Source organism: Nothobranchius furzeri, chromosome 1 (assembly GCF_043380555.1).
Source record: "Nothobranchius furzeri strain GRZ-AD chromosome 1, NfurGRZ-RIMD1, whole genome shotgun sequence".
Taxonomy (NCBI): Eukaryota; Metazoa; Chordata; class Actinopteri; order Cyprinodontiformes; family Nothobranchiidae; genus Nothobranchius; species Nothobranchius furzeri.
Genome location: NC_091741.1, coordinates 100,982,670 through 101,126,848, shown reverse-complemented (window position 1 = coordinate 101,126,848; position 144,179 = coordinate 100,982,670). Strand labels below are relative to the sequence as shown.

General features: G+C 42.8%; 1 protein-coding gene across 1 annotated transcript; it reads left to right on the top strand.

The window, feature by feature from the left end:
* Positions 1–56,389: 56,389 nt before the first annotated feature.
* Positions 56,390–143,901, top strand: LOC139070444 (uncharacterized). The gene is made up of 3 exons (XM_070552697.1): positions 56,390–56,454; positions 137,077–137,215; positions 137,352–143,901. The coding sequence occupies exon 3, from the start codon at positions 142,995–142,997 to the stop codon at positions 143,724–143,726; it is 732 nt and encodes a 243-aa protein (XP_070408798.1). The 5' UTR covers positions 56,390–56,454; positions 137,077–137,215; positions 137,352–142,994; the 3' UTR covers positions 143,727–143,901.
* The last annotated feature ends 278 nt before the right edge of the window (positions 143,902–144,179 follow it).

Here is a 144,179-nt window from a genome sequence, read left to right as displayed (position 1 = left end):
AGATTGCCTTCAACGGTCTAACAGTGTATTTCAGATGGAAGGTGTTAAACTTTGAGCTTCATTACAGCCTTTGACTTGTAGACGGTCATTAATGCATACGAGTCCTTGTTTTGTTGCTCCCAAGACCTGTTCCCGTTGATTGCCCTATTATCAGAGACACCAATGTGGAACAGCCTGTTGTGCTAATGGGTGCTCCCTCATTCATACCGACACTGAGTAACTATACGCCATTATAACTCACAGCTTCACATCACTGCAGCCCCTCGCTCAGCATCCATCCACAGCAGTGATCACATAATTGTTGTTGAGGGAAATTATTCAACATACTGATGTAAAGTATGTAAAAAATAAAATAAAAACCTGAGACAGTTTGTTTTAAAAATTGTTTTATTTTTCATAAATAACAAATGGATGAGTGAGTCTAAGTGAATTCTTCTGTTTTAATGGAAATCAATGCCATGAGTGAAACCAGTGCTGACACGTTGCACCACTGAGTGAATAAAAATGTGGATTCTCTGAGGTCAGTCTTACTTTTATCTGTTGTGGATTTTCAGGGATCCCTGGGCTTAGACTGTCTTCAGTCAGGCTCTAGCAGTAAAGAGAGGACAAGTCAAGGAATATAAAATGGGGAGAAGACAGAAAAAAGACAAGTCCAGCATCCAAAACTACAAAGGCAAAATTAAATATCTTTTAATAACTCAAGGTGAACTCATATTGCAAGTTCTCCAAGTGCTTTCCCACCAGGGTAGTGTTTGACACCCATACCTCCCTGTGGTTTGATCAACTTTCACTCTTTTTTGCTGAAATCAGACCTTAGAACCAGGGGTCTCATTTATCAAACATTGCGTAGAATCCTTACTAAACTTAAGCTCAGCAAAAAAAAGTACTTATACCAAGTAGGTTTGTGATCTATCAAACATGGAGTACGCACAGCTGCACGCAATCTCCGTTTCATAAATCAGAAACTATCTAGAATGTTTCTCAGCTGCATTTTAGTCACATCCTCACCACGCCCACTTACTGCCATAAATAGTCAATGCAAAGTGCCTTGTGGATCTCCTGCATATACATAAGCCGGCTGTTGCAGCGCTCCGCCAATGACATGGTGACCGTAGATCAAGGCAGATCAGGGAAGCGCTATTTCACAAGCAGAAATTGAGGTACCTGTGGGTGAGGTGGAGAAATGAAAGGAAGTGCTTTAGCAAAACCAATAAGAGAAAATCCACGGAGTGGCACAGCGTTGCTGAAGCCGTCAATGCTGAGTTCTTCAGAGAGATCTGTGGCGGATATAAAAAAAAAGATCCAATCAGGATTTGATCCCCGGACTCCCAGGTGAAAGTCACGCACGCTAACCAGTCAGCCAAACAGAGATCTGCCTTGTACAAGTAGCCAGGGCAGATCATCAGTCTTGTCACAGTGACAGGACACACACACTGTCACAGACGCATGACATTCTGTCTCAATCTGTCCCCCTGCTGATATTCTGCATTCCGTATTCTGCACTTCAGGCTGTGTGTGTGCGTGTGTGTGTGTGCGAGTGTGCGCGCATGTGTGTGTGCGTGTGGGGGTCTTGTTCTGTGTGAAAACGAAGCAGTACAAGTGATAATGCTGCAGGATTTCATAGTTTTATCTGTCTCAGCAGCAGCACTGCAGATGCTCTCCATGTCCAAAATATGCGTAAGCCAGGTCCTTAGTCAACTTAAAGTTGCACACATTTTTCCACTAAGTTTTCTTTCATAAATCCCAAAGTTTGCGTGGAAAGTTGCTTACGCAGTTTTCCGACACCGTTTTGTGCGTAAGCAAGCTTGATAAATGAGACCCCTGGGCAGTGTCACAGTTACAACAGCTGTCCATTTGGGACAGAAGGAATGACCATCAAGGAAAAAAGGATGAGGAGAAAGAAAACCAGCACAACATCTGGACCAAAACTGAAAACCGTAACCCATCTCCTTCTGATGGCTTTTCCACAACAAAAACCAACATCACAAATATGTAATCATTTATAGACCTCTATCATCCGTCCATGTTCTGCTGCTTGTTGAAGAGCTGCTGAGGAAACAGATGCAGGACGGAAGCCCAGACATCCCTCTCCCTAGCAACACTCTCAAGATCAACAAGGTAGACAACTCCCTCCCCTGAGGGCCTATTTCCAGCATGTTTTAGTTGTTTCCCCTCTCCATCGCAGTTGATTCACCAGTTCATCAAACTCTGCAGAAGCTGTTAATCACCTTGCTGATTCAAATCAGGTGTGTTAAAGCAGGGAGACAACCAAAACATGCTGAATACCGGCACTCAGGGAAGGGAGTTGTCCACCGCCGCTCTATCGAGTTACGTGTCTGCCACCAGGCCTCCTCCCAGTGAGTCGTACCTGGAAAACCCCCATAGGAAGGCTGAAAGGAGGCGTCTTAATCCAATGTCCGAATCATCAAATAAGATTTCATAATCTAAACACATCATCCTAAAGTAGCAAACTGTGTTCAAACTTTTAAGAATTAAATCAAACATATGTCTTGAGATGTCTATGTCTACCTCCTGTTTGGTGGGACTTGTTCACATATGAGCTGCTGAAACAAAAAAATCACATTTTCTTTGTGACATTTTCTTAAATCAAATGAGCAACGTATCAACACCAAATATTTCGTCCACAAAATTAACAATAATAAGTCCACTTTTTTTTCTGTGTCTTCCTTCTGTATTAAAACAAAGGAATTTTATTCCAAAACTTGCATAGGTCAGAAAGACTTCAGGGACTTTATTGGAATTTATCTTCACAGCTGCAAAATGTTAAAACCATTCATCTTGCAAAGCACAGTAACTTACAAGGAAATCTAGAATTCTTTCACCAGAAATGTCACACTTCTGCCAAAATTCTCATTTAGTAAATGTAAAACTGTGGGCGATTCAAAGGTTTAAAAAATGAAATGTTTCAAATAGTTTTATGAGGGTTAATTTTGTTAGAACTTGGCCTAGATTGGTGCCTAAGTCGTGGGTTCCCAGAAGAACAAAAACATGAATGCAAGTGAACGAGGCTAAAAGAGCTATTTCCTAATCCGCATTGCCTTATAGGCCCTGGATCACACTTTTGTTGTACTTCAATTTAAATGAGAAGTTATGAAGTGAGTTTCGACCACGCCACTTTGAGATTTATCAGCTTGTAAATGTTCGTAATTAGCATGACTACAAATCAGACATCATATATGACAACACCACAGGATCTCCTCTCCTCTAGCGTAGCTGCTCCTTACCACATGGCCAGATGTATGGTGGTTCTTTCCTCCTGAAGGAAGTATTTAAAGTTTGCTAAATGTGCAGCCATTTTCCCCTCTGCTTTCTCTGTGGATGGTTCAATGACGTCAGTTTGGTGATGCACATTTGTAGTTCTGGACATATTTTCTTGTTCAAACTTTAGCACTTTCTTGTCATCAAAATGCATCTTTAAAATTCACAGACATCATGTGAAGTCCATGGCTAAGAAACTAGTGATGGGAACTCCGACTCTTAAGAGAACCGGTTCATACGGCTCAGCTCACTAAAATGAACCGGCTCTTTCGACTATCAAACGGCTCCTCACATTTTTTGTTTTTTAAATTAATTTATCATCAGAAAATGATGTCAATTGATGTGTGAAATGTTTCCCCAGCCATCATTGGAGAGTCTACAGAAGGGATTAATCACTGAATCAAACATATCAGATGTGCTCCTGATCTTAAACATACAGGAAACATGATGGAAGCAGACTGCAGCACCAAGTATGTCAGCTGAAAAACGGACCACCACACTGAAGCTGCAAGTGTGATATTCTGGTTACAGAGGGTGGTGAGGTCTGAAAGACTTTTCATTAACCCTGTAAAGGGTTGTTTTAGCACATATTGGCTCAAGAATTTTTTCTTAAAATATGAAAAAGTTGCAGAGTATCCATTTAAATGACTTATAACTATCCAACACAAAACAGAGTGCAACAAAACAAATTGTAAATAACAAAAATAAACTCTGTAAGGTAAGACAATCACACAGAAACATTTGTAGAGCCTGCTTGAAAAGATGGTTTTGCTTTGCATAATCCACACTCTTCCTTTGATTAGCCAATATTGGTCAAATGTGTCCAATTCTGGCTGAATTTCCTGCTTTAAATCATGTCCTCACCTTTCTGTAGCCTGTTTTTTATCCTCCCCTTTCTGACCATCTTTCTCCCGCTGCTCTGAGTTTACACCAGAATCTGTCCCCTGCTCCTCCCCTCCCCTCCTGCTCACCGCAGACACACAGAGGAATAAAAAACGCGCTCATTAATGAGTTGATCTATCTGAAAGGAAAAAAAAAGCTCAGATTTGGCTCCTCTGAGAAGGAGCTAGCTCTGATCGGTCACTTCAAAAAGCCACACCACTGTTACAAACAGGATTCGAAAATAGCGTTTTAGCCCCATCCATTCCTTTTGTTGTTCTTCTAGGGACCCATGGTCTGGAAGTAGATGGGCTTCACTTCCTAAAGAACTAGCTGTTAGCATGTCAGTCAGCTCCTAAACAACCTTTAATTCCCCATATGATAATTAGTCATAGAGCAATCTGCAGCATTCAATTTACTATTTTTCCAAACCTTTTTACAGCAACTCACTGATAATAATCAGAATTAGCACTTTTCATCAGAGCATAAAAACACAGAGGTTATTTCATTCATACCACGTGAACCAGGAGACTCAAAAGGGTCACATTACATTTAAGTGCGAGGCTGGCTGTGAGATTTTGTGTTTTGTTACTTTCTGAGTAATGGTGGCGGTGTTGTTGAATTACTTCAAAGAGATTGCTTGCTGTGCTCTTCTTTCTTATTTATTTGAACCCAGCAAAGTCATACACTATGTGGAGAAAAAAAAGAAAAAGAAAGCCCATTCGAAAGGCAGCAATCTGTTAGTGGTGAGGAGCACAGACAGAACAAAGATGGGCCTTCCTCAGAAATGAAAAGTGAGAGATGCACTTTCCATGTCCACACGCGCATTTACTCCTGCACCGTGTAAAGCCAGAAAGGCCAGTGACAGCGATGGGGGCAATGCTGTCAGAGGATAAAGGCACAAACCCTCACACGCATCACTATTTATAGCTGAGCCGAGCAAATGTCAATGATTTATGCTGACACGTGTAAACGTCGCTGTCACGTTAATAATTGTGCTGCTAGAATCATCATAGAAATGGCATGCAGAGTAAAGTGTGGATAAACATGAACTGTGTCATACGTTTGAATGTCACGATTCTGACAAAGAATCTGATTAGAGATGGGCTTTAACTGATATACAGTTGTTGTCTAACTCCTAACTGTCTTTGCAACTACTGATGTTTTTAGGGAATGTTTTGGATTTGTGTTAAAGTTACTTAGTCGATAAAATGTAAATGTAAGCTAGGCTAATTGCTAAGCATGACTAAGATGTGTTTATTAGTTAACTCATTCACTGCCAGCCATTTCCTGATCACTAATGGCCTTTGCTGCATGCGCTTCTCACCGTTTTTACTGTTTTTTAAGAGTCACAGAACGTTGCGCGCTAGGATGATGTCGACGCCAAAACAACCAAAACAAAGATGAGACTCGCCTCTTACAACAGGAAGAATCCGCTTATTTTGAGCGTTATCCGTTCTTTCATAATCCGTTGTCGAATTGTGATCGGCAGGTGCTTTTCTTGTTCGCACCTCACTTTTTTTTACAGGAACGGCCCAAAACGATCTCCAAACACATGGATGTTCTGCTTCTTGATCACGTGACATGTGACGTATGCAGATGAAGATCGGCTTCAGGGCTGAGATGTTTGTTCTCTCAGCGCGGGGGCTCGTTCTGATGCTCAAACAGTAAAAAAATGCAAATGACGGCTTTAGTCGTCAATGGCAGTGAATGTTAACAATGTAATTTTCCTATTTCTCTAAATTGCAGCCATGGAGATAACACATTTGTAAACATCTGTTAAGAAAAGCAAGCCTTGTGTGAAGATTTCTGTTGTTGCTTTAGCCACTTGCTAGCTGTTGAGCTATACAGCTATGTGCTGTTAGGACAGCAGATCCTCATTACACGGGGGAAATTCTTAATCACAAGTTTTGCCAAATAAAACAAAAATATATATATATATATTAAAAAAAGCTAAACCTCAGACCTGTGGAGAGAGAGAGAGAGAAGCTAAAGTGTTTGATGTAAAATATGTTAAAGTTGCATCATTAAAAACTGATACTTTCCCTTATAACCTTCTAATGTCAATATCGACCAATATTAATGGTAGATTAGACATCTCTAATTGTGATGTATGAACAACAGCCTCTGAAAGGATTTCCAACCAGTGACTTTAAAGAACTTGAACAGCTTGTAATAAATCCAGTGAAAACCAGCAGCATATATATGCTGTGTATTATTAACAAACACATTTAGATGCCTTTGCTGATTCTTCGTCCATCTGCTCAATAGCCGCTTGCTGCTCTACGTGTTCTGCTTCACAATTGCTACATCAAGAAAAGCATTCCAATCAATATTTCCTGAACTAATTGAAATGCTTTTTGTCTTGCTGGACTCACTGTGCAGTCTGTGTTTGGCTGAGTGTATTTGTTGAGGTGCTCTTATATCCACCACTGTACCTTTTCGGTCTGGATCATCCTTCCTCCAACTTTGTCAAAGACATTTTATTCAGAGGACGAGGATCATGCAGATGAGGTTTCCTGAGACAGATTCTAACTGTTCTTAGAAATCCTTTGGTCATGCAAAATGATTGTTGCTGCAGCTATCTGAGAGGCTGGTCTCAGATGATCACGGAGGTAAACATGATGGATGTGGAGGTCCTGGGCTGGTGAGGTTACACGTGGTCTGCTGCTGTGAGGCCGGTTTGATCTGCTGCCAAATTCTCAGAAACGCCTTTGGAGACGGTGTATGGTGGAGAAATAAACATTCATGTCATGGACAACAGATCTGGTGGACATTCCTGCTGTCAGCTTGACAATCGCACGCTCCCTCAGAGGTTATGACATCTGTGGCGTTGTGCTGTGTGATCCAACTGTGCCCTTCTATTGTGGGCAGTCTAAGGCCCACTTGTGCATTACTCATGCTGTCTGATCAGCATCTTGACATGCCACACCTGTGAGGTGGGATGGATTATCTCAGCAAAGTGCTCACTAACACAGATTTACCATTTTATTTGTACGGCGCATTTTAAAACACAACATGAGAGCTGAACAAAGCGCCTTACAGACAGTCAGAAAGAACTGAATAACATATTTCAATAAAATAAGTCAGGAACAGACAATTGAAAACAATTAAATAAATAAGGTCAAATTAACTGTAAGAATCGTAAGAGCAACTAAACTAGCATGCCAACAATCAGAATAGTCCTGACATTAAAAGCAACAGCTCAATACAATAAAACTAAGTATAAAAGAGGTCACTGTCCAAGAGCCAAGTTATAAAAGTGAGTCTTCAGTTTAGACCTGAAAACTGAGACCGCTGAAGACCCTCGTAGGTGAGAGGGAGTGCATTCCAAAGATCAGGAGCAGCATATACAAAAGCCTGCTCTCCTCTTGCTTCATTGTTCATTTTGAGAATGCATTTAGACACATTTGTGAACAATACTTGAGAGAAATGGGTCTTTTGCGTCTATAGAAAATGTTTCAGAACTTTCAGTTCAGCTCGTGAAAAATGGGAGCAAAAACAAAGGTTTTGCTTTTGGTTTAGTGTACAATAATTAGAGAGGAACCGAAATGACAATTCTTGGTCAAAATCGAAAACCAAAATTGAGGAAACCACGGTTGAAAACCAAAACACAGAAAGAAATTAATACGTCAGTGATTAGAACCATAACATTACAAGGACTGTTAAATTAGGCCTTCAAGCATCAAAATAGCAATATTGTGTTTAATGACCCACATCTGCAAATATAATCCCTCATAAAGTTATTACTTTACAGAAAATTGAAGAGGTGTGTAACTTCAACCTGAGCAACACTTTAGGGTGTTTCTATTGAAATTTTCTGAGTTGTTTGAAAACTGCTCCCCGTCGGAGGCGAGGAGACGAACAGATCTCACAGAGGGCGAACATTATTAGATAATAGAGGAGAAACTTACGACACTGACAGGTCTGTTCATTGTTGACAAGCTCTTTGGTAATGGCTGACTCTGATTCTGAAGAGTGATATTCATCCTCTGATGAAGATTTCGTCCAGTGAGAAAGAAGGTGATGCTGCAGCTGCGCGCAGCAACAGACAGTGTGCTCTATGAGTGTAACGCTTCACACACATGATCCAACGCTTATTTCAGGTAGTTCCGGACTGGATGGGTGCAGAGAGGATGATAAAAACACTGCTAATAGTGGCAGATGTAGTGGAAATGTAAAAGAAGAATAAAAAAAAAAAACACTGGGCAGACGCATTGAATGTGAAATCAAAAGTAAGTAAGTGCGTCACATAATAGGTCAAGGTCAAGGTCAATTTTATTTATAGAGCGCATTTACAGCAGCAAAGCTACACCCAAAGCGCTGTACTGTCAGGATCTGCTCCTACCCCTCTGACTCTTACTCTCTCCTGCCCCTGATTAGTTCTTTATTGGTCTCACCTGCCCCTTGATAGTCTGCCCATGTGTTCCTGATTGTTCTCTGTGTATTTAGACCTCCCGTCTTGCATGTGTCTCTTGTCGGATCATTGTTGTTGTTGTTGTTGTTGTAGTTTGTTGTGTGCTGTTGTTCCTGCTTTATCCTCTGCCATTAAATCCATTTTATGTTATCCGAGCCTGCATTCCTGCCTCCTGGTCAGCTCCACCACACGTGGTCCGCCGCCACCCACACCGCAACATGACAGAATGATCCGACCAACCTGGACCTGTGGTGAGCTATAACATCTGCCTGGAGGATTAATTATTTTTGCTTTGTCTCTGTCCAGCGGAAGGAGATTCTGACTCAAGGGGTTTTGGCGCATCCTACCTGATTTCGGGGTGGTCGAACCCATTGAGGGGTTTTGGCGCATCCTATCTGTTTCCGGGGTGGTCGAACCATTCTCCTCTTCTGCTGTCCACCCCGTCCCGTTTTTCCCACGGAAGCTGCAGGTCCTGGAGTTTTGGTGGGGTAAAACCCCCTACGCACACCAACATTCTCCAGGGTGGTAGGGCTGGTCTCCCCGCTTCTCTTCTGCTTCCCTTCACCCGAGCCTACACCTGTGGACCCAGCAGATCTTGATGCGCACCTGCTCTGACCGTTTGTCGAGTACCTGCCGCCGATCCTGGTTTCCTCACGGCGCTCCTTCAGTACGTCAACTTCCCGGTCCATGCCTGCGGGGTCTACGCCTGCAGGGTCTTCGCCTGCAGGGTCTACGCCTGCAGGCCTTCCACGCTGCAGCCTCTTCAGAGTCCAGCTGCTGCAGCCTCTGCAGAGTCCTGCGCCTGCTGCCACAGAGTTCCCGAGTTCCATAGTCTACGTTCCTGAGTTCCACATTCCCGAGTTCCAGAGTCTATGTTCCCAAGTTCCAGAGTCTACGTTCCCAAGTTCCACGTTCCCAAGTTCTCGAGTCTACGTTCCCTAGTCTACTTTCCCGAGTCTACGTTCCCGAGTCTCCAGTGTTTTCCACAGTCTCCAGTGTTTCCACGAGTCTGCAGTGTATCCCCAAGTACCCAAGTCTCCAGTGTTTCCCCGAGTTCCCGAGTCTGCGTCCCGAGTCTTCAGAGTCCCTGTGTCTTCGGGGGTGGCGGTGGGGTGGGGTGGGGGTGGGGGGGGGGGGGTACTGTCAGGATCTGCTCCTACCCCTCTGACTCTTACTCTCTCCTGCCCCTGATTAGTTCTTTATTGGTCTCACCTGCCCCTTGTTAACCTACCCATGTGTTCCTGATTGTTCTCTGTGTATTTAGATCTCCCGTCTTGTATGTGTCCCTTGTCGGATCATTGTTGTTGTTGTTGTAGTTTGTTGTGTGTTGTTGTTCCTGCTGTATCCTCTGCCATTAAATCCATTTTATGTTATCCGAGCCTGCATTCCTGCCTCCTGGTCAGCTCCACCACACATGGTCCGCCACCACCCACACCGCAACATGACATGTACAGGGTAAAACAAACCAAGGTACAACAAGTCAACAATAAAAATCTAAGATAAGATGAGCACACAACAGTCACAAGTTATAATAAAAGCTATTAAAAACTATTAAGATGCTCAAGTCAACCTGCATTAAAAGCCTGATCAAAAAGTGCGTCTTAAGAAGGCATTTAAAATACTCTAAATTCTGTGTGGTCCTAATGTTGAGTGGTAGCCTTTTCCACAGTTTGGGACCAATCACAGAGAAAGCTCTGTCACCGCGAGTCTTATGGCGGGATTTTGGAACTGTTAAAAGAGCTTGAGAGCTGGACCTCATGGTTCTGGCAGGGACATAAGCAGACAGCAGCTCAGAGATGTAAAATGGGGCCAGGCCATGAAGGGATTTAAAAACAAAAAGTAAAAATTTAAAATGGATCCTGTAAGAGACAGGAAGCCAATGGAGAGAGGCCAGTGCTGGGGTTATGTGATCCCGTTTGCTGGTGCCAGTCAGCAAGCGGGCCACTGCATTTCTGACTAGCTGAAGCTGGTGTAGGGAGGACTGGTCCAGACCAGAATCCTGGAAGTTGCAGTAGTCCAATCGGCAGGACACGAACAGATGGATGACATGTTCCAGGACATTAGCAGGAAGGTATGGCTTCACCTTCGCTAACTGCCTTTAATGATAAACACCTGATTGGACCACTGCACTCACCTGTCTGTGAAGATGAAAAGAACTATCTAAAAACACACCAAGGCTTTTAACACAGGGTTTTAGAAAACTAGAACAAGGACTAGGAGGACTAACAACGTCGTTTAAAAGATTAGGACTGCCAAATAGTACAATTTCAGTTTTTTGGTTGTTGAGTTTGTAACCCAGAAGCTAGAACCTTAATGAGGTATTAACTAATTGGCTTACTAATATGATCCATCCTCAATTTAGATAAAATATAAAATATAAATTAAGGAAATTAACAATACTAATTAATAGATATCTAATTAACTAATAGATAATTTCATAATGAATTATTGGAAGGGTGAATAACTAAAATAACGAGTTTAATATTAAACATCGGTTAAAACAAGAATCTTGAACATCACAGAAACAGAAGAGGAAAGCTGTATACTATTGGTCCAGGTGGGAATCTGAAATTTCATTGGCTGAGAGAAATAAGTCCCGCCTCCGCGAAATAAAACCGTGCGACGCAGCTGAGCGAGAGGAGAGACAAACGGCTGTGCAGCACGCAGATACAGAAAGCAAAGACTGAGCGGTTAGAGAGAGAGAGAGAGAGAAAAAAAAAACAACGGTCGAGGCCGTGAAGAACCCTGATTTGGGTGCCGCATAGATAGAGGGAGAGGCGGACTTGACTCCTTCTAATAAGAGCTAGGAACTTGGAACCAGAGGCGGAGCTGGCCTAAATGGCGCCCTGTGCGAGATCCCCCTGTGACGCCCCCCCCCCCCCCCCCCCCACACACACACACACGAAAAAACATTACACCTACAACTTTGTTTCAAATTGTGTGGAGTGTATATATAACAACGTTTGCTAACTGAATATAACATCCAGCTCCTGGCCACCTTCTCACCACTTGTCAAAGTTCTACTGAAATAGACACACTTAACGCAACATGATGGCATCATGGACTTGTACAGTACAGATGTGCTGAAAGGCGAGAGTCTCAACTTTCAGCTAAAAAAAGACCGCTCTAGCTATTATAGTTTTTATTTTATGGCAGTTTACAGTTTAAACGGGATCATACTAGCAGGGCACCTCCAGCGGCCCGCTGCCGCTCCGTTTTTCATGGGGTAAATAATAGCTCATTTCCCGATTCCAAAAAGAAAGAATGGTCCTACCAGCTCGCCACTTCAATATGAAGAAGATCAGTTCAACATGGGGAAAAAACCTGACCTGTAGGCCAGAGAAATGTTCATTAGCACATCAAGTTCTATTCAGTTTACCGGTAAACATATCACGAATGTACAACAGGTCAATTATTAATCATCTTGGCTACGTAGCTCAATCTATGCATTCCAGTAGCGTTTGCTACAAACAAATACAAAAACAACAATAAAGGAAAACAACTGTCTGACAGACAGCATAGCCGAATTCAAGGCAACACATAACAATAATAATTCGATTGCTCTTGGTTTCAAGTTAAGCCCATTAAAGTGCTTAAGTAAATAAAAGTGTTTCAAAAACAGCGTTTTTGAACCGGAGTTCTGCTCGCGGTGGGAACTCCGCCGAACAAGGTCATTTTTTATAGCGAAAACGATCGACTGGTCACTGACAAGTAAAAGAGTGTTATTGGTAGATGTTAAGAACACTTACCGCTGAGGTAAAATGAGAGTATAAATGAATTGAGGGGAGAAAAACGCTTTGTTTTCCAACGCCGTTCTACAAGCAACAAGCTTACAGCCACGGCAGGAGCAACTTTCATGTTTGCCGCGACTGGAAGGAGCCAATCAGGAGAGGGACCTCACATCAGCTGACGTGGGTCATGTGAAAGGGAGTAGTTGATATGGGTTACACTTTGTTGTGCTTTTATTACAGAAATATTATTATTATCATCACTATTATTATTAAGAACAAGCGATTTCTATGTTTTGTTTATGTATTGGTTGATGCTAAAAATAATAATTTTTTTTAGAAAAAAAAAAAAAAAAAGGAAATTAAATGCCGCCCCCTGCAGACTGCCGCCCTGTTCGGCCGCACATGTTGCACATATCAAGCTCCGCCACTGCTTGGAACCAACGCGGTGAGTAAAGAAAAAAGAAGAGAAAAAGCTAACGATGCAACTTAAAAAAAAAGGAAACTTAAATAGCTTATCAAATTAATTCCATTCTTATAGATTTGTGTGGAGACGACAGAGTGAACCAATCCTCTGTAGGAGGGAACCGTTGGAGCGCGTTGGTGAGTGAATGAGATTAAATTCAGTAAATTATTAAATTCAAAAAGCTAATTACAGCAACCGAGGTGACAGCAGTGGGCTGCTAGACGTTAGATCCCAGGAGTTAACATCTCAAACTACCAGTTAACGGTGGTAGGGCATATAGGAGTTAACGGCTCAAACCGCCAGTTAACGGCGGTAGGGCATATGGGATTCCCAGGAGTTAACGGCTCAAACCGCCAGTTAATGGTGGTACGGCCTAGATGTACAAGGTCCTCAGGGGCGTTATAGCTAACGCCATAGAATTAGCAATGCGTCCCTTAACCAAACATTTAATAATAAAAAAAAATAGATAAATAAAAATAAATAAAAGCTAACTGATTAGGGAGGAATTATTTTACAAAGGTGGACCAAAGGACCAGAATTTATATTTTGTTGAATTTTGTTATAGAACATTTTATTTATTTATTTATTTATTTATTTATTTATTTATTTATTGTGTTACAGATATACAAGGTGTCACAATGCTGTATAGAAACACAACTAAATGTATCCTTGTTGTCATGAATGTATTTCTTGTTGAATAGTGTAGAGTAATAGAATCTAACTGAGCCTATTGAGCTGAACAATTGTTGTCATATGTAATTATATTTCCAGAGCTACTGAGAATTATTTTAATAGACAATCAAATTGATGTTATGTTAGTTGAACTGTGAACCCAAACATGATTGGCTATGCCAATAGAGTGAAGCATTTGTTTAAGTCTGTAAGACTTTATGCTGTGATGTGACGAGAAGGGTCGATGCCAACTCGCTAACAGTCCTGTTGTTTACAGGCTGGGTTTTTTTTTTTCCTTGGGTTTGATCCCGACTCCTATGATCACTCACTTGGAACGAGAACTGGATTTCTTCCTGACGAGGGAGATGGCGAGCCTTAACCACTGAACGAATCAGGACATCTCAAGTAACTGAAGAGCAGACTGCTCTCTTCTGTGAACAATCTCAACGGTGTGGTAGGAAAAAATCGCACCACCGGACTCTGACTTTCACCCCAAGCGTGGGGATTTGACTTGACGCCGGCTGACTTGTGACTCATATGATCAAATCTCATACCGAGCATTTTACTATTGTCGATTGTTTTCATCTGTTTTTGTGTGTTATCTTTATGTGTTATATTTCCCATTATTATTAAAATTTAGTATATAAACCGTTTCATGCTATACCCGTGACTCCAGTCATTCTTAAACAACCTCCAATTCTCCCCGAACCTAATTATTGGCCCATTTGTTTATTTTTTCTTTTAATTATCTTATTGTATCCTGTAATCCGGTTACATAAAACTTGGCGAGCCAGCCAGGAGAATTGTAGAGTTGTTACCTTAGCTAACCATTGACTGACATCATAAGAGTGCCTGGAGGTCACAGTGGTTTGCCATTTTGGCATTATTGGTACTTTTGAGTGTTTTAAAATGGAAGTTGTGAAAACAGAAAAGGTCAAAGTTTCAAATGCTGTTTTAATCAGTGGGTTAACTGATACAGACCTTGATAACGAAGTCTTTGGGTTTATGGAAGGATTCGGACCAGTTAACAGGCGCATTAAGTTACCAAACTGTGATCAGATTATTGTGGAGTTTCAACATGAAGCCACTGTTAAGGAATTAAAGAAACAATGTTTACCCTATGACAAACCTTGTACTAGGAACCCAGATGTTTTCTTCCATATTCAAGACCTAGCCAGCGCGTACAGTCTAGAAACTAGCACATCTGCCACTGATGCCTATCTGTCAGAGCTCAGGGACATAGCTGCGCGTAGCAATCAATCATTTAAAGACCTTCTAATGGAGGAACTGGCAAAAATTGGGGAATCTTTAGGAAGGGATACCCATGCATCTGAACCAGTCACTGAACCAGAGCCAATGCTCCATAGTGACCAAGTTACATATTCCCTGCCTTTAACACCAGAAGTTAACTATATGAACAACTCAAAGGACAATTGTCCACCTACAGAGACTGGAAAACAAAACCCTTGCATTCCACCAAATCTTTTAAACACACCTGAGGTTCAGCGAGTTATTGTGGAACACATTGTTAAAAGCAGTGAGGTTATCCCTCCGCCTACTTCACAATACAGACTAAAACCGTTCTCAGGGCGAGTTCCACACCCTTCTTTTGAAACTGACTATGATACTTGGCGTAGTAGTGTAGTGTTATGCATAAATGATCCTTCACTCACCAAGTCCCAAATTGTACGAAGAATCGTGGAGAGTCTGTCAGCCCCAGCAGCGAGCATCGTTAAAGCTCTTAGTCCAAAATCCGACCCGGAAACGTACCTTGAACATCTCGATTCAGCTTACGCAGCTGTCGAAGACGGCGACGAGCTCTTTGCTCGCTTCTTAAACACAAACCAGGACAGTGGTGAAAAACCTTCCGATTACTTTCAGAGGTTATACACCTTGTTAAACCTAGTTATTCAGAGGAATGGAATTTCCTCCAGTGACGCCGACCAGCAGCTGCTCAAGCAGTTTTGCAGAGGCTGTTGGGACAGCTCGCTGATTTCAAACCTGCAACTCGAACAAAAGAAAGACAACCCGCCTCATTTTACAGCACTTCTCCTCAAACTGCGCACTGAAGAAGACAAACAGGCTACTAAAGCAGCACGCATGAAACAACACTTAGGGGCACAACGAACTAGAGTGTATTCAAATGTGCAAACAACATGCTCTCAGAGTAAAAACACTTGTGAGCTGGAAATAGATGATAACTGTGATGACTTACGCAAACAAATCGCTGAGCTCAGGAGCCAAATTGCACAGCTTAAGGTTAACAACACAGATAAAAAGGCAAAGAAAACTCAAAAAGAGTCAAAACCCCGTGTGGGGACTAAAATTCCAGATGAGCCCAAACAGATTCAGCAGATAACAGCAGTGGTGCCCAGACCAAAGCCTGGATACTGTTTTAAGTGCGGAGAAGATGGGCACATAGCTTCTAGCTGTAGCAACGAGCCAAATCCAGCACTAGTTGCAACTAAAAGACTTGCTCTTAGACAGAAGCAGCGCGAGTGGGAGATGTCAAAGCCAATTGCTCAGTCTCCTCCTTTAAACCGGTAGAAGCTCCTATCGTGGGACAGATAGGTGCTAAAGTAGAACCAAGTCCCTCTAAGGAAAGGACAGAGAGACTTTTTTGCAAGCCAGTTCATGCTCATTCAGTGCCAAAACTTCCCAAAAGATTAGTGGGTGGGCGATGCACAGCTACAGTCTCAGTTAACAGTGTTGAATGTAATTGTTTACTGGATTCAGGGTCCCAGGTAACCACCATTGCCAATTCTTTTTACCAAGAACACTTACCTGACCTCTCAATTAAACCCATCAGTAATCTGTTAGAAGTCGAGGGCGCAAACGGTCAAGCAGTTCCTTATTTAGGATACATAGAGATAAGTGTCACATTTCCAAAAGAGCTCGATCAGTCTGGACTTGAGTTACCTACCCTTGCGTTAGTGGTTCCGGATATAAGCTCAAACTCTGATACACCACTACTCATTGGCACAAACACACTCGATCCTTTGTATGAGCAATTGTCTGCCAATAACTTACCTGATTCCAAGGCACTCTCTTATGGGTACCAACACGTGCTAAAAGCCTTAGCAGTCAGAAAAAAACAAAGCAAAGATGGACGAGTTGGTGTGGTGAAGCTTCGAGGGAGAACCCAAGAAGTTCTCCCTGCAAATAAAAAACTGTTACTAGAAGGGTTTATGCAACCCAGCCAAAACAAGCATGAGCCTTATGCACTCATTGAACAACCCACCAATGGTTCTCTACCAGGGGGTATAATTGTAGACTGTTGCCTCATTTCCTTACCTTCACATGGTCCATACAAAGTACCTGTTGTACTAAGAAACGAAACTAACCATGACATCACATTACCCACTAACTGTGTGATCGCTGAGTTAGTTAAAGCCGATCGTGTTATGCCATATCCAGAACCTGACAAAAGTGATCAGAAAGTACTTGCGGCGTGTAGTTCGCAGCAACAGACTTCACCTTCAAACCCTCCTCTCAGTTTTGACTTCGGTACTTCGCCCTTGTCCGAAGAATGGAAAGGGAGGATCACCAACAAACTTAACACTTACTCCGATGTGTTTTCGCACCACGATCTTGATTTTGGTCATACACAACAGATAAGACATCACATCAACTTAAAAGACGAGACCCCATTCAAACAGAAATCTCGGCCGATCCATCCACATGATTATGAAGCCGTGAGAAAACATTTGGAAGCCCTCTTGGAAACCGGTATAATAAGAGAGTCGGAGTCTCCATTTGCCTCACCAATAGTGGTAGTTCGGAAAAAGAATGGTGAGGTACGTCTATGTATAGACTATAGAAAGCTTAATCTGCAAACCATTCGCGACGCATATGCCCTGCCTAACTTGGAGGAGTCCTTTTCTGCTCTCGCTGGATCACAGTGGTTTTCTGTGATGGACCTCAAGTCAGGTTACTATCAAATAGAGATGTGTGAAAAGGATAAACCTAAAACTGCTTTTGTTTGCCCGTTTGGGTTTTATGAATTTAACCGTATGCCACAAGGAATAACAAATGCTCCAAGCACTTTCCAACGGGTTATGGAAAAGTGTATGAAGGACATTAATCTGAAGGAAGTGTTAGTTTTCCTAGACGACTTGATCGTCTTTTCCAACTCCTTGGAAGAACACGAAACCAGACTTTCTCACGTTCTTGAACGGCTTAGAGAATACGGACTCAAGCTATCACCAGATAAGTGTCGTTTTTTCCAGACATCTGTGCGTTATCTTGGACATATAGTATCTCGAGATGGCATAAAAACCGATCCAGATAAGGTGGAAGCACTCAAAACATGGCCGAAGCCTCAGACTTTGAAGGAACTCCAATCTTTCTTAGGATTTACCGGTTATTACCGACGCTTCGTTAAAGATTACTCAAATATTGTCAAGCCACTAACATCTCTCACGGCTGGTTATCCACCCAAACGGAAAAACTTTAAAACACCACCATGTAGATCAAAGTACTTGAACCCCAAAGAACCCTTTGGGAATCGTTGGAGCCAAGACTGTGAGAAGTCCTTTCAAACTATTATTGAAAAACTTACCACTTCGCCAGTTCTTGGCTACGCTGACGCAAAACTCCCATATCTAGTACACACAGATGCTAGTACGACCGGACTCGGTGCAGCGCTATACCAAGTGCAAAACGGTGTCACACAGGTAATCGCTTATGCAAGTCGCGGTTTAAGCTCTAGTGAAACTAGGTACCCTGCGCACAAGTTGGAGTTTCTAGCCTTAAAGTGGGCCATAACAGATAAGTTTCATGACTATTTGTATGGGAACACATTCACTGTCATTACTGATAATAATCCGTTAACTTACCTCTTAACAACGGCAAAACTCGATGCAACGAGCTATCGTTGGCTAGCTGCGTTGTCCACCTATAATTTTGACATCAGATACCGTGCAGGTACACAGAACGTTGACGCGGATGGCCTGTCTAGGAGGCTGCATGATAAACCTGAAGACAACTCAAAATTCACTGAGGAATGCCAACGACTAGATGAGTTCCGATCTCATCTTTTATCCTCTGTCAAAGAAGTCGAGCTTCAACTTCAAGCCGAAGCAGTGAAGGCAACATGCCAAAAGCACATGGTCTTGGATAAGACTGATTCTCCTTGTGGTTTAGTTCAGTCACTTGCCATGTCTGCAGCGGCCATTCCAGACCTATTCCAGTTGGAAGACAATAGTGACAGTTTCTTTGCTGTGCCCAAGTATAACCATGCTGACCTTGTCTCCTTGCAGAGGAAAGATCCAACCATTGGCCGAGTCATTCAGCTGCTTATGACTGACAATAAACCGCCAACTGATACTATTGCAGAACCCCCGGTGGTTCTTAACCTTTTGAGAGAGTGGAAACGGTTTGAGTTTCAAAATGATTTACTGTACCGGAGACGCCAATTAGGACCAGAGACATCATTGCAGTTAGTCTTGCCTGATTCATTACGTTCAACAGTCATGCAAAGCCTACATGATGATATGGGGCATCTTGGGGTTGAACGTACGACAGATCTCATTCGGTCCCGTTTTTACTGGCCAAGAATGGCTAGTGATATCGAAATCAAAGTTAAAACTTGCGAAAGATGTATCCGTCGGAAGGCCCTCCCTGACAAAGCTGCTCCAATGGTGAGTATTACCACCACCAGACCTATGGAGTTAGTTTGCATGGATTTTCTCTCCATAGAACCAGACAGTAAGAACACTAAAGATGTCTTAGTGATTACAGACCATTTTACAAAGTATGCAGTGTCCATCCCAACCAAAGATCAGAAAGCCACCACCGTCGCGAAGAACCTGTGGGAACATTTTTTAGTCCACTACGGGTTTCCTGAGCGTCTTCATAGTGATCAGGGACGGGATTTCGAATCACGTACAATCAAGGAACTTTGTTCTTTACTTGGTATCCGTAAAGTCAGAACGAGCCCTTATCACCCTCGTGGCAACCCCGTTGAACGGTACAATCGTACATTACTCAGCATGTTGGGAACTTTACAAGCCACTGAGAAACATCACTGGCGCGATTTTGTAAAACCACTTACTCACTCGTACAATTGTACAAAAAATGACGTGACGGGATACTCTCCCTACGAGCTAATGTTCGGTAGGCAGCCTCGGTTGCCTATAGATATTGCCTTTGGGTTACCGCATTTGAACAAGCCCTCTATAACTCATTCTCAGTATGTTAAAGAACTGAAGAGTCATCTGGAACAGAGTTATGACATTGATATAAAAAACTCTCAAAAAACAGCGAGGAAGAACAAAGAACGGTTCGACAGAAACATTCGTGAGTCCACACTAGGTGTGGGAGATCGTGTTTTAGTCCGAAATCTTCGCTTAAGAGAAAAGCATAAATTAGCAGACAAATGGGAGCAAACAGTGTATATAGTTCTCAAACAGATGGAAAACTTGCCAGTATACACTGTAAAACCAGAGAACGGAGAAGGACCCAACAGAACACTCCACAGAGATCTTTTACTGCCTTGTGGTTTTCTCTCTTCATTAGAAAATGAAACAGAACGCGTTACGAAACCTAGCAGACCTCATACAAGACAGAGTTCAGCCTTAGAACCTGACCCAGATGAGCCACTTGACGAAGAGGTAGATGAGTTTTATCACTCTGATCTTCCACAAGTGCTAAACCGACCATCCTATCAAATAGCGGTCACCTTGCCAAATAGGGAACTCATAGCAGATTCAGGACTGGTAAATAATATTCAACAACAAAACACACTATCCTTACACACAGGGGATCGCAAGGAACCAACCTTAGCTGGTAATGAAAATGCTGAATTGTCCTTACTTGACAAAGGCATCAACACCGAAACATTCTTACCTGACAGAATGAGTGAAACTGCGACATTCTTACCTGAAAGAGTGAAAGAAGCAGCAACATACTTACCTGAAAAAACGAAAAAAAACGAAGTATACTTACCTGACGTAGAAACGGGGGATAAAACTAACACAAACCTACCTCAATTGGATGGTGTCCTAAAGTCGCAGCAACGTGATGTAAGTTTTGAACCCATCATACACGATCAGACACATACATCTGAAAAGACCAAAGTCTTAGAGAATAGCTCATCAGCTCTGTCGGAAACAGAGAGCTCACTTCGTCCTGTCTCAGTTGAGAATCAAACCGAAACGGATGAGCATGATACTGTGCAACCAGAGATGTATGTCAGGAGATCTGAACGAAGTAGTCAGCCTCCTCAAAGACTAACTTACTCTCAATTGGGCAATCCACTAGTGACCGTAGTTAGGTCCCTTTTCCAAGGACTTAATAAAGCTTTTATTGACTCTCTTACTCAAGAAGTTGTGTACCCCGTAGAAACAATGCACAGGGACGTGCATGATATTTAATGGGGGAGGATGTAACCCAGAAGCTAGAACCTTAATGAGGTATTAACTAATTGGCTTACTAATATGATCCATCCTCAATTTAGATAAAATATAAAATATAAATTAAGGAAATTAACAATACTAATTAATAGATATCTAATTAACTAATAGATAATTTCATAATGAATTATTGGAAGGGTGAATAACTAAAATAACGAGTTTAATATTAAACATCGGTTAAAACAAGAATCTTGAACATCACTAACAGAAACAGAAGAGGAAAGCTGTATACTATTGGTCCAGGTGGGAATCTGAAATTTCATTGGCTGAGAGAAATAAGTCCCGCCTCCGCGAAATAAAACCGTGCGACGCAGCTGAGCGAGAGGAGAGACAAACGGCTGTGCAGCACGCAGATACAGAAAGCAAAGACTGAGCGGTTAGAGAGAGAGAGAGAGAGAAAAAAAAAACAACAGTCGAGGCCGTGAAGAACCCTGATTTGGGTGCCGCATAGATAGAGGGAGAGGCGGACTTGACTCCTTCTAATAAGAGCTAGGAACTTGGAACCAACGCGGTGAGTAAAGAAAAAAGAAGAGAAAAAGCTAACGATGCAACTTAAAAAAAAAGGAAACTTAAATAGCTTATCAAATTAATTCCATTCTTATAGATTTGTGTGGAGACGACAGAGTGAACCAATCCTCTGTAGGAGGGAACCGTTGGAGCGCGTTGGTGAGTGAATGAGATTAAATTCAGTAAATTATTAAATTCAAAAAGCTAATTACAGCAACCGAGGTGACAGCAGTGGGCTGCTAGACGTTAGATCCCAGGAGTTAACATCTCAAACTACCAGTTAACGGTGGTAGGGCATATAGGAGTTAACGGCTCAAACCGCCAGTTAACGGCGGTAGGGCATATGGGATTCCCAGGAGTTAACGGCTCAAACCGCCAGTTAATGGTGGTACGGCCTAGATGTACAAGGTCCTCAGGGGCGTTATAGCTAACGCCATAGAATTAGCAATGCGTCCCTTAACCAAACATTTAATAATAAAAAAAAAATAGATAAATAAAAATAAATAAAAGCTAACTGATTAGGGAGGAATTATTTTACAAAGGTGGACCAAAGGACCAGAATTTATATTTTGTTGAATTTTGTTATAGAACATTTTATTTATTTATTTATTTATTTATTTATTTATTTATTTATTTATTTATTTATTTATTTATTGTGTTACAGATATACAAGGTGTCACAATGCTGTATAGAAACACAACTAAATGTATCCTTGTTGTCATGAATGTATTTCTTGTTGAATAGTGTAGAGTAATAGAATCTAACTGAGCCTATTGAGCTGAACAATTGTTGTCATATGTAATTATATTTCCAGAGCTACTGAGAATTATTTTAATAGACAATCAAATTGATGTTATGTTAGTTGAACTGTGAACCCAAACATGATTGGCTATGCCAATAGAGTGAAGCATTTGTTTAAGTCTGTAAGACTTTATGCTGTGATGTGACGAGAAGGGTCGATGCCAACTCGCTAACAGTCCTGTTGTTTACAGGCTGGGTTTTTTTTTTTTCCTTGGGTTTGATCCCGACTCCTATGATCACTCACTTGGAACGAGAACTGGATTTCTTCCTGACGAGGGAGATGGCGAGCCTTAACCACTGAACGAACCAGGACATCTCAAGTAACTGAAGAGCAGACTGCTCTCTTCTGTGAACAATCTCAACGGTGTGGTAGGAAAAAATCGCACCACCGGACTCTGACTTTCACCCCAAGCGTGGGGATTTGACTTGACGCCGGCTGACTTGTGACTCATATGATCAAATCTCATACCGAGCATTTTACTATTGTCGATTGTTTTCATCTGTTTTTGTGTGTTATCTTTATGTGTTATATTTCCCATTATTATTAAAATTTAGTATATAAACCGTTTCATGCTATACCCGTGACTCCAGTCATTCTTAAACAACCTCCAATTCTCCCCGAACCTAATTATTGGCCCATTTGTTTATTTTTTCTTTTAATTATCTTATTGTATCCTGTAATCCGGTTACATAAAACTTGGCGAGCCAGCCAGGAGAATTGTAGAGTTGTTACCTTAGCTAACCATTGACTGACATCATAAGAGTGCCTGGAGGTCACAGTGGTTTGCCATTTTGGCATTATTGGTACTTTTGAGTGTTTTAAAATGGAAGTTGTGAAAACAGAAAAGGTCAAAGTTTCAAATGCTGTTTTAATCAGTGGGTTAACTGATACAGACCTTGATAACGAAGTCTTTGGGTTTATGGAAGGATTCGGACCAGTTAACAGGCGCATTAAGTTACCAAACTGTGATCAGATTATTGTGGAGTTTCAACATGAAGCCACTGTTAAGGAATTAAAGAAACAATGTTTACCCTATGACAAACCTTGTACTAGGAACCCAGATGTTTTCTTCCATATTCAAGACCTAGCCAGCGCGTACAGTCTAGAAACTAGCACATCTGCCACTGATGCCTATCTGTCAGAGCTCAGGGACATAGCTGCGCGTAGCAATCAATCATTTAAAGACCTTCTAATGGAGGAACTGGCAAAAATTGGGGAATCTTTAGGAAGGGATACCCATGCATCTGAACCAGTCACTGAACCAGAGCCAATGCTCCATAGTGACCAAGTTACATATTCCCTGCCTTTAACACCAGAAGTTAACTATATGAACAACTCAAAGGACAATTGTCCACCTACAGAGACTGGAAAACAAAACCCTTGCATTCCACCAAATCTTTTAAACACACCTGAGGTTCAGCGAGTTATTGTGGAACACATTGTTAAAAGCAGTGAGGTTATCCCTCCGCCTACTTCACAATACAGACTAAAACCGTTCTCAGGGCGAGTTCCACACCCTTCTTTTGAAACTGACTATGATACTTGGCGTAGTAGTGTAGTGTTATGCATAAATGATCCTTCACTCACCAAGTCCCAAATTGTACGAAGAATCGTGGAGAGTCTGTCAGCCCCAGCAGCGAGCATCGTTAAAGCTCTTAGTCCAAAATCCGACCCGGAAACGTACCTTGAACATCTCGATTCAGCTTACGCAGCTGTCGAAGACGGCGACGAGCTCTTTGCTCGCTTCTTAAACACAAACCAGGACAGTGGTGAAAAACCTTCCGATTACTTTCAGAGGTTATACACCTTGTTAAACCTAGTTATTCAGAGGAATGGAATTTCCTCCAGTGACGCCGACCAGCAGCTGCTCAAGCAGTTTTGCAGAGGCTGTTGGGACAGCTCGCTGATTTCAAACCTGCAACTCGAACAAAAGAAAGACAACCCGCCTCATTTTACAGCACTTCTCCTCAAACTGCGCACTGAAGAAGACAAACAGGCTACTAAAGCAGCACGCATGAAACAACACTTAGGGGCACAACGAACTAGAGTGTATTCAAATGTGCAAACAACATGCTCTCAGAGTAAAAACACTTGTGAACTGGAAATAGATGATAACTGTGATGACTTACGCAAACAAATCGCTGAGCTCAGGAGCCAAATTGCACAGCTTAAGGTTAACAACACAGATAAAAAGGCAAAGAAAACTCAAAAAGAGTCAAAACCCCGTGTGGGGACTAAAATTCCAGATGAGCCCAAACAGATTCAGCAGATAACAGCAGTGGTGCCCAGACCAAAGCCTGGATACTGTTTTAAGTGCGGAGAAGATGGGCACATAGCTTCTAGCTGTAGCAACGAGCCAAATCCAGCACTAGTTGCAACTAAAAGACTTGCTCTTAGACAGAAGCAGCGCGAGTGGGAGATGTCAAAGCCAATTGCTCAGTCTCCTCCTTTAAACCGGTAGAAGCTCCTATCGTGGGACAGATAGGTGCTAAAGTAGAACCAAGTCCCTCTAAGGAAAGGACAGAGAGACTTTTTTGCAAGCCAGTTCATGCTCATTCAGTGCCAAAACTTCCCAAAAGATTAGTGGGTGGGCGATGCACAGCTACAGTCTCAGTTAACAGTGTTGAATGTAATTGTTTACTGGATTCAGGGTCCCAGGTAACCACCATTGCCAATTCTTTTTACCAAGAACACTTACCTGACCTCTCAATTAAACCCATCAGTAATCTGTTAGAAGTCGAGGGCGCAAACGGTCAAGCAGTTCCTTATTTAGGATACATAGAGATAAGTGTCACATTTCCAAAAGAGCTCGATCAGTCTGGACTTGAGTTACCTACCCTTGCGTTAGTGGTTCCGGATATAAGCTCAAACTCTGATACACCACTACTCATTGGCACAAACACACTCGATCCTTTGTATGAGCAATTGTCTGCCAATAACTTACCTGATTCCAAGGCACTCTCTTATGGGTACCAACACGTGCTAAAAGCCTTAGCAGTCAGAAAAAAACAAAGCAAAGATGGACGAGTTGGTGTGGTGAAGCTTCGAGGGAGAACCCAAGAAGTTCTCCCTGCAAATAAAAAACTGTTACTAGAAGGGTTTATGCAACCCAGCCAAAACAAGCATGAGCCTTATGCACTCATTGAACAACCCACCAATGGTTCTCTACCAGGGGGTATAATTGTAGACTGTTGCCTCATTTCCTTACCTTCACATGGTCCATACAAAGTACCTGTTGTACTAAGAAACGAAACTAACCATGACATCACATTACCCACTAACTGTGTGATCGCTGAGTTAGTTAAAGCCGATCGTGTTATGCCATATCCAGAACCTGACAAAAGTGATCAGAAAGTACTTGCGGCGTGTAGTTCGCAGCAACAGACTTCACCTTCAAACCCTCCTCTCAGTTTTGACTTCGGTACTTCGCCCTTGTCCGAAGAATGGAAAGGGAGGATCACCAACAAACTTAACACTTACTCCGATGTGTTTTCGCACCACGATCTTGATTTTGGTCATACACAACAGATAAGACATCACATCAACTTAAAAGACGAGACCCCATTCAAACAGAAATCTCGGCCGATCCATCCACATGATTATGAAGCCGTGAGAAAACATTTGGAAGCCCTCTTGGAAACCGGTATAATAAGAGAGTCGGAGTCTCCATTTGCCTCACCAATAGTGGTAGTTCGGAAAAAGAATGGTGAGGTACGTCTATGTATAGACTATAGAAAGCTTAATCTGCAAACCATTCGCGACGCATATGCCCTGCCTAACTTGGAGGAGTCCTTTTCTGCTCTCGCTGGATCACAGTGGTTTTCTGTGATGGACCTCAAGTCAGGTTACTATCAAATAGAGATGTGTGAAAAGGATAAACCTAAAACTGCTTTTGTTTGCCCGTTTGGGTTTTATGAATTTAACCGTATGCCACAAGGAATAACAAATGCTCCAAGCACTTTCCAACGGGTTATGGAAAAGTGTATGAAGGACATTAATCTGAAGGAAGTGTTAGTTTTCCTAGACGACTTGATCGTCTTTTCCAACTCCTTGGAAGAACACGAAACCAGACTTTCTCACGTTCTTGAACGGCTTAGAGAATACGGACTCAAGCTATCACCAGATAAGTGTCGTTTTTTCCAGACATCTGTGCGTTATCTTGGACATATAGTATCTCGAGATGGCATAAAAACCGATCCAGATAAGGTGGAAGCACTCAAAACATGGCCGAAGCCTCAGACTTTGAAGGAACTCCAATCTTTCTTAGGATTTACCGGTTATTACCGACGCTTCGTTAAAGATTACTCAAATATTGTCAAGCCACTAACATCTCTCACGGCTGGTTATCCACCCAAACGGAAAAACTTTAAAACACCACCATGTAGATCAAAGTACTTGAACCCCAAAGAACCCTTTGGGAATCGTTGGAGCCAAGACTGTGAGAAGTCCTTTCAAACTATTATTGAAAAACTTACCACTTCGCCAGTTCTTGGCTACGCTGACGCAAAACTCCCATATCTAGTACACACAGATGCTAGTACGACCGGACTCGGTGCAGCGCTATACCAAGTGCAAAACGGTGTCACACAGGTAATCGCTTATGCAAGTCGCGGTTTAAGCTCTAGTGAAACTAGGTACCCTGCGCACAAGTTGGAGTTTCTAGCCTTAAAGTGGGCCATAACAGATAAGTTTCATGACTATTTGTATGGGAACACATTCACTGTCATTACTGATAATAATCCGTTAACTTACCTCTTAACAACGGCAAAACTCGATGCAACGAGCTATCGTTGGCTAGCTGCGTTGTCCACCTATAATTTTGACATCAGATACCGTGCAGGTACACAGAACGTTGACGCGGATGGCCTGTCTAGGAGGCTGCATGATAAACCTGAAGACAACTCAAAATTCACTGAGGAATGCCAACGACTAGATGAGTTCCGATCTCATCTTTTATCCTCTGTCAAAGAAGTCGAGCTTCAACTTCAAGCCGAAGCAGTGAAGGCAACATGCCAAAAGCACATGGTCTTGGATAAGACTGATTCTCCTTGTGGTTTAGTTCAGTCACTTGCCATGTCTGCAGCGGCCATTCCAGACCTATTCCAGTTGGAAGACAATAGTGACAGTTTCTTTGCTGTGCCCAAGTATAACCATGCTGACCTTGTCTCCTTGCAGAGGAAAGATCCAACCATTGGCCGAGTCATTCAGCTGCTTATGACTGACAATAAACCGCCAACTGATACTATTGCAGAACCCCCGGTGGTTCTTAACCTTTTGAGAGAGTGGAAACGGTTTGAGTTTCAAAATGATTTACTGTACCGGAGACGCCAATTAGGACCAGAGACATCATTGCAGTTAGTCTTGCCTGATTCATTACGTTCAACAGTCATGCAAAGCCTACATGATTGTTGGGGTTATTAGGAGCGAACAATTCGTAAGCGTTAACTTACTTTTGGATTCTTCAATAAATTCTGTAAATATGTAAATATTTACTGATTTATTAATTAATTAAGATATTCTTAGATATACGGGGCACCATTCCCCTTTAACCGGGGAAAAATTGAATCCAAAACTCTTATCAGTCTTTCTTGAAGTTCGTAGAATCCTTGGAGCAGAGACTTCTCTTCGACACAACAAAGCTACTGGAGACGAAAATCTGAATTTTATAACGTTTAATTAACAATTTGTCAAATGAATAAACAGTGGCATAAATGAATAATAACCATGTGATATAATAAAAGGATGTATATTCAAAATAATGTTCAAGGTGTTTTGTGTGTATGTAGGATGTATGAATGGGGTCCTTTGTTCTCACAAAGGAGTAGTGTGTGTGCGTGTGTATGGATTCAAAATGGAGTCTTGAATACAAGATGGCTGACTCCTTTGTCTGGCTAAAGTGTGGGTGGCAACTTGCACTTTAACTTCCAAAGCACTTAGAATCAGTAGTAACTTAACCTTAAATCACTCAAAACATTTCAAAGGATCATGCAACAACACAAAAGATTAATCACGAGTTAATATCCTTAGTTTATCAGCCTGGCCATGGCCGAACATTTAAAGATACCAAACAATGATTAATAAGCAGTTTATTCTTTCAAAATGACCCGAAGGACGAATTTGGAACGAAAGAGGAAAACACGAAGCTACTTTTTTTTAAGCAATAGCGCGGTTTTATTGCTTATTCTGGACTATAGAGGAAACGGGAGAAGAAACGAATGAGAGAAAAATGAGTTTTCTGATCACCAAAAGAGCGAGGCGTCCCTCCCCCTTTTGATTTGACGGTTCTCCGTGTTTCTCCGCAGTTTTCAGCGTCATCCGCCGGTTTGATGCTTTCTCCGTTGTTTGGCTCCACGAGTGTTTCTCCACGGCTGGACACAAAGAAAACGAAGTTCCTTTTGGGCTGAGTTTGACAACTTACAGCGTTTCTGAGAGCTGGATGGAGTTGTTGTTTCCCTCCGCTGGTTCTGTGTCCTCAAACATCAGCTGGAGGGGAGCAGAAACGAGCAGATCAGCGGTCCCGTGGGCTCAACTTGGCTCTTAGAGCTTCCGCGTGCTCAAAGAAGTCGGAGCGTTCGACAAGCGTGTCCTCACCGCCAGGTATCCTGGGCAAAAGAACGAGGATTCTTTGTCTCTGCTGAAGATTTATGGTCTTAGTTCGCGGGAAAGCTCCACGGCTTCCCGCACATGCGCAGAACGTGTTTCTGGTACTAGGCGGTGACGTCATCACAATGCTTCCGTGTGCAAAGCATCATGGGAAATGAAGTTTCTTGGCGCTGATGTGATTATTTGCTTTTCAGAGCAATTTAAGCACAGTCATTTTGGGGAAAATCACTGCATAGTAATTTCCTCATGAGGTCAGACCCTCAACATTCCCCCTTTTGGTTTCGGGGATCGCGCCCAAAGCTCGATCGTCGGAAGCACAGATGGGTTTGTTCCTCATGAACGTAGGTCGACTTGATTGTCGGAAGCACAGGTGGGTTTGTCCCTTAGGACGTTGGTCTCCTTGGACGCCTTTGTCTTTGGTCTTTGTCTTGGATCCTGGCGCCTTTGGTCTTTGATCCTGGTCAGGCACAAAGAGGATAGGAAACGGGATAGTCCCCAACGCGCATAACGAGAAGAAGCCACTCACGCAGGTGGTACGCAATGATGATGTCGTCCATGCGAGAGGTAGTAGTGTAGAAGGAGGAAGGTCGGTGGGCGGTTAACTCCACGAGTGGACACAAAGGCATCTCACCGCCGGCCATACAGTTCAGTTTATGGAGCACGCGGTGATGTACGAGGTCCATAGTTCGCAAACGCGCATTGACCTATGTGGTCCCAAGATTCCCCCCTTTTTGGTCCAAAGGGTGGATCAGGACAGTCTTTGGGCTAAAACAAGGACCATAAAACTAAGAGGTACTACAATGTGCTGGTGTGTCAGACAGAGTCATTGACAGACTGAGCTGGGCCGGCACATAACCACTAGTCAATATGTGACCAAGTAAGAAACAAAAATACAGAAAACCCCAAAAAAAAAACATGTAACATATAACATCCAAGAAAATTCATAGCAACCTTGAGGTCTCATAAAATACATTCTTAGGTCATACATTCAGTGTGTAGCTTATAAAGAATGTGACATAATGCAACACTCAGATAAAAATGTGAGGTAGACTAAATTGAGAACTACTCTTAGGTTTACAGAATAACAAAGAAAATGTTGCTCACCCCCTTTAGACAGGTGTGGTACATTCACGCTTGGAGTCTCCCCGAACGCGGTTACGAGGCACACCGTAGGTGAGCAAGTGCATCTTATCTTGGAGTTTATTAACACGCCTGTAGGCGGAATAAGCTATCACGGCCGTGATGAGCCATTCCATCCCCAGGGCGACCAATGTGCAGATTAAAGTCGTATAATCTGTGTCAATGTAGCGTCTTGGGCGTCAAAGTAAGTTCACGCGGGTTTTGTGTGAACTTAGCAAATTTGGTTCCTTCAATCAGTAATTGTTGGTCAATTTCTAAATCGAAGGCAAAGTTACAACCCCGGAAAGCGTCCATGATCTCAATCTCTGAGTCATGCTGTTCGAGGTTGAGGTGATGGAGTGTCAGGTTTCTAGTTCAAAGTGGAAATGCCTACCGTCCTTTCAAATACCAATGTTCAGCATCGACTTAAACCTATAGATGTGAGGTGTCACAATTATGGGAACATGTAACAGGAAACCGAGTTCTAATTTTCTGCATCAACGTGAATGGGAATTGCACTACCTAGGCTGTACGCTAGGTGGATTTGTGAAAGGTGCACAGTAGAGGGGTAGCAGCTGTCAAGCTAACTTTGAGCAGGTCCAGTGGTACCAAGTACGGGGAAATACGACTTTCAACCAAGCTGTCCAGCGTGGAACTTACTTCCCTGAGCAGGTCCTGCATCAAATCTCTCACCACTCGTGTGTACACAATATCCTGATGTATGGTTTCAGACAAAGTCTTGATTGCACGTAGAGATTCATTAATCAGAGCCTAGTATAAGTACCAGAGTACTCTGTAAGGTTTTAGTAGGTACATCCTGTTAGCGGTCTAGGAAGGAGTTTCTCTTGGTTAGTGAAAGTGACGGCGGGGGGGGGCCTGGTTCTTTGTCGGTTAGTACATGTTAGTGGGTTAAACGTGCACTTTCCCCCCCTTTCCATTTCCATGCATAGAACTATGTCGAGACTACGTCTACCTCCTGCGGGGAGTCTGGTCTCTGTACCCGCGGGGATGGTTTGACGTAGGGTTTGATTTGGTTTGCATGCACCCATTTGTAGACAGGCTCCTGTCTCGCTTTGGTGATGCGTAACCTGTATGCAACTGGAGAGAGTTTTGCCACGATCTCAAATGGTCCTGACCAGCGGGGCAGGAACTTCTTAGCTTTGCGTGCCGGTTGGGCGAACCGAAAGTAGAATACTTTGTCACCCACCTCGTATTCGCGGCTGGTTGTCTTTTGGTCGTAGTAGGCCTTAGCGCCTTCTACGTTGGTCTCCAGTTTCTTCTGAGCGTGCGCGAACGTAGCTCTGAGGTGTGTTTTCAAGTCTGCCACATACTGATGAGCGGTATAGGCAGTGGCAACACTGACATCCTCTGGGTGATACAGGAGGTGCAGTGGTAGAGTCATCAGTCTGCCGGTCATCATCTCAAAGGGCGTAACCCCCGTGGATCGCTGTGGAGTGGACCGTATGGCCATCAGGACCAGAGGGAGCTTGACGTCCCAGTCCTTCCCAGTGGAGCAGACGTACTTTTTGAGCATAGAGACGACCGTGCGGTTCATCCGTTCGACCTGTCCGGATGACTGTGGGTGATAGGGAAGGTGGAATCTCACTTCCACTCCCAGAAGTTCAAACAGGGGCGTCATTACACTGGATGTGAAATGAGTTCCTCGGTCAGAGTCAATGCAGAGTGGAAGTCCCCATCGACTGAAAACGTGGTTAATCAGCAGTACAGCGGTTGTGACGGCTGTATCGTGTGGCGCTGGAAGGCACTCAACCCACTTTGTGAAACTGCAAGTTACAGTTAGCATATATTTGTTTCCTCTTGCCGATTTGGGAACCGGTCCAACCCAGTCGATCTGCAGGTGGGACCAAGGGAAGGTTATTCCCCTGCGTTGCAGTGGTGCTCTAGCAAGCGGCTGGGAGGGTTGAAACTGGGCACAGATGAGGCAGCCTTGGACATAGCTGTGTACGTCCTTGGACATCGACGGCCAATATGCTACTTCTGTCAGTGACGCGAGGGTAGCTTTTGCTCCGCGGTGACCTCCAACCGGAGTGTCGTGGGCGTAGGCAAGCATCACTCCTCTGTGGTCGAGTGGAACAACCCAGCGCGGCGGGCTGTGATCGTCACGCATGTAAACTAACAAATCGTTTTGTAGTTTCAGGTGCGTGAGTTGACGATGCAGGTTTACCAAATCTTGGCTTGCACCAATAGGTGGTGATGGTTGTTTAGACATCGGGCCCTTTTGGAGAAGCTCGCGGATGAGCTTCAGGTCAGGATCTTGTTCCTGCATGGTGACTAAGTCCGCGTCCTGTGGTTGTCTGCCTAGAAACACGGGTACCTCAACGGTCCGAGGTTCGTCTGCCTGTTTAGCATGGCGACGAGTAATCGCGCAGACCTTGTGAACGGCCTTGGGTGGAAGCCACTCGTCTTTGAATTCCCAGCAGGTTCCCTGGTCAGCACCGAGCTTAGCAAGGCGGTCAGCTTCGTCATTACCATCTTTCTCTGGACCTAGGGTCCTGGAGTGACCTTTGACCTTTTTCCAGTAGACCATTATGCCTTTCTCAGTGGTGAGCAGATCACACGCTAGGAATAACTCCGAGTGTTTCACGTCTCTGTTCCTGGCGTTTTTCATGTGGTTCTCCTTCCACATGGGGAAGTGAGAGATGAAGCTGTGTCTAGCGTAGTTTGAATCTGAGCAAAGGACGATTTGAGTGATGTCCAAGGCTGCCGCCTGCTGGAGGGTTATCAACACTGCAGCAATTTCGGCGTACTGACTAGACTTTTGGCCCAACCGGTAGTGATTTGGTTGCTTAGTGTCACAGTCCACCCAAACAACTCCAACCCCAGCACGGAGCTGGCCTTCGTGAAGGTAGGAGCATCCATCAGTGTAAACTTTCGGAAGCCCTTGGCAAACATTCTCATCAAAGTAGCGATGATTGGATGCGGTTGGGTAGACTGCGGCAGGTGTGTCCAGGGGGCCCATGACGGAGTCAGAGTCACAGTGCTGGCAGCCTGCTAGCCCTTGTCCTAGCGCTAGCTTGGTGTTCTGACCATACTTGACCTCAATGTTGTATCCTTGGAGCACCATCATCCACGTCGCAATGCGGCTGTTTGACACTCTTCCTTCGCGCAGTCGCTGGCTGTTTAGGAAGGTAACAGGCTGATGACACGTTTTAATGATCACTTTCTGTCCACCGATGTAACTACGAAAGTGTTCGACGGCCCAGACTGTAGAGAGGAGAGCTCTCTCGCAGTCTGAGAACTGGAGTTCCACCTTGCTCAGAGGCTTGCTGGCGTATGCCACAACTCTCATGTCCTGATCGTGTTTCTGCTTCAAAGCAGCGCTCAGGCAGTGAGAGGAGAAAGTAGCCTCTATGTAGAACTCTTTATCCTTGTCTGGGTAAGCCAGACAGGGTGCGGACGCCAACTTCTGTTTTAGGAACTGGAAGGAGAGTTCTTGGGGTCTGTCCCACACGAAAGGTGTGTCGTTCCGAAGCAGCTCAGTGAGGGGCCTCGCTGTTTCAGCGTACTCCTCAATGAACTGTCTGGAGTAGTTGCAGACTCCGAGGAAGCTCCTGAGTTCAGTCAGATTAGCTGGGGCTTTGATGTCCGGAATGGCTCTAATGCGTCCCGCTTGGGGCTCGACTCCATTAGGGCCAACCAGCAGTCCAACATACTCCACTTTGGTTCGACACCACTGTCCCTTGAGAATCGCCAATTTAGCTCCGGCGTCAGCGAGCTGTTGCAGCACGTGACGGAGTTCAGCCAAGTGCTCCTCGAAGGTTCGACTCCTCATCAAGATGTCATCGACATATATGAGGTTCCCTCTGGAGGCAGCATCTGACATGGCTTTGTGGAGGAAGATGTTGAACTCGGCAGGTGAGTTAGAGTAGCCAAAGGGGCAGCGGTTCCAAGTATATTGGCGATTTCCAAAGGAGAAAGCCAGTTTATACTGGTCCGCCGGCTCAACCTTCATGGTCCAGAAGCCGTTGGCTACGTCAACCGTAGAGAAGAAACGAGCATCTCTGACTCTGGCTAGCTCCTGATCTAAATGGATCATAGGCCACCTGGAGAGAGGTACTTGTTTGTTCAGTGCACGATAGTCTATGGTGAGACGCCATTTCCCAGTCGGTTTCAGAACCGGCCAGATGGGAGAGTTGTAAGTGGAGTTACACTCTCTGATGATGTTTTTCTCCTTCAGCTGATCGAGGATCTCCTGGATCGACTCATAAGCAGCGAGGGGAATCTTGTACTGACGTACAAAAGTAGGAGGGGCATTCGGGTCCGTCGGAATGCGAACCGTGTGCAGGTTTGTGAGTCCACAGTCCAGGGAGTCCCTGGATAAGATGGACTGAAACTCATAGAACAGGCTTCTAAGCGCTGCTCTCTGCTCCTCTGACTCCAGCGCATCCGCTTTGTCAAGCTGCTGGCTGACTTCGGCCTCGAAGCCGTCATAAGGTTCAGAGGAGGAGGGTCTCTGATGTTCCGGGCTTTCAACCGGTGACTCAGAGGGTTGAGTATTTATTGCAAAAACCGTTAGACACTGACCGCAGTCAGTATCTAAGGTTGCACTGCAAATAGGTTCCTCAGGAAGGGCTTCATGCCGCTTGATGGTAATCATTTGTGAAGGGAAAGTACTGAATGTGTCTACACCAACCTGTCTGTCGTTCAAGAACAACGGAAGTTGTCCGATCACGGGGACTGAAAGTTCGAAGTCATGGAATGAGCTATCTATCAGCATGCCCAAGGGCTTTCCTGCCGGCATGTGGATAGGACTCCGGGTCGGATTTTCGACCAACAAGTAGGCAGAACGATTGTTCAGCTCCAAGAGTGGCGTGCCACAGACGGCTAAGTTGAGCTCCAAGAAGTGTGGTGATGGCTGGAAGAAGGCCTGTGTGCCTGGCAGCTTCTGATGCTTCATCAGAGTCAGACGAACAGGCACTCCTTTGACCAGTGGGGGCAGAACCGTGCTGGCCTCAACCACTGCACGGCAGGCCTGTGGAATGGTCTGTCCGGACAGCAAGTGTTCACGGCCTTCTGAGCCAGGCTCAGAGGATGGTGTGGCCCGGGCCCAAAGGACTTGATTGCAAGTGTCCAGCTGGGCACCTAGTCGAACCAGCAGATCTGCTCCAATGAGTGCAGGTGGATCAAGCTGTGGTATGATGCTGAATGTATGTGTGAGCTGTCTTGCTCCAAGCTGGATAGTCAGGGAGCAGACCTCTGGCGCTTTCAGGAGCCTCTGCGGCCAAGTAGGTGACAAGAGCCGGTGGCTACGTGTCACACTGACCAGAAGGGGGTCCTTCTGACGCAGGTGTTCAAACGTCTGCTGGCTGATGGCTGACTTTTCAGACCAAAGAGCAAGGCGAGCATCTGAGATGTGGGTGCAGTTGATGGTAAGACCACCAACTATTTGTGGTGCATATGGCTGCAGGCTGACGTTCTTCAGCGAGCAGAGAAAAGATGAATGTGCGCGGAGCGGAGTTCCAGGAGCGGTTTCGTGCCTTTGCAGGCGGTCATCGTCTGTGGGAGCCGTAGGGAGGGGCATGACCTTGGAACAAGGGTTTTGCGGCTCACTTATGCTGACTTCAAGAATGGAGGATGGTCGGCTGCTATCTGGGTTCCAGGGCTTAGGTGTGTCCACCTGGGCCCACAGTTGACCCTTCTGGCAGTCGATGAGGGGAGCTAGACGTTCAAGCAGGTCCTGACCAATGAGAAGTGGTTCAGTGTCTAGCTGGCAGACATAAAACGGGTGAACCAGAGTCATGTCTTGGAAGGTGATGTCCAGCCACGCCCGGTGAGTGATACACTCCCGGGTCTGGGTGTAGCTGGTGATTTTCAGGTCACAGGGTTCTACCTGGACTGGTTTCCCGAGCGACTGCATGGTGTCAGACAAGCGATGGAACAGTGTGGAGCATATCAGGGTGATTTCTGAGCCAGTATCCAGCAGAGCATCAACCTGTATGCATCCACCTACGTTGGTGCTACAGTACAAACAGCGAGCATGATCATGGTTTGTTAAGTCACCAAGGAACTTCAGAAATTTAGTATCAGGTTTCTCTGGGGGGTAGATTTCAGGAGACTCCTGTGATCTACCAGTAGTGTTCCCCCAGCTGATCAGGTAGGTCCTGGCCACGCTGGGAGGTTGAGCCACGCCTAGTCATGCGGACGTTGGCTCTGGGTCTGGCTTCTTAGAAGCAGACTTTGGTGCAGGGGTCTCATCTGCAGATCTCAGCTGTTCCTTCTGTTTAGCTAGGAACTGCTGAAACATCTCCTGGAGGTCGGCTTTGGTCAAGTACTCACCTGCGGACTTGCGTTCGGGACTTACCTGTTGGCGGCGCTCCTTAAACCTTCCACTGTTCCGACCTGCCTGCCGTTGGTTTTGGTTGGGCCACTTCCTGTCTGATTGTCCAGACCTAGGCGGCCAATCAGCACCCCCCTTCCCCTGTTGAGGAGATTGGGACTGCTTTCGCGGTTTAACAGGTCTAGGTTTAGCAGATTTTGGCTTAGTGGGTGGAGCTTCTGTGCCTTCAAGCTCCAAACGCGGCTCGGCGTCGGGAGCTAGGTGCATGACGCGGTGATGTGCGTCAGGCTTTTGGGGCTTTCCGCCGGCTTCCCAAGCCTGTTGAGCGTATCTCCTAATCTCCTGAGTTGTCAGTTTTTTCATCCGACAATACATTGAGACTTCGGAGCGAACACACTCGTGCAGGTTGTGAATGAACAGGGATCTGAAGGCAGGGTCTTCCTCGAGCCCAGGGCCGTTTCGACCTTGGAAATAAGCACTTTTGAGTCGGCGATAATACTCTCTGGGGGGTTCGTTTCTCCCGTGTTTGATGGAGAAGGCCCCCATTGTAGCTGACGCGGAGTCTGCATACGTGGCGTATTCATCTCTCAACGCTCGGCAGAGCGAGGAGTACCGATCTCGAATGTCAGGTGGTAGAGTTTCCATGAAACCATGCACCGTTCTAGATGTGGTTTTCCAAATTAGCTTGAGCTTTTCCCTTGAAGAGGGTGCTGGAAGATCAAGCAGACAACGTTCTATCTCCCTGAGATAATCGTCGACATTGGATTCATTGTTGTTAGGATCAAAGCGTTCTATGTCTTTAGCTAGCGATTCAATTTGACGTACACGGAGCCCTGACTCACGGTACGGCGCGTCATCCTCTGACTCTGACCCACGGTCTGTCTCAGAGGGCGCTGGATATCGCTGGTGTGCTCTGGGCTCCCAATGTTGACTCCTGGGGCCCAAATCGGGGTTCGGCATGCTGTGGCGGGCTGCTGGCACGTCACGTGGGTGTCTTGGGAGGTCCTCCTCCCGGGGCACGTCTGCGTAGTGCAGCCTGCGTCTTTCAACTGGGGCTTCTGCGTAATACGCTCTGTCCGGGTACGGACTGGCGTATGATGCTTTGTCCTGCAGCTGGTTACCGGCATGCCGAATACCGGAGTAGCTAGGATGGGTGGATGGTTGAGGTGCAGCTTGGGGTGCATAACCCCAATCGGCACCTTGCACCCTTCGTGGACTGGGGGAGCGGTCTAAATAGAGGTGCCGCTCAGCTGGTCGACTTCTCACTGATTGAGAAGGCCGTGAAGATGAGGGTGGTGGTCCAACCTGGGGTTCGAGGGCGAATTGCCCTCGGCCCCTAGGTGGTCCTGAATGCCCTATAGTGTGTGTAGGGAACGGGGCCGAAGGTTGGGACAGATAAGCTTCATCTCTCCCCTGCGGCGTGCGTCCGTCCAGAGAGTCATGGTGATTCCCCCCTTCCCACTGTCTGTTGTCATCAGCAGAGGGGGGCGGGGTCTCCTCCCCATCTTCCCCAGAATCGGTGCGGGTGTCGTCTTCCTCGATCAGCCTTCCATTTCGCTGTTTTTCAGCTAGCATACTCTGGAGGTTCATGATCTCTCGATCATGTTGGAGTTCTCTCTGATAGAGGATCAAGGCTAACTTAGCTAAGTGAACCTGGATTGGTTTTGTACCATCCGGGTTTTCTATTTGATCAATTACAGCTTCTAGCTCGTCGCTACGCTGTTCTTCAGTGAAATCCCTAGAAGGGTAGTCGGGTTCTCGAGCAACCGCGACCAGTTTGGACAATATTTGTCCAGAAAGTAGGCCAGGTTCATAGTCGTGGGCCGCAGCGCCACCTGGTTGCTGGGAGTTGGTCAGTTCACTACTCTGTCCCTCCATTTTAACAACCGAACCAAAAATAGCCTAGTAGAGCTTCTGCAGATAGCTCAAGCTGCACCTTTTGGGCAGCAACTGCTAGCTTTGTAGCAGAAAAACACTAAATTAACCTTTGTGCGCACAGGTTTTAGCGTTTTAAGATTGCACGGAATGCCGTGACTAACGCCTAAAATACTATTCCTTTCAGTATTTTAGCAAAAGCTGGTGCGTTGCCGTAGCAACGTCTTACAACACTTGCAGTGTTAAATATGCTAGTTATTCCTTCAGAATATTAGCAAACAAGGTGTTATCAGTCTTTGAGTGAAGGTTTCAGTTAGTTATAATAGCCACTGTGAGTTAAAGTCGCTAAATTAGCAGTTAATTTTAGCCTAAAAGGGTTAGTCAGAATTACTTACACGCTGCACCTTTAATGAGGAACTGAATTTTAACCTAAAAGGTTAGCCAGAATTAATTACACGTTGCACCTTTAAGGAAAAACTGAATTTTAACCTAAAAGGTTAGCCAGAATTAATTACACGTTGCACCTTTAAGGAAAAGCTGAATTTTAACCTAAAAGGTTAGCCAGAATTAATTACGCGTTGCACCTTTAAGGAAAAACTGAATTTTAACCTAAAAGGTTAGCCAGAATTAATTACACGTTGCACCTTTAAGGAAAAACTGAATTTTTAACCTAAAAGGTCAACCAGAATTAATTTACACGTTGCACCTTTAAAGAAGCACTGAGTTACTGGTGAGAGTTCGATGCAGCTTCCTGCTCAGCGAAATCAGCACCACTCTGTTGCTGGTTCAAGGCTGAACAACGGATTATTTTTAATTCAAGCTCTTTGGATTTATTTGTTTGTTTGTGCCGGATAGAAATCTCTGTGTATCCAAGCCTCACACGGCCGCACCAATAAAATGTTGGGGTTATTAGGAGCGAACAATTCGTAAGCGTTAACTTACTTTTGGATTCTTCAATAAATTCTGTAAATATGTAAATATTTACTGATTTATTAATTAATTAAGATATTCTTAGATATACGGGGCACCATTCCCCTTTAACCGGGGAAAAATTGAATCCAAAACTCTTATCAGTCTTTCTTGAAGTTCGTAGAATCCTTGGAGCAGAGACTTCTCTTCGACACAACAAAGCTACTGGAGACGAAAATCTGAATTTTATAACGTTTAATTAACAATTTGTCAAATGAATAAACAGTGGCATAAATGAATAATAACCATGTGATATAATAAAAGGATGTATATTCAAAATAATGTTCAAGGTGTTTTGTGTGTATGTAGGATGTATGAATGGGGTCCTTTGTTCTCACAAAGGAGTAGTGTGTGTGCGTGTGTATGGATTCAAAATGGAGTCTTGAATACAAGATGGCTGACTCCTTTGTCTGGCTAAAGTGTGGGTGGCAACTTGCACTTTAACTTCCAAAGCACTTAGAATCAGTAGTAACTTAACCTTAAATCACTCAAAACATTTCAAAGGATCATGCAACAACACAAAAGATTAATCACGAGTTAATATCCTTAGTTTATCAGCCTGGCCATGGCCGAACATTTAAAGATACCAAACAATGATTAATAAGCAGTTTATTCTTTCAAAATGACCCGAAGGACGAATTTGGAACGAAAGAGGAAAACACGAAGCTACTTTTTTTTAAGCAATAGCGCAGTTTTATTGCTTATTCTGGACTATAGAGGAAACGGGAGAAGAAAAGAATGAGAGAAAAATGAGTTTTCTGATCACCAAAAGAGCGAGGCGTCCCTCCCCCTTTTGATTTGACGGTTCTCCGTGTTTCTCCGCAGTTTTCAGCGTCATCCGCCGGTTTGATGCTTTCTCCGTTGTTTGGCTCCACGAGTGTTTCTCCACGGCTGGACACAAAGAAAACGAAGTTCATTTTGGGCTGAGTTTGACAACTTACAGCGTTTCTGAGAGCTGGATGGAGTTGTTGTTTCCCTCCGCTGGTTCTGTGTCCTCAAACATCAGCTGGAGGGGAGCAGAAACGAGCAGATCAGCGGTCCCGTGGGCTCAACTTGGCTCTTAGAGCTTCCGCGTGCTCAAAGAAGTCGGAGCGTTCGACAAGCGTGTCCTCACCGCCAGGTATCCTGGGCAAAAGAACGAGGATTCTTTGTCTCTGCTGAAGATTTATGGTCTTAGTTCGCGGGAAAGCTCCACGGCTTCCCGCACATGCGCAGAACGTGTTTCTGGTACTAGGCGGTGACGTCATCACAATGCTTCCGTGTGCAAAGCATCATGGGAAATGAAGTTTCTTGGCGCTGATGTGATTATTTGCTTTTCAGAGCAATTTAAGCACAGTCATTTTGGGGAAAATCACTGCATAGTAATTTCCTCATGAGGTCAGACCCTCAACATTCCCCCTTTTGGTTTCGGGGATCGCGCCCAAAGCTCGATCGTCGGAAGCACAGATGGGTTTGTTCCTCATGAACGTAGGTCGACTTGATTGTCGGAAGCACAGGTGGGTTTGTCCCTTAGGACGTTGGTCTCCTTGGACGCCTTTGTCTTTGGTCTTTGTCTTGGATCCTGGCGCCTTTGGTCTTTGATCCTGGTCAGGCACAAAGAGGATAGGAAACGGGATAGTCCCCAACGCGCATAACGAGAAGAAGCCACTCACGCAGGTGGTACGCAATGATGATGTCGTCCATGCGAGAGGTAGTAGTGTAGAAGGAGGAAGGTCGGTGGGCGGTTAACTCCACGAGTGGACACAAAGGCATCTCACCGCCGGCCATACAGTTCAGTTTATGGAGCACGCGGTGATGTGCGAGGTCCATAGTTCGCAAACGCGCATTGACCTATGTGGTCCCAAGATGATGATATGGGGCATCTTGGGGTTGAACGTACGACAGATCTCATTCGGTCCCGTTTTTACTGGCCAAGAATGGCTAGTGATATCGAAATCAAAGTTAAAACTTGCGAAAGATGTATCCGTCGGAAGGCCCTCCCTGACAAAGCTGCTCCAATGGTGAGTATTACCACCACCAGACCTATGGAGTTAGTTTGCATGGATTTTCTCTCCATAGAACCAGACAGTAAGAACACTAAAGATGTCTTAGTGATTACAGACCATTTTACAAAGTATGCAGTGTCCATCCCAACCAAAGATCAGAAAGCCACCACCGTCGCGAAGAACCTGTGGGAACATTTTTTAGTCCACTACGGGTTTCCTGAGCGTCTTCATAGTGATCAGGGACGGGATTTCGAATCACGTACAATCAAGGAACTTTGTTCTTTACTTGGTATCCGTAAAGTCAGAACGAGCCCTTATCACCCTCGTGGCAACCCCGTTGAACGGTACAATCGTACATTACTCAGCATGTTGGGAACTTTACAAGCCACTGAGAAACATCACTGGCGCGATTTTGTAAAACCACTTACTCACTCGTACAATTGTACAAAAAATGACGTGACGGGATACTCTCCCTACGAGCTAATGTTCGGTAGGCAGCCTCGGTTGCCTATAGATATTGCCTTTGGGTTACCGCATTTGAACAAGCCCTCTATAACTCATTCTCAGTATGTTAAAGAACTGAAGAGTCATCTGGAACAGAGTTATGACATTGTCATAAAAAACTCTCAAAAAACAGCGAGGAAGAACAAAGAACGGTTCGACAGAAACATTCGTGAGTCCACACTAGGTGTGGGAGATCGTGTTTTAGTCCGAAATCTTCGCTTAAGAGAAAAGCATAAATTAGCAGACAAATGGGAGCAAACAGTGTATATAGTTCTCAAACAGATGGAAAACTTGCCAGTATACACTGTAAAACCAGAGAACGGAGAAGGACCCAACAGAACACTCCACAGAGATCTTTTACTGCCTTGTGGTTTTCTCTCTTCATTAGAAAATGAAACAGAACGCGTTACGAAACCTAGCAGACCTCATACAAGACAGAGTTCAGCCTTAGAACCTGACCCAGATGAGCCACTTGACGAAGAGGTAGATGAGTTTTATCACTCTGATCTTCCACAAGTGCTAAACCGACCATCCTATCAAATAGCGGTCACCTTGCCAAATAGGGAACTCATAGCAGATTCAGGACTGGTAAATAATATTCAACAACAAAACACACTATCCTTACACACAGGGGATCGCAAGGAACCAACCTTAGCTGGTAATGAAAATGCTGAATTGTCCTTACTTGACAAAGGCATCAACACCGAAACATTCTTACCTGACAGAATGAGTGAAACTGCGACATTCTTACCTGAAAGAGTGAAAGAAGCAGCAACATACTTACCTGAAAAAACGAAAAAAAACGAAGTATACTTACCTGACGTAGAAACGGGGGATGAAACTAACACAAACCTACCTCAATTGGATGGTGTCCTAAAGTCGCAGCAACGTGATGTAAGTTTTGAACCCATCATACACGATCAGACACATACATCTGAAAAGACCAAAGTCTTAGAGAATAGCTCATCAGCTCTGTCGGAAACAGAGAGCTCACTTCGTCCTGTCTCAGTTGAGAATCAAACCGAAACGGATGAGCATGATACTGTGCAACCAGAGATGTATGTCAGGAGATCTGAACGAAGTAGTCAGCCTCCTCAAAGACTAACTTACTCTCAATTGGGCAATCCACTAGTGACCGTAGTTAGGTCCCTTTTCCAAGGACTTAATAAAGCTTTTATTGACTCTCTTACTCAAGAAGTTGTGTACCCCGTAGAAACAATGCACAGGGACGTGCATGATATTTAATGGGGGAGGATGTAACCCAGAAGCTAGAACCTTAATGAGGTATTAACTAATTGGCTTACTAATATGATCCATCCTCAATTTAGATAAAATATAAAATATAAATTAAGGAAATTAACAATACTAATTAATAGATATCTAATTAACTAATAGATAATTTCATAATGAATTATTGGAAGGGTGAATAACTAAAATAACGAGTTTAATATTAAACATCGGTTAAAACAAGAATCTTGAACATCACTAACAGAAACAGAAGAGGAAAGCTGTATACTATTGGTCCAGGTGGGAATCTGAAATTTCATTGGCTGAGAGAAATAAGTCCCGCCTCCGCGAAATAAAACCGTGCGACGCAGCTGAGCGAGAGGAGAGACAAACGGCTGTGCAGCACGCAGATACAGAAAGCAAAGACTGAGCGGTTAGAGAGAGAGAGAGAGAGAAAAAAAAACAACAGTCGAGGCCGTGAAGAACCCTGATTTGGGTGCCGCATAGATAGAGGGAGAGGCGGACTTGACTCCTTCTAATAAGAGCTAGGAACTTGGAACCAACGCGGTGAGTAAAGAAAAAAGAAGAGAAAAAGCTAACGATGCAACTTAAAAAAAAAGGAAACTTAAATAGCTTATCAAATTAATTCCATTCTTATAGATTTGTGTGGAGACGACAGAGTGAACCAATCCTCTGTAGGAGGGAACCGTTGGAGCGCGTTGGTGAGTGAATGAGATTAAATTCAGTAAATTATTAAATTCAAAAAGCTAATTACAGCAACCGAGGTGACAGCAGTGGGCTGCTAGACGTTAGATCCCAGGAGTTAACATCTCAAACTACCAGTTAACGGTGGTAGGGCATATAGGAGTTAACGGCTCAAACCGCCAGTTAACGGCGGTAGGGCATATGGGATTCCCAGGAGTTAACGGCTCAAACCGCCAGTTAATGGTGGTACGGCCTAGATGTACAAGGTCCTCAGGGGCGTTATAGCTAACGCCATAGAATTAGCAATGCGTCCCTTAACCAAACATTTAATAATAAAAAAAAAAATAGATAAATAAAAATAAATAAAAGCTAACTGATTAGGGAGGAATTATTTTACAAAGGTGGACCAAAGGACCAGAATTTATATTTTGTTGAATTTTGTTATAGAACATTTTATTTATTTATTTATTTATTTATTTATTTATTTATTGTGTTACAGATATACAAGGTGTCACAATGCTGTATAGAAACACAACTAAATGTATCCTTGTTGTCATGAATGTATTTCTTGTTGAATAGTGTAGAGTAATAGAATCTAACTGAGCCTATTGAGCTGAACAATTGTTGTCATATGTAATTATATTTCCAGAGCTACTGAGAATTATTTTAATAGACAATCAAATTGATGTTATGTTAGTTGAACTGTGAACCCAAACATGATTGGCTATGCCAATAGAGTGAAGCATTTGTTTAAGTCTGTAAGACTTTATGCTGTGATGTGACGAGAAGGGTCGATGCCAACTCGCTAACAGTCCTGTTGTTTACAGGCTGGGTTTTTTTTTTTCCTTGGGTTTGATCCCGACTCCTATGATCACTCACTTGGAACGAGAACTGGATTTCTTCCTGACGAGGGAGATGGCGAGCCTTAACCACTGAACGAACCAGGACATCTCAAGTAACTGAAGAGCAGACTGCTCTCTTCTGTGAACAATCTCAACGGTGTGGTAGGAAAAAATCGCACCACCGGACTCTGACTTTCACCCCAAGCGTGGGGATTTGACTTGACGCCGGCTGACTTGTGACTCATATGATCAAATCTCATACCGAGCATTTTACTATTGTCGATTGTTTTCATCTGTTTTTGTGTGTTATCTTTATGTGTTATATTTCCCATTATTATTAAAATTTAGTATATAAACCGTTTCATGCTATACCCGTGACTCCAGTCATTCTTAAACAACCTCCAATTCTCCCCGAACCTAATTATTGGCCCATTTGTTTATTTTTTCTTTTAATTATCTTATTGTATCCTGTAATCCGGTTACAAGTTCAAGAAAATTAATGGACATCCATTGTTTGATGCTTTTTAAGCACTCCAGTAATGAGCTGATTGACCTGGCATCACTAAGTGGCAAGTAGATCTGAAGGTCATCAGCAAAACAGTGAAAAGTAATTTTATACTTCTCAAAAATAGAGCCTAAGAGGAGCATATACAAAGAAAAAAGTGCTGGACCCAAAATAGAGCCCTGAGGCACACCACATGCCAGAGGTGCTGTTTTTGAGGTAAAAGGACCCAGATTAACAGAAAATGACCTCTTGTCAAGGTAGGATTATAGGTCTAGACTGAAGAATAGATATGAATATCTCAGCGTTTGTAATAAAACAACATTACTAAAAGGAGAAAACTTTACTTTTGGCATCAGTACGAATGTACTGATTTTATAAAGCAAAAGCAAGTTGTCAAGGAGGGATGAAATGAAAAGGTTCACCTGATGTTTTGTTTCTGTGATTTTGGTGTTTCAGCCGAAAACCAAAAATACTCTTTTGGGTCATTTTTGGACGAACATTTTTGGTGGCAGAATTTTTGGTGCATCCCTAACATTAGTAATCAAGTTAAAGTTGGAGTGAAGGCATGGGTGGAGACTTCATTCACACTTCCTGTTAGTAAAACACTTCTGCATAAAACTGAATAAAAAGTGAATCTGCAGAATCCTACAAGGCTTTACAATTTATAAGTTAATTAATCATATGGTTGAATGAACAAGATGTTTAAATGAAATGTTTGAATAATCTGTGCTTAAATCAATGAAGTTGAAATGAATAGTGCTCTTTCAATGATCCATTGCAGATCTTATGATCAGTCTGTTTGATTTAACAAGATAATCATTATCTACACTCATACACATCTTCATAAGACACAAGTGAAAGTTGAGATTCACCTCACATAAGTGTTTCAAGACATTCTCATTCACAGTGTTAAAAACATCTTTGTATCTGAGGAGGACATGGCTTTCTGAGGGATGTTGGTAAATACTCAGAAACGTGCCAAATTCTGATTGGCTAAACTTGGCCAGAAATCATAACAAAGTAGTTCAATAAAACAAGAATTACTTCCCGAGTAATTCAGTTTCTAGCGGAATTCCGAACCGGCCAATTCAAGACAAGCATCCTTGAGACATCTCTTTTGACATACAGTCAAAAACCTGTTTGCACGCTGCAAGCTGACACAGCCAGACGGCGCTCTAAGAGCCCATATCCACTTTGGATGCAAACAAGCATTCCAGCTACTGTTGTGACCTGGTGACATTTCAAGATTGGACGGGTCGTATCGGAGCTAATCTACGGGCTCCAGGTGCCGTGAGCTCCACCCAACTTCTGACAATCCGGATCTGCTGGACGTCTCTGCTAGGGTTTGTAGAAACAACAGATTGCATCTGATGCTGTTTTATTAATAATCAACTCTAGTTTATAGCAGACAACAAATTCTTTTACACCCAGATTTCACAATTTCTTTCATATACAAAGATTCAGATAAAAAATCTAACTTACATCACACCACCTCACATATCACATTCCATCACTGCATATCCACTCCATCACATCTCATTATTCATATCTTGTCATGTATAATCGTTAGTTTAGAAAAGAATAAAATTCATTTTTAACTATATACTTGACTCTGACTGAATTAATAGGAAGTGTGTGGTCCCTGAACAAGTAAAAGTAACTACTGTATGATCTTCTGACTAAACTTCAAAGATCAATCAGGTTGATATTTCATATTTATATTAGGGGTTGTACGAAAGAGTCGACTAGTCGACTAGTCGACTTCACTGCTCTGTAGTGACTTTTTATGCCTGTCATCAACTAGTCGCTGTCACGTGATAATGACTGACAAGATGCAGTCCTCGGAAAAGACAGCAGGTGATGAGCCCCTGCGTGTCTGGATCGAGGCGGAGGCGACGCGCTGTGCGGTACTGACACCGGCGGTAAAACGGACATTTAACCAAACTGTGACCTTTTCCCTCTTGCAATTTAACCTTCCCCTCACCCCCATCCTAATCTTAACCAGTTTGCGCATGCAAAGCTCTGATCGTTGACGCGCTCCAGACATTGCGTCCTGAGCACCGCCAAATCAGGTGTCACCACCTCAAAAACAAATTAAACACGCGATCGTTCATGTCGGCTCATTTCCTTTCATGTTTTCTGTCTGTTATTTGTGCCTGATGCGTTTCGCTGCTGCGGAGCGAGGCACATCACCTGTTGTCCTCCGGTGACGCACACCCAAGATTCCACTATCTCCACTCCGCTCCGCTCCGGCATGAACTCCGCAGCAAAAACGGTCCCGTTGTAGTCAGCCGGCGAGCAGCGACACTCCGCTGTTTTTGCGGTCGGTAGATCTTTTTAGAACTGCAGTTCAAATGTAACTCATAAGGTGAATATATATGAACCCAGGTAGCAGTTTCTCTTTAGGATTGAGAGGAGATGCAGGAAGATAATAAACAGGCAGGACAGAAAAATAGTCAAATAAAAACAAGTTAGTTGCTGGTTGCAACAAACAGACACCATTGAAGATAATCAGAAGTGAGGAACAGAAAATGAAAAAATTATTTTAATGTTTAGAGCAGCAGGAAAGGCTGCAGGCGCATCAGTGAGTTTGCGGCTGCTGCGCAGGGGGAGGGGGGAGAGGGCTGAAGTAGGAAGCAGAAACGACCGTTGTTAAAAGAGATGTGTTAACTTAGAAAATGTGGGTGCAATTTTAATTGTCAAAAACTCCAGCGAACCTACCGACCGACCCCCCCCCCCCCCCCCCCCGCCGCCGCTTCCGGCGTATGACGTCATCAACGACTAGTCGAAGTCGACTCGACTTTCATTACTTGACTGTCGACTTTAAAAAAAATAAAGTCGTGCAGGCCCTAATTTATATGGAATTATCCCACCTTATTGGTCACAATTAATTTGCAGTCGTCATGCTATAAAGTGTGACCACTACAAAGTGGCAAGCCTCCCCTAACAGGACTGTACGAACCTGGGCACTCTTTGGGTATCACGCTCCAAAAGCGCCAAGGCCAGTTAATGGCTAACTACCGCCTCTTCTCACAGAAAATTTTTGTTAAATTTGACCCCGCAATGGCGTGTACTCAGAAACTGATGAGTGCCTTTGGCAACCTCTCGGAAACCAGGGCCCACTGGACTCGTACAATGTTGTGGCGCTCGGAAGCTGACATCTTTCCTCCTTTTTTAATTTATTTATTTATTTATTTTACCGTGTCCTGTCTGGCTGTGAAGCAAACATAATTAATGTCTGAATGCTGTGACAAGCCTTACAGATTTACTCTCAGGTGGAGCATCAAAGTGTCTGTTTTTAATGTCATGCCTGATTCTTAAAACTTTATTGTTATTGTTCTTGAATGCTTTGTAATGCTGACCAGACACGGAGACAGAGGTGAAAGAGAAAGGAAGAGACGAAAGGTGGTGGTGCGGGGGGGGATGGGGGGGGGGGTTGGATTCCACAAAAATATACGATCAATGATGAACAAGAGTATGCTTCTAGACCTGCAGAAAAGGGATACACAACAATACAATATGTCTTCTCTTCTTACCTCGTGTCCCTGGACATGGTCCGGACTGAGCTTACTAGAGCAACAAAGTGGACACGCCATGTCGATCATAGAAGGCGTAGGCTTCAAGGGCAGGGGTGTTATCTAACCAGCACCGACCAACTACAACAGCCGTAGTTCGAACCACGTGCGAATGCGGAGTTACGGTCATAGGACATTTAGAATCTCTAGACAACACCCGCTGCTTTGTTGCGGTGAAAAGGGCTACCAGGACACAAGAAGTGAAGGCCACAAGTGAGGCAACAGACGCAGATCTGGAACGGGATAGCACTGCCCAACGAAAAAGCCAAGTGAGTCTGAAGGGCAGTCACATCACCCTGGAGACCAGTGCAGTGCTGCCACTTAGTAATTTGCTGACAACGTCACGTTTTTCAGCTTAAGCCTGGTTTATGCTTCTCCGTCAGCTCCGCAAGGGAAAGACACGCACGGATTGACGGAAGCGTTTTGCTCTCATACTTCTCCGTCTCCTGGAGTGTGTTGCAATGCAATTCCCGGCAGGACAACAGAGGGCGTAGCGCTGTTCTGTGGTATCCTGTCATGTAGATAGTGTGTTTATATTATGTTTTTTGTGTATATAAGAGACTTTTAACACGGACATATTTGTCTCTCATTCTCCCACCTCTTCATGCGTTCCCAACCTCTAAACCCACGTTTCCTGTCATTTCCGTCCACAAATAAAACGCTTGCTGCGCATCTTTTCACTCCTCCAGTCACGGGAGAATTAAACGTTCATATTTTTAGAGTTTTTTCGCGAGGTATTCTTCAAGCTTCTCCGTGTCTGCCGCTAGTTATCCTCGGCTCTCTTCGCAATGGCGGCACTGTAAACAACAGCGGCATCCTGACCAATCACAAGCTTGCGTAATCCGTCTCGTTCGACGAATGTTTAAAAAAGTGGGCTCGACTCCGTACGTACTTGCGTGCCTGCCGGATCCCTACGCAAGGACGGATAATGGCGTTGCGTGTCTCCGCACTGACGCAGACGGAGAAGCATAAATCAGGCTTAAGTCATCAACCACAGCTAATTCTTCATAAATGTGGAGCAGAGTTTTTAACCTGAAGATGGAGATATAGATATGGTTTTAGAATGAAATATTAAATTTAAAGTGAGTTGCACTAAAATGTCACACTAATGATTACACATGCATGCAGCACCATTAGACACTCGTCTATACAAGTTATCAGCAAAAAAAAAAAGTTAATTTAGATGTTACTTGCTCTTTAAGAAGAAAGACTTGAATGGTGACTCAACTGAAGATTACCACTTGGTACTGAGTGTATTCTAAAACAGCATTCTTTATAACACACTTGGTAGGCTTCTGGATATTAATGTACTTATATGCTAAAGTCTTTTTATCTATATAATCGTAGTACACTAGAACTCCTGAAGGTGTGGTTTACTCATTTATTCAACACATTTGCAGTGTTCTCTAGTATAAACCAATGAGTCACCTTTCAAAAAAAGTTATGATGCTCCAGCTCTGAGATGCAGAAGTTTGCTGTTGCAGAGGTGGGCTGAAAACAGCAGGATTAGTCATAATTGTTAATGATATGCACACACCTCACTTCTGATTGGCTGACAGAACTTGTTCAGCCTTGTTGCAATGTCACCATTACTAAAGGTGTTTTTCTAGGAACGCTACTCAGCCTAAAACAGCTCAGGGTGGTTTGAGTCAGCCCATCTGAGTGTAGATTTGTTCCCATGCCAGCTCCATGACAGAACGTGGGTGCACCTCTCATAGGTGCTGGGCAAGCCGGCAGCCGTGGGTGAGTGCGCGATTTGTACTTGTGACACAATAGCATGAGGGGATCAGTAAACAGTGTAAGGTAACTTGTATGCTCCACAGAAACACAACTCAGCTGAAAATGGTGGTGTTGCTGGAGATTTTGATCAGTTTTATAGCTTTTTGTCAGACTCTGAACCAGGAAATGGCTGCAGACAGTGAAACAGAAAACAAAAAAGTCCAGAGCAACCAATGACTACGCCCCTAGCAAATCAACGGCCAGAATTATGATGCCGGCCTGACTCAGGCCTATATTCCACACGTAGCCGGGTTTTTTTAAAAACGAATATCCGCCCCTCCAAAAACTTGCATCCACACCACCTCGTTCTAAAAAAACTCTGTCCACACGTACCCGGATAAATACGTTGTTAAGGACATGCCAGACCTGTAGGCGGCAGTACTTCCCCCGTTCTTAACCTCGTCCTTCGTCTGTGGTCTTCCGCAAGGAGCAGTAATTCCGCTTGCAAAAACAAACAAGCAAAAAGCGCTTGGACAATTGATAAAGCGAGCGCAGCTCTGAGGGCTTCCATGATGCCGGCTAGTGTAAACACAGGTCGCACACGTGATGTCAGCATTTTTTAGTCGCGGAAAGTGACATTGCGGACCTTAAAACTCCGGTTTTGTCTGTCCACACGCAGACACCCAAAACGGAGAAAAGGCAGATCTTCACTTTGGCCGGAGTTTTTAAAAATATCCGTTTTCGTGTGAAAAAACTCAATTTTCGTGTGGATGACAGGCCAAAACGTAGAAAAATATCAGCGTTTTGGCAGATCCCCGGCTACGTGTGGACAGGGCCTCAGTCTTGCCAGGTACTTCAATGGCGCAGGGACTAAAACTTGGGAAGAAAGTAGAGGGAAAAAATCGAACAGCTGGTCGGCCGGGCTGCATCGGTCGGAGTTGCTCACCACCTTAAGACACTCTCCACTCTTTCCTCGCTACAAGAAAAAAAAAGCCTCTCTGTAGGTGGGCGCAAGCCAAGATGGGCGACACCATGGATGCAAATTCACAGTGTGACATAGATATGTGAAGATTTTCTAATCCTAACATTTCACCGTCTATTTTCTATCAGAAGATAAGTGTAAGACTGTTTCCATGTTCAGTCTGCATGAAAAACTCAGAGTGACTAATTATAATCAGAAATAATAATTTAAAAATGTTTTTTTTCTGCGAACCACTATGTTAATGCTTTTTTACCCGTATTTGATTTCTCTCGTTTGAGATTGTTAGGTTTATAAACTTCCCAGAATGATCAGAAGGTAGTAACTTTACGCAGGATGAAGTAAAATGATTTTCAGGTTCAGTTGCTTTGTCTGACAAAGCCTCTCAAAGCAGAAAACGGAAATCAATAAAAGAAAACCCTGCAAACGGATTCAGCTGTATGAAAGTCTACTGCTTTTATCAGGGGAAGGAGAAAGATCAAGCCTTGACAATTAATTTAAAAAACAAGAACTCAGGTGACTAGTGAAACCTCAAGAGGGTGAAGGTGTGATAAATGGTGAGGAAAATGAAAAGATTTTTAGTTCTCTGTCTCAATCTGCATAAAAGGTCATTCCTAAAAGACATTCAGAGTGAAAACCGTAGTTTACTGTGGTTTTAAGTGTGGGGAAGCTTCACACAAACATTTCTGTGCTAGTTCAGTACATCCATCACAACTTTCTCAGCTAGAGCTTCAAAAACAGCTTGGCAATTGCAAACATTAGGTTTCCCAACCGGGAAATTTTGTCCGAGGCTATGCTTATGTGTGCTAATCTTCTAAACTTTCAAGTGCAATCGCTTTCCACTGGACAGCCCTGCTCATTTGACACGGGGTGTTACACTGGACCAGCAGCAAATTATTTTTGGCCTTTTGATGAACATTTAAAAGGAAGCAGAATCTTCTACATTCACAGAAACAGTTGCATCACAGCAAAGCTACCAGGCATGCTAATACTTTTCCTTTTCACAGTGTTTTTCTTTGATAGTGCTTTGATGTTGATGCTTTGTCACTGAAACAAAATACAGTAAATTTAATTTTTGCCAGATTATCCAGTTTTATTTTAAAGTCCAAGAACAAACAAACAGAAACTTGCTTGTTCTCTTTAACCTTATCTCCTAAAAATCTACAACTAATAAATAGTCTGTAATAGGTGTCCTCTCAGAGAGACTGTTATGAAGCAAGATGCTGTCAATTTCAACCCTTTTGACTTTGTGCTTATGTTAATAAAACCTGAGAAATACTTAAGTAAATAGTTCTGAAAAAACCCAGATGGTTATAATAGGAAATACTTATAAAAAGCATATATCTATCATCCACATTTAACAGAAACATGGTCAAACTTGATGGCAAAAAGCAGCACCTTGGAATGAAAAGTAAAGCTGGTTTTCGGAGCCCATCAGGTTCCAAAGGGCTGGGATCAAACGGTGTAACCTGTGACCTAGCCTCTCTATCTCAGACTAATACTGGTGCAGTGCAACATTTCCTGTGAGAATTTCTAAGGCTGGGGTGTCGACACTGTTCATCATCAGAGCCAAAATTGTCAAGGCTAGAGTCCTCTTTGGCCAAAACAGAAAGAGTTATTTTTGTTTTTAAACGGATCATTTATTTTACGGTGATTTTTCACAAATTGTATCAATGAACATTAAAATGTTTCAAACGTCTCAGTCTACATCAACAGCCTGCTGGAGAATCAAGGCTACGTTGAGGTCAAGTATTTGTGACCGTTCTTTGGCAAATAAAAATATGCATTCATTACAGCGCTCAATCTGTGGATCTGAAACATTCGCACCAAATTAGCACAACTCCTGCTTAGATTTAGCAGGAAAAAAAATTATCTCTATTGTTTCCTGAATGTATTTATTTTCCTCCTTTGTCTTTAAAGCTTGCATCACTGCACAGTCAGGATAGGGCTGATGAAAACTGTCAAGACAAAAGAACACTGTGACAGTGACGTAATGGCCACAGTTCACAGGGTAAATCACAACATATGTTGCAGCACCAGTAATTATTCTTTACAATAAAAATATCCTGGCACATGTGCCGTAATCTGGCCTAAACATGACAGTGTGCAATTACAAACACAAATTACAGCTTTCAACAGTTTCATGTTTAGCTGATGTGCTGAAACGATTGTTCCTAGAGATCCCATTAGTTTCCATAGTTATGCTGGCATTCACAGCCTAAAAAAGGCTTGTGGGATGCCAATTCACAATGCCTTTGTCTCAGGGCTGAGCAGCATGTGAAAGGTTCCGTTTTAGTTGAGAATATGTAACAGGTTTTGGATTCATTGTTCCTTTCATTGTTGCCATAATGACAGAATTGAGGTTGTAAAGTTTTGCTTTATTCCAGTCTACTGTAATTGCATTTATGCATGCATGCTGTTCTGGAGGGTATTTGCATCCCGAAGCGATCCGACATAGTGTTGCCAAGACCGACGTGGTACAGTCATAAGAGTTTCGGCAGAACCTTAATTAAAACTAGTTCCTGATGTGGCGTGTGGTAAAAACATTGGGAAGCTTCTCAAAAGCATAGCAAGGGAGGATTGCCAGCATAGCATCATCGTGATTGCCTTAATACTGAGGATTTTCTACATAGTTCATGCTCCAGATACTTTCTAATAGGTCATGTTGGCTTTTAGATAACATAGTGGTGTCTTAAACCTGCAAAGGAGCCCAATAGTCTCAAATTTTTGCGTGATTGTTTTCACTCTCATGTAACTGATAGGTGTGTCCTTCCTGTCTGACTTTCTCCTTGCCTTCGCTCCTATGATTACCCTGAATCCACAAGCTGTTCATCTGGAATTTTAACGTTTGAACAGGTTTGAAGGTTGAACTGAGGGATCCTCCTTTGGAGCAATTAAAGACACCAAACTGTTTGATAGATTTAAAAGGATCCAGTGCAATAACTCTTTACTACATAAAATGTATAAACTCCAAATTGAATTGGTCTGGTCTGTAATTTCATGTCGTGCTATACACACACCACGCTTAGGCAGTGGGTTTCATAAGGAGCACCTGACCTGATTCCTGAGACAAAGCCGGGCTTATGCATAACTGTGTGAACTCTGTATTTTCTTCAGTGCAGAACTCTCAGGTTCTTATCATCTTTCAGGCACTTTCTGTCACTTAAATTGAAAATAACTTTTTTCAGATAGTGACAATAAAACCTAACCTCTTGCTAAGCTTACTTTGAGCCTTACAGTCATTTATGGCAGCTGTGTATGTCAAATAGATTTAACTGCAAATTAGTCTTCTGCCTTCTGGGAAAAGTAAGTAAAACGGTTCTACTGAACCTCTCTCTACTGTATCTATATATTCAAACTCAGAGGAAAAACTGTATAATAACAAAGATCAATTATAGCTCAGTTTAACTTTGGGCCAGATTTCAGTTTTATTCTGGGTCTTCAATAAAACACCAATCTTCTTTGAATGCAGTGCGGCGCATTTTATCTACTGCTCTTTAATAAAACTTTGACAGGTGAAGTATATTAAAGCAAACAGTTTTGACTTTGCTCTTGACTGAAGGATCCCTGAGGTAGCTGCAACAGGACTCATTTTTTATGGTATCTGTGGAAACAATAATTGGAAAACAAACCCGTCCTGTGAAATCTCTTTGATTTTTCTGAGCAAAGGAAGACGACCCCAAGGCGGCAATTAATTTGTAAACCCAGCTTAGCCTGGGAGGAACAATGCTGAGTACATAGTTTGAGCACTAAACTAGTTGACATGTGAGGAATGAGTGTGTTTAAACACATTTAGACCCATCGTACAACGCTTCCAATCATCTGTGCCTGCACTTCCCTCCATCACCCCGGGTGTGTTAGCTACAAGATGGAGGTCTGGTGGTGTTTGGATTCAGATCCTCAAGCTACTAAAACTGTGTGGTACATGAATGAAAGGTCTGCCTGCTAAGAAATGACTCTTATACATATTAAACACAGCCCTGAAGAATGCTGCGTTAATGTCAGGTGTTCCCTACGGTGCTGGAGTGTCAGGAGCATCTGGCTTATTTCAGGGGAGGGGGTATTTTTTTCTTAACATCTAGAGGCATTAGAGCACAGATTAAAGGGGAAGCATTGGCATTTGTATAGAGTATGAAAGGGAGAGATAACAGTTCTCACACTGGTGTACAATATGAACTCCTATGAGTAGAAGAAATGTTTTAGTAATGAGAAAAGAGTTGTGTGAGTGTAGTTTAGAGAAAAACATATCAATTACATTTTTTATTGTTAAATTCTTTTCATAGAATGTGGTAAATGAATGTTAAAGGGCCTGTATTTGATATAGCGCCTTCGAGAGTCCCGGAAACCCCCCAAGGTGCTTTACAACACAATCAGTCATTCACCCATTCACACACATGTTCACACCCTAGTGGTGATGAGCTACTTTTTAGCCTCAGCTGCCCTGGGGCACGCTGACAGAGACGAGTCTGCTGAACACAGGCGACACCGGTCCCTCCGAACACAGCAGGCAAGGGGGTTAAGTGCTCAAGGACACAACGGCAGTGAAAGACTGAGCGGGGCTCGAACCTGCAACCTTCCAATTACAAGGCGAGCACTTAACTCCTGTTGCCCATATATATATATATATATATATATATATATATATATATATATATATTATATATATATATTAAATATATTTATATTTATATTCAACTGTTTATCTGGAGTCAGGTCACAGGGGAAGCAGCCTAAACCGAGATGCCCAGACTTCCCTCTCCCCAGCTTAGGCCAGCTCCTCAGGGGAAATCCCAAGGTGTTGCCTGGCCAGTTGAGAGACATACGCCCCTCCAACGTGTTTTGAGTCTTCCCTTGGGTCTTCTCCCATTTGGATGTGCCAGGAGGCATCCTGACCAGATGCCTGAGCCCCCTCAACTGGCTCCTCTCGACGTGGATGAACAGCGGGAGAGGCTCAGAGTATATATATATATATATATATATATATATATATATATATGTGTGTGTGTGTGTGTGTGTGTGTGTGTGTGTGTGTGTGTGTGTGTATGCATAAAAAAGTAGACTTTTGAAGCTATCCTTAATGGGTCTCTCACTTATGCCTCAATTCCTCTAGTGCGTCCATGTGCGTTTAATCTACTCCACACTACACGTGAGCGTCGTGTTTCCATTGCAACAGAGAAAAGACACTTCTGGGCGGTCGTATTTATAAGGAGGCAGTTCTTGTGTTGCGCGATGCGATACGTCAACGACTCAGACATGTAAACAATAACAATGGTGGACACGGTGACACTTAAAGGAGCAATGTTCAACATTCTGCTCACTCTGGCGCAGAGAGCCTGTGAAGAGAAAAAGCTAGGAGAAGGCTGCACTGGAGAGACGTGATGATGGTAAGCTAATGTTAATGCTACATTGAGCTGTAAATACACAAATAGTCCAGTTTAAAAAAACTTTAATGTGAGTAAAATATTATTTAGCAATATCTATGTTACGTGTGTTTTTCAGATGAGTCTCCAGTGGTACAATCACAGCAAACCTTCAGTCTCTGAGTTTAACATGAGCTACATCTGACTGATGAAACATTGTTCTCTGCTGTAACTCTAGCACAGATAAACCGTAGGTTGATTGTTTATGCTAGCTGAGCAGAGTTCTCGGTGAGACGTCATCAGCTGGCAAGGGCTTAGACTGGAACAAATGTTTAATTTTTACCAGTGCTATTTAAAAACATCAGGTTTCTCAAAAATCCAGTTAAGAAAAATCAAAAACCTTTTCAGCTTTTTCACACATGCCACTGAAAGGAAACTTGCCTCTGCTTTATATCTTTATGTTGCATCCTCTTAAGAACACAGCTTTAGGGTTAATTAGAAGTTTTAAATAGTTTTTTTATTAACTACAGACTCATGCAAACCCATGCCTGTTTCATCTTGACCAGTGTGAGCCGGGACAGGACGCATCCCCCTTCAGCTCTGCAGGAACAAAGGGGAGAATTTGATTTTAATAGTAAATAAATTGTCTTGATAATCAGTGATCGCTCAGATTTACAACAATACAATTAAGAACACATAATCCTCTTAGTAAAAGTTTGTCAAGGACATAAATTATACGTTCTGTGAAGTATCAAAACTGGAACTACTGAATTTTTATTTGCAAAAAGGTGAAAAGCAATTTGTTAGTGATGGAGCTGATTGGGTGGAAATGTTTTACACCAATATTCTGTCTAAATCAGGTCAGGAGACAGCACAAACATTCACAACATTTATGAAAGACTAGCCTAAAAGTGATAAAAGTTAAAATTATTCTACAAAATTTTTAACAGACATATTACGCTTTTGTCAGCCCCATTAAGAGATTGGTGAATGCTTATGACAATTTACAGATTTCTGTAACCATCATCTGATGGTTTTCCCGATTAATCAAGTGATGAAGACATGGAACAATGACAAAAAATGAATGAAACTGTTAGATTTTCTTTTTTTTTTTTAGCGAAAAGGGTCTTAAAAGAATCTTTATTTTCTTCGATTACAGCTGCAGTCAGCAGTCCTTGGCTTTGAGACAAAACAAAGCAATTCTTAATTTCCAGCAGTTACAAATGCCAGAACCCAAGGCGCATGGAAGAGACAGATAAAGTTGTTACTGGCAAATGTCCTTGGTGCAAGCAGAGTGAGCGCTCAGTAATCCTACTGTGTTATTAGTCTCCCAGGACCCTGGGACTCGACGTTGCTATCACAGGCTGGTCCCATGTAGATAACACCAGCTCAATTCACCCTCACATCTACTCATAGCTAAATTGTCCACAATTATCAAGACCGGGGAGCTTATTATTGCCTGCTTGTATTTGCACACTGACTTGCACACAACCCAGAAGTTTTTAATGGTGGACGTTGCGTAACATGCCTTAATTCCCCATTCTGATCTCATCAGTTGTTTCCTAAGCTTTAATTGACCATGAAGCAATTGGGGTAGTGTGGAATTAGCATTTTCATTTTGTTGTTGACCAGTCAAGCAGCTTACTGTAATCTGTGTTTTAATGCACATTCTTGTGGCTGGTATTTACTCTTGATTTTTCCTGCACTGGCATAAATCTTTTTCATTGGTAAGACTTTGGTAAAATGTGGCGGCTGTTTCCAAATCAAACAAAAAAGGGCCAGTGGGCTTGGTGTCAGCTGTCTTATGCTTAAAAATATTTGAAACAATACTTGAAATGTAAAAAGAACACAGAGTTCCCTTATAAATTTTTTTTAAAAAGCTGCCAAGTTGGCAGGAGAAACAGAGGAGCTTTTGACCCTCTCTATCAAAGTAATTCTACCTACAGTCACCTGCTATTGGTGGGGTCTGTAACCTTCATGTGGCTCAGAAACTGCAAATATGAAGTGTCCTGTTAATATGAAGTGTAGGAGGACAACCAGAGACTGGAAGGAGGAAAAAAAGCTGTCCAAACTTATCATTTCTAACACGGCAAGCGCTGTAGCATTCTCCGCTCTTATTTCTATTCCGAGTTCCTGGAGGCTTTTCTTTCCATTCATCCGAACTTGGCAGCTGAAAGGCTAAATAGAAATGAGGCTTATCCATATGGGTAAACTGACATACCATTGGACCTAAAGCAAATAAATAAAAGACTGGAAAAATGTTTTCTCTAACAAATGGTAAAAATCAAGAACCTCAAGGCAAACCCAAATAAATAAACACTGCTATATGTTTAATGTAATTAAAACAATTTAAGAACCTCACCCTTCATTTGGTGCTTAAATTGTCAAAGAGAACAAACTAGTGTAGGCTTTATTTTGTCTTGTGGGTCACAAAAAGTCATTTCATTAATGAACTGTCCAACATGACTTCTACGTTCTGGCAACCCCCCACCCCACCCCACCGCAGAAAGAACAACACAATAACACAGTTTTTGCAAGCGCTTCACCTTAAATTAACTGTTGCAGTCTAGCCTGAACACCCTGCTTTTTCCCTTTCTTGTTGGCTCCATTGTCATCGGCCTGTCCTCTGCAATTTTCAAAGGGAATCCCGAGTTCCTAACCCCCAAATTCTACTACCTCCGCTCCGGTCCACCCCTGCCTTCCGCAGCCGCTCGCTTCCGAACTCAATTTTTACTGGTACCCGCTCTGCAACGGCTCCGCTCCGGTGCGGAGACCTGAGGTGGGCAAACAAGCATGCGCGGGATTTTCGAGATCTTGCGATACAGTCCGAGCAATAAACGCGGAAGTTAGATCCAAACACCCGTTGTGCGGGAGAAGCATCGGCATGAACTGTTTAATCTACCCATCATTTGTGTTGAGAGATCAGCAGTGTTTGGATCAACAAAGTGTGACTACTTTGATAGTGGAAACTGTATTTATGGCTTACTTTTGTGCATTTAAAGTTCAGCCGCCATTGATAGTTGTTAAAAGTTGTTAAACCTGTGCATATGAAACAAAAAATGCCTTTTGTTTATCGATTTATTGTGAAAAACGGAAGTTGTGCTCGCTCCTTTTCCTGTTGGGCGGTTGTGATTTCTGTCCATTTACTGCGGAGGTGCTCCGGCGTCCGGCAAAAATAGGATCGATTCTATTTTTGCCGGACGCCGAAACAGAGGGCGGCGCACTGCGCCGCACTGCCGGAGCACGGCCACAGTAGTGGAATTGCTCTGATTGACTAGAACGGGACCGATTTTGCTCCGGCGTTCGTGTCGGAGCAGAGCGCAGCGGAGCGGAGGTAGTGGAATTTGGGGGTTAAGCTTCTCAAGGACAACACTGGACAGGTTAAGGCCAGTAGTCTGCTCCACATCAATGTATCCCAGAAAGTACTCTTTAATGACAGGTTGTGACTGGAAGTAGACAATGCGCACGATGACCGACATATGTTCTTTGTGACTTGCATCTGGAGTACAATCAAGAATGATGGAGAAATATTTTGCTAACTGTATATGCCCTACGATAGTACGCAATGTTTCTGAAGAAATTATCTGTATTCGTTCATTTTGTGTGTCAAGACCGAGGTAGTGCGTGCAGGAGTTTTCATCTTTTACTTTGGCCAGGTGATTCTCCAATACAGGGTCATATGTAGCCATGAGTTCCACTTCCTTCAAAATGTTACCATTGTCTGGCTCATAAAGAGAGTGGGATGAACCCCTGAAAGACAAATTTCTGGAGGCCAGTGAGAGGGTGATTGAAATTAGGTGTCTCTAGTAATGTCAGCTCCTGCTGATCTATTGCCATGCCTTTTTTTTTGCCTTTTTTCGAGCTCTTTCCACTTAAACATGCACTGTGTATGGTCTTGACTACACTCATGACCTTTCAAACTGCTGTTTATGTTTGACCAATCACTGTGGCCCTCTGCAGTGAGTTTTGTAGTCTTCACACCAAAAAGCTTGCATGCATAGCAGAACACAACATTGCTCCATGGGGAGTACACTAACCAACTTCTGTTGACCTTTTCCCCATTTGGAAGAGTTTTGAACTGGAAGCCAGTATGAAATGATCTTCCACTGGTTCCCTTTGGAAAATGAAACTCAGGGCTGACTTTGAAGGGACCTCTCCGTACAATTTCCAAACGATAAGAATCTGAGCTGTGCTGGCCATAAAGCAGGATCAGTCGGAGGGGCCACATGTGTTTCTCCAATGTATTTTTCAGATCCAGGACTCACTCTGCCTTCAGAGGTGCTGGCTGTGGGCTGTGCTCGGTCTGTAGGTGTGCTTGTACCTTGTAATTCCTGGTCAGGGCTGGGTGATGTTGTAGAAGGTTCAGACGTGATGGCTGACAACTGATCTTGAGCTCTTGAACTGCTGGTGGAGGGCTGATCTGAACTTTGGCTTGAGCTCCTCCTTGAATGTACTTGTTCATTGAGCCTGCATTCAAACACAAAAACATAATTTGTCATATTCATTCTACAATAAGATAAAAGTTTTAAACCATGGTACAAAATACTGCAATAGATTATTTATAGGTTTATATTGGCTTATAAATCACTGGCATGTGACATGACTAAATTCATAACTATTTAACCTTTATTAAGAACTAGAGAGGCACAATATACACATTTTATACACAACTAGAAAATTCTGAATATGAAGGGGAGGAGGTTAGCATAATGGACTTTTTTCTTCAAATTATACCATCAGCAGCTGGTGTTCCCCTTGGCCTGTAAATGTTTATGAAATATATATCAACACAGAGCAAATACCTAATTTGAAAATAGGTTTGTCTAATTTTTCATATTAAATATCAGTTACATAGCCTATAGGCCACATGAAAGAAGGGTCAGTCCTCCTGCATGCTCAGATCATTCCCTTCCCTTGCTTAAAAAATTGTTCCAAAATGAAAGTTGAACCCGCATCTTTTTTATCTGTGAATTCAATGCCGTTCGGCGAGTCTCAAATAAAAATTTGGGCATCTTACTGTAAAAAAAATTATACCATTAATGTAAAAAAGAAACTCTAAATGAACTATGTTCCCACCGGGAATAAAACCCAGGTCTTCCGCATGGGAGTCAGACATCTTACAAGGTGAGCTACTCTCCAGTAACATTCACAATATCTGTAACTTTTATATCCTTGATGACACCTGAAACAACGTCAAACCAAAGAGCAGTTTGAAGCGAAAATGGCTATTTTGTTGCTAATTTGCAGGAAACATCTAGAAGAAAGTTCTACAGAAAGTAGCTAAGGGTCCTCAGAAATGTAGCTAGGTTCATCACTAGGCATTAGGAACAGCGACAAAGTCGCTGAGGTGGCGCTCTCTCTCTCTGCTGCTAAAGCTACTGATAGCAAATGCTACGGGCTATGCCTGAGCGTGAACGCGCATGGAGCAGCCTGCTCGACCCGAGAAGCTCTCGTTTTCTGTGATTTTACAGAAAAACAGGCAATCACAGTAAAAATGCCAGGGCTCATTCTGCAGGACCAGGGCATTGCAGGAGAATGTATGAAGAAGACATTTATTATTTCTATACATGTTTTGGCTGTTAAACTTCCATAATGCCCCTTTTATAATGATATAAATCATGTCCATAGTTAACTCATGATTAATCAAAAACAGCCGCTTATTTAAAAAAATGTCTTACTTTACCTTGACGGTGTTTTTGTCCTTCCTGTTTTTGTGATATTTAAGTATTTGGGTGGGCAAATATGATTCATTTGTTTATTTCTGTTTCAAAACAGCAGATGAGCCTATCTGACCTCACAGAGGAAACTTTATTTTACTTGAGAAAGATGTTTTAAGATGAACTTATTAAAACAAAAAAATCTTCAAACTCTTCAAGGTTTATTTTTTAGATGAACAACCTGTTCAGACTTGTTTTTTGATACAAGTCGCATGAACAGGCTGAATAAAAGGATTGAGGTGGGGGGGGGGGGGGGGGCATAAGCTTGGTAGTGGTGCCCTACGCGCTGTGCGTGGTGTGCGTGTGGGGAGCGCCGGCACTGGTTCTGGCCCAAAACCGACGCATCATTTAGGAAAAAGAGTTAGCTCACTGATGAGTATTCATCAAAGACGGTGCTGATTTCTGATAGAATTTGATGCATCGCTGAACTATTGAAACATCCTGGAACATTAAGCTGCAGATTTTTCTTGGGCTGCAGAATTCCTTCTGACCTTTTGAAAATGTGATCTCCGATTACGTGGGATGGGAAAATGAATGGTTTTGATCTGCAGCTAATGGTCTGAGTTTTACATACTGCTGTAAATGTTTTGTGGACACAGTCTTGTTATTTGGCTCTTTTGACCAAATAAGTTATCTAAAAACAAATCTACAAGACAAAATTGATACTGCGCTGACCTTTGAGAGCCGATGTCTGTGACGGTTCGGCTCGTGGCATATGTATGAGCGTGCACCTTTTGTATCTTAGTCCATGAACACTGAAATTACCTTTGTGTGTTTATTACTTTCAGAGCCGGACTGACATTTACGTGTATTTTCCTTTCAAACCTTATTCAACAAAAACTGGATGCATTTCAAGGTGCTTCACTGTTAATGTTTTAAAAATCCCATCAAACTGTGGGGCTGTTTACATCGAAACTGGAGAGTCACAGATCTTAGATGGTTTGGTCGTCTTTGTTTTAAATGTTAGCAAAGTATCTCATCAACTATTTGATGGATTTCAATGAGATTGTCAGAATGTAATCATGACATTCTCTTTGTAATTACCTTGAAGGGTCAACTCCCAAAAATGCATTGTCAATCTTGCAGATAGAGCTAAAATTAGGTGTGATAGAAGCTGTGAACAGTTCACACTTACTTTGATTATGCAGATTCTTGCAATAACTTGTGAGATCAATCATAACATTATTTTAATCTGAACTTCTGATTGGATCTTAGTTCAATTTTCCAACGTGAAAGAGGCTAAATCTTCTAGCCACACCTAACTTATTATACCAAGCAGTATTTTTCCTTGTCAGATTTTAATGTGAGGATTTTTAAGCCAAAATAAATAAATAAAAGATAAAATTACCTCAGGTATTGCTTTTAATGAAGCATGCCTAGTCTGTGTAATGCTTTTAAAAAGGCCCTGTCAGCTCTCTACTGGCCTAAATAAAACAAAAATGTATCGATCCGGTTTCTACGCTTTTCAGCACACCCATGATTTTTTATAAGTATTCCAGATAAACGTGCAAGAATGAATTATTCATTTTGTTTAAAACGTTGCTGATACAAAAGAATGGACTAACAGTTACTGTTGAAATATTCATGCAATTAAACCCCACATGCAGAGTTCAGGGCTGAGAAGAGTGTAAGCCTCAAATGCATTAATCCCACCAGGTAACACAACACAGAAGGCATTCATGAGCACGCACAATGTTTATTCTTTAATAAAAACTAAATGTGTCGTCACTGCTGTGAACATACAGGACTGTTAATTGCTCAGTATGAGTATAAATGGGACCATTCTGTTATCCAGGAGGTTCTCCCCATAGGTGTAATTAGATGTGCATCCGCCAAAGTAACCCCTTTAGAGAACATGCCATGGGTAGCATTCCTTCCCAGTAGATGCTCAAGGAAAGATAATTGGTGTAATGTTGGTGCCCAGTGTGGTGAGCTAATTAAAGCTAAGAGCATCGGCTATCAGATCTTAAAAACTTGATAGCAGAAGGAATGGCAACATGTTGGAAATTGGATTTTAAATCTTTTTACTAGATTTTAATCTTAAATCTGTATTATGTGCCTAGCTGGAATTGAAGGTGTTGTGAAAGTGTTCCTAAGTTATGAGTGTTCAGTGTATCAAGTTAGATATTTAATAATTTCCAAGTTTTTGAAATGAAACAGGTTTTATTGGGAGTTTCTGCTCTAGGACCCTCATATCGTGAGCAGTTTCATTGTGACAAATAGTAAATCTGTTAATGAAACTTTATTGACTTTGTGATAAACCTTTCCCATCACTGGATTACTGTAAACTGTTATTTCTGTGAGTCAACGGGGTGCACTTCACATGATGACGCAAGAACAAGAAAAACTAAAGTTTATGTCAGTTGCAACGTAACAGATTCTGACAGCTACGGACACAGAAGAGCAAATTCAACTAATAAACACAGACGTTATCTAAGCAATTCCCTCGCTGGTGTTCTGTACAGTCTGAGCACACAAAACACAGGGTGGTTCTGAAACAGTAATGTCTCTGTGCAGCTGTTCCCTGCTGTGATGTTCCAGCGAGGAAACCCTTTGTTTGGCGATTATATATGATTACAACTGATAGTCAGCGGTTATCATCCTGATGTTCCACACAGGAGGCTGCAGTCTGAAAAAACAAGTATGAAAGCTGCACATTTCACAACACTGACATGTTTACAGGTTCTGAAATTAAACAAAATGAACCGAAGAAGCAGTGGAACTTTATGCTACAATTCCAACGCATAAAAATTAAAATGCTTGTCTTTCTAAAACACTTTGCTGTGTTGTTTGTCTCAGAAGATCACTAAACGCAACAGCAAGCAAAACTGATAATTACAAAGTGTTGGGTGTTTGCAACCAACAAGCAATCTGTGTGCAATCAGCATGAAATGAATCAGTTCCAGTTACACAATGGAGCACGCATGCATCCAACTCATATGGTGCTAACAAAAACCCCTACAGAAATAAAATCACACCCAATCTCTATATTCAGCCACTGTTCTTTACCTTCCGCTGCCATCTTTTATGTTAATGGGTTGGTTTTGAGCCGTTTATTAAATCAGCTGTCAAATACAATACAAACAATTATTTATCATCCAATTTGTTGTTTATCTATTGTTTTTCTTGCTAGGCTTCCTTTTCCATTAAATGTTGATTTCAAAGGGATACTAAGTCACTTGTTCTTTTTAAAATACATTTTTTGAGCCAGTAGGTGCTGAAATGACCCTTTACAGGTTGAATGAAATGCCACTCAGACCCTACCGCCCCCTGTGGCCAGAATCCCGCATTTGCAACTTCAGAGTGCTGTGGTGCCAGCTGACTGACATACCTGGCAAAGTAGTCTACTTCCAGCATGTTTCAGATCATGAACACAGCTGATTCATTTGATTTAGGGATGTATCACTCCTCTATAAACTACCGAAGGCTGAGGAGACATTTCAGCTGTTAGATTAAGGTGTTAAAAAAAAACGTATAGCAAGGAGAGAAGTTTCACTTTTGCTTTGACCACAGATAATTAATAACGGACATTAGGGGGTGGTAAACTCAAGCTAACCTGCCAAATGGGCCTTTAATATTTTTGGCTCCTGGTTTAGAAGTAAGGTTACTCATCATTTTCAGTTGTGGAAATTGGTAAAATGGACTCATAGTCAGGTAACACAAAACCACGTGTTGGGATAGGTTTTTATTCATATCACCCAATCCCAAAATAGAAAAAAATAAAAATAAAAAAAATTATATATATATATATATATATATATATATATATATATATATATATATATATATATATATATATATGTATATATATATATATATATATATATATATATATATATGTATATATATATGTATATATATATATATATATATGTATGTATATATATGTATATATATATATGTATGTATATATATATATGTATATATATATGTATGTATGTATATATATATATATATATATATATATATATATATATATATATATATATATATATATATATACATATATGTGTGTGTGTGTGTGTGTGTGTGTGTGTGTGTGTGTGTGAAGCAGCTGGGATGAGAATGAGCCCCTCTAAATCTGAGACCATGGTCTTGATTCGGAAAAGGGTAGAACGCCTTCTCCGGGTCAGGGATGAGGTCCTGCCCCAAGTGGAGGAGTTTAAGTATCTTGGGGTCTTGTTCACGAGTGAGGGAAAACTGGAGCGTGACATCGATAGGCGGATTGGTGCCGCATCTGCAGTGATGCGGGTGTTGTACCGGTCTGTCGTGGTGAAGAGAGAGCTGAGTCAGAAGGCGAAGCTCTCGATTTACCGGTTGATCTACGTTCCTACCCTCACCTATGGTCATGAGCTTAGGGTAGTGACCGAAAGAACAAGATCGCGGATACAAGCGGCCGAAATGAGCTTTCTCCAAAGAGTGGCTGGGCCCTCCCTTAGAGATAAGGTGAGAAGCTCGGTCATTCGGGAGGGGCTCGGAGTAGACCCGCTGCTCCTCCACATCGAGAGGAGCCAGTTGAGGTGGCTCTGGCATCTGGTCAGGATACCTCCTGGATGCCTCCCCGGTGAGGTTTTCCAGGCACGTCCAACCGGGAGGAGACCGAAAGGTAGACCCAGGACACAGTGCAGGGACCATGTCTCTCACTTGGCCAGGGAACGCTTTGGGATTCCCCCGGAGGAGCTAGCCCAAGTGGCTGGAGAGAGGGATGTCTGGGCGTCTCGCCTTAGGCTACTGCCCCCGCGACCTGACTCCAGGTAAGCGGATGAAAATGGAGGGATATATATATATATATAATGTATTTTGGATGATCAGCTGGAGCAGAGATGTTAAAGGGAATCTGCTGAGACACAGCTGTGTCCCTCATTCTCCACTCATTCCAATCAGCCACCACTTTGATGGTGATCAGAGATTGATGAGATTGTGTCCTGTATAACTACTAGTGACTAGTCCTGTAAAACTACTAATGATGGTGATCGTAGCTCATCACCATCCGTGTGTGAATGTGTGTGTGAAGGGATGAATGATACACTGTAGTGTAAAGCGCTTTGGAGTGCTTACTCTGAGAGGCGCTATACAAGTGCGGGTCATTTATCATAGTGGTGTTATTAAAAAAAAAAAAAAAAAAAATATATATATATATATATATATATATATATATATATATATATATATATATATATATATATACAGGGCCGTTGCTAAATATTTTGGTGCCCTAAGCACAAAGTCTTGCCCCCCCCCCCAACACACACACACACACACAAAAAACAACAAACAACACAGTCACTGGCATGTGACATGACTAACTTCAAAACTATTTAACCTTTATTAAGAACTAGAGAGGCACAATGTACACATTTTATACACAACTAGAAAATTCTGAATATGAAGGGAGGAGGTTAGCATAACGGACATTTTTATTTAAATTATACCGTCAGCAGCTGATGTTCCTCTTGGCCCGTAAATGTTTATGAATTATATATCAACATAGAGCAAATACCTAATTTGAAAATAGGTTTGTCTAATTTTTCATATTAAATCTCAGTTACATAGCCTATAGGCCACATAGGATATTTAATAATGATATAAATCATGTCCATAGTTAACTCATGATTAATCACAAACAGCTGCTTATTTAAAAATAAAATTTCTTACTTTACCTTGACGGTGTTTTTGTCCTTCCTGTAAATATGGGTTTCTTTTTGAATATTTTTTTAATTCTTTAATTTGTCTATTGATTTACATGTTCAATAAAGAAAGAAAGAAATGAGAAATATAAAAGAAAAATGCATCCCCCGTTTGAAAATAAACTCGTTCTTGGTATCAAAATATGTCTTTAAAATTCTTGGACATCATATGTTAAATCCATGACACATAACAAGCGGAATTAGAAAATAGCGTTTTTAGCCCCATTGACTAGGATTCATTTTTTCCTTCTTCCGGGGACCCAAGGTGCGGAAGTAGGTGGGTGTGACTTAAGGTTGGTTTATGCTTGACGCGTCCGTGAGGTCCGCACGGCTCCGCGCGGAAAAGTTGCGTCATTTTAACAACCACGCCCCTCCACCGCGTCTCCGCACGGCCCAAGATTTCCGGAACACGCACCTCAGAAAGTTTCTAATCACGCGGACGGACGGACGCGGAAAAACATGGCGGACCGGCAAGAACTAGTATGGCAGAGGTTCGTAAATACAGACATTTGTATGATTCAGCTCTCAGAGATCACCGTGATCAACATGTAGTTAATAATTCTTGGAAAGAAATAGCTCGCACTGTCGGAAAAGACGAGGAAGCAATTTCTACTTCTACTATGGTGTAGTGTTGGATGCATGCCGTAGAGCTCCATGCTGCCCCGTTCAGTTTGGGAGAATATTGGCTCACCGCAGAGACGAGCCGCACAAACCATAAACGCTGCGAGTTGTGAAGCGCGTTCCATCCGCGAGCCGCATCACCAAGCGGAAAGTGAATGCGTCAAGCATAAACCAAGCTTTTCTCACACCTCATACACAGCGAGACTGCAGGCTGCCAGTGGGAGTGGAACACAAGAACTGAGTCCTGAGCATTCAGCATGAACCACCACTTTATTTATCGCAGTAAAATGGAATGGCACAATGTTCTTTTTCCAAAATAACTAAAAATATGACTACCCACAATGCACCTCGCCATAGGCGTCATTTTAACCGGGGACGCCGGGGACATGTCCCCGGCAAAATTTGTGATTGGCAGCTGTGTCCCCCCCACTTTCAAAAACGCCTGCTGATGAGGATTTTTGTTTTACCAGCTCAGATCTTTTACCAGAGATCGGCAACCTGTTCCCATCAAAGAGCCATTATTACCCGTTTCCCACAGTAATTCTGGACGGACCTTAATAAGCAGTGACTTAAGTGAAGCAGGCAGGTCGCGCTAGAAAATTTAGTTTAAAAAGACGTCATAAATGTGTTCCCCCGTCCTTTTTATTTATAAAATATGAAGTAAAAACTCACAATTTAATTTTCATTCATTTGTCATTAATATGTAGTCTACACCCGTGCGTTAAGTGGACCATCTTCCAGTAAACGCAAAGCGTCCAGCCCACCTCTCCAAATGCATAAAATGTGCATCAGCCGCTAGTTAGGCGCGCCGCGCGCACCATCAGCTGATCAGCCCAGACAAGAGCAGAGCAAATAGAGAAAGAATAGAGGATAATTGTGTCTGGATGTGGATGGAGATTACATTTTACAGCAGCCTGATCATCATTTAAATACGTAAACCATCACCTGTCTTCTAGTCCACGCTATCAGCATTATTTTAATTGGTGTGTGTGTGTGTGTGTGTGTGTGTGTGTGTGTGTGTGTGTGTGTGTGTGTGTTTTCCACTTCAAACACTGGTCTAACCAACCAGACCAGCGTGTCCAGTAACATATTAATGTTACAATTAAACAGTTTCACTTCATGTAGGCTAGGAACATTTCACCTGCCGTGGCCCGACCGCTTTTGCTCCACATAAACTTTGTGCGTGATCAAATGTCTCTACGTGTCATGCGTCTCCATATTAGAGACGGAAACAAGCGCTGTTCAGCCAAAGTTTCATAATTTCATAAAAAGAACATTTTTCCAAGTGACACATCCCTCAGAGAGACCGGGTGTCCAGACTGTTTCAGTGGGAGGAAATCTTATTGCATGCGCCGTGGTTCTGCACTGCGCTGGAACCCCAGATCTTCAGCTCACTGTCCACCGTGGGCGCTCCGAGCCGCGCTGAACACAGTTACCAGTATAAAGCTCTGATGTTCTGATGGGAAGATTTTACCTCCGCGATGTGCGTTAACGATTAAAATGTCAGCTCATCCATGTGCATCCGTGTGCGTCTGGGTAATTCTTTCAAACCAAGCAACATCCTTGAGTTCATCTGTCAAAATAAAAGTCAAATGGAAATATCTGTAACCTGCTGTTTAACTGTTTTGCCTTCCTGTGAAGATTGTTGCAAAGAGAAACAATTAAACTTGATTAACCCCAGAGCCACCCAGAGAACCAGAGCGCATGCGGGAAGATTCCTCCCACTGAAGCAAGTGTTTTCCAAACCCGGTCTCTCAGAGAGACTTGTCACTTAGAAAATGTTCCCTGATGATGAAACTTTGGCTGAATAGTGCTTGTTCCTGTCTCCAATGTGGCGACACATCCAGGAGCCGTCTGAGGAGAATCCCAGAATCTCACATCCTCTTCAGCTCAGAAAGTGCCGATATGATTACGCACAAGCGTGACCCGTCAACCCGGTCTCACAGTAAGACCGGGTTGGAACTGTTCAGGTTTACGCAGACAATCTTTACATTTAGAATTGGCATACAGATGTAAAATTAATGCAGTAAAATATAAAGCATTTTATTTAAATATCCATTCATTATTTTACAAGCACAGAGAGCCACATCAGATGGATGGAAGAGCCGCATGCGGCTCCACAGCCGCGGATTGCCGACCCCTGTGCTAGCCTACTTTATTGTCCCCAGCAATTTTTAAACCCCACTCAAGTGTATGGTTATTGTCCCCAGCAATTCTGAAAACAAACTGATGCCCTTGCACCTCGCCCACTGCAGCTTTCACAGTGGGTGGGGTCATTTTTTAATCTATAAATTGCAGTTTTAAGTTGAGTATGAGAATGAGGAAAATACAACAATTTGTTGAAATAACAAGCAATTTTAGGTTTTAAATGTCAAAACACACAATTGAGTTTAACAATCTAAACCTAACAGGGAGAGGAAAAGTAAATTGAAACAACTTTTTGAAGCTGTCTTTTTTTTTTACAGTGTGTAGTTCATGTAAAGAAAAAGCTGGCAGCATGTATCCAAAAATGTTCTGTGGTTTATTTTCTGTTCTGTTTATCTCGGCTACAGAGTTTTCACAGGTAATACCTTTTTTACTAAGTAACTGCAAAATTTGTAAATGACTTTTAATTTGAAACTTTCCAGATGTTTTACACAACTTTTGTGTTTGACTTCCTGTCTGGCCCTATCTATACTGTGGAGTATGAAGCATTTTGGAGGCGTAGCGTTGAATAAACTAGACTGGAATAATGCATTTTTTGGAGCAATATGTTTCTGGGAAAAATAAATACAAACACTGATCTTTGACAGCACAAAATTAAATGCCTGAGATAAGTTAAAGGGTCATCACTAGAATTTAGACTTTTTAGCATGCATTAGAGCAGTCAATAACTCTTCAATATTCATTTTAAAGTGTGATTTGGTAAACATATCAGCACATTCCTTGTAGAAAACACAATGCAACTGCAAAAAAAAATTTAATATCTGATCTACAAACAATCTCCAACCATAAAACGAAAGCTCCTGTTTTCTAGCCAAGAGTTGCTAATGTTATTTCAGACTCATGTAAAAGAACCAGTCTTTTTTGTCTTAAAGCCAACCCACTTTGCTCACATCAGGCCCTGATGTTCCTCATTTTAAAGTTTAATACGGGTTTAGCTTCGACTCTGCTCTTCAGCTGTGTTGGATAAGCTGGATTTGATTAAAGAATGTTGTTAATGTTTGATTTAGCCACCTTTCTTTCACTGAGGATTCAATATTCATGAGCAATAAAAACAACAGGAGGGTAAATGTTCTGTTTAAACTCTGAGGTAAATTTAGAGGACCATTCAGGGGAACGAGGTGCTCGGATGTAATTGCGTGAGAGTGATTATAGCTTTTATTTTGAAGCTTTTTACGGGGAATGAAAATGAAACGCCATTACCTGGCCCTGATTAGACCCTCCTTGTCATCAGTTAGATATTTGTCCACAAGTTCTTGATCTGTCTACTGTGCCATCTGAATTGATTTTGGGAATTACTGCATCATTACAGTTCCAACACTCCTACATCCGTTCTGAGAGCTGGTTCTCTCACCTCATAATTATTTCTAGTAACGTCTGTTGTCTGGTCATTGCTTTAAAGTCTCCAAATACGACTGACAGCATACCTTTAATCAAGCACAATGCCCTTTAAAAAGACTTTGAACATGTGCAGATTACAATACAAATATTCTTCTTTAGAATAAATTTACTGACAATTTACTTATAACTGCTATAGTACCAATGTGTGAGTGACCAAGTAAGTACCCATTGAGTTAATACTAGTGAGAATTCTGATACAGAGCAAAATGTGTTACTCAGGCAAACAGTCTTGGGAATGAAGCTGTTTCTCATCCTTCTGTCAGAAGGAAGCAGGGTGAATAGTCCAAAAGCTGAATGGAAAGGGTAAAAGCAGTCTTTTGTAATTTTTCTGCAAGCATGCGTCACAAATTCTTCCATCGTGTGGTATAAGAGTCATTTGGGAAAAGATACAAACAATTTACACATGAGCAGGAATGCCATTTTGGTGAAACTAGTAACAGTCCATGGTTCTCTGTAGCTCACACAAACTTCAGCTTGAGTGCATGTATCCTCTGCTTTAGTACAATGACCTATCCAGACCAAACTGCAGACATTTTTTGCTCGCACTGCTACATGATTTGAGTTAAGCCAATGAGATAGCTCAACACTCTCTGGAGCTCTAGTTCAGGCAGACTTCACAGTTGAAACAGGCCAAATAAAGTTTAGACTATGTGTCTAAACTAGCATTTTAATATACTGTATGCATGGCAGGATATTAATACATGATTGTTTGTTTTAAGGTTTTTACAAATACGTTCCCCTTTTGTCATTTACTGTAACGTTTGTCTGAACTTTTTAAAAATATTTGCAAACTCTTCTTACTCTTAAATCTTCATTACATATGCTGATTTTACAGTAAGTCATAGATATTGTGTCATCCTTCACTTGGTGTGCCTCTCATTGTAGAACTGAAGGTAATTTATCAAATTATCACAAAGTCTTAAACCTCAATCTCAGACAGAATTTATTTTACCGCACACAGCTCAAGTCTGTTATTATTGGCCTCTAGATTTAGCAGAAAAACATTTTTTAGGATAATTTCTATTGAGAGTGTTCCTGTTTGTGTGTGTGTGTGTGTGTGTGTGTGTGTGTGTGTGTGTGTGTGTGTGTGTGTGTGTGTGTGTGTGTGTGTGTGTGGAACGCGCTTCACAACTCGCAGCATTTATGGTTCGTGCGGCTTGTCTCTGCGGTGAGCCAATATTCTCCCAAACTGAACGGGGCAGCATGGAGCTCTACGGCATGCATCCAACACAACACCATAGTAGAAGTAGAAATTACCGTTTACAACACGGCATTCCAGCATTTTTAACAGCGTCCTCGTCTTTTCCGACAGTGCGAGCTATTTCTCTCCAAGAATTATTAACAACATGTTGATCACGTGATCTTTGAGAGCTGAATCATACAAATGTCTGTATTTACGAACCTCTGCCATACTAGTTCTTGCCGGTCCGCCATGTTTTTCCGCGTCCGTCCGTCCGCGTGGTTAGAAATTTTCCGAGGTGCGCGTTGCGGAAATTCTGGGCCGTGCGGAGGCGCGGTGGAGGGGCGTGGTTGTTAAAATGACGCAACTTTTCCGCGCGGAGTCGTGCGGACCTCGCGGACGCGTCAAGCATAAACCAACCTTAATGAGCCACTGGCAACAGCTTTACCATTTCATCTTTGTTCTGGTTTCACTTGAGGTTTTTAGACAACTTGTAGAAAAAGCAGGTGAAAATTTACTGTTGGGATTTAAAGAAGTAATTAGACCTTTGTTAACATTTATTTGGGGCAGTAGCTGTTCTGGTACACTTCAAAATTCCTTTAAAAATTCCACTTTTATTTAGTTTTAGTTTTCAAATTAATAATACAGCACAAAGTAAACCTGAAGGGTTTGAAACCATAAATGCTTTTAAAGTGGTTCATGTGTATAATTTCACTTATTAAAATTGAGGATGAAAGTTTCCTCTCATCATTTATAGAAGGCATTAAATCAGATGAGGAGGTCCTCTCCAACAACCTTGATAGGAAAAGTGATGAGGACAGCAGACTGAGTACCACAGCAATCCGGCATCCGTCAGACGGGCTCCATGGACATCAACAATGAGATCTTCCATTACACTGTTAAATTGTGTCTGGGAAGGCAACCTCACTATTATGTCAATGTCAGGGACATAATGCTGATTCATACAGCCACACAAATCCCAGATTAACCTCGGAGATGGAAGACCAGCATTAAACTGCATGAGAAACTTTGTGTCAAAGAGAGACTGTATGATTTTGTTTGGATAAGCGATACAGATGTGCATAGATCCAGATATCTGCACAGATACATACAGATGGATGTCCACGCAGACTGACGGTCACAAAAAACCACATAACTGCATACAGGATTGTGGGATCTGGTTGAAATATCAGCAAGGACAAATTGTGATCTAAACTGTTCAAAGATAGAATAAAATACAATTTATCACATGGATTTAGCAGCTGTCAAATTATTACGACGTATGCTATGCGTTTCACAGTTTTGTATCAGTTCCAAAGCTGAAAAAACTAAATCTGAAATGAAATCTGCCTTTTTCCTGAAGATATGAGTCAGTAATGTTGGGGCTTTCTGTGCTGCAGTGCACCCCCACCCTCCCCAGCATTGGGCAGGGAGAGCTGCAGTGTTCCTGTAAGAACAAGTATTAAGCGCTGGGGGTGGGGGTGGTGATCTCCGGCAGTGGGGGTGGGGGGTGTTTATAAATGCAAGCCCTTGTGTGCCGCCCAGTGATATCTCATTTCTTTTACAAATAAAGACCAAGCTAAATAATAGTATGGATTAGACAACTTCTGACAACCTTTAATGCTCTTTCAAACCTTCCATTTCTGGTAGAAGCGTTGCCTGACCGATTACATCAGGATTTAACGTGTTATTTGCAATCTGTGCATGTTACTGATAACGTAGCTTTTTCTATCAGAGAAAAACATTTTAATCATACAGTTTTATCAACAGGCTGACGCATGAATTCAGAGAGCATCGCGCATGATATCACTGCTCATGAAGTCGCAGGGCTGTTTGGATGGGGTTAGGACTGAAGCTGTGTGTCTGGGACACGTTGGGGCTTGGTGCAGGAAATTGCATTTTATCAACAGGCCAAATGAAAGTATCTGAGTGGAAATGGACACGTGGTGAGAGAAGTGCAATACCACAGTCAACAATAGCATGATAGAATGAGATGAAAGATCCTTTCTGGACAATGGGCTAGCAGGGATTTTACCAACAAATTGGAGACCGATGATTGAAGGGACTTTAGCTAAAATAGGCCTTTTCCACAATGGTTTGTTTCTTGACTGGGTCATTGGATAAGTTATAGAAACTGGAATTCAGCAACTGCAATTCATAATGAATCTGTAAAATTGACTCTGGGTGGCCGAACTGCAGCAACAACCTTCTGGGTTTGCCATTTCTGGAACTCGGCTTGGACTTGGTTGTCTTTGACTTGGACTTGACTGGAAAGACTTGTGACTTGCTTGTGACTTGCAAACCAGTGACTTGGTCACATCTCTGGTAATTATTTACCTTGGTTAAATGCTGATTTGATTGCTCAGTTTTAACTGGGGGACAGGGCTTGGGATAAATATAAGCAAACAAAATGTCTTTGTGACTGGGATGAATACAAAAAGCTGAGAAATGTGTGCACAACTCAAACAAGAAATGCTGAAGCTAATTATTATAGAAACAGTCTTGCAAACAACATTAATAATCCTAACATTTCTGGAGGAAAATGAACAGCTTAACTAAGTCTGATAGTGCAACTAGCATTATAACAATAAATGACTAAATTATTAATGATCCAGCAGTAATTTCTAATGTATTTAATTTTTATTTAACCTTTATTTAACCAGGAAAAACTTCCCATTGAGATGTATTTAGTAGGGATGGACAATATCGGGATGGCATCAATATCGGTATCATAAATAAAACTGGGCCGATATTAACAACTGATGTTTTCCATCTTGTCTCCATTTGTTTATCTGTTTCAGAGGGTGATGTGTATTTGTTTAGTCATGTGACAGTGATTGTAATCATCTCAGAAGTGTAAATGTATGTGTTGTGTGTACATAGTAACGTAAACTCAGCTTTAATAATTTTCATTCTATACAAAATCTGCTGATTTTAGAAGCATTAATGCCAGTATATCGGTATCGGCAGATATCGGATATCTGTCAAAACAGTGATCTTAATATCGGATATCAGTATCGGCCCAAAATTTCATATCGGTGCATCACTATTATTTAGTCAGCATTTTGCTCAGTCGCCACAGGTACAAATGCCACTTTTTCATGTAAACCTGAATGTTAACGTCAGACTCAGTCTTGCAAGAGCACTTTTAAATTTAAACGAGTTAGTTCAGTTGATGCCATGCAGAGTATCAACCAGATGTCTTCCAGCAGTGGATCTGGGCCTGGCAGTATTGAAGGAAAATGTATTAAAATAGCTTCAAATATACTTTCACCTCTATTGGAAAAACTTTTAATATGCAATTTAACACCTGTGAGGTACCACATGCTTGGAAACATCCAAAAGTTATCCCATTGCACAAAGGAGGTTATATTTAGAACATACATAATTACAAACCAATATCAATAATTACTAAATTGGTGACATTTTTTAAGATAAATATATATATATCAATAAATTAATTTCCTGCAGCTAGAGAGACAGAGAGAAGAGACAAGTAAGGCAGACATACAACCAAATCAGGATCTGTGGCAAGAACACAGGGCAAATGTCCCAAACTCTGCTCACAGAGTTATGCTCGTTGTTCATAATTCACAGCCATCAAGGTTGATTGATTTTGGAATTGTTTGTAAAACAACAAAGTTATCAAAGTGTGGCACCTGTCAGCCTATTGGTCTCTGTCATGGATTTTATCAATATGTTTACCAACAAACCCATTGCCTGCAGCTAGAGAGAGAGACAAGAATCAGTAAGGCAGACATAAAACTAAATCATGACTTAGTGTCAAGTGCCCAGGGCAAATGCCCTGAACTGCTGGTCACAGAGTTTATTTAAGTAGAGAGATAAGAGAGGAATGGGAGTGGATCATGTGTGGGAGAGTGAGTGTGTGTGTGTGTATGGGAGGACAAGAATGTGTGTGTGTGTGTGTGTGTGTGTGTGTGTGTGTGTGTGTGTGTGTGTGTGTGTGTGTGCGAATGCTTTCAAGACATTCAGTTAATAGATCTGTTAATATGACTAAAGTAATGAAATATAAAATTTCTATAACATAATCCCCCCTGTTTATCCGAATAGGATAACCAAACAAAAAGAAAACAACACACGAAGAACAAATAAGTGAAGGAAGGCCGGGGACACACCGGCCGCCGAAGAGCCGCGAAGCGCAGCGAAATTGGGACCGCCTTCATTCGGCGCCCTTGTTATCCTATTCTATAGACCACATGGACCGCCGAAGCGCCGCGCACCGGCACTCCAGCACTCCAGCCCGCGCCGTGCATTGATCGTTTCTGCGTCTGCTCTATTTTTTTCGCGAGCCGTGGGTGAACCGTGACAATTCTGGCAGGAAGTCAAACCTAGACATAAGAGGGAGGCCGGTAAATGTAACAAAATAAAGCATTTCAAAATACAATTCCGCAATAGTCAAATGGGTTCGTAAACAGAAACTGCATAAACACCACACACACACACACACACACACACACACACACACACACACACACACACAGTGAACTTGTATGTGACCACATGAAGGGGGTGTAGTTTTGGGTGTCTTTCAACCAGAGCAAACAGGACAGAGAGGCAGAAAGTCATAGGCCAGCTTTTAACAACTGGTTCACACCATAGGTTCACACACACACACACACACACACACACACACACACACACACACACACACACACACACACACACACACACACACACACACACAAACAGCAAGGGGGAGGGGGGTGTCGAGGAAAAGAGCAGAGAAAAGGCGGAGAGAAAATGGAGGACACCAAGTGGTTAAAAAAAAAAAACAACGAGGCGCGCCTCGACCGGCGCAGAGAAACAAGCGTCTGGTCTGAACTGAGGAGCAGCGGCCGAATTTCATGAGCGCTTCGCCTCCAGGCGCTTCGGCGGCCGATGTGTCCCCTGGCGTAATAAAGAACATTTCAAAGAAAGAACAAATTAAAATAATAGCAAACAACTAAAAATAATAAAACACGACAAGGCAAACACGACTGACAATAACATCAACAGCAGTTTACAAGTGAGATCATGGGAATCAGTTAAATCAACACCAACATAAACTTAAGAAAAGCCATTCCACACATATTTAAGTGAATTTACTATGATGCAACAGTTCTATAATTTATAGCAGTCCATGTAAAGAGGTTGGGAAGGGTTAGCAAAACCATATAATATACAAAAAACATCAGTAGAGTTTATTGAAACATCAGGTTAATTTAATTTAAAGATTCAAGTTGCAGACGGCTCTTCCTGTGAATGAGGGTAAATGAACGTGTAATATTAATTTATGCAGCTCTAACAATGGCAGAGCTGAGGCAAATCAAGCGTTCTTCATCAAGGGCTTGTCCGTTGGCTGAGAGTCTCGGTTGGAGAATAGTTTGGACTGTCAGAGTCCTCTTCCGTTGATCAGGATGGTTTCAGTCTCACGTTGATGAGTTCCTTGAAGTCCAGGTCCGGAGTGCAATAATGGAGTTTGTGGTGTAGGAGCGAACATTTCAGCTTCTCAATAGGAGGGTCCTTCCGTGGCACATTGAGGTGGTTGTCCAATTGTCAGGGAGCTGATCTTGACCCTGAAAAGTCCTTCAGGTCATTTGACCATGAAACCAGTTTGGAGATTGGGTGCAGGTGACTGAAGCAGTTATCCTTTTCCAGCATCTCTTTGTCACTGTGTCCTGTCATAGTTGCGTCCAGGGGGTCTTCAGCTGAGGTAGATGCAGGTCACGTTGTCATCTAGGTGTGCGATCAGGGAGGAGCCCCAATCCGTTGTTTCATTTCCAGTTCTAGTACCCCCTCAAATGCTGCTGTCCCAGTTGTTCCATCAGGTGCTGAGAGGCGGCCCAAATGTAGGCCATGATCATGCACCAACATCAGCAATGTGGTGAACCCCGCAAGCTTGAAGCAGATCTTTATCTTATCTTTATCTTCATCTTCACCGGCATTGAGACGTGGACCCTAGAGGTAACCCACCCCTTTGCAGCCGGACTTCGTTGCCGCTCTAGTAGCAGTTGATGTTGATAAGCTTGCAGTGGGATAGATGAATCCAAGATGGCCTCTCATCAGTCTTCACAGCAGTGGGAGTGATGAGGAGTACATCGAATGGATCTTCTCTGGCTGCCCCAATTGTCTTGCTTCAGCACCTTCATCAGAACCCATTTTCCTGGTTTCACGACCTGTGGGCGAAAAAGCACAACAAAATCCTGGGAGATCACTGTTGATTTTGAATTGTTTTCAGCAAAAATACTTATCATCCAATATTTAAGGTATTTCCATCCAGGCAGTGTAATAATGTGAGGAAATCGTTATCAGCCGTCCCTCCGCTTGAGACATGTGAAAAGTCATGGCTCACCAGAAACAAAACATAAACAAAACAGGTCCGATACCAGCAAGCATTGCGCCAACCCGATGCAAAAGTTGGACCTCACATAACGTGAAAATACCCATCCCAAGGAACTTACAATTACCAATTGACATCAGCAGGGGGAAAAGTCGTCCAGCATAGTGTGCACAAAACAAAGCAAAACAAAACAACTAACAAAAAAGCCTTAATCAATGTAAAGAAAATTAAAAATAAACACTAAAGTGATTTACATCACCTAAAAGTAACAGGAAAAATCACAGTAGAAGAGCTGTAGCAAAAACCTGTAATCTAATAAAATCAAAAAGAATCAACTCATCTGGGAAAAAAGGGTGAGTTTGTCCTCATCCCCAAGCTCATATTACAAAATAATAATGTCATAGACTCTATGCATTGGCTCTCATTATGCCAGAAACTTTCACCTATATTCACATCATCAGAGCTAAATTAGGGAATATGTCCAAGGCCAAGTGACTTCTTAATTTAATCTCTCTGCTTCTAACACTGGAGTTAACTAACAATGAAACCAGTCCTAGTTATAAAAATAATATTTCAACTTCACATAGATTCAGTAAGGTAAGGTTGCTTCAGAGTACATCAACGATGTACAATATCACTCAATAATGTCACTCAAATAATGTGTAAGATTTGTCAACAGGAGATAAATACTGCTATAATAGAACTCCATAAGTCAAATTGGACAACATATTTATCTAAGGAAAATAAAACTCTTTTGTCACATAGAGACAGTGAACGTTCAAAAAACAACTGATGGTGTTATTAGATATCTCATCTACTCAACTGCTGGGTTATGAAATGTTTTACCCATTTTGGGTTGTTTGAATGAGGTTTGGGTTATTTTTGTGCAACTCATGCGTTGGGTCAAAATCGACTAACCCGACATTCATTGGTTGACCTAGCACCTGGGTTGTTGTACTTGTTTGAACCAGTTTGAACATCATTACTAGGGATGAGCGAGTACACCACTATCTGTATCTGTATCTGTTTAACCATCTAAATTATCTGTATCTGTACTCTGAGTGGGTGTGGCCTAACCCGGAAGTGGGTGTAGTTTAACTGGAAGTGGGTGTGGTTTACATCAATTCGTTATTTTAAGTCTGATCAGAAGTTGCTATGTGTATTGTTTATTTGAAAACTTTTTACAGAGCAGCCTCAGAGTTGAGATTGAATGTTTTTTTTTTTTTTACTGTGTCCTGTCTGGCTGTGAAGCAAGCAGAATTGATGTCTGAATGCTGGTGACAAACCTTACAGATTTATTCTCAGGTGGAGCATCAAAGCGTTTGCTTTTAATGTCACGCCTGATACTTAAAACTTTATTGTTATTGTTGTTGAATGCTTTGTAATTCCGACCAGACACGGAGACAGAGGTGAAAGAGAAAGGAAAAGAAAAGGTGGGGAGAGAGGAGGGGGGTGGGGGGGTGGGGGGTGGGTTCCACAAAAATAAACAATGAACAAGAGTCTGCTTCTAGAACTGCAGAAAAAGACAACAAAAAAAACAACAAAAGGACAAAAAAAGGGACACAACAACAATACAACAAGATCAAGCTATCACTGCGTCAACTTGATGAAAAAAATATATAATCAACATTGCTTAACTGAAGAATCACGATAATAAATCACAGTGCATTAAGTGCCCACCATAGTCTTAAGACCTGTGTTTAACATGCCCAAGCCCATACTTTTGAGAGCACCATGTGAGCACCTGAGTGTGTACACGCACTTGTTTATTTAAGATTTCTCTATAGGAGCGTCCAACAGAGAGTGTGAGGGACCACAGATCCGCCCCCCAAAGATGCGCAGGAGACGGGGGGAGCTCCAAGTCCCAGAGATCCAGGAGCTGCCCCAGAACACAGGAACCCCAAGGAGACTGCAACCAGGAAGGCCCCCGCCCCCCTCGAGAGGCACAGAGGATCGCCCCGGGGGGCCACAACCAGCAGCCGGCAGTGTCCCTGTAGATATCAGCGGCAAGCCCACAGGCCCGCCCGCAGCCTCCCACCCCCTAGCCGGCCGAGCCCGGGACCCAGCGACCCGGGACCCAGGGGCGACCACCCCCGCCGGGGACCCAGCAGAGCCCAGGGACCCAGACCCCACCAGGCAGCCACTGGGATCTATCAGGCAGATGCCAAAATCTTAAACCCCCAGACCCGGTTGCCACGAACACTCAGGCAGACCATGGCACAACCCCTTACACCAAGTGTGGCAGGGGGAGGGGGGACAAAGATCTATATCATCAAGAGAAGTTCCAGGAGAGGGGAGGAGTCAAAGGCCCCACCTGACATATACAGTCATACACAAACACAGTCACACACTCCCTCCCTCATTCTCACACATGCACATACAACCCAAGACTTACAAAAATGCACGCCGGACACCCACTCATGCTCCCCATACACACCCTATTCACTCTGGTCCCGGTACTGCTGCACAGAGATTAAATGTTTTTGATCACAATAGTAAAGGAACTATTACAGAAAAAGTTTTTCAATAAAATCAGAACATTAATATTCAAGTGCATGCAAAGAGAGAGAGAGAGAGAGAGAGAGAGAGAGAGAGAGAGAGAGAGAGAGAGAGAGAGAGAGAGAGAGAGAAGAAAATATCTTTTCTATAGCGCCCTCTAAAAATCACGGGGCACTTCACAAAAACAAAACGTAAAATATAAAAAATAATTTAGAAAATGATTAAAATATATTTAAAATGAGCAAAAAATGGACAATTGTGATTAAAAAATGTAAAGAAAGAGAGAGAGTGAATAGGAAAGAGGGAGTGGATACTGAGGAAGAGGAGAAAGAGAGGAAAAAAAACCCGACCGGAGCGGAGGCAGTGACTGACACAGCACGAGCCGTTTTCAGCTCTGTCTTGTCAAATGCACCACGTATGTTACGAAAAAAGTAACTTTAAATAACTTTAAAGTAACTTTAAAAAGAGGCGAACTGAAGAAAACAGGGAGTTCTGAAGAAACGTGAGCAACAGTGAAGCAAGCACAGAGAGATCCGTTACTGTCGTGCGTTGATGGACCGGACGCGGACTGAGCTGTCAGCTCCCGGCTGCAGAGTTTTGTGTGTAGGGAGGGGTGGGCGCTCTATTTGACTGGCCAATCACAGAGCATGAAGACAGTCAGTTACCCAATGAGGATTTTCCTTCAGCATGATTACAGATATTTATGAGTTTTACTCATTTCATGCTCGTACTCATCAAAAATGCTTTATCCGTACCGGATACTCGTCTGAAACGAGTATCCGGCTCATCCCTTATCATTACATCTACTGTCGTCCTCCACAACGAATCTATATGCCAGGATCCATTTTGTCTTCGATCTGAGCGGTGAAAAACATCCTCGTTGCGAGGTAAATCAACTATAAGAGGTTTGTATTGTTTGTGTATACTATCTGATTCCTGTCACGTCTGTGCCGCATTACCTAATTGGTATCTGTATGTTGTTGAGCCTCGTTGGTTGGTTTGGGTAACAACGTAGCTAGCTAGCCATTTAGTGGTTGTCTTGAGCCTTTTTTAGTGTCAGTAGCTTATCTGTGGCGTTCGTAAACTGCTCTTCTGCTTACTTTTTTACATTTAAAAAATCTAGTGGAACTTCTGTACTTTACATGAACTAATGAGTAGAGTTTGACTAATGAAACAGTCATGGGGGGTGGGGGAGGAGTGGGAGATCGCTCGGCAGCTACTGTTCCAGGCTGTGTAAAGGAGATGAAAGGAAAATTAAGACACATAAAGTATTTAAAATGTCTTAAATCAACTTAGAAAGTCTTGAATTTGGTTAGTATTGACGTGGATTTAAATTACGTTCATCTCACACTTGCAAATACTACAGTACTCTGTGAAGAACTTTTGCAGGTTTTTCTCCTTTCACTTTCAGCCTAAACGGATGTTTCCGAGGCTTGTGTTCTTCTTTCCTTTTTTTTGGGGGGGGGGGGGGGGGGGGGGGTCAGGTGTGGTCAAAAACAAGTTTCCCAGTAATTAGACAGGCTCATCTTAAACACAAAGAAGATTATGATACAGACAAGATGCTGCGGTTGTTGTTTCAGATACATTCAAGCACGTCTTCCCTACATATATTATATAAGCAATTTGAAATTAAGAAAAAAATTATAACTTGGAAAACAGTATGGAAATGTTTTCAACGAGATGTTGATAATAGTGGAAAAAAAACAAATAGATCTAAAAATGTTACTGGTACTTTTACTATCATTCAGTTCTGGATAGTCAGCACAAATATTGAAACAAAAATTTTAATTGCTGTTTAAACCCTATTTTTTATGGTGCCTATCTATATTTAATAAAACCGGGTGATTGTTTTAAATAATTTTAGCTAAAGTTACTCAGAGCCACTGTAGAAGGTCCAAGGAGCCTTAGTTAAAGTCCATCTTTTAAGTTGTTTTAAAACCTTAACCCTCCCACTTTCTTTATGGGTGACCCCGTGAGGAAAGTTGACCATTGAGCAGGATTGATGGTTTATCCCTTGAGGTCCACGTGGCAGGGGTGACTCCTCACCCCTGCCACGTGGACCCAAGGGATAAACCATCAACCCTGCTCAATGGTGAACTTTCTAGTGATGGGAATTCCGGCTCTTTTGGCTCAGCTCACCAAAAAGAGCCGGCTCTTTTGGCTCCTAAGTGGCTCCTCAGATTTTCTGTTGCCTAGAGTACATTTATAACCAAAATAATGCTAAACTATATGTAAAATAATTTACTAATGTAAAAAATAGCAATATATCAAATATTTATCATTTCTATGGATTTAATAACTGAACACTTTAAGAAATCTCCACTTCCCTACTGCTGGCGCTCATTTTTTCACCGTCTTCGTCGCACTCTCCTCTCTCTCGCTTGCCCTTTTCCTCCTCCTCATTCCCTCTCGTCTCCCTCCACCCGCATGTGCTCTGCTGTGTGTCTGTCTGACTATGACCCTCCCTCTGCCCCGCCCCTACTGCTCTGTGTGGACAGTCTGGACACACAGTTACACATGTTGACCAATCGCCTGTAGCTTTCACCAAGGCGGGGGGGGGGGGGGGGGGGGGGGGAACGGCTCCCAATGACGAGCCGGCTCCCGTCGTTCACTTCAAAGAGCCGGCTCTTAGAGCCGGTTCGTTCGTGACCGACACATCACTAGAACTTTCCTCGCGGGGTCACACCCATTAGGACAGTGGGAGGGATACACATCTTTCTATTTGGTGAAAAAATACAGTTGATCACACTTTTCAGTGTTTGAATGACTCTTCAGATGTTATAATTTGTGTTTAGCTGTGCAAAAAGTCAGCTTATGCTCTTTTTGTGTTTGTTTCAGATCAATGGACAGTTTTGTAATCAACACATTGACTGAATGGCAGCTGACAGATCTTGTAGAAATATTTAAAGGTAAATCAATGTTTTCCTCATCCACTGCATCTCAACTCTCCATTGCTACTCATTGTGATACTTGCATTCCATCTTTGGTATAAATTCTTATGAAATATAATTTTGTGATTTTTAAAAGCCTATAATGTAGTGTGTCAAATTGACTAATAAATCATTAGGGCACATGTAGGTTTTCAGTGCTTTATTCTATTTATACTATTTTGTAACAAATGCTTTGATGTAATTAGCCATACATTTTTTTTCTGCTCATCTTTTATAAAAACAAAGCTGTTGTAATACATTACTGTGTGTCCATTACACAGTTAAGTAAAATGAATAAATAAATAAATAAATAAAATAGTTTTTTACCTGACATGTTTTGACTAGTACCTCTAGTCATCAGAGTCGCATGTATTGGTGTTGTCACTTCCGTTTATCTGCAGGCAGCAGAGGACGATGCGTCCTTGCTAATGACATTGTCCCATGCATGATCCAATGTGAAAGTTCCATCGGCAAGGAGGATGCAGGCAATAGAGGGCGACATCGTCCTCTGCTGCCTGCAAATAAATGGAAGTGATGCCACCAATGTCACGCATGGCGGGCGTGTTCATGTATGGTAATATCCTGCCGCTTTGACATAACAAAAATCAAGATCACGGTTTTGAGAGAGTGCGCACCTGAGGTGCATGTTGGCTAGTTAGAGAAGCCAAGGGTAAACAGACACTGCTCTTTCAAATATTGCCATCTAGGCCAGTGTACAATCATTAGCAAACCATTATATACATGTTTTAACATAGAGGTAAACATTTCAGGTGATGACCCCTTTAAAAAAGTTCACCCAAAAACTGGAATCTACATGTGTTCAATTTTTTTTCAAAAACTCACATTTTTCACCAAAAAAATCATTCTGTTTTTTTACAGAGTGTACCATATCTGACAGGCGCGCGTCACAGCTTAAAGAATGGTTAAGAAACAATTACCAGCCCCTCAGTCAGGTAGAGAACTACATGCCAGACACTGCAGTCTACAGGGCCAAGTGCATTAAGGACAGCAATTGGGCCATCTATCAGATCTTCCAAGAATTCCCTCACCTAATGAGCAAAGGCATGGTACGTTTAGGGAAATAATAATTAACATGTGATGACGATGATTGTGTTTTATTAGTGTGCCACATTGAATTTGTTTAAAAAAGGTTTCCTAGTTTGTAGATTGCACTGGACTTTCTTATCCTGCATGGGGACACTTCATCAAAGTTGTTTGAAATGTGGCTACCCTTTTATGCGGAGAAAATCCTGTACCTGTCAAGACGGGCAGGAAAGCTGATCTCGTCACTGGATGGGTTAACACAAGGTAATATATTCTTGCTTGCCATCTTTGCAATTGTCAATATTGGTTTGTGTCAATGTAAGGTTTCCCTAATGAGACTGGTCTCCCTCACTAGGCTATTTTAGTCCAACTAGTGTTGAAAGCCTGCAACAAGATCCCTAGCCTAACTGATGGGCACATTACTCAACTGGGCAGCAATGGACTTTCTGTAATAGCGCATGTGGCGCAGCACCACATCTGAGTCATTGTAGAGGAAAGACTGTATACTGAACAAAAATATGAACACAACACTTTTGTTTTTGCTCCCATTTTTTATGAGTTGAACTCAAACATCTAAAACTTTATCTATATACACAAAATACCCATGACTCAAATATTGTTCTGAAATCTGTCCGCATGTGTGTTAGTGAGCACTTTTCCTTTAACAAGATAATCCCAATCCCAGTCTAAGGCACACCTGCACATTATTCATGATGTCTAATCAGCCCCTTGATATGCCACACATGTGAGGTGGGATGGATTATCTTGGTAAAGATAAAGGCAATTTGTGCGTGCCATCCCTCTCCCTGCTTTCAGAGTGGTCGGAGGTGCGCTGCAACCCCACCACCCCCTTCCTCCTGGTCTCACAGCAATCAGAGGCATGCTGCGTGTTGGTGTGAGCGCACCACACGTGCACATTTTGCAGTCTTTTAGCGGCTCAAGAGCCTGCAGGTACAGTCTGTGTCATTCTCTCTGGCTCCTGCAGGAGAGAGTCGGCTCCTATCGGTCACCTCAACAAGCTGGCTCTGAGAGCCATTTTGTTCACGACAGACATGCCACTATAACCATCTACAGGGTGGGAATTGGCTACACGTAACAGTTACCATATGTTTCATGTCATTTGGATACCAAATGACAAATCACATGTATGCCATTCCACATTGTATTCTCACCTATAATGTCTTCAACAGATGCCATTAGTGAACTCAGCCTGAGGCAGTTGCCATCCTTGCTCCCTCCAAATGCTTACAAACTTGGCAGTGGCCACAGTGTAAAAAGGGTTTTGTAACAAATCTTGGTATCAGACTAGATTCAAATCTTACATTTGACACCCACATCCGCCACCTCTGCAAGGTCTATTTTTTTCCACCTCAAAAACATTGCTAAACTCCGCCCCTCTCTTTCCCAGCCAGATGCAGAGTAGTTGGTCTATGCATTTATCTCCTCCAGGTTGGACTATTGCAATGCCCTCCTCGTTGGGGTCCCTGGCAAAAGCATCCAAAAGCTCCAGCACATCCAGAACTCAGCTGCCTGGGCCCTTATGAGGAGACGCAAATATGATCATATCACTCCCGTTCTGAGATCACTTCATTGGCTGTCCATCCAATATCGAATTCAGTACAAAATTGGCCTTCTTACACACCAGTGCATCCATGGAACTGCTCCTGCCTATCTGAGCGAACTTCTCACCCCACACACTGCCACAAGAACCCTCCGATCTACCACCTCTTCACACCGCTTGCACCAACCACTGACTAAACTCTCCACTATGGAAGACAGGTCCTTCAAGGCAGTGGCCCTCAATTTTGGAATTCTCTCCCAGAGTTTCTAAGGGCCACGCAATCTGCAGAGGTTTTCAAAAAAGGCCTCAAGACTTTTTGTTTAATAAGGCTTTCTAGTGCACAATGACCTATTGTGTGTTTTACTTTACTTTATTGTGTTGTTTTTACTTTATTGTGTTTTTTTTTTACTTATTGTTTGCATCTACTGTAATGACTTTATAGATGGGTTTTATCCATTGCATTTACTATAATGACTTTTTAGATGGGTTTTATCTATTTCAGGGGGAGGTTTTTATTTTCCATACTTGATAGTATCCTGAAAATTTTAACTGTTTTTTTTTAACTAGCTGTGTACCTTATACCTGTCCCCTATTCTCTGTAGCACTTAGAGATTACTTCTGTAATGTTAAGTGCATTATAAATAAAATGTATTGTTATTATTATTATGGTTCGCCTCACCATTGAAGAATGTCTTCCAGTACATCTAAAGGCAAACTTTTATCTTTTCATTAACAAATACCTGTTATTCTTTGGCTCATGAATGTGCGCGCGCACACACATGCACGCATGCATATCCAGATTTATTATTCTATACTTCAAATATTGTCAAGTCATCTACAAGCTTTTGTTGGTCACTTTAAAAACATCTTATGCTTTTAAAACAAGGCTGCAGCGCCACTGAATGATCGCCTCGTTACCACACCATACTGACTCAGAAGTTAACATATTTATATGTTAACACTTTTGTGTTTTAATCCATTCAGACCTTGCTGTACGGTTTTGGTCCATTAGAAGTAGAATTATAAACATTTAAATTTTCCTCGGTGTCAGAGCCGCATTAGAATCCAGATTTTTCTCTGGATTAAACTGGGGATGGACAATATATCAGCATTAATATCAGTATCGGCCGATGTTAGTATTTTTTTTACATATCGATATCGGTTCGATAAATAAAACCAGGCCGATATTAACAACCGATATTTTTTCCATCTTGTCTCCATTTGCTTGCCTATTTCAGAGGGTGAGGGGGGTGATGTGTAATTGTTTAGTCATGTGAACAGTGAATGAAATCATCTCAGAACTGTAAATGTGTGTGTTGTGTGTACATAATAAGGTCAATTCAGCTTTAATAATTTTCATTCTATACAAAATCTGCTGATTTTAAAAGCCTAAATGTCAGTACATCGGTATCTGCAAATATCGGTTATCAGCCATAACAGTGATCCTAATATCCTAATACTGGATATTGGCATCAGCCCAAAATTTCACATCGGTGCATTGCTAGATTAAACTAACAGGACTCCCTCAGCTGACGTCACTTGGTTTGGCAATAAATAATTCTCACAAAAATTACTCTAAAAGCCTAAATAATGTATGTATGTGTAAAATTCTTTTTAAACGAGTTTCTGTTATGTTTCTCTAAACATCGGTTCATGGGAGTTTCTAACCTGCATTTTGCTCTTTAAAAAAATATTTTTTCTTGTGAGGACCAGGAAAATGCTTGTCATGATGTATTTTTTTTTTATTCTGCTATACTAGTTAAATGATAAATGGCCTTTATTTGATATAGCATCATATAGAGCCCTGGAACCCCCCAAGGGACTTTACAACACAGTCAGTCATTCACCCATTCAAACACACATGCTCACACACTGGGTACCCATAGCTGCCCTGGTGCGTACTGACAGAGGCAAGGGGGGGTTAAGTGTCTTGCCCAAGGACACAATGACAGCAACAAACTGAGCGGGGCTTGAACATGCAACCTTCCGATAACGGAGCACGCACTTAACTCCTGGGTGCCACTGTCACCCAGTTGACGTTGGTAGACTTTTGTTCCTTACTCACTCAAACCTTCTCACCTGTTCGCTGTTAGGGGCTCGACACACGGGAGGCGACAAACGACCGCGATCAGCGAAATTCGTCGCTGTCGTTTTTATTACCTGACACACGGGAGGCGACCCACGGCCAGCGGCAAAGCCGTCTAAGCGTTCTGTTCCATGGCGAAATTGAAACTTCCGTTGTTTTGCTTGGCTGTGTCAGGTTGGAGGGAATTAAGGTTATGTAAGCGGTTCAGAGTTAATAAAGCGGTAGATATGATGTTTCACAAGGTGCTGGTAGAATTATGTGAAATCTTACTTCTGATTTTACTATATAAAACATAATAATAATCAACTTCTCCTTCATGTTTACTCTGAGGTGTACGGAGCATCCTGCCCGCTCATTGGTCAGTGAATGAAACCTCCGTTGATTGGTCCTCGTCTGAGCGACAGCGATGAAAAGTTGAAAATATTTCAACTTACTGGGATTGCGTCACTGGGTCGCCTGTGCACGACACGCGCACTAGCGCAAAATTTCACACGCACGTTTTTCGCGTTTCGCTTGGTAGGAGGGAGACCCGCGATTATTGCTTTGTTGCGCATGTCTCATTGAAAATGAATGGAGGAGAGGCGATGTCGCCTTCCGTGTGTCGAGCCCATTATGCTCTCTTTCTCTGTTTTTTTAGCCTAGAACCCACATGGTGGAATACCTCCATGAGGCCAAGGCATCAAGACCATTCCCCTACGTCCTGACATTGGGAAATGATAAACAGCATGTGTCTCAGGCCTTTGTCATCATTGCTGGTCAGGCTGTGGAACATGACACACTGCTTCAGGCCGTTGATGCCTGCTTCAAGGCATTTTTTTATTTTAGACATTGAATACCTGAGGCAGTGTGAACACGTGTGGAAATTCCTGCAAAGTACCATCCAGGAGGGGAGTCAAAACTAGTAAAGTCTCTTCGAAGTAGAATACTTGCTAGCAATTTGAGCAAATAGGCATTTGTAAAATGTACACTTGGCCCTTTACATGTTGTTCAATTCAAATCAATTCAAAAATACTTTATTAATCCCAGAGGGAAATTGATTAGTAGTTGTTTAGCACTGAATGACATGTATTTCAGTGTATATAGTTGCAGTTCTTGACCTGAAGTGATCTGAACTTTTATATTGTTTACATTTATATGAATAAATTTCAAGGCAGTGCCTTGTAAAGATTTCAGTATTGTTGAAGTTTTTATTGTATTGTATATGCTTTACGTGACCAAATCTAGCATGTGTGTTTTGATAGTTGAGTATGGATAGGTGCAATTTTCTGTCTTCTAAAATGCACTGTAATGTGTTAGAAATAATTTGGCATATTGACCAAGCATCTCAGCCTCATCCCAAGTGCCGGTGCCCACTTCCAATTTTAAACTGCACTTAGACACTGAGGGCTGTGGGTGCAAGTGGGGTGGTGTGGTGAAATCAGCTGGCACAGGCCAGACGGTGCCCGCACTGCCCACTAACCACAGCCATGGAATAAACCTCATCAACACTCACTAATACCATATTGGAGCAGGCGGAGGGAGACTAAGGGGTCTTAGCACACCTCTGTTGTCGCTTGGCTTCCTGAGGCTGGAGGCTAGGAGGGAGATCCGGCTGTCCGGGTAGGGTCTGGGGTGATGGGTTGCTGTGCTCAGCGTTGGGTGGGGGAGCCTGCTCATCAGTACCCCAGCAGAAAGGGTCAAACTCTGGTTACCGGTGATGGTTGTACCCCATGTGCAGCAGTACCGGGACCAGAGTGAATAGGGTGTGTATGGGGAGCATTACTGGGTGTCCGGCATGCATTTTTGTAAGTCTTTGGTTGTTTGTGTATGTGTGAGCATGAGGGAGGGAGTGTGTGACTGTGTTTGTGTATGACTGTATATGTCAGGTGGGGCCTTTGACTCCTCCCTTCTCCTGGGACTTCTTTTGATGATATAGATCTTCGTCTCCCCTCTCCCTGCCACACCTGGTGTGGAGTGCGGTGCCTTGGTCTGCCTGGGTGGTGGCTCCTGGGTCAGGGAGTTTAAGGTTTTTGGCATCTGCCTGACCAATCCCGGTGGCTGCCTGGTGGGGTCTGGGTCCCTGGGCTCTGCTGGGTCCCCGGCGAGGGGGGTCGCCCCTTGGTCCCGGGTCGCTGGGTCCCGGTCTCGGCCGGCTAGGGTGTGAGAGGCTGCGGGCAGGCTTGTGGGCTTTCCGCCGATATCTCCCGGGACTCTGCCGGCTGCTGGTTGTGACTCTCCCGGGCGATCCTCTGTGCCTCTCGAGGGGGACGGGGGCTTTTCTGGTCACAGTCTCCCTGGGGTTCCTGTGCTCTGGGGCAGCACCTGGATCTCTGGGACTTGGAGCTCCCTCCGTCTCCTGCACATCTTTAGGGGGCAGATCTGTGGCCCCTCACACTCTCTATTGGACGCTCCTGTAGATAAACCTTACATAAACAAGCGGGTGTACACACAGGTGCTCACATGGTGCTCTCATAAGTATAGACTTGGGCATGTTCAACACATGTCTTAAGGCTGTGGTTGGCACTTAATGCACTGTGAATTATTATCGTGTGATTGTTCAGTTAAACAATGTTGATTATACATTTCTTCATCAAGTTGACGCAGTGATAGCTTGATCTTGTTGTATTGTTGTTGTGACCCTTTTTTTCTTCTTCTCCCCTTCTGCAGGTCTAGAAGCAGACTCTTGTTCATTATTGTTTATTTCTGTGGAACACCCCCACCCCTCCCATCCCACCTTTTGTCTCTTCCTTTCTCTTTCACCTCTGTCTCCGTGTCTGGTCAGAATTAAAAAGCATTCAAAAACAATAACAATAAAGTTTTAAGTATCAGGTGTGACATTAAAAGCAGACGCTTTGATGCTCCACCTGAGAGTAAATCTGTAAGGCTTGTCACCAGCATTCAGACATCAGTTCTGTTTGCTTCACTGCCAGACAGGACACGGGAAAAAATAAATAAATAATTTGGCATATTGACCAAGCATTTGGATTGATTACTGAACGTTATATGTTGTTGAAACAACCCATAGTTTAATTAATTTGGCCTAGCATTTAGGTAGAGTAAATAACACATATGTGTCGTTTGTCAGGTTCGATGGGCTGAGCTGGAGTGGTTATGAGACCCAGGCGCGGAGAGAATGGTGGATGGAGACTGATATGTGGCAGCGTGGGAAGTTCTCTTCCCGTATGGTTCGTAGAGTTAGTGTCTTAGGTCTTAGAATGGCTTGGCGTCTATCGTTAGATGATGACTGAGTGCCGGCTCCGCTGTGACAGGTCCTTAAATAGGCTCAGCGGGATGACGTCACCGGGAAGCGTCGGTGACAGGCATGCTGGGAACTGGAGTGCAGCGCCAGCCCAGCTCGCAGAGGAGGTTAAGAGGAGGAGTTCATGACAGGACCCCCCCCCCCCGCGAGGGACGGCTCCAGAAGGCCCAGGGCGACGAGACCAGAAATCAGCCAACAGGGAAGGATCCAGAAACGAGCGGGCAGGCTCCCAGCTACGCTCCTCCGGACCGTAACCCCGCCAGTCCACCAAATACTGCCATCCACGGCCCCGGCGGCGGGCGTCCAGAATCTTGCGGACGGTGTAGACGGGGTCCCCATCGACATCTCGGGGCGTCGGCACCCGGGCCAGAGGCAGATGGAGAGGAGAAGACACAACCGGCTTGAGCTGTGAGACGTGGAATACCGGGTGCACCTCAAGAGTGGAAGGGAGGCGCAGCCGGTAAGCGACCGGACCGAGGACATCTCGGACTGGGAAGGGCCCCAAAAAGCGAGGCGACAGCTTCCTGGAACCAGCCGGAAACCGGAGGTTTGCGGTAGAGAGCCAAACCCGGTCACCAGGCTGGAACACAGGGCCGGGCCGGTGGCGGCGGCGGTGTTGTCGGGAGTACTCCGTATTAGCCCGGGTGATGGCGGCGCAAGCCCTGATCCAAGCGAGACGGCAGCGGCGGACCATATCCTGAGCCGCCGGAACCTCCACCTCCGGCACCTGATGGTCGAAAAGAGGGGGCTGGTATCCGTAGCAGGTCTCGAAGGGCGATAGACCCGTGGCGGAGGACGTCTGGAGGTTGTGAGAGAGCTCCGCCCATAGGAGGTAACGAGGCCAGGTGGACGGTTGAGACGAGGCAAAGCAGCGTAAGTAACGCCCAAGCTGCTGGTTTGCTCTCTCCGTCTGACCATTAGTCTGGGGATGATAGCCTGACGACAGACTGGCGGAAGTGCCCACCAACCGACAGAAAGCCTTCCAGAAACGTGAGATGAACTGAGGCCCTCTGTCAGACACCACGTCCTGGGGGAATCCGTGGAGCCTCACCACATGATCGAGGAGGAGCTCCGCCGTTTTCTTAGCCGTGGGGAGCCCTGCCATAGCTACTAAGTGCACAGCCTTCGAAAAGCGGTCGGTGATGGTGAGGATGGTGTCCAGGTGGTCGGCAGCGGGAAGCCCCGTGACAAAGTCCACACCTATGTGCGACCACGGCCTTTTAGGCACAGGGAGCGGTTGCAATTCCCCGGCTCCAGGTTGGGTAGTGGACTTAGACCGGGCGCAAGTGTCACATGCAGCGGTGTATTCACGCACGTCCTTTCTCATAGAGGGCCACCACAGGGCCTGGCGGAGGAACTGGAAGGTACGAGCCTGGCCTTGGTGTCCCGCGAGCCGTGAACTATGCCCCCACCTCAAGGCCTCCTGTCGACACACGGCCGGAACGTAAAGGCGGTTAGGAGGCGTCTCTGGGGGCGCCGGGTCCGCCGGGAGAGCCGCCCGGATGGAGGCTTCCAGGGGCCATTGCAGGGCGGCCAAGAACCGTTCGGTCGGGAGGATGGACCTCGGTTCAGGAGGCCTTGGATCCTGGGTGTGTTGATGGGACAGGGCGTCCGCCTTGAGGTTCTTTGAGCCAGGGCGGTAGGCGATGTGAAAGTTATAAGGTTCGAAAAAGAGGGCCCACCGGGCCTGACGAGGGTTGAGTTGGCGAGCGGTCTGAATATGGATGAGGTTCTGATGATCAGTCTAGATTAGAAAAGGAGTGGGGGTACCCAGGAGCCACTGTCGCCACTCCTCCAGGGCCCACTTTATCGCCAACAATTCCCGGTCCCCGACCCCATAGTTCTGCTGGGTAGGAGAGAACTTCCGAGAAAAGAATGCGCAGGGATGGAGTTTGGAGTCCTGGCCACGTTGTGACAGTACGGCTCCCGCGCCCGTCTCAGAGGCGTCCACCTCCACAACGAAAGGCCGTGTTAGGTCCGGGTGGAGGAGGATGGGCTCGCTTACAAAGCGGCGGACCAGCTCATGGAAGGCAGCAACGGCCTCTGGGGAGAGGCGGAAAGGGCGAGGCTGATTGGTTGTTTTCGTCAGGGAAGTTAATGGTGACGCCAGGGCGCTGAAGTTGCGGATAAACCGGCGGTAGAAGTTGCAGAACCCCAGGAAACTCTGCAACTGCTTCAGGGTCTTGGGTAGTGGCCACTGCGCGACCGCCTGAACCTTCTGTGGGTCCATGCGCAGGCCCTGGGAGGAGATGATGAATCCCAGAAACGAGGTGGACTCCTGGTGAAAAGCACACTTCTCCAGTTTACAGAATAAGTCGTGCTCCAGGAGGCGTGACAGAACGGCTCGAACATGCTGGGTGTGTTCCTCGGCCATGCGGGAGTAGATGAGGATGTCATCCAAATAAACAAAAACCCAACGACCCAGCATGTCACGGAGGACATCAGTGATGAAACGCTGGAAAACGGCAGGGCTGTTGCAGAGGCCGAAGGGCATGACCAGGTACTCATAATGTCCAGTGGGTGTAATGAAAGCGGTTTTCCACTCCTCTCCTTCCTTTATGCGGATGAGGTTGTATGCACTGCGGAGGTCCAGCTTGGTAAACAGTGTGGCTTGGGCAGTGGCGTCCAGAGCCGTGCTCATTAAGGGAAGAGGATGGCGGTCCCTGATGGTGATCTTATTCAACCCACGATAGTCTATACAGGGCCGGAGGTCACCTTCCTTCTTCTTCACAAAGAAGAACCCTGCCGCCCCAGGAGACGTGGAATGTCGGATAGACCCCTTCTGGAGAGCCTCATTGATGTAAGCGTCCATCGCCTGGGTCTCTGCCGGGGAGAGCGAGAACAGCCGACCCCGAGGCGGGGTGGTTCCGGGCTGAAGCCTGATCTCCAGATCGTAGGGGCGATGAGGAGGCAGCTTGGTGGTAGGCTCCTTTGCAAAGACCCGAGCCAGATCGTGGTATTGGGGTGGAAGGAGTGTTAAATCCACGTCCTTGGGTGGTGTCTCCCTAGGCTGTGATCCTGGAGACGGATGATGAAGGCGACAGTTAACACCCCATGCCATGACTTTACTGGTGGACCAGGAGATGTGAGGGTCGTGGAGGCGGAGCCAGGAATGACCCAGAATGAGAGGAGTCGTAGGGCCGTGAATGACCAAGAAATGAAGGGTCTCTACGTGTTCTCCGATGGTCATCCGGAGGTTCTGGGTTCGGTGCGTGATCGGATATGGCATGAGAGGGCGCCCGTCCACTGAGGTGACGGGAACGGGATGATCGAGGAGGGTGAGTGGAATCTTGAGCCGGTTGACCAACCCCTGGTCGATAAAGCTTTCTGCAGCTCCGGTGTCGAGGAGGGCCACCAGGGGGACCGGTCCTTGGCTCAGCTGGAAGGAGACCGAGAGGGTGGTGTGATGAGGAGCTGCATGAGTGGAAACTCCGAGTGAGGCAGCTCCTACACCGACCCGGAGGGACCGTTTCCCGGGCGTATGGGGCATGTTGCACGGGGATGACCCAGAGCCCCACAATAGGCGCATCGTCCCTCCTGAAAACGGCGCGCCCGTTCCTCGGGGGGCAAATGACCCAGTTGCATGGGTTCCTCCATGGGTTGGTTCTCCTGACGGCGGGGGAAAGTTCGGGATTGTACGGGAACCGCCCTCACTCCTGGTCTGGTGAGGAGGCAGCGGTCCAGCTGGAGAGCCAGGTCCACCGCCTGGTCCAGGGTGGTTGGAGCCTCGTGACCAATCATGCCCTCACGGATGCGGGGTGACAATCCCTCCAAGTACACAGCCTTCACCGCGGCATCACCCCAGGTTAGACGGGCAGCGGTGGTCCGGAAGCGTGAGGTGAATTCGGCCACGGTCTGAGAGCCTTGTCGAAGCTGGAGCAGGCGTGTCTCATCTGCGACCTCGCTGCTGGGATGAACGAATGCCTTCTTCAGTTCTTTCACGAAGGCTTCATAGTCGTTGCAGACTGGGGACTTCTGATGGTACAGAGCAGCCGCCCATTCACCGGCTCGCCCAGTCAGCAGGGAGGTTAACAGAGCCACGCGAGAGCAGGAAGTCGGGTAGCGTGCCGGCTGACACTCAAAAGTCATTGACAGAACGGCCAACATGCTCTCCGGGGATCCTTTAATCCCATCCCATTTCTCTGGGAGACTTAGATACGGCTCCACCACGTTAGGAGTGGCAGATGACTGTCGTTGGAGGGCTGAGGAGAGTTGGACTACCAGTTCGGTGACGGAATCGAGTTTGGATGCGAGGCGATCAGTAACAGCACGCAGCTGATTGTTCTCCACACGGAGTTGGGCGTTGTCCGCCTCCTGGCGTTCTACTCGGCTGAGCAGCTGCGCTACCTCAGCTCGCAGCTGTGCGATCTCCGCTGGGTCTACTCGGGACTCAGTCATCCTGTCAGGTTCGATGGGCTGAGCTGGAGTGGTTATGAGACCCAGGCACGGAGAGAATGGTGGATGGAGACCGATATGTGGCAGCGTGGGAAGTTCTCTTCCCGTATGGTTCGTAGAGTTAGTGTCTTAGGTCTTAGAATGGCTTGGCGTCTATCGTTAGATGATGACTGAGTGCCGGCTCCGCTGTGACAGGTCCTTAAATAGGCTCAGCGGGATGACGTCACCGGGAAGCGTCGGTGACAGGCATGCTGGGAACTGGAGTGCAGCGCCAGCCCAGCCCGCAGAGGAGGTTAAGAGGAGGAGTTCATGACATCGTTGAATTTACTCAGATTTGTTGTTATTTGGACCCAGAATTTGGGTGGAATATTTAACTCATCTGTTGGGTTAAAATGGAGGAACCTATCTTGCTGGGTTAAATTAACCACTGCTGGGTTGGTGCAATATTGCTCCAGCGGTTGAGTTAAAAAACAGCCCAAATTGGGTCATTTTTAACCCAACTTTACTAGTGAGTAAAAGTGTTTGAAAAGATGATAATCATTTCAGGAAGGGAAAAGACGTTCTAAACAAAATAAGTAATTCAAAATTCATAAAAGTGTACTTTGTCTAAAATGGTTATACTACAGGAAACAAAGAAATGCATAAGGAGGAGCCCTAATTAGTTTAAAGGTCAAGTAGAGGAATATAAGTGTGACTATGTCAACTAAAGTGTTTATACTCAGAAAACAACAAGAAAAAACAAAATAAACAAAATAAAAGACAAACGTAGAAGCTACTAGATGAACATGTAATCAGGTCATTCTCAAATTAATGTGACCATCAAAGAGCATTTGTTAGATCATCATGCTACTGGTCACATCTAAATAATTTTATGAAGAAAACCATTCTATATAGAGGAACTGTTGAGTGGAATACACTACCAGGTTGTGTTAGGGAAATCAGAGCTCTTTCAACAATAACTTTAAAACAAGGCTATTGTATTAAAATCATCTTCTGTTATTGTCTTATTCTTGCAGTTGTGATAGAACGAGAAGAAAGGTATTTTCAGATAGCTCTGCAAGTTATGGGGGATCTTGTAGATGGTATTGGTTGGCCACTAAAGCTTTTACAATTCTAATGTACTAATTATTACAGTTTTAATCATTTGTATTGTCAAATGTATTTTGAACATGGACCCCAGGAAGATTAGCAACCGCTGCTGTGGAAGCTAATTGGGATCCAAATAGCACAATAAACAATGTAGAACAAGTGTCAACTTATAATGCTCGTCTAGCAATAATAAAAACAAAACAATGATGAGTCAAGGGCAAGAGTGGCTCTCTTGGTGAAAAAGAAGGAGATAAGGAATGACAGCTGGCAGCAGAGGCACAATAAAGATTGGGCAAAACTACAGAAAATATAATATTAACCAATTAGGATGGGGTTCAGTATTAATTACATAAACAGTTCATTGAGAAACGAGATAGATTGGCTAACACAAGGTAGAGGTATTTACATAACTTCTACACTCTTCATAACTTTTAAGAACTAAATTCGACTATGCAGTTAATTTAGCATCTTCATATGGAAGTAACTGATCATAAATCAACGTCACTGAAGTCATGAACACTAAATCAAGGTTTAGGTAACTTCAGTCACAAATAGGGAGATCTGTTTAGAAGACCCATTTGTAAGGAAAGTTTCAAGGTTATAAATGGGCTTGACCCATGGCTCGAGTAATAGCCTTTGACCTCTAAGATATCTAATGTCATATGATAACAACATAATGGAAAAGAAAAAAAAACACGGTAATCTAGAAATCCATCTATCTGCAATAGATAATGTTTCTGATGATATTGCATAATCTCTAATGATATTGATTAACAATAGTATTTAAGAATCTGCTCGTGGGAGGGAGGTCATTCATAGATGATCATTTAAAAAGGCACAATCAGTACTTTTGAAAGTGTAGGACATCATACATTATCCCTTATGTCCTAATGATAAGGTAATTTAGATTAAAAAAACAAAACATTTATCATCACTCCTAAAAATCATCTTCTGTTATTGTCTTATTCTGTTCACTTAATCTCTAAACAGGGATTACACTCTGCTTGATATTATTTTGTTTACTCTCATAATCAAGTTTTATTGGTATTCAACAGACACACAAGCGTCAGACAGTCAGCAGTTTATCAAGAGCAATCAGCTAATTATCTTACTCGGAGAAATGTCAGTCCACACTCTGTGTGTGGATAGGTCAGCGCAGCCTATCCGTTGTTTGGGACAAGATAAGGAAACACTGAGGTTTTGGCACTCAATCACAGGAAGAAAAAAAACCAACTAAATCTTCAACATTTAAATTTCAAAAATGATACTAGCAAATGGCCAAATCACTCAGTAAGGCCAAATGAACATTCATCATCTAAATCCCATTTATACAATAAATTTAGGTGTGTAACAAAGATTTTGTTAGACTTCATCATGTTTTCTGAAAACCGAGTTATGAAATGAAGTAAAGATCATATTGTATGCCCCATCAATCAATCAAATATTTGGTCATTGACAAAAATGTACCATTTGATGTGTTCAGCAATAAGTCGATTCATTAATTGGTTTAAATTTTACCAATGTTAAATGTTTCAGTCAGAAACTACATAACTTTATTTCTCCTGATTCTAAAGTGTTCTAGAGTGTTCAAAATGCAGTTTTTGACTTCAACAGGTGCTGCATGCCAAATCTGCTGTTGCCTGGGCTCGATTGTCATTCGCTGAAATTCTGTTGTCTTGATTTTAAACGTCAAAGACAGAGATAAAAAAAAATTAGAGATAAAATGCTATTTGACAATAGTCACTAGTTTTGTTGGCTGGGATTACTGTTAACCCCATAGTAAATCTCCCAGTTCAAGAGGTTTCAACTAAAATATACACTCTTAGCTTCTATTTGGGCTCTCCTTTACTACCAAGTACTGATAAACATTCAATTTCTCAAATTGAGAGGATCCACTAAACCCCTTTCAGCCACTAACAGTGACACAGTTTATTGTTCAAATTATATTAAGTCACCAGGTACCAGGAATTAAATATTTGGTCAGTGCTTAACCCTTTGATGCATGAATAATGAAATCTTCAACCATGATTATTTAACAATGTTTTTCATTCATCCTAAGGTGTGAATGAAACACATTTCAACAAATATTTTTTGTGACATTTAATAATTTGCAAATAATCTTACTACATGTCCACCACAGTGGACAGCGTGTATTCTAAACTTGAAATATGTTGGCCTGACTAACTGAAGTCCAAATGGAGGGGCTCAAACACAATAAAGTCTTCAACAGTTGTGCTTAATAGCAAAAACCAATAAACCATGAAACCATATTGATAAAACACCGTCTCTTCTTTGGCATGAGGTCAGATTTAGGCTTACGAATCCGTCCTCCAACTGTGTCTCAACACAGCGGGACTCTCTTATCAGCCAACCAGTTTACAAGTCTGACCACCAACTTGAGCTGTGCGCAAATGAGTTGCAATATCCTTATTTCTACAAGAATAAGCAAGTCCAGACACTCTCTCACCCATTCGAACAACAGTTAAAGCAGACAACACCTAAGACAAACAAACAACAACAGATAACTAGAGTTGAGTTTCTATTCAAGGCAAAACGCTCAAAGGCCAGGCCAAAACAGAGTTGTGTTTATACTTCCAGCCAAAACGCTCAAAAACCAATTTAATCTCTTAGTTATCACACCGGTCTCTTCATTTATAACTTTATCACACCAGAGTTGCATTTATAATTTTGGTTAAAACGCTCAAAAACCAATTTAACCTCTGGTCAGCTAGGATTTCTCTCAGTACCACAAGTCAAAATGACAAAAAACAAACTTCAGGGCTTGGGTAGTTCGTGGAACTGCATTTCTTCCCAACGACGTCAAGACCCTCACACCGACCCACCAGCAAAACTCAGCGCTGGAGGAGATTTAGGTTGTCGACAGTCCTCCGGCGTCGGTTCTTGGCGCCACGAGGTGACGGGACCCCGGCTCGAAGGACCAAATTATGTCATGGATTTTATCAATATGTGTGTGTGAAATTTGTTCTCCGCATTTGACCCATCCCCTGGGGGAGCAGTGAGCTGCAGACACAGCCGTGCTCTGGGACCATTTGGTGGTTTAACCCCCCAATCCAACTCCTTAATGCCGAGTATCAAGCAGGGAGGCATTGGGTTCTCCATTTGGGTTCCAAGTGGTTATAGCTTAACTCTGACTGTTCAATCAGAGGATTAAAAACCCCACTCATATCACTGTGAGCCTGCTAGAAGGCACAGTAAATCTGAAAGCTAATTGGTTAATAAAAACAGCTTTCCTTCAAAATGGGGGGTATACGATGTGTGTCTACACATAATTTACTCTGTAGTGTAAGGCAATTTGGAGTCCTCTGACTCTGAAAGGCACTGTACAAGTGTAGGTCATTTATCATTTAATAATAAGGAATCCAAGTCGCACCCAACTACTCCTGGACAATGGGTCCCCTACTGTTGGGAGTCAATGGGACTGTAAAAGTCATTGTATGATCCCATTTTACATGTGCCATTTATTTTATTTGGTGTTCTACTCTAAAAACACATTTTAATGCCAAGAAAACATTTATTTTAGACAAGCGGCAATCACTTTAGGTTGTGTGAAAAGATGTAGAGAACTCAACTGTTTGTCTCACCAAATTTAAGTCATCAAACAAAACAAGGATTAAAAAAATGGTTGAGTTTAGCGAGCTTAACATCCTTCTTCCAGCACAACAGAAGAAGCATTAAACATGGAGAAAACCACCATAAATCTGCCCATGTGATAAGTAGCAGCTACGCCGGGGGAGAAGTGATGCTGTTGTGACGTCATTGAGGCGACTTGTGATTTGTTGCCTTTTTTAATTACATATTTTTACAAGCTAATAAATCTAAACCTACATGACAGACATAATCAAAACACATATAATTTAAATTGAAGTTCAACATATGTGTGATTAGAATGAAGCAGGTCAATCTGATGCTCTATTTCCAAAATTAGCTTTTAGCCTGCATTATTCAGAAAGGGAGTTTAGTCCCGCCTGTTGGCGTATCACTCAGATATTTACTCTTATTCTGTACAGTTTCAGCCACACGAGTTAGTTCACACTTTACATTCTTTCCCACAAGTCAAGCACATATTTAAAACCATGGTTACACTTGGGAAATATCAATACTCCCTGAGTATGACTTAAGCTTTTTCATCATTTGATGCCTTTGATTTTTAGGAGATACCTAGACATCCTGTTTTTCTAATAGCAATTCAAAAACACAGTGTTGTGTTGTCTGCCTTCAAAGCTCAGCTGGAATCAAAGCTAATGAGAGATGGCCTCTGTTCAAGTGGAACGGGAGCTGAACTGATCTCCTTTGACAAAAAAGACCATTAATGTTTTCTGACATGCATGTTGGCATGCAATTCTACATCTGTTTTGCACTTCCAAGTACGGTCTTTCAAAGGGAAAGACTGCCATACGAGTTTCCTAACTGACTTGAGTTTTAACTTGAAACAACAGACGAGTTTTTCAGGGTCATCTTGAAGAGTTCAATTTTCAACTTTTGGGGAGACATTCTGTTGACTGAGAAGAACTTTGGAACTTTCTGGATGACTGGTAATTGTATAGCACCTTCTAAGGTTCTACAACCCCCCAAGGTGCTTCACAACACAATCAAGGATCTACCCATTCACACACACATTTACACACTAGTGGTGATGAGCTAAAATGTAGCCACAGCTGCCCAGAGCTGCTGGGTTCCTACAGCCCCCCGATTACAACACTCTACCTCATCAGCTACTGCTGCCCCCAAGGTGTGTGTCGCCTTACATAAGGTGTGAAATTTACACCACATTTCAGAAAGAACGCTCTGCCAAATGTCAAATGCTGTTGCAGTAGTGTGATGGTGTGGGGCTGTGTGGTGCTTCAGGACCAGCAATTGTTTGAACCTTGAATTCTGTCATCTAGCAGAAAGTCCTGAAGAGTGCCAAACCACTAACCTTAAACAGAGCATTCATCCTGAAAACCCCTCCATTGTGGCTGAATCAAAGCAACTCTGCAAAGTAGAATGGTGAGACTCATCACCAGTTAACGTTTGACTACAGCTGAAGTTGTCTATTTATGGGGGTTTTCTGTCTGTTGAAATGTGTTCATCTGAAACTTAAATATGTTTGTGTTTTAGTTTTGTTCTTTTCCTCCCTGAATGAGTGCCTTTTATTGTCCTGCCTGTTTTACGGCAGTAAAACATTTCTAAACTCTTAGAGTTTAAGGATGATTTGGTGACCCATGAAATTCTTACTGCCAGGTCATTACAGCAACATTTCTGTTCTGCTTGACGCCACATTTGAAAGTGACACAAGTCCTGTGTGCTGATTATTTTGTGTTTCACCAGTTTCATAGCATTTTGTGGATAAAAAGGTGGGGGTAAAACATTTGCTCCAGATAAAAAAAGTCCAATATTTTGATATTAGAGTATATACAAGTATTTTCATTTAATCCTAATAGACCATAGATGTCTGACATTTACTATCCAGAAGTTGTTCTTTTTGGGCTGATGTGAACTTTTATTTCAAGGGTTTTTCCAAACACATATTTTACCACTGTTAATAACAATAATAATAATAATAATAATAATAATAATAATAATAATAATAATATAATAATATAATAATTATTATTATTATCATTATCATTATCATTATTATTATTATTATTATTATTATTATTATTATTTGGTTATGATGCTAAAGTAATATAACTCAAGTTAAAAGCAGGCTAAAACAAATCACTCTGTAGAATGTTGGGTCTTTTACTCCAACCTGAATGTATTTCCTTCATTCAGCTTTTTTTTTTGTTTGTTTTTTGTCCACAGTTTCTTAACTGAAACTGAATTTCACCTCCTAAAAGTCTGTTGCTATTTTTTTCCTATGTAACAGGGGAGCTGCTGCTTCACACAGGGCTAGATTACTTTAGCAGTTTTTCATTATTAAACAAATTCATCATTTACTCAAAATGTTATTCTTAAATTGAAGTTAGTTACTGATCTGGGACATTTAGGTGTCAAACAAAAGCAAAAACGGAAGAAATCCGAAAGGGGCCCATACTTTTTCTAACCACCGGAAATTCCATCTGCTGCAGCACCCTGACATCTTCCTCTTTGGTGAAAATTAAATATTTGATGTGTTGAAACGAGGATTACAACACTGAGGATTAGGATTAACCAGCTAAGCTGCCCTAATCACTGCATGTTAAACATCACTGGTGAGTGTGTTCAGGTGAGGTCCTCTGTTAATAGTCATTTCAACTCAAATGGTGAAACCGCCAAAAGGAAACCCACATTAAGCTTCATCTGGAGAGAAATGGTAACATTGGGATTGTGCTTAATTTAACTATTTATCACTTGCAGCTGCATCATTGTGCACTGTCACCAGCATGAACAGCTCAAAATGTGTGTGTGTGTGTGTTCTAGTTAGGGTTCAGTTACTGAATAAAAAGCTGTAGGCCTTTTTATGTGTTGGACAGAAGTCTAGAAGAATGAGATAAAGAGGTCCTGGTGAGTTTTTTAATCCTAAAAGAAAGTCGGTACCTTCAATCCCCGGGCTTGATTTCTATTATGTCTGTTACCCCATTATCTGACACAGATTACGAAAATGTATAGATGGATTATTTCTGAGTACATGTTGCATAGTCACCGATCACTTCAAGAGATGCAGATGAAACTAGGAAATGAGAATATGATGCAAAAGTCTATTAATTTCAGTAGTCCAGTTTAGGCTGAGATACCATCTAAAGGCTCAGGAACCCTTTGCAGGTGTTTCAGATTAATTGTCTGATTAGAGTGTGACACTTTGAGTCTAGAATATTGAACCTTTTCACAATATTCTAATTGTCTGAGAGTTTTGAATGTGGGGTTTCCATAAACTGTAATCCATAATCATCCCAGTTTGAACAGATTAAGGCTGAACTATCTGGCTTTGAATGAAATGAGTCTGTCTCATAATTAGTTTCACCATTTAAGAATTAATTCATTCATTAATGAACTTGTGCACCAGATTCTGCATTTCCGAGTTTTTCCTGTATACCTGTGAAACAAAATTACCTGATCAGCCAATCACATGGCAACAGCTGAAGCCTTTGGACGTGGTGAGGACTACTTGCTGAAGTGAGATTGAAAACAGCATGTTGGATACAGACGAGCTGGTCTGTGTTTCAGAAACTGCTGATCTACTGGGATTTTCACCCACATCCATTGCTTGGGCTCACAGAAATGGGTCCGACATAATAAGCAGAGAGCAGTTGTCAGCTGCAAATAGTAAACCAAAGCAGAGAGATTGCAAAAATGTTTCCTGGTCTGATGAGTCTCAGTTTCAGCTGCATCATTCAGATGGTCGGGTCAGAAATTCGTGTCACCAACGTGAAAGCATGGATCCATCCTGGCTGTATGGTTCAGGATGCTGCTGGTGGTGGGTGTTCTTATCCCACTTAGGACCCTATGTTGCTTCCACATCTGGGTCAGCCCTGTCCAGTCCGGGGAGATTGTGTTCACATCTGGGTAATCTGTGCTCAGTTATAACCGATTTTACCTGCTCTCTGGCAGTCAGCTTGGTGCGGAGTTTACCCAACCCACCCACTGATTGGCCAGCTGAAGTTAACGCCTACCTACAAAGGGAACCTCTGATTGGTGGCTAGAATCAGCCAGTGCGCTTCAGTGCATGCCTGATTCATTATCAGTCTGGATGCTGCTCAGACTTGCTGCTCAAGTTGTGGGAGCACAAGGATTATGAGAGGAACCGATGGCAGCACCGCTGCTCAGTGAAAGCAAGCAGTGTGCTCCAAAAGCAACACGACCCACGACCGCTTTTGTTTACTCACACCACAAACTTCTTCATGTGTCATTTGTCCCGCTTACGTGTTTGGAGAAATTCACGTTCCTCAGAAGGCTGTGTGAATAAAACCTGGCCTCATGGAGTCGGGCTGACCCAACCTGATCCGGCTTTATTCTCAAGTGGTTTCCATAGAATAACACGCAGTCAGAAAACATACAAATATACCTCGTTGGCTGCGTGCTGCCAAAAGGAATTAAACCAATGTTCTTCTTTTCCGTTTCTTCCGGCTCGTCTACCGGCCAAAGTCCATGCTTATCTGCCATTAATCCCGAAGCGAAACTCGTAACAGTTTCCTCCAGTTCTTCCTTCCACCGACAAACCCACAGCTTGCAACCGACTTCCGTTGGCTCATCTATTCATCCGTTAGCTGATAGCACCCTCTAGAGGTGGCATGTTAGACTACACATAATAGAACTTCAACAGTGAACTATATGGAACACAATGTGAGACTATATGCGGCAGTTACAGTAGCTTTAGACACATCTGGGTGGAGCGCCATAGCCTATGAGTATTGTTGCTGACCATGTCTCTCCTTTCATCAACACAACGGATACATCCAGGGGCGGATTTAGACAAAAATTCAGGCCGGGTATTTTGAAACCATCCCAGACTACCACTCAATTTACGCTAAACACCAAAAGTGAGTCAAGTTGGGTGCCTACTGATGTAAAAGTGTAAAACAACTAAATTAGAGCTTCAAATGCCCTGATTATTTCCTCTACAGTATAAATATTTGTCTTCTGCTGCTGTAATTTCTAATTATTTTGCATAAACAGAAATTCTATTTAATTCTGTTTAATGTGCCTCTTGCACATGGTTCTCCTCCTTACATGGACAAGCATCATCATACATTGGTGATCGTCTTAGTCCCTACACCCCCAGCAGGTCCCTGATGTCCAGTGACCAAAGCCTACTGGTTGTGTAGCGCACCAGGCTAAAGACCAAAGGTGGCAGATCATCTGCTGCTGTGGCCCCCAGACTCAGGAACTCTCTCCCCCTCAGCCTGAGATCAGTGTGGACTAAATGGTCTCCTTTAAACTCACCTGTTCAGGCTGGTTTTGGTGTGACCTTCATCACCACCCTCCCCGTTTTCTGCTCTTACCTATTCTGCCATTCCCGGGACCCACTGATTTCCCTCTTTCCCGTTCTTTTTCTCTCTCCCTTTGCTTACTTTTTAAATCATCATTTAAACGTTTTTTTTTTCATTTTAAACATGTTTTTAATCAATCATTGAAATCATTTTTTTATATTTTAATTTAACTTATTTATTTTTTTGTTTGTTTTTGTGAAGCACCTCAATTTTTTTCTTGAGAGGCATTGGATAACAGATCTCTTTCTTTCTTTCTTTCTTTCTTTCTTTCTTTCTTTCTTTCTTTCTTTCTTTCTTTCTTTCTTTCTTTCTTTCTTTCTTTCTTTCTTTCTTTCTTTCTTTCTTTCTTTCACATTAGATGGAATAGGCCAGATACCAGTGGCGGACTGGTAATCGGGAGAAACGGGACATTTCCTGGTGGCCTGGCCGTTAATCTGGCCCGCTCAGTGATTGCCGACAGTCATGACTGCATGATATCTAAATGAACAATCTGTCATCCAGATCATCAAGGCATCTTCTCTCCTGAGACTCATGCAAACAGAGCAAACTGGGCACAGACACCCCAGCCCTCCTGGCAAAGTTCTGCAGACACCCCCCACCCCAGAGCATGCTACCGCAACAGTGCACCTTTGGCTGCAGAGGCAAAATGGACCAATGTGGTCCAGGAAAGTTTAAACTGGATTGAAAAAGAAGAACACTCTGGCCACAGATGCATGTTCAGGCTGGCCTGTACGTGATCATGTTGGTAGAACCAGTTTAAGGTGGAGTTTTGGGGCCATGCTGTATTATCGTGCAGTGCCCAATGCTGCATGTGCAGGGTAGATTGGGGAGGGAGAAACAGTGGCTGTCAGGAATGTATAATGATGATCAGGTTCTGAGGATTAGATCATCAGACTCATATTCTTTAGGGACAGAGAGCAGTGCTTTGGGCCGGTACCAGTACCGCCTCCACTTAAATATAACCTTTCAGCCAGCCCTTTTTTCTAGGGTACAGTGCGTACCGGTAAATTTTCCAGGTTTTCATTAGTCAAAATATCAGAGATTTCAGAAAACATATCTGTCATCAAATCAGTCATCTACTGTCTGGCACGTGCTCCCTCTGGAATTAATAAAGTATCTTTGAATTTGAATTGAACTGAATGAAAGGCTGCATTTTGGGCAATAGGCACATCAGTTCCGCGAGGCACACCGTGCGTCACCATCAGCTCAGACAGAGAAAAAAAAACGTTTTCCCACACTGTGCACATTCTTGCAATGTAAGACAGCAGCAGCAGCTGACCAACCAGTGATTCAATGCTCCGACAGGCAGGTAGATGATGAGGAGACATTTCTAAACTGAAATATAGATTGTGAGCAAATACAAGAAATGAAACATCAAAAGAAGAGCATGCTTTACTTACAAGTGGACATTCTCACACCCAAAGCAGCCAAAACTGACGCGGGGTGACCAAACATTTGTTTCCGATGCATTGGGAGTCCCAAAGCATCGGCAATTGACACGTTGTGCCAGAACGTCACTTTCCAACGCCACATAGTAAAACAGAGATTTACCGAATTGTGACCTTTACCCTCTTGTAGGGGCTGCATGACTTAATTTTTTTTAAGTCGACAGTCAAGTAGTGAAAATCGAGTCGACTTTGACTAGTCGTTGATGACGTCATACACCTGAAGCGATGGGGGGTCGGTCGGTTGGTTCGCTGGAGTTTTTGACAATTAAAATTGTGCCCATATTTTCAAAGTAAAACACATCTCTTTTAACAGCAGAAGTTTCTGCATTTATACTGCTCCGCTTCAGCTCTCTCCCCCCTCCCCCTGCGCAGTGGCCGCAAACTCACTGATGCGCCTGCAGCCTCTTAGAGTTCCTGCTGCTCTAAACATTAAAATAATTATTTCATTTTCTGTTCCTCACTTCTGATTACCTTCAGCGGTGTCTGTTTGTTTCAACCACCAGCTAAAAAAACTAACTTGTTTTATTTGACTATTTTTCTGTCCTGCCTGTTTATTATCTTCCTGCATCTCCTCTCAATCCTAAAGAAAAATGCTACCTGGGTTCATATGTATTCACCTCATGAGTTACCTTTGAACTGCAGTTCTAAAAGATCTACCGACCGCAAAAACAGCGGAGTGTGCGCTGCTCGCCGGCCGCATCAGTGAGGTGCATCACCGGAGGACAAAACAGATGATACGCCCCGCTCCACAGCAGCGAAACGCATAAGGCACAAATAAAAGACAGAAAACATAAAAGGAAATGTGGCGACATGAACGATCGCATGTTAAATTTGTTTTTGAGGTGGCGACACCTAATTTGATAATGTTACTGCGGCCGTGCTCAGGACGCAGATGTCTGGAGCGCGTCAACGATCAGAGCTTTGCATGCGCGAGCTGGTTAAGGTTAGGATGAGGGTGAGGGGAAGGTTAAATTGCAAGAGGGTAAACGTCACAATTTGGTTAAATTTCCGTTTTACCGTGGGTGTCAGTACTGACGCTCTGACACAGTGCGTCGCCTCCGCCTCCCGACGCGCAGGAGCTCGTCACCTGCTGTCTTTTCGGAGGACTGCATCTTGTCGCTCATTATCACGTGACAGCGACTAGTCGATGACAGGCATAAAAAGTCACTACAGAGCAGTGAAGTCGACTAGTTCATACAACCCCTACCCTCTTGCAATGCAACCTTTCCCTCACCCCCATCCTAAACTTAACCCACTTGCACTGCAAAACTTTGTTTCTAGTTGTATCACCCGTCTCAAACCCAGTTAACGAGAAATTTAGAACGAGAAACTGGGTGAAGGTTAGGATGACAGTGAGGGGAAGATTAAATAGCAAGAGGTTAGAGGCTAAATGTTGGTGAAATATGCGTTTTTCCACGGGCTTCAGAAACCGACGCTCTGGCACAGCATGTCACCTCCCGACGCATTGGGAGCCCCAACACATCGGGAACAAACGCTTGGTCACCCATTGTCAGTTTTAGCCACTTCAGGTGTGAGAACGTGCTGAAAAAATACTACTTTGTAGTCATAAATATCCAGCTGCTGCTGACCGTGTTCATCACACCCACCGGTCATTGGGAGTACCAGGTCATGCCCTTTGGGCTGTGTTTTTCAATACTTTATTAACGATGTCCTCCGCGATATGCTGGGCCGGTGGGTGTTTGCCTACCTGGATGACATCCTGACTTACTCCAAGACCGAGGCTGAACACCTCCACCATGTCCGTGCCGTCCTCACCCGGCTCCTGGACAATAACCTGTTCTGTAAACCTAAGAAATGCTCCTTCCACCAGTGGACCGTCTTACTCCTGGGCTTCATGATTTCAGATCAGGGCATAACCATGGACTTTCAGAAGGTACGGGTGGTCGCGGACTGGCCCCTTACGACGAGACTGAAACAGCTACAGAGCTTTCTGGGTTTCTGTAACTTTTACCGCCGTTTTATAAGTAACTTCAGCACCATAGTTGCGCCTCTCACTTCTCTCACCCGACCAAGCCCACCGTTTCGCCTAATGCCTGACGCCATTCAGGCCTTCCTCCATCTGGTCACCTGGTTCACTACAGCCCCCTTCCTCCCCCATCCAGATATTACTGAACGCTTAGTGGTCGAGGTCGATGCCTCGGACGTCGGCGCGGGGGCAATTCTATCCCAAGTCGGGCACGACGACAGACTCCATCCCTGCACCTACTTCTCTAGGAAGTTCTCCACTATCCAGCAGAAGTACTGCTGGCCATCAAATGGGCGCTGGAAGAATGGAGACAGTGGCTTCTGGGCACCACCGAGCCTTTCACAATCTGGACGGACCACCAGAATCTTACTCACATCTGCTCCACCAAGCAGCTTAACCCTCGCCAAGCCCACTGGGCCCTCTTCTTCGAGCCCTATGATTTCCATCTCGCCTACCGCCCCAGAGCAAAGAATCAGAAAGCTGATGCCCTCTGCCGCCAATTCTCACACTCCTTGCCCACGTCCAAGCCTGCACCGATTCTACCAGAACACAGATTCCTGGCATCCCCTGAGGTGGCCGTTGGAGGAGGCTATCCAGCACACCCTCCGGGATGACCCCACACCTCTGCAGACACCAGCGAATCGTCTCTACATCCCTACATCCTGCTGCTGCGAGGCGGTCTCCTGGGCCCACACGTCATGGATGTCTGGTCATTCGGGGCTCTCCCGGACTCTGAAGTTCCTCCAGCAGGCCTTCTGGTGGCCATGCATGGCGAACGATGTCAAGGAATACGCTAGTGCCTGTGACATCTGCGCCTGCTCCAAGACACCCAGCCAGGCCCCTGCCGGGGTCCTCAGACCACTCCCAATGCCCAGCTGTTCCTGGTTCCACGTGTGCCTGGATTTCGTCACAGGGCTTCCGCCCATCAACATCCTCAACACGGTCCTCACTGTCACAGACCGGTTCGGCCCGATGCACTGCTGAACTGTTCCTGGAACACGTGGTGTGCCTCCACGGCTTCCCTGTTGGCATGGTTTCCAACCAGGGCCCTCAGTTTACGGCCCGGTTCTGGAAGGCTTTTTGTCACCTAATGGGAGCCTCGGTCAATTTTTCCTCAAGCTATCACCCGCAGACAATGGACCTACAGAGAGGGTTAACCAACAGCTGGGTCGGTATCTCTGGTGCTTCGTCTCTGCTCAACCCTCGCAGTGGCCAAAATACCTCATTTGGGCGGAGTTGTCACAAAATCTACAAACCTCCTCGACCACTTACATGTCGCCTTTCGAGGTCTGCTATGGCTACCAGCCCCCGTTCTTCCACCAGGAGCCCAAGGTTAACATCCCTGCCGCACAGTCCCTCGTGAGGCATTGCAAGAACGCCTGGATCAAGGCACAAGCTTCCATCACCCGGGCCAATGCCCGCTACGCCCACCTCCACCGACACCGTCCTGGTCCCTCCTATGCACCTGGAGATACGGTCTGGGGGTCCACCATGGGCCTCCGCCTCTGTGCCGGATCCAAAAAGCTCACTCCCCGGTTCCTCGGGCCCTATACTGTGCAGAATGTGATTAGCCCAGTCTCGTACCGGCTGCGGTTGCCGGCAGATCTCCGAATTCATCCCACTTTCTACACGTCCTTGCTCAAGCCCCATGTGGATTCTCCCCTCTTACCGCCTCCGGCGCCTCCGCCTTCCTCGACGGTGAGCCCATCTACAACGTCCAATGTGTCCTGGACGCCTGTACCCTGGCTCGGGGATGCCTATACCTTGTCGACTGGGCTGACTACGGCCCCGAGGAACGCTCCTGGGAACCTGCCCGCTCCATCCTGGACCCTTCCCTGATCTCAGACTTTTGGGACCGCTGGGGTCACCCTGGGACTCAGACGCTTGGGGATTGCTAGATTAAACCGCAAGCTGACGATAAACCAACGCTAGAACTTCCGCGTTTGTGAAGCCACGCTCGCTACAGCTCAACTCCTTGTATCTAGCCGACCAGTCTGACAGTAGGTGTGTCTAACCCTAGTGTTAGAATTATTCATTATCTAACCGGTTACATTTTTGTCAAACTGAAGCAAAAATGTGTCAAACCCTAAAAAAATAAAGCTATCAGAAATGTATATTGGCCACCGACTGATGTGCTTTAGTAAAAGTGGCACTAGCTTCATCCCTATATCCCCATATTGGCCGACCTCCATTTGTATCATAATGATTTTACGGATATGGTGAGATAGACTGATGCTGCAGAGACAAAATCAGGCGCTTTGATGGCTTTGTAGTCCAAATTTTGGATAGTGTTGAGCCATAGCTCTTAGATATCTGCTCTGGTGATGGAGAAGTGCATAATGCCTTTTGACAGCTATGAAATAAAGCAAGCCAAACTCTGCTGTGAGCAAGTATTTATCTATAAAGCCTTACATTTTGATGGCACAAACATTTAAAAAATGATGACAAGCACTCTTTCTTCCATCTTAAACAAAATATAATTTCATGCTGGATTAACTACATATTGACCAGAAGTGAGAAAAGAATATTCTTTGTGCACAATTGAACCCTGCAGGCTTAGAGATGTTCATCAATTCACTGTGTTTCAACACAATGTCAAAGGAGAAGCGAGGGAAGCAAAGAAATGAAGGAAAGTGAAACTGATTTTGACTTGTGACCCGAGGGCTGTCGCATCCTTAATCTGGAGACATTACTTCTGACATTGCAGTCTACACTGCAGCACACATCAGTGATTAAATTCCACTACTTTACATTTTAATTGCTTATTACCATGTTGGTTCGATATGCTGAAAAGACTTATAGGTCTATGATAGCGAGACATCCCTACTTAAGCTCCATTATAAAGGCACAGAGCTCCAACCGGGACATTAACTGACACCAGCAATCATTCAGCCACACATCAACTCAGCACATCACATATTGCTGTTCCTTTGTCTTTCCAGCGAAAGGAAGCTTGTTTTTGTTCTTCGACAGACTAAAAAGTATTTAAGAATAACACTGAAATTATTCAGTTTGGAAATGCTCCATGTGAAATTCTTGCCACATTCAACAAGGATGATAAATGTCATTTGTAATGGGAACAGACAAGCCCATTCATCTAGAACCTAAAACAAATGATTTCATTTACACTAGTTAGCATTAACTCTAAATTCAGATTATGGAAGATTAGAGAAATTAGCCTATCATTCAATTTAATTAACTTGATGAGAAGCTAAACTGTGTTTTAAACTTTGGAATCAGTCCCACCCAAACATATTAACTTTATTCAAACAGCTGAATTAGAAAATAAACTACTTGTTTTTATAACTTTTTTGCTTACAGTTACGTCTGTTATTTTATTTATATGGGTTGAGCCGAATACTCATTTCAGACAAGGATCAACCAGACTGAAATTCCTCAAACAGATCCTTAGTGTTTAAACGCTCACATACTTGATTGGCCACTATTTTCTTCACATTGTCTTCACATTCGGACTTTATTGCAAATGTAAAAATGTCTAAAAATAAATAGCTCCTCAACTTAAAATACCTGGCAGGAGTCTATTTTGCCTCAGCCCCCAAAATGACTTGATGCCTCCCTGGGCGTGGGACCTAGTTTTGAAGGTCATCTGAATTGTATCAAATATATAAATATGACATGCTGATAAATTATTGCTTTATAAAGGTAAAACATGTAGTGGGACAAATCTACTGACATTTTATGCTTCAAGAGCTTTTTTTTTGTTTTCTTGGTTTTTATTTTCCTATTTTCCTGTCGTGTCTGTCTCTGATCTTCCTGCATCTCCTCTCAGTTCCCCAGAAAAAAACTGCTGACTGCTTCCTTCTGTTTCACCTCATGAGTTACTTTTTAACAAAGCAGATCAAATGGATCTATTGATCGCAACAATAGCTGAGTGTGCGCCGTGCTGCCCAGACACGCTTGTGAGGGGAAGTCAATGGACCACAGGTGATGAGCGCTGCAGCGGCAGAGCGCGTCTATCCACATCAGGCTGGAATAAAAGACAAAAATGACTAGAGAGAATATGAACGGACATTTACGAGTGTGTATTAATCACATTATTTGGTTGTCGCCACTTTAGGAATGTTACTGTGGCTGTGTGCAGGACGCAGCCAACTGACTGGAGTGCATGACTGATCAGTGGTATGGCGCTCTCTGCGTCTCCACTCAAAAGATTACCCGCTATGCCGAGAGTCCATAAATAATATAATATAGGTAAGACACTGGATCGTTTTTCAGGCTCCCTCTGGGTGTGTAAGTTGAGGGATTCAGGGGAGCCCGACAACCTTTTAGGAGAGAAGGAGTTCCCATTAGCTCTCCTGTAACTCTGTATCCAAGTCCAGTTCGGTAAGTAATGCCCAATCCCGATCAAGTCTGTAACCACATGATCAAGACAGATTTCCGATAACGTGATCAGATCAGGACATCCCCACTACAAATCAGACATTGGCACATAACATATGTAACATCACCACATGATCTCCTCCCCCCTAGCGAAGCTGCTACTTGCCGCATGGCCAGATTTATGGTAGTTCTTTCCTCCTGTGTGAAGGATTTGAAGTTTGCTGAACGTACAGCCATTTTCCCTCATTCTGTGCAGGTACTCATCCCAAATGTGTTATTCGTACCTGAAATTGCATTAGTGGGAGTTACAAATGATATTCTCATGGCCTCAGATAAGAATCTTGTGTCTGTTCTAGTCTTGTTAGATCTCAGTGCTGCCTTTGACACAGTTGATCACAATGTTCTTTTAGAATGGCTTGAACATGTTGTAGGGATCAAAGGAACAGCACTAGGCTGGTTTAAATCCTACCTGTCTGATAGATTTCATTTTGTAAATGTACATGACAAGTCTTCATACTCCAGAGTTACTTGTGGAGTACCACAGGGTTCAATGCTTGGACCAATTCTTTTTACTATATATATGCTTCCAATTGGTAAAATCATTAGAGAGCATGGGGTAAACTTCCGCTGTTATGCTGACGATACTCAGTTATATCTACCCATTAACCCTGATGAACCTAATCAGTTAGTTAGATTACAGGCTTGCCTTGAAGACATACAAAAATGGATGACTCAAAACTTTACTGCTTTTAAATCAAGACAAAACTGAAGTTCTCATCTCTGGACCAGAAATTCAGAAAAGGAAATTGCTTAGTCAATCACCTGACCTGAATGGCATTAAAGTAGTCTCTGAGAACAAAGTAAGGAACCTTGGTATTATCTTTGACCAGGACATGTCATTCAAATCCCACGTTAAACAGGTTTGTAGGATTTCCTTTTTCCACCTTCGGAATATTGCTAAGATTAGAAGCATACTTTCCAGGAGTGATGCTGAAAAACTAGTTCATGCATTTATTACATCAAGACTGGATTACTTTAATTCATTACTCTCAGGAAGTCCACAGAATGTAGTTAAAACTCTTCAGCTTGTCCAAAATGCTGCAGCTAGAGTTCTGATGAGAATTAAAAAGAGAGATCATATCTCTCCTGTCTTAGCTTCCCTACACTGGCTACCTGTTAAATTCAAAATAGATTTTAAGATCCTCCTTCTCACATATAAAGCTCTTAATAATCAAGCTCCATCATACATCAGTAATCTGATTGTTCCATACGTTCCTAACTGAGCACATTAACTTTAACTTTATTTTTTCTCTAAGTGTTTTTCTCCTCAGAAGAAGCTACAATGGTGTTTGGCTGAGCTGTGGTGGCCTCATGGAGGGGGCCATCGGCTTGAACACTGTTGCTAACTACTTAAACATTCTCCCTCTCCTGATAATAACATTTTACTTTCTTTGACATTGAATGTGCTACTACTAGTTTACCCGGTTTATTATAGATTCACTAGGATAAATACAATAAAGTTTATCTCTCACCATATAGAATATTTACTAAGAAATCACAATGTAACCATAGAAATGCTACTCGGTATATATGTTGTGTGTGAGCGTGGGTGGGCTGGTGTTGGTGTATGCATGTGTCTGCTCTGTCTTCTCAATCCCCAGTGAGTCGTGGTGGATGGCTGCTTATGCTGAGCCAGAATCCTCTAGAGGTTTCTTCCTGTTAAAAGGGAGTTTTCCTCTCCACTGTTGCTACATGCTTGCTTAGTATGATGATTGCTGTAAAAACCCTGACACTGGTCAGTGACTTGATGCAATTTGCTGGGTTCCTTATATAGGAAACTTTTTTCTGACTGGCTTAATGAACTGACCTGTATTGGAATGCTTACTATGTGAAGTGCCTTGAGACGACTCTTGTCATGATTTGGCGCTATATAAATAAACTTGAATTGAATTAAATTGAAAATCAGTAATGATAACGATTTTAGGCCATATTGCCCAGTCCTATTGGTTACCAAGACATTACATTTCCTTATTCTTTACTTTTGTCTTTGGTCTTTTCAGTCAGTAGTCTTAACTCTTTATAGAGCAATCATTGTAAGTAGTTAGATTTTTTAAATTTCCAACCCCAGGCGGTTATTGTGGTACATAAGTAAAGTGTATTTCTGTTGTTACAATTTTCAAAAATATGCATTTTCATGCAGAAAATCTGAGAAAACAAAGTGATCTAATATGGACGTCGGCCCTGTTCTGGGAAAAGAAATTACCAAAATAAAATGAAATAACATGAACAAGTGAAATGAACATTGTTTTTTTAACAGTATAGATAATTATAAGACACTTTAGAATAATCTAGCTAGTTTTAGAACATCATATCACTGTTTAAAAATAAAGACTATCACAATTATTAAACAACATAGAATATTTTTATAAAAACAGATTACTGTGGGATATTTTTGAAAAGTTATTGTACATTAGACACTATTTCTGATCAAATATTGATATTTAGAATATTTTATATTTAAGGATCTGCCTCAGTGCCATATTTCTCCTGTTCATCATCATCATCATCATCATCATCATCATCATCATCGTCACTGATGGTGAGATTGCTTGGTGCAATAACTGCCTCCTCCATTTTTCAGAGAAATCTTAGTTTAAAACTAAAAAATATATTCAATATCATAATTGTTTTTATTATTGTTACCCTCATGTCTGAAAAACAACATATTTTACCTACAAATATTCATAATTTCTTTACTTGTTCAGGGCGTGTGTTCAAACATGGCAGATTTGAGATTTCAACAACTTCGTTGAGTTTAACATTTACAACACATATATCCTTATTTAGCACAACTACAACCTTGTGATATGTGAGTTTCATAAACCTAGCATAGCTAGTTTTAGAGATCTGACCGTAAACACGAGAGGAGACTGGTTTTCAGACAGTTTCCTGGCTGTGCAGACACACCAATATTTGGTGAGTTGTGGCCCCACATTGGTTGGTTGAATAGTGACTAGCTTGATCTGTGATGATTGTTTAAGGTAAAATCCTGAAATTCTGAGTTTGTGAAAAGGCACACCTACATCATTTATGATGTGAGTGGAAGTGTCTAAATACACACACACACACACACACACACACACGCACACACACACACACACACACACACATATATATGTGTGTGTGTGTGTGTGTGTGTGTCTAAATAGCCTCTGCTCCCACTTCAAATCAATCTCTCTGGGCTCCTTTGATCAGTTCCATTACATAGCAATGATGGGGGATCATAGATATTGTCGTGCGGGATGATGTGGGTGTTGGGGTGGAGGGTCTGAGTTTGGAGTATCCGGACATTCCCTGGAGGTGGGCTCACTGGGGGTGTCTGGGACAGGAGGTGCTTGGGTTGCCTTGGGGGGTGGACTACTGGCGATTGTGAGTGGGGCCCCTTGGGGGCCTTGGCAGAGGTCATGGGTCGCTGCCTGGCAGCTGCATTGCCCCTGGGTGGGTCTGGGTGGGGGCCTGGGGGCTCGGGGTGTGGGGGTGGCCGGCCCCATGTGGGGATCTGGGCGGGGCCTTGGGGGTCAGGTCCTGACATGTATGCTGCCGGTGAGAAGGCGGAAACGTGTGGCAGGCCTGGCCCAGGCTCAGGGGCCTCAGGTAGACCATGGCTACTCTGCTGTCCCATCACAGGGGAGGGGGATGTCCAGGAGGGGGAGGACCAAATCTTACCTGGATGTAGAGCCCCGCACAGGCCTAAAATCTGAGCCCGTGTCCAGCCCGGCCCGAGGGGGTGGAGCCCCAGCCCGACCCGGTCCAAAAAGGTCTTCAGGATTCTCTGGCCCGACCCGAGCCCGACTTTTTTTTAACCTTTCATAATGTTTTAGCGTGATAGAATGCTCAGCATTCTAATTATCTGTGAGAAGCGTTCTGCAGTAAAAAGAAAAAAGAAAGAAAAACAGCATCAATGCAGTTTTTTTTTCTAACAGAGCGTATTTTTCGAGTGGCAGATGAAATTTACGAACACTATATTAATTGGATGCGTTTGTAAATTTTAACTGCTCTGAAACTGCGCTCTTATGCAATTAGAAAAAAAAAGCAGCATTCTAATTTTCTAACTGCAGCGCGCATTTTCAGAGTGGCAGATTAAATAAACGCCCCCAATATAGCGTTTGTAATCTGCCACTCTGAAAATGCGCTCTCCAGTTAGAAAAAAAAACAGCAATGAATGCTGTATTTTTTTACTGCAGAGCGAATTTAATCACAGAAAAATAGAATGCTGCCGTTTTCATGAGAATAAACGAATGGTTTCTGACATATCAAAGTGGACATAAAATGGCATATTAGAATAGGGGCACATGTTTCAATCAGCAGTTTGAGAATTCGTTTATATAGGCGCATTTATAAACCACACAGGCCTTAACTGAGCTAACGGGTGCGTGAGAAGCAGGCAGGTGCGGCTGCATTCAAGTGTTTCAGTTTTTTTTATGAATTTGATTAAAAATAAAGGCGCCCGGCCCGGCCCGTGTCCGAGGTAATTACACAGTCATTAGCCCGAAGCTCGGCCCTCGGGCCGACCCGCGGGCCTAGGGCTCCAGTGCAGGGCTCTACCTGGATGTCCTATGTCTTATATGTTCTGGAAGTTGTGCAAATGCAGGGATGGGAGTAAATATTCTGCTGGGGTGGGGCTGGGTTGGTGCCCTTGGACTCCGTGAGGCCCTGTGATGCTGTTGCTATGGGCCCTAGCAAGATGGGCTGGAGTCTCCATGCCCTGGGTGGCATTTTGGCAACAGAGGTGCCTATTGGGGCCAGTGGGGGAGGTGGCTCCCTGGAGGGCTTAAGAAATATATCAATGTCATGAATATTATTGCAAAATTATTAAGATCAATCAAAGTTGGCTGCAAACCGTAGACTATATGCTGGTCTTTGGGGAGTATAATGAAAGCTAAGAAAAGTTTCTTCCGAAGGATTTTTAGTAAATAGAGCAAGAGGCTCTTCTAAGCAGCTGTGAGAACAAATCAGGCTGATAGCACTGCTGTGCATTCTCTCACAATTATTTCTGAATGGAATCTGAATTGATGTCTTCATTGTTGACGTGTTTCATTTTGTGTTCCTCTGCATTGGGTAGTCACACAAGAGAGTGCTGATGGCTTGAAATCTTGCAGACATCAAGCATAGTAACTGATCCTAAGCTGTGATGGCACCACAAGAAGGGAAAAAATAAAGCCAATTAGCACACCTCGACCATCAGGCCGAACAATCTCAATGATCACCAGCTGCTGCCTGTTAGTGTGTACACCTGCCTCGCTAAAGTCTCCTGCATGGTGTAAGTCACAGCAGCGGGCCAGGGCTCAGTGCCATCAGATTGTTTCTTGTTATCCTTACATTTCTGTTGAGATGACAGGCGGGACACATGGGCCAGATGGCCGGAGGTAAGATCCTTAGGAGTTCACAAAGCCACTTCCAGAACTGTTATACAGTGACAGTGAAAGAGCATACCAATTAGAACCTGACCAAATGTCCATTCATCAGTACTTTATACCTGACTCATTAAACCATTACTCCTAGTTTAAGCCTATTTGTTTAAGCCTATTTACATGAGATGGATAAGGCTTAAGTTTATTTTGTAAATATTGGCCTTTTGTGGTATTTTAAGATACTTCTCTCAATATTGAGTTTTGATCTTGTTTGGACCAAGAAGACCTCAGCTGGATTGATGCAAACCTGGAAAACCTCCAGTGTGACTGACTCAGCCACATTCTTAGAACCAGTGTTGGGTAAGTTCATTTTAAATACAAACTAGTTCAAAGTTCAGTTCCAAAAACAAATTAGTTCACATATATATATACATATATATATATATATATATATATATATATATATATATTTATATATATATGCAGAAGCGAGACTCCTGCATCTTCAATCTGAATAAAGTTCATGGTCCTGAAAGTTCATAAATGGCTTCACAATTTATATGTTGAAATAATTAAATGTGTTGAATGAACAAGATGCTTTAATATATCAGTATAGTCATACACATTATAAGAAGATTTTTATTAATGTTTAAGATTCACTTCACATAAATGTTTAAACATTCTCATTCACACAAAGAGTTAACCACTCTGAGTATCTGACTGAAGGCGTGACGTTCTGAGGTATTTTGATAATGCCTTGAAACGTGTCAGATTCTGATTTGCCAAATTTATCAATAATGTGATTTGATAAAACAAGAATTACTTCCTGATTCAATTCAGTTTCTAGCTGACTCCCGATCCGGCCAAATCAGGATTTTGAAACCATCCTCCTTTTGACATCAGGTCAAAGCCTCTCTGCAACGCTTGTGAGGGATAACGTACAACAGCTCTTTTAAGAGCCACCGAAAAGCCTCAGATGCAAAACAAGCATTCCAGCTTCCTGTGTGACTCTGTGACCGGTGTTTTCAGGTTTGGTTATTTCCAGGTTCATTCCAGTTAATTCCATACTCGGGAACTTCATCTTCCAAAAAGAAATAACAAACTGGAACACCAAAAATACTAACAAGTTCACGAATGATCGTTCAGTGAATGCGTTCAGGCACATTACTGCTTAGAACTCACCGTTGGCATGTATCGTAACTAGGCTAAACAATAAAACTCAGATATTAAAGTTGAAAGGAACCAAATTCCCCCAGTGGTTGGTTGAAGTCCCGCCCTCTTCATGTAAACAACAGAGATTTTTCTGACTAAAAATAAAACACACACCTAAAATCATATTTTTCAGTTGTTTAATTGTTTACATACTGTAAGTCTTACTTTGCTGCTGCACGTTCAAATATTCATTGTTCTAACACATTTTGCGGTAATTTATTATTTGATGCTTGGGGGTCAGTAAGTCCTCACTAAATGCACCTAATTATATACTGTTTATTAGGTTTATAGTCCCATCAGTTGTAATAAAAACTGTTAAAGGCTGAGTCCTGTTCCTAACCAACAAAAGCTCCTCAAAAGAGTAAAATCTCCTTTTTAACATGGACGTAATGGCTTACATGTTTTATCTGCTCAGAAGATTGATGTAGCTATAATTTTAAAAGGATCTAAGTTAACTTGCAGTGCACTGGCGTGAAAACATTTTCCTCTTAGATGAATTAATAATACAGAACCTACACAGAAATTCCTTTTACTGTTTTGGGCTCCAGAGACACAAGACAGCTTTCTTTGACAAATGAAGGAAATTATTGCCATCTACCTGACCCAGGTCAAACTCATCACCAGAGCTCTACATTGATCAAAAGGGGAGCTGAATGCTAATGACAGTGTCCTTGACTCTCTCACATGGGAATAGCTTATCTGTCCTAAGATCATTTAAAATAAACTTGACAACCCAGCTGCCAACTATTTTTGCATTTCTTGTTTTTGAAGGAGTTTTTTCTCTACTTTTACATATTTTAGAAGTTAATTGTGCAGTATTTAACATGTAGAGCAGGCGTGGGGAACCCTGGGTATGGGGACAGGAAGTGTTTTGCTCCACTACAAAACACAGTGTGGCAGGTGAAAGCGATTTTACTAAGGCTGTAAGTGAGCTGGCACTGATGCGATACTGTGACAAAATTCATTTTCCTTCCTCCAACTGCAAATCCCAATGCGTCGTCAGAATGACATGATGGGATGTCCGTTGGCGCTGCACCAAGCATTCACATTTCACTGCATCCAAATCTTCACCCTATTGCTGGTTGGAACTTCCCCCTCGCCTGGGCCCCCAACCAACACATTCTCAGACCAAATTCAATTCAATTGAATTCAAAAATACTTTATTAATCCCAGAGGGAAATTGATTGCTGTAGTAGCTCAGAATAATAATAACAATCAAGTCATCAAAGAGTTGTTGTATATTACAATGGCTGTTGGCAGGAAGGATCTCCAGTAGCGGTCAGGTTTGCAGCGAAACTGAAGAAACCTCTGACTGAAGACACTCTTCTGTTGTCTGACAGTCTTGTGAAGAGAATGCTCAGGGTTGTCCATCATTTTCTTGATTCTCTGGAGAATCCTTCTTTGCATTATCTCCTCCAGTGGTTCCACAGTCGTTCCCAGAACAGAACCAGCCTTTTTATTAGGCTGTTGAGCCTTTTCAGGTCCCTGCTTCTGATGCTGCTACCCCAACAGACAATGGCTGAAGAGATTACACTCTTAACAACAGACTTGTAGAAGATGTGCAGCATCTTGCTACAGACATTGAAGGACCTAAACGTCCTCAAGAAGTGCAGTCTGCTGTGTCCCTTCTTGTAAACATCTTCGCTGTTCTTTCTCCAGTCTGTTGTCCAGGTGAACTGTATTTGTATTCCTCAACCACCTCCACTTCTTCTCCCATGATGGAAACAGTGTTTGACTCCACCCTGTTTCATCTGATGTCTAAAATCATCTCCTTTGTTTTTTTCACGTTCAAGGTCAGATGATTGTTTCCACACCATGCCACAAAGCGCTCCACCAGCTCTCTATACTCAGCTTCCTGTCCATCTCTGATACACCCAACAACTGAAGAGTCATCTGGGTATTTATGCAGATGACAGGTCTCTGATTTGTACTGGAAGTCTGAGGTGTACAGGGTGAAAAGGAATGGTGAGAGTACAGTCCCCTGTGGTGCTTGAGTGGGACAGAAAGGCTTGGTCACTGTGAGTGGATGGTTAGAGGTAGAAAGAGGGTGAAGCCTGGGGCACACAGAAGACAACCCCCAGACAGAAGACAAAATAAATGGATTATACACTGAAAAATACAAACACAACACTTTTGTATTTGCTCCCATTTTTCATGAACTGAACTCAAACATCTGAAAATGTGTCTATATGTCTACAAAACACCCATGCCTCTCAAATACTGTTCTGAAATTTGTCTGCATGTGCGTTAGTGAGCACTTTTCCTTTGCCAAGATATTCCATCCCACCTCACAGGTGTGGCATATCAAGGGGCTGATTACTAGACAGCATGAATAATGTGCAGGTGTGCCTTAGACTGCCCACAATAAAAGGCCACCCTGACATGTGCACACTTTTGCTTTACCAGTCAGTATCTGGTGTGGCCACCATTTGCCTCACGCAGGGCAACACATCTCCATTGCATAGAGTTGATCAGGTTGTTGATCGTGGCCTGTGGACTATTGGCCCTCTCCTCTTCTTTTAACAATCTCTTTGACATTCTGAAGAGCACCGGAATGTCTGTTTTCATCTTTGGCCCGATCCCCACAGTTTCTCGTGGATGTGTAAGTTTTAGCCATCTGCTCTCTATCCACTCCTGGCTTCAGTCTGTTTGCAGCTCCCACAGTTTTGATTTCTTCAATAATTTTAACCTGTTTTGGAACCATTTCTCCTTTTTCAGGCAAGATGGTATTCACCCTAACCAACATGGCTCAAGCATGCTAACCGCCAACATCCGGTATGATGTGCAGTCCCATAGATATATATCTATGGTGGATTCCCATCCACAGGCATGACGGTTTACATCCCAGTCATCTTCACCTTCTTCAGCCTTTGCTCAAAAATATTTCTTTGGGGTGGAATGTCCCTTTAAAAATGCCCTCAGCGAACCAAAAGGTCTGTTTCAGTCAGTAAAGCAGATGTTCTTATAATTTGTCACTCCAAAAATAAGCTGCATTTTTTCCATTAATTTATAAAGTCACAAATATTTCTTTTATTATTTTAATGAAGTGTGTTTTTTATGTATTTTTAGGCTTTTTCTGCATACAGTTTATATAAGACTCAAAAGGGCCAACTTTTGTGCATCATTGTATATTCTACAAGGACATGACTTCACCCGACTGGACTGCACACAGGCAGGCCCACTCAGCATACTCCCCTTGAAGACCACATGATGCCCTTGATCTGGGTTGTGTTTTCTGTTTTTTAAGGAATGCCCATCTCTGAAGAACCACTCAGAGGATTCTCAGTGCAGAAGATCAACGAAGCATGTGATATCTCCCCAAGGTGTTTTGCCAGAGAGCTATTAATAGGTTCAAGGGACATCCTCCATCCCCCATCCACAAACCCTCCCAACAACTTACGCCCCGTTCACTATGAGCACAGATGGGTGCACCTCTCTGCTGGCATCCCAGTTCAAGGGGAGGTAGTCAGTGAGCCATGATGTTGTGTTTATATTATCGAAGGGCTAGCCCGGTCAGACACATTAGGTTGCTTTCACACAGAAGATAGAGATGTGTCTCTTTTAGAATTTAGAGAGGCTGCTGGTAATAGTGAAATTCTGCACTGTTGAATTGAACACAAATATGTTGATTCAGTTGAAATTGTGTTATTTAAGCATAATAATATGTAAATGTTTCATTGTGCTGTGCATCTAGCACCACTCAGACTACAACATGGCTGTCCAACAAAACCTCATAGCTTTGGTATCTTTTTTAGTTAAGTTGATTGACTGGTAGGATGCTAGATCTGCCCAAAGTTCAACATTAGCACCTGTGGGAGTTTGAAATTGAAATAAATCAATCAAAAGCAGCACAGATTTTCAGCACAGGCCCAGCTCATTTCAGTCAAGCCAGTATTTTTTTAAGCTGCAATTGTTGATTGTTGAACTATGAGGTAGCATTGCCACAAAACTGATGTTGGGCCTCACTCAGCATTACTAAATAGATCACACCACAAACGGCTTTTCAGACCCATGGCGGGTTTCTGGAATCCTTCTCACTTTATTGTTAGTGAGTCATAAAGAGTGAGAACTGTGAGGTCACTTTACGAAACATTCACTGTAACCTTTAAGTAGTAATTACATGATATGCCCCATGTGATCTTGCCATATACCGGTATAAAAAACTAATTGCAACCGGATGGTAGCATTTCACTGTATAGCATCTCAGTATTTGCTTGCAAATTGTAGTCTTCAATAAATCATCTCCAACGGTGACGTACCAGTGATTTAATGACTATATAGAGACTGTATCTGTATGAGAATCATGAGATCTACTGTAGACTTACTTGTGTTGCTCAGTTGCTCTTTAACTAGTTTATCATGATTCATCTGAAACACAAAAAGATTTCTACTAAAAACACAGCTAAGACATAATCGCTGGACAGTAAACTGCATTTTGAAGACTTCACTTTGGAAGTTCTCATTGAATAAAGAAGCTAATGCCTAGATCAACTTAAAAACTAAACAAAACGCTGACACAGTAAAACCAGTCCAGTATCAAAAGCTTCATAGCACGTGTTCATTTGAAGAGCCAATTGCAGGTACATTTTTTTTTATTCATAGAAAATGCAGTCCAATAAATACTATTTGAAATGCGTATTGCAGATATTTTGTTTTAAAACACTGTACATAACGGCAGAGTTTTTAGAGTAAAAATTGGCCTCAGCAAAGCTTCTTCCCACTACCCAAGCTCTGAGAGTGGGTAGTTTTAGGGTAGAGAGGTCATGTCATCGAGTCAGTGTGTGTGTTTACTAGTTTTGGATTGTGTTCATTTTTATAAACTGTAGTCTGTGAAGGCGGTACCAACTCCAGCCTGTCTGGACATCAAGTCCATGGGTTTCCAGATAAAAGAAACAACGCCTCTGTGTCTGAGGGTGTTTTGTGCAGCTGAAAAGACGGACTTCTGTAGCCCACATCGGTCGGTATCAGGATAGGGAGGTCTGCTCTGGCCTCCAGAGACCCGTGGTGGGGATTAAAAAATGAAATGCAGATTTCTGGAGGTCAGATCAACTCCAGAACCAGGCCAGAACCGACCACATGAAGAGACGCGCGGCTCAGTGGGCCAGTGGAGCTGGTTTCTGGGTTCGAACCAGATCTGAACCGCTGCAGACCTCCAGGAGAGGATCATGTGCAGCTTTTAGAAATACCAGCTCAACTGGTTCTCTGGTTTCTGCATCGGATCCAGCTGACAGAAGCCCACATGAGCTCCAGAACTGGATGATAGGCGTCTCTCTCCCTCTCTCTAAGCGCTAAACTACGTTACGTGAACGGATATTAACGAGTATGAGGCAACTGACAGACGTTCATTAGTATTAATATTATATTCATTGACTGATACTATTTTAATTATCTGGTACATGAAAGTAATCTGTACAATATTGTGATGTTAGCACACAAATTTAAGCTAGCATCGTTAACTCACCTGCTGCTCACCCGCTGTTCTCCTCTATCTCTCTGCTTTGGCTGATGGTTTCTCCCTCTGCTTTGTCTCTGCTCTCTGGGGCCTGCAGATAAATTTATGGTTCTGGTCCATCGTAAGTAGAATTATAAACATTTAATGTTCCCTCTGTCTCAGAGCCGGCATTAGAATCCATATTTTGCTCGGTACTAAGCTAACAGGACTCCATCTGTTGGCGTCACTTGGTTTGGCCCAAAAAATAAATCAATAATTCTCACAAAATGTCTCTAATCGCCTGAATAATTTATGTATGAGTAAAATGATTTTTAAATGTTTAAATTAGTTTCTATTGTGTTTATCTAAACATTGGTTCTTAGGAGTCTCTAGCCTGCAGTCTGCTCTTTAGCGCTTCCTATTGGGGAAAAATACATCACTGTCGCTTGACTTATAAAGAAAATGAACTTTTTTCTATAAATGTGTTGGTTTAATGGTTTAGGAAATTGATCAGAAAAGAAACAAACACACACAAGACAAAGTCAATATAAATTAACATTTAACCCACTAATAAAAAATAAAAATAAAAAAAAGAAAAGAAATGTCTTTTTTTGTTTGATAACAGCTCATTTTCACCAGTCTGTTGTCCACCCTGGGGACAACTGTTTATTCCAGAAGGTATTAAAAATACAATCTTGCTCTGCATCAGCGCTTCTTCATCATTTGGTAATTTCATTTTTTTCCTCTGTTTTCAAGGATAATAATCCAGGTAAAGATAATTATGACATTCCAGCATTGTATCACAGATTGTCTTAGAAAATCAAACAAATGTAAAAATAAAACTGATAAAAAGGGAAGTTTCTTTTATATTTACTTTAATGAAGGAAAACTTCCTTTAATAATTTTGTAAAATTTACAATGTGTTTGCAGAGTTAGACCTCCTATGTGTGTTATTTGCTACAACAAATATGTGTTTATACGTTTAGTATCTGTTGTGTGATATTACTACTTGCAATAAGGAACAGCTCCAGTTGTGTGGCTCACATCCACTACTACACACACTTCCTTTTGCTGTCAGCAGAGCTACATCAGTCACTGCCTTTAATCCATTGATCCCAACAAGATAGCTATTTAAATGTTTTGTACTTTTTGAAATTTAAATCTAAAGTGCAAACATGAGAAAATCTGTCGGGAAATAAAACAAGAACAAGCAGAGGAAGTAAGAGTATTATTCACTGCTGCCCTGTGGCCTTTTCCCCATCGAACACCACAGCATTTGTGTTCTCTGACTGCAGCACTGAGTTTGCATGCCACCATGACCCACGCAGCTTTACAAACTTATCTACGGCACAGTGAGGTCAGGCCATTTGAAAGCTTTTTAGCATCTTTTGAATGTCTTGCTGCTACAGTCAAACAGAAAGGACCTTCGCAGCAGAAATAGATTATGTGCTGCTAATCGTCACCTTATTGAAGCCTTGCAGTCATGGCTGTTTGAGATCCGTTTATTTTCAGCAACAAAACAAATGTCGTCTGGTGGCATCTAATTAGTCTGTGAGATTTCTGTTTGTACCAATGTCTTTTGGCTGAATTGATATAGTTTATAAGGCGCCAATATTCAAGTACTATATTACAGAACAGAACAACAAAAATGAGGCATTAAATTCACAAATTTACCACCTGTTATTTATGAAATATAAATGGTATTTCTACCTGTTAAAACATTAATTGTAATAATAATAATGCTAAATAAAGTCGTGACTGATATGTTAAACTCAATAGATTTAGATTTGAATTAAAATATTTTCATTATAAGTATTAAAACGTAACTGTACTTTGATTCTTGTTATTTAATTTAAACTGTTATTTTGGGCTCAGTGTGGTGAATTTTAGCTGTTATGTCTTTGTTATAGATCATATTTTAATGAACTTTCCATCATTTCAATTAATGTTTTTCTTTTTTCATTAAATGTTGTATTAACTCTCTTTCTTTATATTAACCTGTGTGCATTTAGTCTAAAACAATAATAAATCACCTACCACTGCGCTGTGGGCAGTGTACAGTAGGTTGAATTTGTCAGGTGGTCCATTAAACCGAAGATGAAGAAGGATTTTAACACTGGAAGGTTTAGCCAAGGCACTATTTTCTACAGGCAATGTACACATTAGTCTAAATGATGCATGTGTCCGTGTTAAATGCCAACCAGAATATCTCACCTAGAGGCTTTAGTCTGTTTAAAGACAATGTAAATACCTGAGTCAAGTTTAATGATGCTCAAAATGTTTGTTTCCCCACTATCGTGTTTGAGTAGTTACACATGTAGGTACATCCGTCATCACAGCACAGCGATGCTCAACAGCAAAAAGAATGGTTTGTGTCTTTAAAACAGCCACATGTCATCCTTTCTTTTGCCAAAGTTCTTTCTTTAAATCTAATTTAGCTTGAGTGTTGTTTTCTTAACTACAGCAGTCTGGGCAGACGTGCAAGTCAAGCTGCAACTTGACTGGCTGAAGGACAGAGGAACCGCACGCTTGAGTGAGCAATCATTTTCAGGAAGTAGCTGTGGTCGGTGTAGTGATGCCAAGTCAAGGTTAAAGAACAGATAAATTGTGAGTTCTCGGTTGAAAATAACAGACATTCCCTCCAGCCAGTCAATACATCACTGTAATGATATTATCTTTGTGTTAAATTGGCGGGTAGTTAGGATACATAGTCAGAATGTCCTCCTCCCCAAACCCACCAGGGTGATTTGTTCATGCAGGGAAATTAAAAATGGAGATTTTATGTGAAGAATGTGTGCCCTCTCTCCTGCTGTCCAGGGTATGCTCAAGGTAGGAGATCGCGTTAACGTGAAGGTTTAGGATAAAAGTAGCAAAGCAACAAACTTTGTGAAAACCAAAACTTATGTCATTCTAAAAACATCTGGCTGAGGAAAAATACAACATCTGATGACACAGCTTCTAAAGGAGATGACTCTGCACATCCAAAGAGCACCGAGCAGCAACATTAAGAGTTTTACACCCATCAGGAGAATAGAGGGGAACTTCTACATTAAGTGCCTGAAAGTTCATTTATTTACAGTGTGGCACCAGTGTTATCGGATCTTTATGCGCTGACACCTGCTGTGCAGAAAACACAAAAGCTGCAGGCGAGACATGCAGGCTGATGAGGAAACAGATGCATCAGGCTTTCAGGAGAACTCCTCTAAGATAGACTTCAGACATGGGCACATCACCACTAAAGTTACAATTAAAATGTCCACTGACAAGAAAATGACACAAACCATTTTGTTTATTTCATAATGATGTAGGCATGCATAGTGAGTCAGGGGTAGATATGAGGGGCAGGGTTGTGTGCTTGTGTTGAAATCAAACTGTGCCCTTGGTCTTTGCATGAGCAATCTACTTGCACAGACATTATCTGAATACTAATAATACATTATGGTTAGCCCAGGGACCACAATGAGAAGTGTCTCCTTGGCGAGGTCAGCATGCATGATAATGAAAACCTGTGAATCAATAATTTAGTATACTATTAACATAATAAACCTAGAAATATGTTAAAATTCCTATATTGAACCCCAGCAGATGATCACCATGGAGATCAAGGTTGACCTAATCTGTCAATGAAAATCTTTTAGTGTTGAAAATGTTAGCATTGTATCCTTTACCTGAAGTCCATTTCCATCTGTGTGATTGCTCATATTGTTGCTGCATGTAAATCAGTTTGCTCATGCTGCTTCAGTCTTTTCATTCTCTACATGGTGGATAACAGATGATGCAATTGCTATCATACTAACATCATCCTTTAGTTTAGTTACCAAACATAAATATTTTCTTAGTAGAATGTTTTTCCAGATGTTTATGCTTTGTACAACTTCTCAGGTCAAGTGCTTTCTGAGTCAAATCCCAATTTCAAAAGCATTGTTATTCTCCCTTCTTTCTTTTTCTGGATCAATAAGTAGAGGTAATAAGCTTGAATATGTTTACAGAGTTCTATTTAGAAAACAATAATCGCTGTCTGACGATCAATTTAGTCTCCAGTAATTATCAAGCAGCCTCAGAGTTACTAAATATGATCTAACAGCGGCAGCCTCGTGCAATATGAGCTAAACAACTCATAATACATAAGTGGGATTAAAGATATTGAAACAAAAAAAAAGGATGGAAACATTAAAGGGTCAAAAAGGTCTAACTTTTCTAACCTGCTTTCTCTTGTTCAGGCTTGTAGGGGGTAGGGGTTGTATGAACTAGTCGACCTCACTGCTCTGTAGTGACTTTTTATGCCTGTCATCGACTAGTCGCTGTCACGTGATAATGAGCGACAAGATGCAGTCTGCGGAAAAGACAGCAAGTGACGAGCTCCTGCGCGTCGGGATCGAGGCGGAGGTGACGTGCTGTGCCAGAGCGTCGGTACTGACACCCGCCGTAAAACGGACGTTTGACCAAATTGTGACCTTTACCCTCTTGCAATTTAACCTTCCCCTCACCCCCATCCTAACCTTAACCAGCTTGCGCATGCAAAGCTCTGATCGTTGACACGCTCCAGATATCTGCGTCCTGAGCACGGCCACAGTAACATTATCAAATCAGGTGTCACCACTCAAAAACAAATGTAACGTGATCGTTCATGTCGGCTCATTTCCTTTTATGTTTTCTGTCTTTTATTTTTGCCTGATGCACACCGCTGCTGTGGAGCGGGCCGCATCATCTGTTTTGTCCTCCGGTGACGCACCTCGCTGATGCAGCCGGCGAGCAGCGCACACTCCGCTGTTTTTGCTGCCGGTAGTTCTTTTAGAACTGCAGTTCAAAGGTAATTCATAAGGTGAATATCTATGAACCCAGGAAGCAGTTTTTCTTTAGGATTGAGAGGAGATGCAGGAAGATAATAAACAGGCAGGACAGAAAAATAGTCAAATAAAAACAAATTCGTTTTTGTACCTGGTGGTTGCAACAAACAGACACCACTGAAGGTAATCAGAAGTGAGGAGCAGAAAATGAAATAATTATTTTAATGTTTAGAGCAGCAGAAACTCTGAGAGGCTGCAGGCGCATCAGTGAGTTTGCGGCCGCTGTGCAGGGGGAAGGGGGAGAGGGCTGAAGCAGGATGCAGAAACTACCGTTGTTAAAAGAGATGTGTTTAACTTTGAAAATGTGGACGCAATTTTAATTGTCAAAAACTCCAGCGTTCCAGCCCCCCACCCCGGCCGCTTCAGGTGTATGACGTCATTGAAGTCGACTCGATTTTCATTACTTGACTGTCGACTTTAGAAAAAATTAAGTCATTCAACCCCTAGTAGGGGGTGGAGCCTATGTAATCAAATAAGATACAGACTGTCATCATTTATTTTTCATCACATTTTATTGAAAGGTAATATATGTACCTCTAATATCACAAAGAAATAATCTAAAAACATTCTAATGTATCAATCATGTTGGAAGGAAGGCTACTTGAATCAGATTTCCTTCTCAGATGGCTGGGAGTTGTCCATTTGTATCCTTTCAAAAAACTTAAGGAGGAACGTAGTCACTGTTTACAATCTGCAAACCCATCAGGTTGATGGGTCTGAGCTGATCTAACGCTGCAGTCAGTGACTTGATGCAATTTGCTGGGTTCCTTATATAGGAAACATTATTTCTGATTGGCTTAATGAACTGACCTGAATTGGAATTTTTATTATGTGAAGTGCCTTGAGACGACTCTTGTCGTGATTTGGCGCTATATAAATAAACTTGAATTGAATTGAATTGAATTGCAGAACCAGCATTTGTAATTTGACAATGATGGGCAAAAAGCTCCAGAGTTGTTTAAAGAACTGAAGCCAGTAAACAGGAGTATAAAAGAAAATTATCTTTTATATAAATGCCTCTCAAGATAAAAACCACGAGGCTGTTCTCAAAAACAAGAAATTAAAAAATAAAAAAGATTTTTTCAATGATTTACAACATGTTTAATATAGTAAATAATTGAAATTGTGATTAAAAAATGTAAGGAAAGGAGAGAGAGAAAATGAATGGGAAAGAGGGAAATTGGTGGATCCTGTCAGAGCTATTTTTAGCTTTGTGGGGGCCCTATGCAAGATGCTGTTCCAGGGCCCCTATTTTGCCAAACTACAGTTGAACCACCATACATTAGATTATTTATAAATGCACCACAAATGATCACAAATCAGTACAATCAAAATAGGCTTTTACGGTACTGTCATGATAACCTCTCATAATAAAAGTAAACATCTCAAGTTAAGTAAAGCAAGATTGTTAAAAACCAGAAAGCACGGTGGAGGTCTACACTCACAGACATATACAGAGACGTTGCAAATGTAGGTATTGCAGTGTGTTAAAAACATTTACTGAGAAAAGTTTATCCTGCCTAAAATGTTTTATTTTGTAATTAAGTTGATTATTTCTATCTTTGTTTTTCATTTTCTATAAATGCCATAACCAGTCCATACCTTTATATTTCTTTCTGCCTGCTGACATAACATTTTTTAAATATTAAATCGGACATTACTCCTTACTCAAATAGCCTTTTTGTCAAATACCTTTATACTCATACTTGAGTACTTGTTTGGGCAGCTACCTTTTAGTTTTACTTGAGTAAAGAGCTTTACATTTTAAAAACCTAACTGGAAACTATCATAGATGTTATTGTTCCTGATTTAACATAACGCATGTCCAAGATGGCGCCGACTGTTGCGGCACGCCGTCTGTTGCTTGTAATTGTGGTTTTAGCATTTTTTTGAGTCACTTTTTAGCTTTTTCTGATCCCATTTTTAAATATGATCGACTCACCCTTCTTGATCTTCGGTTGAGCCCTGGACTCGGGCTACATGATGCTAAGTTCAGGCTGACGTTTGGTCACCTGTTTGACAAGGTCCCGGCGTTCCTGCTGGCTGTGCCGGACCGAGTGGGGCGAAACCCGAGGTGGCGGAGACGGCGTGGAAAACGTGGTGGCGTCCGGGTTAGGATAAGGGCCCTTCGGCGAGAAAACAGCGATGGTCGTTTCCTCCAGGACGTACCCCTCTGTGATTTCTCGCCTGGATCTATCTGGGTTCTGCAGCGCCAAAGGCTGGACCGTGCGCGTGGGAGCTCCCAGCCTGCGCAGCGCACTGGTGGAATAAATCCGGGAAATCTCCTCTATCCCGTGAGGTCGGGGTTTTGGCGAACCTCTAATTGGCTTACATCCAGCTCCCTGCCGCAGCTTCGGATTGCTCTGCTGAATGTCCGCTCGCTGGGAAATAAGACAGCTATCCTAGAGGATTTTTACACGAATAACGCTGTGAGCCTGTTCTGCATGACGGAGACGTGGGCTCTGCTAGGTGAGACGGCTTCCTTGGTCGAACTCTGTCCTCCTGACTGTAACGTTGTTAATGAGCCGAGACTCTCTGGCCATGGGGGGGGGGGCTTGCTGTCCCTGTACTGTTCAAATCTCCCACTTAAACCTCTTGCTGGGCTGATGGCTCCGACCAGTTTTGAAGTCTCAGTATTAGAGCTGGGCTTCTCTCCCCCATCCTCATTGTACTGTGTTACAGACCACCAAGATACAATAAGGATTTTATAAGTGAATTATCCAACCTTTTAGCTGATGTGCTCCCAAAATATGAGCAGGGGATTATTTTGGGTGATTTTAATATCCACGTCTGCTGCCCTCTGAAACCACTGGTGAGGGATTTTATGAATGTTTTAGACTCATTTGGACTACAGCAATTGGTAAATGTTGGGTGAATTAAAAGCAGCGGAAAACTTGCAGTGTTTTCAATAAGGAAACAAGAACTAACCAGAAGGTGATCAGGAGGTGGAGAAGCAGTAACTGACAAGTTAAAGAAAATGCAATGGTGATCTGTGTAGAGTTAAATCAGCATACTGTTGCTATTCAGTGGAGATTCCGAAAAATGACCAATCATATTAACCTATGAAGCTTATATCATATATATAAATATCCCGGATACTTATATCAATCTAAGTTCATACATAAGCCTGTTTGATCTACTTTTAATCCAAAGATTAATGTTTAATTTAGATAATTAAATTTAATAGCAAAAGTTCTTTTTGAATCATAAACTAGGATCTTTGCTTTGAAATAACCAGGGGCGGCGTTAGGCCCGGCTACTTGGGCTGAAGCCCCGGATCTTTCATGATAAGCCCCGGATCTAAATCGTGGAAGTAACATGCAGTACCAAAGTCACACAGAGAGGGTGCAGCTGGCAGTAGTTTGTATACAGCCTGCCTGAGCCTCCACCACTGAAGAAGAAGAAGCCCTTCAGCAGCCGGCATCTTCTACACTCTCTGTCTGAAACGCATGAGTGAAGATGGACATAAGGACGTTTTTTAGACCAAAAGTACAATGACAGAACCCCAGCTTTGATGAGACTGGTGTTGACTCAGGTTTGTGAGTCTTATTTGAAAATATTTGTTGTGCTGCTGGTTTGCCTAAAGTTAGCTTACTATCAGGTAAAGTTGTTGGAGAAAGAAAGGGAATATTTACTATCATCTCACACTAAACACTAACAGGAACAATACTCTGCCCTGAAAATGCTTAATATGGAGCTTCAGATTAAAAATGATTTGGTACAAGATATATATACATATGATGTTGACTAGTGTGTGTCACGTGTGGGCGCATGCGCGTGCGTGCGCACACGTGTGTGCGCGCGTGTGTTAAGCCCCGGATCTTCTTCAGTCCTAAATCCGCCCCTGCAAATAACTAGAAATATTATACCTTTTCTGTGTTCCGTTTCAATAAGGAGGCAAGTTTAAAAATGAAGAAATTTATTACTCTCAATTTTAAACTTAAAGATTTGAAACGACAATTATAAAATGACAATTCATGGATGGCAATTTTATGACAAATTTCAACAGCTTTGATATTAAACTTGTTTTAAAAGCAAACCTGTGCCTGAATGGAAGCTAAATGGAAAATACGAGTTTGGATGCGTGGATGAAGTTATGAGAAGGTTTCTTTCCCAGAGAGTTGGAAGCGTTCTGGCTGAAAATGTAGTTTTGAGGCTAACTGAGTTATTTAGAGAGAAAACAGGGGACGCATTCTCGTGTGCTACCTCACCCAAACAGGACCCTCTTGTGGATCCTGAGATCAGGAGGATGTGGTTCATCCAAGATGACACTCAGTCTGGTAGGGGAGGCGCAAGTGTCCGATCGTCTGGTCCAGAGTTGTCCTGAGTACACGGTTTGTCAAGCGTTTGGCAGATGGATGTTCTCATCTTAACTTCAGAAATCAATGACTCTGGGAGAGTCTTCGTTAGCTGGTTACAGTTCGTTTATTCTTTGGCTATTCTGGTCGGTGTGACTAGAACAGCAGGTGGAGGATTCAGGGCGGCCGTTCCCTTTCCCTCCTTGGTGTTGGTTCAACAACTGGTTCTGAAGCTGGGGATGGTTAGTTTTACCAAGCTCCAGGACACTTCCACTCTCTCAGGAAGAAAGCTTTGATCATGAGTCAAAAACATGTGTGAAGTTATTTTTATCTGGACTCTGTGTTAGCTGGATAAGGTGACTGACCTTCTGATATGCTTAACACATCTTTACTGTCATCATAATCATAATAATTATTTTTATTATAATTAATCATTATTATACCCAAAGCATAACAGTCCATTTCATGTAATTAAAATACCTTTATACTGAACCAAGTGATCACTTATGAGATTATGTTAAACAGCAATAAAATCAACGAGTTTTATTAATTATTATCTAATTATTATCATGTGACTTGAAGTGTCCTCTTCCTGGGATGGAACAGCAGATATGGTGATATGTTCTTGCAGACATCGTGGCTCCTTGGGTTAATCTGTGGATTTAAAAGTACTGTTTGACCCAGCTTGACCCAGCAGGGTAGATGTGACCTTTGCCACAATATATAGGATCTTTCATGATGCTACAGACCCCCCTTTTGTCAATGGCAGATGGATGCAGGAAACCACCTGACGCTGGCAACCAAGCACTTGAAGGGACTCTATCTGAAGAAGCTGTTGCAGTCCAGGCGAAGGCTGGAGAGAGGAAAGCTTCCCCTCTTTCAGTGAAGATAGGAGCTCATCCTGAGAAGTTGGTTAAGTCAAAATTGCAGATCATTGTAAATGAATCCTCAATAAGATGGCTATTTCAATAGCAGTTAATTATCATAAGTAGTAATTTCCACAGCGTATGCAAAGGATAAGGCAGCCTGTTTTTCCACACACAGAGCCGAGCAGGAGGATGTAGACAGACGACCAGCCGTCAGCAGCGGATCCCCGGATGGCCTCCAGGCGACCTCTCAGCGCAGGCACACAGGACGTCTCGAACCATGACCGAAGCGAAGCCCCATGCGACAGGAACACCAGGCAGGAGCAGCGTAGAGGACACTCGGATGGCGAAGTCCCCCATGGATGGAGGTCCCTCAGACAGCGAAGGCCAATGGTGAAGCTCATGGGTGAGAAGATCAGAGCAGCAGTGAGGCAGACACACAAAGATTGTGTTTGATGCAAATCAAAGAAATAAATAATAAACCTGACCCTGTGAGTACCTCTGAGATACTGTGTCAGATTATGTGAATTATCTAAATGAAGAAATTAAATGCAACCTCTCTATGTGTAATGTAAAAAGTGATGCATAAAAAAAACAAAGACAAATAAAAGAAATCAAACCCTAACTGATATGGGAAAATCACCTGCACTAATTAAAGCTTTATAAGAATGAAGGGCAAATTGGCTTGTAGCCCTTTAAGGGAAATTAACCCAGTTAATCCCTAAAGTTCTCACTTAATTACCCTAACGAAAGCACTATAAAAAAATAGAACTGTAAGCGTCAACACTAAAAATGTAAATCAGTTGAGTTAGTATTCCTAAATGTGGGTGTTAGTACCAAGACAACCTGGCTGAAGGCAGTTGTCCTGATTAAACCTCGGAAAGTAGGGCTGCTCAATTAATCGAATTTTAATCCCAATTACGATCTGAGTTTTGAACGATTATGAAAACAAAACAAGCCGATTATTTGCTCCTCCCACTTGCGCTGCCCTGAGTTGCAAATGAAGCGCTCCTCACAGTGTTGCCAACTTAGCGACTTTGACGCTATTTCTAACAGCTTTTCAGACCCCCTTCTTGACTTTTTAAATCTTAAACGTATCTAGCGAACACCTCAGAAACATCTCTGGTAACCCTTAGCTACTTTCTGGATAACCATCGTTGACAATTGCTGCAGGTTAGCTAAACACTCCGCCTGTGCCCCGGACCATTCTTCACAACATTAGGAAAGGGAATGATGTAGTGATGTGTCAGTCGCTAAAGAAACGGCTCTCAGAGCCAGGCCCCTGTTGAATTAACCAGAGCGAGTGACGCACACCGTACCTGCGGGCTCCTGAGCCGCTAAAAACAGCTAAATGTGCGCATGTGGCATGCTAAACACACGTACATCTTGCCCATGATTGCTGTGAAACTGGGTTGGGGGTGCAGCTGTGGTTGGGACAATTATTACATTAACTGATGGATCTGTAAATAGTTTATAATAAGGTAGAAATAGATAGAAATAAGTTCCTCACGCTGATAAATAATAACTAATTTCTCTGAGAACACGGTGCTGTTGTGTGACGGGGTGAGTACTCCTCCTTCTCTACAACATCTTTGTGAGATCTTCATTCCAGGAGAGGGCACTCACCAGCTGCGGAGCATTACCAATCAGCGGCAGCTGCAGATCCTCAGATCATCCGCAGCAAAGATCTATTTAAGAGGAGAGGGAACTACTTCACATCGCTGGATGATTAACTACTCACGGTAGTATCTTGCCACTCAAGTCTTAGGTTATGCTTGGTCTCTGCTCAGACTTTTGTGCTGTCGCAGTTTTTGGATGTTTTTGGATTTTTGCTTGGATTCTTGTGTTTGGACCCTTTGGACTCAAGTTTGGTTTCCTCTTCGGGTTACTTGGAAACGCTGAACCATTGATGGATATACCTACCTGGAAATCACCATAACCCGCCTGGACTACAACTCTCAAGGTTCGCCTCTCCTCCTGTTCCTCTTGTCTGCCGCCATCATCTGGCTCCCTCTCCTGGACACACCCCGTCACACCGTCTGCCCTCCCTGCTGACTCTGGACTCTTGCCGGCTACACTGAACTTGGATATCTGCAGGACACTTTTAGTTAAGATAAATAAATCATTGTTTGAACTTTCTGCCGTAGTCTTGTGATGATTCTTCATGTCGTGGGTTAAACACCTTCCCAGGGACATGACAGGTGTTAGTGCACTCTCCTACAGTACCTTGACATGACTAAATACATATTATGCAACATTTTGTGAACATCAATTTGCATGTATTTGTTATAAATGCCACTGTATAATTCTTGCTGTCAGTATTTGCAAGACATTGGTATTTGGGTCTGTACTGGTTAGACTTAAATGAGTTAAACCAAGGTCTATAGCCCTTGGGTCATAAACTATGAGCTATAAGTAAATTGGCCTTTTTTATACTGGGAATCAGGAGTTATTTTAGTGATCATCTTGTTTCTTGTTTATTTTTGTCCTGATTGTGCCCTGAGCAATTTTATGACAGAATGAAAACAAATAAAATCAACATAAATTGAAAAATCGTCTTAAATAATCGAGATCTCAATTTCAGTCACAATAATGGCGATTATTATTTTTGCCATATTCGAGCAGCCCTATCGAAAAGTTACCAAAACTATTAAAAATAATTTAATTTGGATCGACCCATCAGGTAGTGAAGATGTCCACTTTTGAACTGTTATGTTCTGAAAACACTTTTTTTAATCTTTTATTTCATTCACAATGTATAAAATAAACACAAACAAATACAACATACATTAACATATTGGGGGAAAAAAACATTTGAATGAAAAGGAGCAGATAGAAGAAAAAATCTTATGATTTCTCCCCCTTTTTACGAAATAAAATTATCCGCCAAACAAACACAGTATAACCTCAGTCACTTTCTATTATTTTCATGTCTAATCTTTGACATTATAATTCTCCTTTTCATAATTACTAAATACATTAGCTTTTATACATTTTTTTAAATATAGCAAGTGTAGTTGATTCTTTAAGTTCCTTGTTAATGGCATTTCACAATCTTACACCATTTACAGAAATGTTACATTCCCTCACTTTGGTTCTGAATCTAGGTTTCTTAAAGACATCAGTTCCTTTTAACATGTACCCACTTACTCTCTTATGAAACATTTTCTGAATATTAGTTGGTATATTACTCGTATTCACTCTGTACATTATTTGCAATATTTTCCACTCTACCAAGTCAGGAAATTTCAGTATTTTGTATCTAATAAATAATTGATTAGTGTGATCTCTATAGTTACTGTTATTAATGGTTCTCAATGCTCTTTTTTGCAAAATGAACAATGGTTGTGTAAAAGTTTTGCTAGTGGCTTCCCAAATTTCTAAACAATAAAATAAATATGGTTCAATCAGTGAGTGATACAATGTTAACAACCCCGACAAATTTAGTAGAAACTTGACTCTATATAATACACCTATGGCTTTGGCGATTTTCCCCTTTATATAACCTACAAGTGATTTCCTTATTTATTTTTTTTTTCCACGTGAGACTCTCATCAAACATGACTCCAAGAAATTTGGTTTCTTTTACCCTTCCATTCCATCTATCATTAAAGATACATCACAGCTTCTTCTATTATTAAACAGTATAAAGTTTGTTTTGTTCAGGTTCAATGACAGTCTATTTACATCAAACCATTTTTTAACTTTAATCAATTCACTGTTCATCACTTGAGTTACTTCATGTGCATTTAATCCTGAATAAAACAATTGTTGAGGGTCTGACCTCATGAGGAAATTACTATGCAGTGATTTTCTCAAAAATGACTGTGCTTAAATTGCTCTGAAAAGCAAATAATCACATCAGTGCCAAGAAACTTCATTTCCCATGATGCTTTGCAAACGGAAGCATTGGGATGATGTCACCGCCTAATACCAGAAACACGTTCTGCGCATGTGCGGGAGGCCGTGGAGCTTTTCCCGCGAACTAAGACCATAAATCTTCAGCAGAGACAAAGAAACCTCGTTCTTTTGCCCAGGATACCTGGCGGTAAGGACACGCTTGTCGAACGCTCCGACTCCCTTGAGCACGCGGAAGCTCTAAGTGCCCAAGTTGAGCCACGCAACCGCTGGAACGCCACTCCAACTCCATCGGGACCTGACTGGGAACGAGCGGAGCTCCATCCAGCTCTCAGAGACGCTGTAAGTTGTCAAACTCAGCACAAAAGAAACTTAGTTCTCTTTGTGTCCAGCCCGTGGAGAAACACTCACGGAGAACGCCAAACAATGGAGAAAGCATCAAACTGACGGACAACGCCGAAAGCTGCGGAGAAACATGGAGAACCGTCAAATCAATAAGTGAGGGACGCTTCACTGTTCTGGTGATCAGAAACTCATCTCTTTCTCTCATTCTTTCCTTCTCCCGTTTCCTCTATAGTCCAGAATAAGCAATAAAACCGCGTCTATTGCTTAAAAGTAGCTTCGTGTTTTCCTCTTTCGTCCCAAACACGTCCGTCGGGTCATTTTGAAAGAATAAACTGCTTATTTATCATGGCTTGAATATCTTTAAATGTTTCCTACTATGGCCAAGTTGTGAAACTAAAAGATATTAACTTGTGATTAATCTTTTGTGTTGTTTCATGATCCTTTGAAATGTTTTGAGTGATTTAAGGTTAAGTTACTACTGATTCTAAGTGCCTTGGAAGTTAAAGTGCAAGTTGCCACCCACACTTTAGCCAGACAAAGGGGTCAGCCATCTTGTATACAGACTCCATTTTAGAAACACACACACACATACATACACACAAAACACCTTGAACATTATTTTGAATATACATCCTTTTATTATATCACATGGTTATTATTCATTTATGCCACTGTTTATTCATTTGACAAATTGTTAATTAAACGTTATAAAATTCAGATTTTCGTCTCCAGTAGCTTTGTTGTGTCGAAGAGAAGTCTCTGCTCCGAGGATTCTACGAACTTCAAGAAAGACTGATAAGAGTTTTGGATTCAATTTTTCCCCGGTTAAAGGGGAATGGTGCCCCGTATATCTAAGAATATCTTAATTAATTAATAAATCAGTAAATATTCCCATATTTACAGAATTTATTGAAGAATCCAAAAGTAAGTTAAAGCTTACGAATTGTTCGCTCCTAATAACCCCAACATTAATTGGTGCAGCCCGTGTGAGGCTTGGATACACAGAGATTTTCTATCCGGCACAAACAAACTAATAAATCTTTAGCTTGAATTAAAAATAATCAGTTGTTCAGCCTTGAACCAGCAACAGAGTGGTGCTGATTTCGCTGAGCAGGAAGCTGCAGCGAACTCTCACCAGTAACTCAGTGCTTCTTTAAAGGTGCAACGTGTAATTAATTCTGGTTAACCTTTTAGGTTAAAATTCAGTTCTTCATTAAAGGTGCAGTATGTAAGTGATTCTGACTAACCCTTTTAGGCTAAAATTAACTGCTAAGTTAGCGACTTTAACTCACAGTGGCTATTATAACTAACTGAAACCTTCACTCAAAGACTGATAACACCCTGTTTGCTAATATTCTGAAGGAATAACTAGCATATTTAACACCCAAGTGTTGTAAGACGTTGCTACGGCAACGCACCAGCTTTTGCTAAAATACTGAAAGGAATAGTATTTTAGGCATTAGTCACGGCATTCCGTGCAATCTTAAAACGCTAAAACCTGTGCGCACAAAGGTTAATTTAGTGTTTTCTGCTACAAAGCTAGCAGTTGCTGCCAAAAGGTGCAGCTTTGAGCTATCTGCAGAAGCTCTACTAGGCTATTTTTGGTTCGGTTGTTAAAATGGAGGGACAGAGTAGTGAACTGACCAACTCCCAGCAACCAGGTGGCGCTGCGGCCCACGAATGTGAACCTGGCCTACTTTCTGGACAATTTTTGTACAAACTGGTCGCGGTTGCTCGAGAACCCGACTACCCTTCTAGGGATCTCACTGAAGAACAGCGTAGCGACGAGCTAGAAGCTGTAATTGATCAAATAGAAAACCCGGATGGTAATGTTCCAATCCAGGTGTCCTTGGTTAAGTTAGCCTTGATCCTCTATCAGATAGACCTTCAACGTGGTCAGAAGATCATGAACCTCCAGAGCATGCTAGCTGAAAGGCAGCAAAATGGAAGGCAGAAGGATGACGAGGAGGAAGACAGCACCGATTCTGGGGAAGATGGGGAGAAGACCCCGCCCCCTTCTGCTGATGACAACAGACAGTGGGAAGGGGGGGAACACCGTGACTCTGAGGCTGAGCCAGAGTGCTCTCCCACACCGGTACGAAAGCAAGCCGGCAAAGCTGACCAGGGTCCGCCCAGGACGATCGCCAAAGACCAATTGGTTTCCTCCACCCGAGGAAGCGAGGGACCGCTGTCCCGCCGTAAAGGTAGGCCTCCTCCTGATACATCTCCGTACGATAATCAACAGTATGTGGTTTTGGACTCTCTGGACGGACGCACGCCGCAGGGGAGAGATGAAGCTTATCTGTCCCAACCTTCGGCCCCGTTCCTTACACCATTCAGGGCCACCTAGGGGCCGAGGGCAGTTCGCCCTCGAACCCCAGGTTGGACCACCACCCTCATCTTCACGGCCTTCTCAATCAGTGAGAAGTCGACCAGCTGAGCGGCACCTCAATTTAGACCGCTCCCCCAATCCACGAAGGGTGCAAGGTGCCAGCTGGGGTTATGCACAAGCCCAACCTGCACCTCCACCATCCACCCATCCTAGCTACTCCGGTATTCGGCATGCCGACAACCAGCTGCATTACAGAGCGTAATACGCAGACGTGCCCCGGGAGGAGGACCTCCCGCGACACCCATGTGACGTGCCAGCAGCCCACCACAACATGCCGGTCCCCGATTTGGGCCCCAGGAGTCAACATTGGGAGCCCAGAGCACACCAGCGATATCCAGCGCCCTCTGAGACAGACCGTGGGTCAGAGTCAGAGGATGACACGCCGTACCGTGAGTCAGGGCTCCGTGTACG

Excerpts from the sequence above, each read along its gene's own strand:
- LOC139070444 (XM_070552697.1), top strand. The coding sequence starts at position 142,995 with ATGGAGGGACAGAGTAGTGAACTGACCAACTCCCAGCAACCAGGTGGC.